Source organism: Polyodon spathula, chromosome 25, assembly GCF_017654505.1.
Source record: "Polyodon spathula isolate WHYD16114869_AA chromosome 25, ASM1765450v1, whole genome shotgun sequence".
Classification (NCBI taxonomy): domain Eukaryota; kingdom Metazoa; phylum Chordata; class Actinopteri; order Acipenseriformes; family Polyodontidae; genus Polyodon; species Polyodon spathula.
The window spans coordinates 2,635,238-2,775,977 of NC_054558.1; the positions used below are offsets into that span (position 1 = coordinate 2,635,238).

The window sequence follows — 140,740 nt, forward strand, 5'->3', positions numbered from 1 at the left end:
GTGTGTGTGTGTGTGTGTGTGTGTGTGTGTGTGTGTGTATATCATAATCCTAAAAAATCCAGGTGCTGCACATGTACGCATCAGAGCTTATACAATCGCGTAAAGTCTTTGCTATATTAGCGATTTTCAGCGAATTTATTTGAAATCAATGAATTTATACCAGCTTCTAGGTACTTATAAATGCGAAGATCGCGAAGATTAATGGTGTTTTTAATGGTTTATTGTTGAGGCAGAATCTATTATTATTATTATTATTATTATTATTATTATTATTATATTATTATTTATTATTATTATTATTATTATTATTATTATTATCCATGGATCTGTTTTTAATGATATACTGCATGAGTTATTGTGAAATGGTGATAAGTTTATGTTAATATATTATTTGGTTAGATTTCTCTATCTTGAAACCTGCTCTGTGCTGAGTCTCGGAGGGGCTGCAATGGAAATACAGGGGCTGGTAAACGGAAAGCTGCAAAGTCTGACTCATTCTACCATATATAGAACAGATCTTAAAAATAAAACAATGCAAAGTGACACCAGGACTGGCTGAAAAAAAACCAAAGAGCCTCTCCTGCTTCAACATCATCTTCTTCACGCTGACGCTGCAGGTAGACTCTGCAAAGGCAGAGCTGTGGGTCATCAAGCAGGATGTGCAGAACAGCGGGCTGAATAATAAAATTAAATTAATAATAATAATAATAATAATAATAATAATAATAATAAATAATAATAATAATAATAATAATAATAATAATAATAATAATGTTGGTCTTCGTTTAAATTCAGATATATCATTAAACTGCATGGCGTTGTTTTCTTTATTTTAGCCTATAACCCCAACTTCTAATGAGAAACACGCTTTATTACCATCACCCCTTTAGAATAAACATCGCCATGGCTTGTATTAAAACTGCGGCACGCACATATAGGCCTACAGTGAGTCTTGTTTGTAGCGTGTATTAAACGTATTTAAATGCATTGTTATTGTAATCCATTCTATACATCGTGATGACGTTTTCTTCTGTTACAGCTCGATAAATATTAAACCGAAAGCGAAACGCAAACGAGTCTACAGGCTCTATATATAGAAAATTAAAAATCCATAATCCATAATCATATATCTGCATGTATCGAGGTTATTACATGCGAAACCAAGATAATAACGATAAGACTGATTTACAGTGGTGTGGATAGGGCAGCGGTCTGTAAATAACCATTTTCACATATTCTCTCCCAATCACTCATATATATATATATATATATATATTTATATATATATATATATATATATATATATATATATATATATGCTTATTTTTTTTGTTTTGTTTTTGTTAACAAAGGTTATCACTTCAGCACGTTGTTTTTCTGTAGCTTCAGTCATCGGCTAATTCTATTGAAAATTGAATGAAATTAGGTCTACCAGAAAAAAATAAATCCACAATTAAAAATACTTTTTCAACAAAAAAATTGTCATCCCATTTCCCATTCAGAAACAAGATAATCTTTGTTGGGCTTTCTGCTCTCTCTCTCTCTCTCTCTCTCTCTCTCTCTCTCTCTCTCTCTCTCTCTCTCTCTCTCTCTCTCTCTCTCTCTCTCTCTCTCTCTCTCGTTTCTGAAGAAGTTCGCTCTCTCTTTTTGGCTCCGGTTGAATTATTCGCCCCGATAGAGAATAAACCTTTATTGTAGCTCGAGACGCTGCAGACAGAGCCCCTTTGAGATGTCACTGCAGAGAAAATTAAAAAATGACCGCACAATGATCTTCAAAGCATAAAGAAACAAATACCAGCACTGGAAGAGAGCGACGACAATCAGTTACAATGACAAGGTTACCGTGCCGAAGCAAAAGGGTGACGGGAGCACAGGCCATCCTCGATGAAGTGATGGATTACGCGAGAAATAAAAGCGGCGAGGATGCAGGATAATTTTTACTGTATTTAGAACACACTAGTGTATAATTTAGTCTTTTAAATCGTACCAGTCTGGATAATAATTAACAGTGTGCAATATATACAAGCTGACTACAAGACTTCTTGAATAGTTACAAGACTACGTGAATAGCTTTCCCTGTGTGTCCTGTCAGATTAGAGCAGCAATGTCTTCCATTATGCAGGATGTTTTCAATCAGCCAGAAAGAGTAGGTGATCTTCTTCTTCTTCTTCTTCTTCTTCTTCTTCTTCTTCTTCTTCTTCTTCTTCTTCTTCTTCTTCTTCTTCTTCTTCTTCTTCTTCTTCTCTCAGTTTCACATGGGTTTGCTTTTCAGTGACAGAGCCAAACAAGAGCATCTGGGACAGGATAGGTGCTCAAACCACAACTGGAATATCAAGCAAGCTCATGCGAAGTTGAAAACCCCGGAAAAAATCGAATATATTGACCCGCGAGTATTAACATAGGCAACAGAGCTCTTTAAAAGCCTTTATTTGAACAGGAAATCGCTTGAGAATAAAACATCTTTATTTTTACAAGCAAGACCTGGTCGTAATAGCAAATACATATTGACATCGGGGTTACAATTATGACATCTCAAAGCCATTATCAAGTAGGTTCACACAAAAGAAAGCATCAAACTTTATGTATAACAGGGTCAGCTTCCCTATACCCTCCTTAATTTCCACTGACAGTTCTATCACTGGTCTATTACCCGATTCCCATAAATAATGCGTGAATGATGAGTTTCAGCACATGCTAATGGCTTAATAATCGGGCCTGTGCGTCATCGTGTCTATGGAATAGTGGTCTGCTTTTGTACTCGGCTCGTGAGAACTAGGCAGGATTGATTCAACATATCCTCCAGTGTCAAGCTGAGTATGAGTTAAAAAGAAACGTAACAAACTGTATGTAACAACGTGGAAAAATCCAGTGTGTTAAGCGCTTTAACCCCTAATTCCTCCTTGCTCTGTAACAGAACGGTGCAGAATTATTTGTTAGCACGCATTTAACATTAGAGAATACACGGGGCGAGCCTTCATGCAAGTGCGCTGGATGCGACATTGCACAGCGTGCAACACTGAGATTCATCTTACTGTGCATAACACTGTCTACTGTTTCTGGGATCCAGAGTGCACGCGCCTACTCCGATCCCTCCAACAGCCATCACACCAGTTAAATGTCTCCTTTGTTGTTTGGCAATGAACTCTTGCATAACTAACGAGGGAGACTAGTGTGGGGTTGAATGATGTTTAGTAGTGCGATGCGCTTTGATGTGTTGCGTTTTTCATTGACTTGTTCGAGCCCGCTGATTTAAAGCCCCGCGCTTGCTACCACTCTCCACATCGTTCTCTCTGGGAAGAAAGGAAGAAGGGTGAATCAGATTAAATTGTGCATGATATGTATTGAGCTGTGCAGAAACTGGTGGAATGGCCGGGCTGCTGGGAAGGCAGGTCAACACATTTCGAATTTTGAATGTTCTTCTTCTCACTGGGAGGGAAATCCTTAAGCGAGAGACATCCAAACTTCAGACACGGCGAGGCAGAGCAGCGATCCAAACTGTTGCCGTTAATGAGGGCTGGCTGGCAACATCTAGAGGCATTCTGGTCTCAGATTGGCAGGTGTTCTTGTGCCTGGCTGTTTAGGAATTGGAATCTGCTGATGTCAGTAAAGTGGCATTCACAATCCGTTTGAACTCTAAAGACTGTTTCCATTAAAAACAAAAAAAGTTTGAGTTTCACCATGAAACGTTTTTCTAATAACTCGTGAGTGAATGCTTCGTGAATAAGGACGCACCCTCGTAAAAATTTAACAAACCGGTTAATTGTATTGTAAGATGTGTTTATGATGGAGTAAATAGCTTTGAGAAACCAGACCAGTGTCATTATTACACAGCTAAAGGGACTAGCCGACTTGACACGAGTTTCTTGCAAGTATATCTTAATAACAGGGAAAGCCTGGTTAAGGCACCAGGCTGTGAAACAGTGGGATGCACTTCGGAAAGATTGCTGGCTAAGTGGTGTAGTCTGAGAATGCACTTCGCTTTGTGTCTGTGCCCTCAAGTCATATTCATTCAGCGGCAGTGGACAGCAGGGAAACCCAGTTCAGCACTAGTTGGCACATATGGTTGGCTTTGCTTAGGGGACTCCCAGGGCTCTAAAGCAGGGGTGGTCCTCAGGGTCTGCAGCATAGGAGTCTGTAGGAGGATGGCATGGGGAGTAAACTAATGCAGCGCCCACCTCGCGTTACCATGCACTTCCATTGGGGCTGCAGGACTGTGACCTTTGGTTTACCCTCCTCAGTCCCCAAACTGTGTTGCACTATAGTTCTTAATTACTGTGTTGCACTATAGTTCGTGATTACTGTGTTGCACTATAGTTCTTAATTACTGTGTTGCACTATAGTTCTTAATTACTGTGTTGCACTATAGTTCTTGATTACTGTGTTGCACTATAGTTCTTAATTACTGTGTTGCACTATAGTTCTTGATTACTGTGTTGCACTATAGTTCTTGATTACTGTGTTGCACTATAGTTCTTAATTACTGTGTTGCACTATAGTTCGTGATTACTGTGTTGCACTATAGTTCTTGATTACTGTGTTGCACTATAGTTCTTAATTACTGTGTTGCACTATAGTTCTTAATTACTGTGTTGCACTATAGTTCTTGATTACTGTGTTGCACTATAGTTCTTAATGACTGTGTTGCACTATAGTTATTGATTAGTGTGTTGCACTATAGTTCTTAATTACTGTGTTGCACTATAGTTCTTAATTACTGTGTTGCACTATAGTTCTTGATTACTGTGTTGCACTATAGTTCTTGATTACTGTGTTGCACTATAGTTCTTGATTACTGTGTTGCACTATAGTTCTTGATTACTGTGTTGCACTATAGTTCTTAATTACTGTGTTGCACTATAGTTCTTAATTACTGTGTTGCACTATAGTTCTTGATTACTGTGTTGCACTATAGTTCTTAATTACTGTGTTGCACTATAGTTCTTGATTACTGTGTTGCACTATAGTTCTTGATTACTGTGTTGCACTATAGTTCTTAATTACTGTGTTGCACTATAGTTCTTGATTACTGTGTTGCACTATAGTTCTTAATTACTGTGTTGCACTATAGTTCTTGATTACTGTGTTGCACTATAGTTCTTAATTACTGTGTTGCACTATAGTTCTTGATTACTGTGTTGCACTATAGTTCTTGATTACTGTGTTGCACTATAGTTCTTAATTACTGTGTTGCACTATAGTTCTTAATGACTGTGTTGCACTATAGTTATTGATTAGTGTGTTGCACTATAGTTCTTAATTACTGTGTTGCACTATAGTTATTGATTACTGTGTTGCACTATAGTTCTTGATTGTGTTGCACTATAGTTCTTAATTACTGTGTTGCACTATAGTTCTTAATGACTGTGTTGCACTATAGTTATTGATTAGTGTGTTGCACTATAGTTCTTAATTACTGTGTTGCACTATAGTTCTTAATGACTGTGTTGCACTATAGTTATTGATTAGTGTGTTGCACTATAGTTCTTAATTACTGTGTTGCACTATAGTTATTGATTAGTGTGTTGCACTATAGTTCTTAATTACTGTGTTGCACTATAGTTATTGATTAGTGTGTTGCACTATACTTATTGATTAGTGTGTTGCACTATAGTTCTTGATTGTGTTGCTAGCCTGGTACCCAGAATGCGTGGAGGAATCATTTGATTTGGTTAGAAAAAATAGGATATAGAAGCAGCGACAAAAGTAGTCTTTTTACAGCATGTAAGTCAAAAGCAATAGTGTATATAAATACCAAAGATTATCCATTAGAGCAGTGGGTTAGCCAGACAAACACACTTTTTTAAACTCCTAGGGCTGAATACACGCTGTTTTAACTTATATGAACAAGAACAAAGGAGTGAAGATTAATCAACGAGATATGACCTTGCATTACTGCAAGAAAGCACTTGTTACATACACTCAAATACAAAATGTAAACATGAATTATAGCGATAGCTTTTGTATAATGTAATGGACTAATGGATTGACTTTCTGTATAAGCATTCGTTTTCAAAAACAATAAAATATTATATTAATATAAAATAATGTGTCTGCATTCTACTATTCTATTGATAACAGCTTTTGATCAGTTCCAAAAAAAACTTGCAAGAATGTATTTCATTTTAAATTCTCAATAAAGAAATCTGAGTTATTTTTATCAAAGTTGTTGTCTGTTCTGGGTTTTTTTGTTTTGTTTTGGGTTTTTTTTAAGATACTGTTCAAAATCTGATTTAGGTTAGTGGTGCCGTAATTTAATTATACAATTAAGTGCGTTTTAGGACAGAGCACCAAAAAAATAAAATAATAAAAAATACCCACTTGAATGACTGAGAAGGTTATCCTTTAAAAACTCTGTTGTAATTCAGAGCGTCTGTGTTGTAACGAGTGGACGATTAAACGGTAAGCCAGAAATAAGAGTTCTTATGCCCTTCTGAACTTTTTTAGTTACTAAAATAATAAACCGAGCAAGGCTTTGCCTCCTGGTGCTTTTGGAAGCTCAGTGAAATCTTCCAGCCCTGTTCCTACCACTGCACGGGCTTTCTCGGGATCACAGGCTGTAATCACTGCCTGCCCCCGCCACCCTCGCCGCGGGGGTAAAGACACAGTCACGGGGAGTTGGACATTCTAAATTGGGGAGAAAATCGGTAGTATAGAAATTGCGCGCTCCAAATGAACTGTATTGCATTGCAAAGCTATAAACTTGAAATGCATGACCCAAGATTGTCTTGGAAACGTTTTTGTCGGAGGGAAGGATGTGTCTACATTATCACGGGTCTGCGTCCAAATAAATAAGGGAGTGAGCATTTCTCATTATCACAAGCCAAATGTCGGGTACAGCACGACACGTCAGGTCCCAGCTCTGTAAACTTAATTTGTACTTATATAGTTCTTTTTTATTGTGTTTAACATGGGAGAACGAAATATCCCGTTAGGACCAGGTGGCACTTCAAAGGTGAGAGAGAGAGAGGGAGAGAGAGAGAGAGAGAGAGAGAGAGAGAGAGAGAGAGAGAGAGAGAGAGAGAGAGAGAGATGGGTAGTAAAGGTATCTCAAAAGCATGTTGAAATACAAAGTTACGGCGCGCATTCACATTCAATTCAGATGGCAAAGCATCCTGCTCATGCGCTGAAGCCTCGTCAGTGGGTTTGACTTGAAGACTTGAATACAGTGAAAGCCGCTTGAATACAAGGTCAGGCAGATTTGAAGCACATTAAGGTCTCATCGCCGCTAATGAGAATCCCATGGCTTTGTGTTACAGTGCCAGATCTCCCCGGAGCCAGAGCCGCACGATCAGGTCTAATTCAATCAGCCTTCCGAGGTCGATTATGCACTTCGGCCTTGGGTCACTATAAACAGATTTCTGATTATTTATTTATAGCGCTGGCGCACGTTCCTAATGTGCGGCTCAGCTGATGGTTTTGGTAAGAAGACCGTTATGCTGAAATAAATTTCATTCTGATTCAAATCTATGCGCAGTGGAGTTCTGAAGCCATTCCATAGCACTCACAGAACCACACTTTCAAATAGAAATATTTTATTTGATTTGAAATGATATTTCCCATGGATACATGTATTATCTTCTATTTAAATATCTGGGCTGTGAAATAGCGTGTCCCATTCAGCTCTTTTTAAAGTTAATTTATTTTTTTTAAACCTGCTATGAAACTAATAAATAAAGTGTTGTATTCAATAAACTTTTATGAATGTTGATAAAGAACCCAATTTGTTCTATATATATATATATATATATATATATATATATATATATATATATATATATATATATATATATATATATATAAAATTTTATTATGCAATACGTAAAGAGTCATAAAACTTTAAAATACCTAAAAAGAACAACAATAACGTAGAACATTTGTGGGTGTCAACCACCATGTGGTCCGCTATGAAAGGCGCTATATAAAATAAAGATTGATTGATTGATTGATTAACGCTTTGTGAACAGGACCTGCAATTTAGAAGGTAATCTGTACCTTTAAGGATTAAAAAAAAAAAACTACAATGAAATTCTCCCTTAGCTCAGGTCTGTATTATTGAACCTGTCTCGTAGCACTTGGTCCTTGGATAGTCTGTATAAGTACATAATACAACGTCTTTGATTCCACAGCATGCCGTTCCCAATCTTAACCATGCTGTAAACACCCTGCACAAGCCTGTTACACGGCACCGTGTCTGCCGCTGAGCTTGGATTCGCCAGTCACTGACCCATACTGCCCCCTAACCGCGATCCCTAGTAAACACATGTTAACACAGCGCCTACCTACACGCGTGACTCCAGAGACTCGCCAGTACTGCGCAAACTCGAAGCTTTGTGTATTTATAGAGGCTGGCATTTTCAACAAAGATAGGGATCTTTACCTGAATGTAGCTAAAACAGAAATGACCATTTTAGGTCTTGTTTGCTTCTAAATGCATTACCCGACGGTACCGTGTTTATTTATTCATTTGCTGAAATGTAGGTCCGCCACTGAAGCAAGACGTGTTTATTTGTTTAGGTCCAAAACTTTCCATCCTCCAGTACCACACGTACGGAGTTTTGGGGCTGCTTGAGACGCGTATCGTTTATAAGCGTTTAGCCTTGTCAATTTGCACAGTCGTTTACTGTGCTCTTCCTTTACGCATGCAATGCGTCACTGCGCTCCGTCGTTGAACTGTCATGTTTGCCAATGCACATGATGTCACTATGCTTCTGCTGCTCTTTACTAAACGGTCCTGTTTGTTTTTATAAGTGCTGGATTACTCCATTTTAAGGCAAATCTCCTTTGGTAGAAACAGACCGTTTTTACCACGTCATATTTACCAAGTCAATCATGTGCAAATGCATTGACCATAGCTGGACTGCACAAGTTAGAGGCAGTTTGTATAAGATTTGCAATAACATATGAACAATTGGAGCATTGTTTTACTGCAAAAAACGCATTCAATCAGAAAGCACATCCAAGTTTTTTTCAAAAAAATAAATCCTGTTCTCAGATGAACCATCAACAACAAAATCCTTTTAAAAATGTCAGGGCTTCTAACCAAAGGAGAAAGCAATGCTCTTGCTGTTTTGTTTTCACTGTCTGCTTCCAAAAGCCCTTCAAATGCAACCCACAGAAAAAGCAGCAGAGATCAAAAAAACTGACAATAACCTTTTAGTTTGGATTCTTCATGACAGCAGCTGCTTGCAAGTTGAAGGTTCTGCACAGCTCCGCTGTCTGGGAGAATGACTGAAGTCTCTTAAAGAAAGCACTGAAGTTCTACACTGCTATAAAAAACAGGGTCTCTCTGTCCAGTTTGTGGATGCCAGCTTGTCAGTGGCTAATGCTGCTCTCCAGATGCTTGCCAAACTATGCTTCTGTGGTCCATGTACATTTATTGCAGTGGCTCTTATTCACTAAGCTCAGCGTGTGCCCCTTTTGTACACCATTGCACTTTGCACACCCCTAATAGTTGCTCAAAATGATCTAGACAGGGTGTTCCAAGAGTCTGGTAATACTGCAGTAAAAGATCTCGCTGGTCCTTAGTCATGGGTGTTTTTCTGTGTCTTGAATCTGCCTTGTGATTGATCTCAATATACAGATAAAGCAATCTCACACAGATTGTGGGAAGTTTGTATGGGTTGTATTGGTAACCTGATAATATAGATTATTGGAAGGTCTGTATTCTAACCTTGTATTTTGGTTTTTATTTTGGCAGATTGCCCAAAATGCATTTCATATTTAGGTATATTTTAACAAATAAAAAACGAGCCTGCATGCAAGCAGCCAGAACTATAATCAGAGACACCCTCCCTGTCTGGAATAGATTGCTATCTTTCAGGTACTTGTGAGAATCGCAGAGGTGAAAAGGCTAGGGACTAGACAAAGCCACCTCAGCCCTTCTCCTCTTTGTAATTTCACTTCTGCTTCAGAGCCGGCATTCATCCCAACCCCCCTCGCCCCAGGGTCAGCAGCTGCCACTCAAGCTCTCTGATACGGTGCGTGTCTCCTCACAGAGGGGTCTGTGAGCAGCCCTTTAGAAGGACGGCCCATCCTGTTGAACTCGGGATCATCTCTGTGCATTCATGGCGGTTAATTCAATTAGCCCTCCTCTTCCATTCACTCTGAGGGACCTGTGTCCCAGCCGCAAAGGCAAGGGTGCAATTCATAGTTCAAAAATGGAAAAAAGTCACGCATATGTTCTAAATCCCAACGAATAACACACACACACACACACACACACACACACACACACACACACACACACACAGACACACACACACACACACACACACACACACACACACACACACACACACACACACACACACACACACACACACACACACACATACACACACACACACACACACACACACACACACACACAGACACACACACACACACACACACACACACACACACACACACACACACACACACACACACACACACACACACACACATACACACAGACACACACACACACACACACACACACACACACACACACACACACAGGCATCACTGCTCATAATAATCTATTTACAATCATTCCTCTCTTGAAAAAACATTCAATTATTTGACGTGCCAAGTGTAATACAGCAATACCAATTAAAAACTTGTGCTTGTGGTCAGAAACAACGTCTGCCCCTTGTATTGAGGTTCCTGTTCTCTATAAACTCTTCACACCCTGGTTTCCACAGCAACTAAAACAGAGCTCAGATCCTGCTTGTGCTGCGATTTATTGTGCCGCATTATATTGGTAATACATTGGACCGATACACTTTCTTACAGTAGCCCTAACCAAGGTTTTATTAGCATCAGCAGCCTTATCTCTGGTGCTTGTTTTTTATACTGTAATTCAAGATTTACACATTTTGTGTAGAAGAACCTACATTGAACAGGACAGGAACTGATGTAGGGTGCTATGAAGTAGCATAAACGGTTACTTCTCTAGCATTATCTTTGAAGTATCTGCATATTTAGGGTTACCAGATGTCCCAGGAAAACTCAATTTTTCAGCCTTCATTTTTTGTCCTGGTCAGAAACTGTCCAGTTGTAAAATTGTCCTGGTTTTGCTAGTAATCCGTGTTTAAATGGCAACAGCGAATCTATTTCTTCTAACGTGGCTTTTTCTATATTTAACATGTTGGCAATAGAAGGAAAGCAATTAATTGTTTGTAGACGTTCCGTGGCTAACAGCCACCAAATACTTATCAACATACAACAAATACACCTGATGCTTGTGTTATTAGATACAGCTCTTTTAAGGGCTTCAGTGCTGCTACAGTGTTAATGAATTACAGAAGAGAAAATGACCCTGCTTTTTGCTCTGAAATTCTGGTAACACTATCCTTGCTCCAAAAAAACGAGAGGCGAGAGAGGAGACGGCTGAGAAATAGAATGACTAGCAGCTCAAGGGCCCCCTTCTTCAAAAAGACCTCATTTTAACCAACAAAAAATAAATAGAAAGAGAGAAAAATAAACACACTGGGACACAGGGGCTCTGGTTATATTTAGAGCCCGGATCAGGATCTTTAAATAAGTCAAAAAAATAATAACAACATCCTCTGCTTGAGACCCCTGTGCCATCCAAACCAGGCCTCAAGTATTCTGTGAAACAAAATTCAAAATTAACTCAAACAGCTACTGCAAAGAGAGTGCCAGAGCCAGCTCTTCAGCAAAGCTGCTATAGAGCTGGCTTAGGCACAAATCCCAATAAATATGTGTTGCATTGTCACCCTCCTAGAGGGATTGAGACTGGGACATAACAGATTGAAATAGGGTATCCATTTCACCCCAGCTGCAATTTCTGTACTTTTATACAGGGCTTAGACCAAAAAATGCAATAATAATAATAATAATAATAATAATAATAATATAATAATACAGTAGAACCTCAGAGTTATGAAATACCAAACTTATGAACTGACCACTCTACCAAACACCCCACCTTTAGCCAGAAGAATGCAATCACTCAGCCATGCGTGCAATGCAACCAGATCGGCGCTTCTATAAGCAGCATGCGGGTCATGAAGGCAAAATGACTGGACCAACAAATACATCCACTGCAAAGTGACTGATTGAGCTGCATGAATGAGTGTTGCTGAAAATGCAATTTTAAAATAAAACAAGCACTGCATTATGTTTTCCTAACTTAAATTCACCCCTTTCTTATTTCTATTAAAGTCCCTTTTTAAAGCCTTTAGAACCAGAACACTGCGAGTATTGCATTACTGTGCTGTATCCTGGTATTATTCTCCAGATTGAGGGTGTAGACAGTACGTGTGCACATTTATTAAAACCAATGAAAACTCTTTTTTCAGAGTTCCAGACATTTCACAAACTCCATTCCCAGGGGGTTTGTAACTCTGAGGTTCTAATGTAATAATAATAATAATAATAATAATATAATAATAATAATAATAATAATAAAAGTCAGGAATGGTCCAGGCACACAGCTGTAAGTTTGAAAGCCAGGACTCTGCAGCAGTGAAAGCTGCAGTCAGTGGAAGGCGCTGGAACAGACTCAGTTAGGAGATATCCCAAGTTCAGGGGTCAAGCTTATCTCTGGTGTCTGTGCCACAAATCAGAGGGTACAGAGAGGCTCGCAGAGATCAGGCAGGCTGCAATGATTTCCTGTAAGGGTCATGCAGGGGACACTCCAGAAGAGCTGCTCACAGGAGGAGCTGAGATCTGTGCAGGGCTTGTACAGAGCTCGGTGCTTCACAACACTCAGCACAACAATGCAACACTAGCAAGAAACAGCCCACTCTGGGGTTCCACTGGAAATAAGGGTCATATCAAAAAACAAGACTGCTGAATATTTAATCACACGTTTGACATCAGAGATCGTTATCCAGGTTGTTTTGTTATTTAGGTACTTTTCAAAAGGCTGATTCTAGACAAGCTAGGTTTGCACTGTCAAAATGATTTCATTCTTCTGTGAGTTAAGAAGGTAGAAACTTGGAAGAGTCTAAGTTGAGTGTATGTGGGAGGGTTGTAGCCTTGATAATAATACCTTAGCGTTGCTCAGTGATTAGTGTGCTACAAGGATTCATGTTTCATCTTGCTGTGCATGGTGCTTCTGAGAGTACCCTGGCTAAGATGAAAGAATAATGGATTTGACTTCTGTTGAAAAAAAAGGGTTCAAGGTGTGATCTTCCACTCAAGGCACACTATAAAACAGCTCCGATCAATCACACACTAATAGGCTGCACTGCAGCAGGCAAGACCACACACACCTACTACATCACTCCAGAATTAGCACAGCACCTAATATTTCACGTAAATGGAGCCTGGCTCTCTTCCTGGGAACTGCAGGCAGTGCAGCTTCACGTGCCCCTAAGGAAACACGAGGCTTGCACACTGGCTCTGGATGGTAGAGGTGCTTATCTATACAAGCACATTGATACAGTAGTTTATATTTACAACGACACCCACCCGGTAAAGCTGCACACAAGCTGCAGGAAAACACTTTAAAATCATGCAATGTTTCAGGCAGCTTGCTTTTTAGGATAGGCAGGAAAGTCCTGGCAATCCGGTGTCTTACGAGAGACATCACTGTGCAAAACGTGTTCATCCAGAAGCACTCAGCTCTGCTGCATAATAAGCGACAGCCTTATGAAAGAGAGATTGAAACAGGCTGGTACCGCCCACATACCGAGCTGCATACATTGCACACACTTCAGTGTGGGACAGCAGCGTTCCTGTTTCCCTTTCAGGTGATCCTTCAAGGAGCCAGCCTTCTTTTACCAGGAAAGGAATTCCAGTAGGAGGCTGCCTGACTCCATAATGGTTAATCTGCCTGTTTTGCAAACAGAAATGTGAATGATACTGAAATAAGTAGCTGTAGTTCTTGTACAGATATCAAACTGGGGGCTTAGATAATCTCAGCTAGTTTTCCCTTAACAAAAACTGGTGGACAGAATCACTTTGGAGCAAAGGCCAGGCTGAATTTAGTTCATAGCGTCAGCTGAGATTCATAAGCCCTCCCTTCACTCTCTGATGGGAGGGCTCCAGCCCTGTGACCTTGTGACACCAGGTAAAGATAATATCCAGTCTCTAACTGAATGACTTTACAAACAGGGGCTGGAAGAAAAGGCATGTGAAGGTGGGGGTAGAACAATCAACATCTGAGAGCCCAGAGGAAGACTCCCCAGCTTCCCAACGCACCGACCCTCTTCATGTTCCTAATTGAAGTCATGTTAGCAACTGATTAAGTTATGTTTCAGGAAACCAGCGGTCCACACAGACCTTGGGTTAAAGAAGCTGTTTTTTAAAGTTATATAAAGAGTCTGCAATTACAGAGCAGCACAGAAAAGCATTTGATACGACACTTGGGGGTGACTTTATAATTGACATTATTATACAATCCTGGTTAGGGAAGTCCATACCTAAATAAAGTTGACAGCTCATAAAGGAGAAGGAAAACTACTGACATATTAATTATGGAACTCCATTTAATTCACAGAACTAAAGAAATAGTTTATCCAGAATGATTTTGTCATTGTGTGCCACAGTCGCAATTTCTAAGGGGTGAAACTCTTATAGACGTTCACCGTAGTAAAAGCATTGCAAAGTGTAATAAAGTGAAAGCATGGTAAAGCATAGGCAAGCATCGCACAGTACAGAGAGGTATGGTGAAGCATAGGTAAGCATCTCACAGCACAGAGAGGTATAGTAAAGCATAGGCAAGCATTGCACAGCACAGAGAGGTATGGTAAAGCATAGGCAAGCATCGCACAGCACAGAGAGGTATGGTAAAGCATAGGCAAGCATCGCACAGCACAGAGAGGTATGGTAAAGCATAGGTAAGCATCGCACAGCACAGAGAGGTATGGTAAAGCATAGGCAAGCATCGCACAGCACAGAGAGGTATGGTAAAGCATAGGCAAGCATTGCACAGCACAGAGAGGTATGGTAAAGCATATTTAAAAACAAGGCAAACCAGGGTAAGCTAAAGGAAAAGCATGAGGAAGTAAAAACATATGCTGGGGTAAACTTTTCCAAGTGTAGTTATGAAAGGCATGAATGGGCTGCTTTTAGTCTCAAATCTAGGAATGCGTAAACGTGTACTGGAATTTTCATATGCACTCGAGCATCGTGTTTTTGGCTGCATAGTGTTTTTTTTTCTGAGGTTTCAAAGGACATCAGATATCATTTTGGATGAGCTGGAACTGTTTCTGCAGTCACAGTGAAACCCACTTTAGACAGGACCCTCACTGCACTTTGACAGTCAGGCTTTTTCTTAAAAGGGAAGACAAACTGTTCGCTTCAAGCAACTGCAAATGGAAAGTATGTTTACCCATCTGTCCATCAGGGCAGCGCCACAGTACCCCCCCCCTCCATCACTGTGTCAGGTAATGGAATCAAAAGCCAGCATGCCAGATGCTCTTTGGTCTCTATCTGCTGTGAAGACATGGAAAGGTTTGTAACGCCAGTGAAAATGTTGTTAAAACACTCAATGAGGGAGATAATTGCCACTAATTGGTACTCCATTGTAAAGGTGAGGGAAGGCCAGCTTTTCGTGTTTCTAAATCAACACATCAGTGAATGCGTGGCACTGTGTCTGTGGCAGCCCTGTTAGTTTTGGCTGTGGCCGTGGTTCAGATGATGCAAACTTTTTAAAGCAAACTTTGCCCAGTGGGAACTTTTTCAAGAAGCAAGCAGAGACCGCAGGCATGCAAGCTCCCTTTTAGGAATCTACAGCTACTGCCTGTGCCCCCAACTACAGCAGTTGTGTTCTATATGATGCTGTCGAGAACCAGAGAGACACCTGTCCTACAAATACACTCCGAGCATTTAAAACAGTCCTTTATTGTAGAAGGTGGAGCGGTTTTTTTTGGTTTAGTAACTTTGTTGTTTTGACCGTTTTATTTACACAATTGTTTTTTTGTTTTGTTTTTTAAAAGACTATTGCGGCCTCTAACTAACTATAGGGCTTATGAATAATGAATACAGGAATGTTTCAAGGTAGTTTATCGATGCTAAACTGCCTGGAGAAAGGTAACCCAGAGAGAGATCAAAGCGCCACATCTAGAACACAAGGAAGCGACATTCTAAAAACAGAGCATTTGATTTGCTGGTGATAGTGATAGAGATCAGGTGAGATGGAGGGTAATTAACATCACACTTCTTCCAGTAGTCGATATAAGCTAGGTGCTGCGGAGAGACGAGGAGAGGACCGGAGACATGGACAGAAATTTACGCACTTAATTTGATTTATCTCGGGAACGCTCGCGGTGATATAACGATTTTTTAAAAACATATTGCAAATGTTAAGCAAAATTCTCAGGAAAGCTGTTTAAATGTTTGTATATATGAAGTTATTCACGTTCCAAGCCCTAAATTAGTGTTATATTGCTATGTACCACGCAGCGTTGTTATAGATTGCATGCCGGTGCAATCAACCGAGTGCAACATGATCGCGCGTAATTGGTGCATCCAACTAATTCCGTTACAAATTATTTTGAACTCTCAGCTCACACACATAACTAATGTTGTGTAGTTTTCACATGTTCACGTGGAAACAGTACCTACTGCCAAAGGGCAGAGGATGACTGCCGTTATCTACACCCTACATATGTAATACAGTACAAACACAGGAGCAAAATACTATCAGCCTGCTGGAAACAGAACGTGTTCACTGCCGTGTGCTCCCAGAATAGTGATATTATCACATCTCGTATTTAAGATCAGCGGAAATCAATATGGGACAATGCCATTATTTTATACAGACACAAACAGCTGCCAGCTTTGGGACAAAAGCGTGTTGTCTTTTTAATCCACTGATGTTATAGCCGGCTGTGTGTGCTTGAGGATGGGTTCTGTAACCCAATGTGCTGTCTGGGACTCTATTGGAAACAAATTATTACAAGGCAAGTGGAATAGAAATATATATCTATATATATATAGATATATATATATAATATATATATATATATAATATATATATATAGAGTTAAAATTTCCCGATCACGCTGTTAATTCTTTAGCACCGAATATTAATTTAGTCATAGTTTACAAAATGAAAAGTTCAAAACGTAATCGCCTTTTCTGTATCTGAATTAACTTTTTTTTTTTTTATTTGTGAACAAACTATAGGCCTGCCTTAAGCTAACTGTACAATGTGATATTTCAAAAGTTATAGGACCTATACAGCAGGCTGTGCATAACTGTCCATCCGTCCTGTAACGATGTATCGGGTTCAGGCCTGTGCGTTTTATCCTGTAAATAAATACACCCTATAAGCGACACTATCACATCTAGTATTTATGGGCTTTACCCTGTAAATGTTTATTTTGGTAAAATTTGTGTTGTTTTCCTGTGCGTCACGAGTAAAACTATTTAAATCAACTAAAATGTGTTTAAAATCTGTGCCATGGCATTTATCTTTCATGCTAAAAATGATGTTTTCATGGCGCAGGAGCAATTTTGTAGTAATGGGTTTGAGTGCTGGGGAATGGGCCCCTTATGAGAAGACGATGCTCAGAGCCTGTACAGAAGATGTGTCTTCTATTACAAGTGAGGCTGAGCGGCACGTTTATTAAATTTAATGTTGTTTTTTTTTCTGTAACTTAAAACAGGGCCGTCTCTATATGGGGAACAGATTGGTGGAACATTTGTTTAGAGAAACCGAGAATGGCGTGTTTTTGAGAGGGTGCGCGCTTTCCTCCAATAACGTTTCGGTACGGATTCTAATACCGATATGAATGGACTGGGTTTGCAGAGTGATTCAAACTCCATGCCCTGCAGCCTAAGAGAAATGCTGACTTTGTCCTTTGAAATGAAGTTTGTGTGTGTGTGTGTGTGTGTGTGTGTGTGTGTGTGTGTGTGTGTGTGTGTATATATGTATATATATATATATATATATATATATATATATATATATATATATATATATATATATATATATATATATATATAATAAAAACTTGTTTTGAATTTGACGTTTTGCTGTAGGGTATTAAGATGTATCAAGAAACACCGTGTTGCACTTTAGAATGGATTATTGTATAGTTGTTTCATTTGCGCTAACTGCCCCTCTATATTAGGCTGCGCTGGCATGCCTCGCTTTCCACAATGTGATGTGCTTTGCAGGATTACACTAAGAATGCTTTTATTACTTTAGTGATTGGAAAATGACCTGATGAAATATGGTGTTATACAGACGAACGACTTAATTCAGTAGAGAGCAAAAATAATGTCTTTAAATAAACGGAATTGAATATGCTTACGGAAACCAAATCGTGGCATATTAAAACCCATACGCATACAGGTTTCAATTAGTCCTATAATCATGTTTAAATCGAGTGGACCAAAATAAAGGGTTAACGGATTTGTATGGAAATGTTGACATTGTGAATTAATGTTTCTAAAAACTAAAGAAAAACTATATAATAATAATAATAATAATAATAAATAATAATAATAATAATAATAATATAATAATTATTATTATTATATTATTAATAATAATAATAATAATAATAATAATAATAAATAATAATAATAATAATATCGTGTACCTATTTGAATCTGTCATGTTGTAGGACTCTACCCTCTATCTTGATGGTCCTCAGCCATGCATTTGATAGTTGTGATCTTGCTGTCTGTTGTAGATGGTTACACCCCATGTGCTAATTCCCTGTGGCCGGGCACTGGCTCCGGCAGCCCGGCATGGAGCTGTGTTTCATCCCATGGCAGCGTGCCGTCCTCCTGCATGAATAAGGATTGTGTGTAAGCTTTAATTATCTTACTCAAAGAAAGGAGAATATAGGTTCATCAGAACTTTAACTTTGCTGTGATTTACAAATAAGACGATCGTGTGTGTTGCGTCTTCCTCATTGTAGCCGAAACGTGTGTCTACTTTAATCTTAAACCCGCTGTGTCTACAAGGACGACAAAATGTTTATTGCGCTGAGGGTTTTTGTTTTGTTTTATCTAAAACGTGTTGAAACAATGAACGTGGCTGTATTATAAAGACGCTCTTGTAAGCGAGATTGCTCGCCTTGTTTTTTCTCCTGGTGAAATGCTCTCAATACAAAAATAATAACCGACCTTTGCGTGTGTACAGCGCGCACACAAGAGTGGATCTGCACGGAATTTCACCAGGATTTACTACTTTTGCATATCTGGAGGTCAAAAGTGCATCACTGAAGTGATCTACACGTGTGTGCATTTAGCAAGAACACGTGGTTTTATATTTTAAAAAATGGTTAAATTAGCGAACATATAATTTGATGTAGAGGTCCGGGCTATGTGAACAACACCAGGACAACGGAGAGGTGTATAGTGAGTGCGCAGCACTGCAATGTGAATGGCATGATGTTACTCTGATAGGAAAAGCAGCCACACTTTTAGAGTGGAAGAGGTCCGTCTCTATGACAGCTATTTAAAATATATATTTATTATAGACATACACGTACAAACATTGGTGCCCAAACGCATGTAATGAAAGATCTGTTCATGATACTGAGAACTAGCGTGTAAAACGTCTGCGTTTGAAATGATGATGCGAAACACGGCGCCCCAAAATGAAGAATCAAACACACGCACACCTTTTTAAAACACATGTATTTATGTCCTTGCTTAATCCTATTCTTTAAAACTGAAAACAAAAATTCAATAAAGCTGCAAGGAATTCGCTTTTTCTTTGTATCTGTTGGGTTGTTAAATACCTCGGGTCTGCGACAGAGATTGCATTACACATTCATATTTGACTTTATAATGTCAAAATCGAATGGTTTACTAGATAGATTATTTGAAAAGCGTTCATAAATATATAAAGATATCAAGTGACTGCAATATCGAGGGCAATGACGCATTTCGCATGGAATACATAGGAGGGTGTAAATACTTTGTGCACCATAGTTAATATTTTTATTATTATGATTCTTATTGGGATGTTAAAGCATCTTTAATTGTACAATAGCTATATAACAGCGCAATACTGAGTTCAATATCCAGACAGGCTTTCTAAAGGCAAAGATACAGAACTATAGGCTACTCTCTTCAGTAGCTGATACAAACCAAGTCAAATCTGATCAAAGAATTACATTAAAAGCAATTCAGCGTCAAAAAAAAGTTAAAGTTAATTACATTGTTTCAAATTAAACACATTTTTTTGTTGTTGTTCAAAAAACTGTTTTTGTCTCTATTTGTCGTCCAATCAATATCCGCGCTATTAGATGAAAGAAGGTTGTTGTACAGCGCGTACACTGTGTAGTTACTGGCTCTCGATCTATCTATACATCTGTAAGGGTTGCCTGCTATCACTGCCCGGCCGCAAGGACAGTCTGTGGCGTTTCAATAAGTAATCAGCGCGTGTAAAAACATAGGCTTGACTCATGTTGAATCAATGTAATGCTACATTAACAATGAAGATGTGTGTATGTTAGTTCTACACATAACAGTGGGAATTATCTTGACGTATGTGCCACCCGCATAAAGTGTGTGTGTGTCTATATATATATATATATATATATATATATATATATATATATATATATATATATATATATATATATATATATATAATGTGTGTGTGTGTGTGTTTAATGACCCAAACAAAAACTGAACTAAAAATTTTCTAAAAAATAATAAAAAAAAAAAGTATACTCATATGAGGACAAGAAGAACAAGTTCAAGTTTTTTTTTTTTTTTTTTTTTTTTTTTTTTAAAAGGTTCCCTTTCCAACCCAAAGTATTGGAGACGCTGTACCCACTTTCCGTGTCCGTGTGTTTTTCACGCGTGGTGTCTAAAGGGTTGTGACGGCAGCTTGCTTCACGACCCTTTATCAAGGGGTGCCATTGTTTGTTTACTGAACCGTTTGGCATCAGTAATAATGGTTTGTCTAAATGGACACATACCATAGCATCCGCTCCTGTTTCTCCCGAAGGAAGCAATCAAACAGAAATAAGGCAGCAATATCAATGAAAGCGAGTGTTTTTTAATGTGGCTAGACATGTTATGAGCGAGTCCTCCGTTCATACCCATTTCAAAACCTTTAAAGATGCGATAAACGGGGGGGGGGGGGGGGGGGGGGGGGGGGGGGATACTTACAGATATGATTTAGGACCGTCCTGTGTGGCAGATATCAAATACAGTAGGTCCTTAAATCACTTTTCAGTATTAAAAGCTGTTTCTTACCTGCCACACCCACATAACAAATTATTAACATATAATAGATAGAATTTGAAATGGGCATTAGCATATGGACAAGCTAATGTTTATTTATTGTGGGAATAGTGTAATATCAAATTCTAATTCATGCCATCACCCATGACCAAACACTCCATTTAGAAATCCCAGGAGAAACGTTTAGTATTCCAGGCCACATGTTTCGACTAGAAGTATTTTTGATTTCTTTGTAGTGAATTTATGCACGACAAAAACAGCGAAGATAAACAGACAGACAGAGAGACAGACAGACAGACAAGCAGAGGAATGGAGAGAACTTCAGACTGATAGAGACAAGAAAATAAATATTAGGTCGACAGCTGAACCGGAAGAACTTAATCAATATCACTGAAGAGTATTATCCTTTTTTAAATATTATTGCTTAATATTTCTTACAGTGTATTCGATATAATAATAATAATAATAATAATAATAATAATAATAATAATAATAATAATAATAACCAAGTGCCTATAGCGAAAGTGTCAGCATGTGGATTAGGAATAGCCCACATAGCGGGTTCAATAGTTGAATTTCTGTTCAACTGTCACAGTGATAGAGAGCTATCGGTTATAACAGTGCCGCTGCGGAATGACGGTTCAATGTGAAGCCATGCTAGAATGTGACAGCTCGAATCTGCTGGCAGTCACAGTTAGGGATGTCCAGGACCTTATTAATGTTCTGGGGCTTGGAGGACAGGTCAATAAGACGCACGTTCCACTGTAAGAGTCTGTTATCTGTTTGCAGGCCACGGGTGCTTTCTTCTTGTTTACTCTGTTAATGCTGGTGTTTATATTTTAAGGACGTGGATTTCAATCACGTGCTCCTGTTTAAGGAGATGCCCGGGGGTCCTTGTTTTCGCTCACAGAATTTTTCTTTTTTCTGTTCTTTTCCTCATTATAATCTGTTTGTTTAAGTAACTGAAACACGCTGGAGTGAAATAGTTAAAGCACACGTGATTGGATTTTTAGTGGATTAAGTCAGAATGCAGACTGGGTCCCCTCCCTAGATCTTTGTTGCTGATCTTCTAAACCCCACCCACAGAAGAAGAGAGAGAGAGAGAGGGAGGAAAAAAATCACAAAAAAACTTTTCACTCCAAATAAGACCCCAGAATTGAATAACTGTGAACCGTACCAGGCCATGGAGGCAGAACGCTGTTTACCCTTCTGTTCTCCCAGCAGGACGACACCCGAAGCTTCCCCGGGTTTGGATCACAACTCTGGGTCTTACCAAGCAAGTGATGAACTTCAGAACCCTCAGCATCCTCACCACCATCACCAGCACCGTCTCAGCCTCCGGGGAGACTTTTACAGCCCCGGCCGGATCGGGAGGTTTCCAGACAGCACCGGTGAATTTGCGCACAGCGCGCCCGCAGCTCCAGATCCACGGGATTCACCAGTGAAAATACAGAGCAAATATTTGGAAAGTATGAGCCAAGGCCAAAAGAGTCTAGCAGTTAGCGGAAAGCCGACCTTTTACGAGAGCAGCCCGGAAGGTGAGCGCGGGTTTATTCTTAAACACAAGGAGAAATGCATTTATACAGGTTTGCTTTTATCATAACGGACATGGGCTATTTTTTGTGCCAGAATCCTTATCTCCTATATAACGATTAGACTGTACACATTGAATTGGCTTTAGTTGAGAGAAAGGGAGAGGGTGACGTTAAACTTATATTTAAAAATAGTTTTCCACAAGCTAAGCCTTAGAGGTTAAATTTCGGATTTGTTTTAGCGCACGCGTTGTGATACGTTATACGTCCCGTTCAATTAATTCTCCCCTAATTTTGCGTTCATTTCTAACGTCATAAAACCGCGCGTTAGCCTGTTATAAATGAGAATGCATGTTCTTATAGACTCCACAGCGTTAGAGGCCCACTACTTTCTAATTTTTTGTAGCTTTCTTGAATATATTGCTCTCCAGGACAACGGAGAGGTGTATGGTGAGCGCGCAGGCACTGCATTGTGAATGGCATGATGTTACTCTGATAGGAAAAGCAGCCTCACTTTTAAAGAGGAAGAGGTCCGTCTCTATGACAGCTATTTATATATATATATATATATATATATATATATATATATATATATATATATATATATATATATATATATATATATATATATATATATATGTGTGTGTGTGTGTGTGTGTTTTCTTTTAAAGCAGAACACCACAGATAAATTGTTGTTCGTAATATATCAATTCGTTATTATGAGCAGATCTGTTAGTATTATCATATCACCATTCTGAAATTAAAATGACCATTGTAAAAACATTAAGTCCCTGAAAATATACATTTTGCAGATTTTGTTTTGGTTTGTTTTGTTTTGCACTGACGTTAAGTTTTTAAAAGTATTTCTAAATGTGCCGCTCTTTAGTATTTGTTATCTGCGATTTCAAAACATAATATCTGAAAACGGCTTCTCCTCCCTTTGTATAAGAACATAGGAAAGTTTACAAACGAGAGGAGGCCATTCGACCCATCCTGCTCGTTTGGTTGTTAGTAGCTTACTGATCCCAGAATCTCATCAAGCAGCTTCTTGAAGGATCCCAGGGTGTCAGCTTCAACAACATTACAGGGGAGTTGGTTCCAGACCCTCACGATTCTCTAATTGAATTCCACTATGGGGTGGTTATTCGTACAGGGAACACGTGACGTTCTTTTACTGGCTTGAGGAATTTGGAGACTGCATGTTCTAGGAGCTTTTAACAGTGCAGAGTCCAACTGTCGGGTTTATATTGTAATTATACAAGGGAAACCCGAATTGTCAGATACCCATTGCGCGTTTTTAATTTCTCCGAGACCCCCTTGGAACCTATAACCACAGCATTGTTTTAATATAATCTGTGTTTTAAATTATATATTGACTTGCACGTATTCAATTATAAATACGCTTTCGTTATTTAGAGCAGGCTTCCCCGCTCCTGACAAGATTAGCAGGGAAAGCATTTCACGAAAGTGTGCATTTAGACACAAGACACGTCTGCATCCTCATTCAACCATTGTCCTGTAACTCATAAACTAAACTTGAATTTTAAGATATAGCCAGTTCTCAATGTACTCGATTCGCTGAACAATTCAACGGAGCGCCTATACCGAATACAGTGATGTTGAAGAGAAGCATTCTTGTCCCTTCCTATGGAAGAGTTAGCTTAATATATAATAGGCAGAAAATGTTGCATTCATTTTTTTTTAAATGTGGAAAAGTAAAAGATAATGTGGTTCATTTTTTTACAGGATTTTAAATCTCTCCGATTGGTCTTCATGTGTTTTACAAATATGATGTATCTGTAATCGTATTTTTAGTTTAAAATACATTGTGCAGGGTTATCCAGAGCACAACATATCTTTGAATACACAACGGGCAGTACATTAATACAAATCACGAATTACATTCTGTGAGTAAGGATTGCGTAACGCGGAATGCTTTACCCTGTGCCTTGCTCCAGAAGTACTTACAATGGATAGATACATCTGTAATTTAACACAAAGCTATTCCTTATTCGAGACTTTTTACAACTTTATTTTACAAAAACATTTTCAGAAGAAGAAACACAGTTTAAATGGAGTGCGATGTGGTATTAAAATTCAATTCTATCACACACCCAGCCCCTGATATATGTAACTGCGTTTTATTTTTAAACTTGGTTCCTTCAGTTTATAGCCCCACGCCTTTCTAAAGTTTGAATGTTAGACGACCATAATGTGCTCCTCGGGTTTAAAACAACACCGTGTTTGTAATGCAATAGAAAATATCAAGAACAGAAAACCGGATTTTAATAAATGAACGCGCTTAGAACAGTCCAATATTAAAACAATCGTGTGACCCTTACAAAGCGCATTCAGTGTTCCTTGCAATGAGTCGTTTTATTATTATTATTATTTATTTATTTATTTATTTATTTATTTAACCGTGTAAAGTCTGGGCGTGGTATAGGGATCTGTTAAAAAAATATGATTTTCAATGTTTGAAGAAGAAGAAGATTATATTTTCAATATTTTAGGTTTGCTACTTATTTTATTTTCATATAAGAACCTTTAAACAGCAAACTGAATTAGGAGTTTAGGCGACTTGACAAACAAAACTCACATTCACAGAATTATTCGCATCATTTTGATCAAAACTCTGGAACAATCAAAATGCTGTATATTGAGGCGCTTATAGGCAGCCAAGCAGTACTTTGCAGGAATAATGAAAACACAATTAGATATAACATTAATTGCACTTTGACTGTCTAAGTGTAATGTATCGGTGTGGGGCTTTCACTAATTATTAAAATGATCTGAATTACGATTATAGTCCCATATATTAGTTTTTTTTTTTTTTGGAGACCTGCCTTTTAAACATATTTTTAAAGGCACTATAAAATAACCTCATAATATGACTGTACATAATAATATGACTATGTACATAATTTAATATCTCAGCAAAGCCGCTGTCTTTAAAAGGGCTGAGGCAGCGACTAAGGTGTATAAAACAGCCAATGAAAAGCGGACCCACGCGGCACAGGGAACGGATCATTGCACGGTTTCTCTTATCTCTGTTATTCCAATAGCAATGCCTCAGGCACACCGGTTTCACGGTGCGCACCGTTTCAAGCGTCCTGCAAACTCTACTGACATTATGTGCTGCAACACAGCGCCGTGGTTTTATTTGCCAATTTAAAATGACGATATATTTTTTTAATTCATTACATATTCAAATCAACTGCTTGTTCTTGTGTTTTACAATTGAAATGGAATAAATACTTGTTGTGTAAGCATTATTATTATTATTAAATTCACAATGTAATATATTAAAGCATGTGTAATATTTATGCATTATCAGTTATTGATTTGATTGATGTATTTTCGATGCAAACACTATAAACAGATTATATGCCACTCCATATTATCGGACTAGAACTGATATGTCAAGGGACTCGAATAAAAGGGGGTTTTGCGTTATGAATGATATTGTATTTCTGCACGGTATTTCTTGCAGTGTTCCCCCATGTTTTCCCGTGGTTACACAATGTATTTACCGTAGCCTGGCTTGCATTGTTTATTAATATGCTTTATGCAATGCTTGCCTATGCTTTAACACGCGCTCACTAGTATAACCCTCAGTTATACCGTTACTACGGGACCCTTTTAAAAGTGCAAGCATGCAGGCGATCGCTATTCAAAAGCTTTAATGGGGAAAGTGTTCAGGAGTTTCTATGGGGTTGTAAATGAAGACAGGCTAATTATCGCGTTACATTTGCAAAATGAAAAACAGACGCTTGAGGGGTACGCATGTTTGACAGTATGGATGTTTCAGCCGGCTTTGAGGGAACTGTTTCCTGCGTCACTGACACAGGATCAAACGGCTCGGTAATGCTGGCTGGAATCCGGGAGCAGCGATATAAATGTCACCCGTGTGTATCCGCGCTCAGACACCGTGGCTACAATTAGTTTTGATGTAAAATGTAAAAGGTCAAAGGTCTGTTTATGAGTCTGACTTCTTACTTCACAATTACTGCGCAGTTACACTCCAGGGCCGAACTTGACATGGTCATTTGTAGTCTAAACACGTTTGACAACCTCCCGTTCGTTTAAAGGTTTTATTATTATATTATTATTATTATTATTATTATTATTTATTAGAATTGTCATGCAATAGCTGTAAGCTGTTTTTCATTATGTCTGTTCTGAAAGCGATGTTTAAAAAGCGATCGTTCTTCCACTTTTGCTCCATTGCAAAATGTCCATTCACATCTTTTTTTTTTTTTTTTGCGTAGTTTTGGGTAACAAAATCCTGCTAACGTTGGTAAAACCTGGTCCTATCGCCGAATCATATTTTCTCTAGAATATGAGGATCGATAAGTCAAATCGAGCTTTTCCGTTCCAATACTGAGACACGCCGATTGACAGACCACAGTGCGTGTTTCGTTTTTGAGGCGTTACGAGGCTACCCCCATCAATGCCGTACTTTGCTCTGATGTGGATTTTAATAACCTAGCCCTGCTAGTTTGTCTAGGATTTAATTCCCAAGTGAAGGCCTCGAAAGACTGTGCTATTTCAGGCCGCTGCAGCGGGAGACGCGGCGTATGGGAAATGTATGGAGTGAAATAACGGTCCAAAAACACTTGGTTCTGTTTGGATTCTTTTTTCATCCCCCCCCCCCCCCCCCCCCCCACCACCACCAAAAAAAATAAATAAAAAAATAAAAAGGAATAATACAGCAACAAGGGGCTTGGTTCTCCAACACTGCCTCTTACTGACGCAGCTCCAGAGAATGTGTTTAAAGTTCTAGAAAAAAATATCTCTAGATTCATGTGTTTAAAGTTCTAGGAAGATATTTCTAGATTCATGGTTTGGTAATGCGTAGCCTGAACTAATATATATATATATATATATATATATATATATATATATATATATATATATATATATATATATATATATATATATATTTTGAACTGTATATTTAATAATATATTCACTATATATATATATATATATATATATATATATATATATATATATATATATATATATATATATATATATATACACACACACACAACATGTGTGGTGTTATTAAATGACGCATTGGCGGGCGCCTAATCTGTCCGAATATTGCTAAAACATTAGTAATATATTGCAATATATATGTTATGACTGTACTACAAGTCTAAATGGCGCCGTGTGGGTCTCTGATTTAAATCCAGCCCACAACACAGAGAACTAAAATAATTACAGCAACATTTAATTGAAGATGACAGTAGACCTAGTTCTACTCCGCACACAGCCTAGTGATTTAGACTTGCCGCTTGTAATTTATAACACGCGCTAGGATTACATTTTAAAAGCATATTTTAAAATAATAACACGAAAAAAAAGACAACCCTGCATATAAAAAATAATAATTCCAAGAAAGCCATTTATCGTGCCTATCTTTTCTGTTATTCGCTCATATTTAAAATCTGTGTTTGGTATAGCGGCGCTTTCGTTATAATTGAAAAGACCCGCATCACTTCACCCGAAGTGGAAAGTGATCGATATAATGCAGGTGAAACAAAGCCGAGGTCATGCGGATAGGAAGGGGGTAGACGGAGTTTCTGTTCACAGAACGGGTGTGCATTGAAGGTTTAATCGCGCGTTATTTCCTATCTGGCTTTCCGATCTGTTTCTGCTTCACTGCCCGACCTCACCAGTGGGATTACACCCGGCTCCCCCTTTTAAACACCGGATTGAAATCCAGATGGATATAACTGGCAAGTTTCTAGAACGCTGGAGTAAAGTAAAAGCTGCGCTTTTTACAGGAGATTCCCAATTCCCACCCGAAAACTAAACCGTAATCAGAAATCCCAACAGTGCGGCTGCGCATTTCAAACACACATTCATGGAGATTTTCTTTATTTACCGAGTATATTAAATACTGTATAATATTTGTATTTTTGAACTGTGAGCTTGATTTAATTAATCAAAATTTGCTTTGTCCTCCGTGGTGTGTGGAGGTGAGTCTCTTTCTCAGTTCAGTGTTTTACCTTTCTAAAGGTCTCCTGTTTTGACACTGGAAGAGAGTTGTTGTTCTTTAATGAGGGCAGAGGCGTGGTTTGCAGGGCGCTTTATGCTTTGAATGGATGGATAGCAGTCACGCTGCACTGCAGCAGATGTTTCTTCAGCTCACGTCGACTTCCAATAATACTAGCAGAGAATACACAGAAAAGCATTGTGCAGATCAGGGCTTTCACATCTTCCACAGCTTGTATGCTTTTCTTATGTGACTGGCAGTAATAACTAGTAGCAATAACCACTTCACTAAAGCCTTCCAAGGTAACTGAAAATACACATGTGCATATGCATTGAGAAACCTTTCTGATTGCAAGCAAGAAGCAAACAAGAAGACTCTTTATGAAAAGCCTGCAAGCACACCCTGGGGAGCTAGCAGCAAGAGACTCTTAAGCCAAGGGGATGATTTGAATAATGACTGCTTAACTGAAGCAGCCTAACGAAAAGCCTTGGGGGATCAATAATGAACTGATCGATTAACTAATTAAAGCTTGCGTCTCTGCAGGACGGCACAGGGACTCTCTCTCTGCTCTGTGAGAAAGCAAGGGGGCGGGGGGGGGGGGGGGGGGCTAATAGGTGCAGAGAAGTAAATAATGCTGAGCAGATGGCACAAATAAAACCCATGATTTGGGGAATCGAACTGAATGACATGCTGTATACCATCTGTTCCCCTAGGCACTCCTGGACCTCAAGGTTCAGTCCCTGGCCAGTGGAAGGGGTAATGCAATGTCTCGTGATTCACAGGCCGCGGTTGTGTAGCTGTGGCACAGGAATCAACAGAATGAGCTCCAGTTGTGTAGTTGCATTGCCAGTGCTGAAGAACAGAGGTGCTTCCAGACAGCAAAAGTATGCAAGCTGTACAGAGGCACAGACATAGAAACTTGCAGTGACGGCTGCTTCATGTTTGCTTAGTCCGCTGTCTCCGGGGTCTGCTTTGGACACCAATGCTCCATTGTTAGCTCCAGGCTGTTTTGTAGTGGTTCCCTACTCGCTGATCTCTCACTCATCTCTTGCTCCCCAGCAGCTGGAGAGAAACCTCTCTCCAAGCCCCTTGGTTTCCCTATGCTGAAGGAGGCCTCCTCGGAGCTGGCGGGGGACTCAGACTCCATCGACCTGTCCAGCAAGAACAAGAAGCGTCGGAACCGCACCACCTTCAGCACCTTCCAGCTGGAGGAGTTGGAGAAGGTTTTCCAGAAGACTCACTACCCAGATGTGTATGCCCGAGAGCAGCTGGCCCTGCGCACTGAGCTCACGGAGGCACGCGTACAGGTACGTAACGACCATGCTGCAGGGGGGAGAGCATTTAACATGCATGCAGACAAGATCCCTCAAAACCTCCACCTGCACAGCCTACCAGCTCCAGTCAAAATGCTGACCATCCGTCCCATAGACCCGAGTCTCTGCGGTGTATGATACCTGGAGCTGTCAGCTATCTGGCCAGAGTTCCACATCAAATTAGCAGAAGAAAAAGATGCATCAGTTCAAAGCAGACTGGAAGAAACAACAAAAACTAAAAAAAAAAATGAATGCTTTCATCATTTTCGATCAAGGCTTTCTGAAGCGATGGAAGAGTCAGAAAGAGGTTTTAAGAGTAGCTACCAGACCAGTCAATCCCACAGGTGCATTTCCAGTAATACCAAACCCCACTGAGAGGCCGCTGCAGGGTTCATTAGTTTACAGTATGAAACTCGGATGTAACCTTTAATACCTGGGCTTTCTTTCAGAGCATGCTTTACCCTGCTGATCCCAGTGATGCCATTCTATAGTACTTTCATGAGCATCCTGGGGTAGAGAGCCCCTTCATTACAAACTGCAGATCTGCTAGGAGGGGTAACACTGCATACTGTAGAGGGGTAACCCAATACTGTGCCCTTTTCTTCCGTGCAGGTCTGGTTCCAGAACCGGAGAGCGAAGTGGAGGAAACGGGAACGCTACGGGAAGATCCAAGAAGTGCGGAACCATTTTGCCGCCACCTACGACATCTCCATCCTTCCGCACTCTGAAGCCTACCCCCAGGTAGGGAGACCATCGCCGCTGTCCTTCCACAGAGAGCAGCGAGATCGCCCCCTGGGAGCTGGCAGGCTGCTTTGAATTTCCATCTGCAAGTTTAGTTCAGTTTGAACAAATGCAATGGGATTACAGATTCGTTATTTTAACGTTTTAGCAGATTTGAATACAGAAGTAAACTATGGCTATGGAGCGCTGAGTAATACTGCAATGAATGCCAACTAGCCATTCCACACTAAAATGCCACAGAATGATTGCTCATACACATTTACTGCAGCATTTTTCGCAGTCGGCTTGAACATGTGCACTGCATTAAAACACTTTACGGCAAGTCAAACTAAAGTTTCAATGCACCACACTGACAAGCGTTTCAGCGAGTTATCTTCTCCACTGTACACTGACTCAAGCCCGCCCATGAATGCTTGAAGCTGTGGCATACCCTCCAACTGTACCGAACTGCCGGGCACAATACCGGATCTAACCCTAACCCTAACCCATGTGTTAATCCTGTGTTATTCTTCTTTCAGATCCAGAATAACCTGTGGCCAGGCACTGGCTCCGGCAGCCCCGCGGGAAGCTGTGTTTTATCCCATGACAGCATGCCGTCCTCCTGCATGACCCCCTACTCGCATTCCCACGGGAACATCCCCCCGGGGTTCATGGGGATCCCAGGCTCGCCCAGCCACCACCCGGGAATCAACAGCCTCTACTCGCTGCACGGCTTTCCTGCCGGCCTGGGCGGCCACACCTTCGACCCCACCCCCGAGTCCGAGTACAAGCCCGCTGGCCTCCTGGCTCTGCGCATGAAGTCCAAAGAACCAGGCAGCCTGCTGTCCTGGACCACATGACCAGCGGGAGCCAGGGACTAACACAATGGACACGGCTGAGGTCCTGCTGCCAGCGCAACGGCTAGGGAGTGTGAGGTCATGCCTCCTTGCAGGGTGTACTACAGAACTCTATCACCCTGCACCACCTGCTGGACGCTTCCCGCATTACGGGTCACACCTGTATCTCTTAAATTGTGTTGAAAAGCCTCCACAGGCTGTCAATGGATTCACATTGCTACCCCACGTTTTTATAGGGGTGACCAGGAGGCTTGGGGCTATTTAAATAGCCCTTATTTTTTAGACAGGACGCTCCGGTACTTTGCACTGCAAGCGGTCTGTAACCTGAGAGTTATTGAAACAGCGAGTGCAGAAAAAGCAGTCATTTCAAGCGGACAATTTTTTTTTTTTACAATTGACTCTGTAGTAGATGTGCAGTTTGCTTTATAAAAATCAGAACAGGTGCAGCTTAAACATATATATATATAATCTAAAACTAATGCAAAATCTGACCAGTGTACCTTCAAAGGTGGTCAAAGGCATGTTTAAAAAAAAATAATAATAATAATTAAATTTAAAACCATTACTCTTCCGGTAAAGAGGATCTCCTTCATCTTGATCGCTTTTCTTTTGCTATTATTCATAACGTTGTCGGACTGACCAGTTTGTGTGCAGCTTCCATCTCTCTTGAAACCTGCCTGTCTTGTCATGGTCTTGCTCCTACCCTACACGGTCCAGGTTCATAAACAAGCTTGACTGGAAATTAAGAAGCAGCACGTGCGCATCTCATATTGCAGGAAACAGTGCTGCTACCTTCTTAGTGCGCTTCAATTTGAAGGCAGATGCTATTTCCAGTCGGATTCTGACTGGCACTGATTCCGCTGCACAAAATCTTAACATAACCAGCCGTTGCACTTTCTCTACACTTAAAGTGAATAAAGTAGAAGCATTTCTCTTTCTTCAGCCCGAAGGTGTTGACCTACCGGCAGCAGTCTTTGAGGGCTCCTCACTGGCAGTAGAATTTGTACTGGTAATAGAAAACCCTGTAAAGACTGCAGCCAGGAGATGTTCGGCTGGCACAGTAGTAACCACTTTGTGAGCTTAAATGGCTGTGATGAATCCAGGCTGTTTAAAAATGTAATTACAGAATTTTGCATCGGCGCGCAGGCAGACTGTAGCCAGTGTCTTTATCTAAAGCATTTTTTTTCCTGTCACTGTTTATGGTGTATGTAAAAAAAAAAAGTACAAGTATTATTTAAAGTATATTGATTGTGAATATATTAGCCACACATTTTGATGTCATGTAACATTGTGTAATTCATGATGATGACCAATAAACATTTTCAATTCTTCATTAGAGGGAAAAGAAAGTGTATTAATCTGGTGATCTGAGGGACATACTCCCCTGTGCATTGAGGTTGACTTGTATTTCAGGATGCAAGACAGTATTTTCATTGCAAGTCTATTTGAGCCATTTCAGGATTATAAAATCTTACCCTTATAAAAGTTACCACTGCAGTTTTACACTGTATTTCTGCAGTTTTACATGATTTTTCTCACGGTTATACCCTGCGTTTATCATAGATTACCCAGGTTTGCCATGTTTATTAATGTGCTTTACCATACCTATCTCTTCTTTACAATGCTTACCTATGCTTTTACTATGGTAAACTTTTATAAGAGTGTTACTGGCCCCCCTTTAATTCTGTTAAATATTTTTTTTGCATCTATTTTATATTTCAAAATATCATTGTATATAAAAACGCTTTACCAACAAAATCAGTAACCAGTTGAAAATATTGTACTACACCATACTATATAAAGGTTAGCTGTTATTTATGTTAATATCAAATTCTGTATAATGAACAGAATCAGTGTCCACACACTGATGCCTCTTCCTCTGGCTTCCCTCGATAAATCCATCTCCTCAGTCTGAACAGCTCATCCAAGCCAAGACCGATTGGAGGGCTCAGCCTGCAGCCACGGGCCAAAGACAGCCCCTCATTGTGTGGTAACAGAAACCAGATTCCAAGTGTGCTTTAATATTCAGCCGCGCTCAGCAGCATGCCTGTGGGAATTCATCAGCGTGAGCTGAGACCTGAGAGAGAGAGAGGAGAGAGAGTGATCAGTGATGAGTCTTAGTGAGATCAGTGTTGATCAGTGAAGATCAGTGAAGATCAGTGATGATCAGTGAAGATCAGTGATGATCAGTGATGATCAGTGCCAAGTGAGATCAGTGTTGATCAGTGTGATCAGTGAAGATCAGTGAAACCAGTGATTCCAGTGATGATCAGTGATGATCAGTGAAGAGCAGTGCCTGTGGGAATTCAGTGATGATCAGTGAAGATCAGTGATGATCAGTGTTGAGATCAGTGATGATCAGTGAGATCAGTGAAGATCAGTGAAGAGCAGTGAAGATCAGTGATGATCAGTGAAGATCAGTGTTGATCAGTGAAGATCAGTGAAGATCGTATCAGTCACTTTTGTTTCACAGCTATGTTCCCTGAAATAGCAAGGCAATAAACCTTACATGCGTACACTAGTTTAAACCCTTTTTATTATTGTCTGTAATAGGAAAATCTTCATAGTTTTATAATCCATGCAAACTAATAACACTGCCACCACCAGCCCTTAGAAAAGTTTGCCATATTAAAAGCATAGCGAAGTGTAATAAAGCACAGTGTAAGCCTGGCAGAGCACAGGGAAAGGGAGCATTGTGAAGCACAGAGAGGTATGCTAAAGCACATTAATAAACTTGGTAAACTATAGTAAATGCCTATTATAAGCATGGTAAATATCTATACCCATGGCTTGTGGAGGACAGACAGACAGACATGCAGCTCTTAGATCTGCCCCCTTCCCCTGGTACTCAGTGACAAGTCAATTGATTTCTTCCGTTATTTTTTTAAAGCATTACTCACAATACCTTCTGGGTGGCGAATGGAAAAACGTTTGTTTTGGCACAAAGCTCGTCTGTGATCTTATCACAGTCCTCTCTCTCTCTCTCTCTCTCTCTCTCTCTCCTCTCTCTCTCTCTCTCTCTCTCTCTGCCCTGCTTTTCAGACACAGCTGCTTTGAGTTTGGCTCCCACTCCAGTGAAATGAGCCTCTTTCTCTGTGACTGGCCCGATAAACAAGATGGAAACAGAGATACCGGGATGTCGTTCATTCATTCATTTCAGGGGGTGGTCATACAGCGTACATTTGCATGGTCGTATTGAAGCTGGCTATGCATTTACCATCATTTACCATGACTAATTATGTCTTCAAACATGCGTTGATGTGCTTCTCTGTGCTTTCCCATGATTTCCCATGGGTTATTTTCCAATGTACTGCACTGTCGCTTTTTTTCTCAGACTGCGAAATTAAAGGACACATTGTAGCTCCCATCTGTATTATATTTGCCCGGGATAAACCAGTTCTGGGTTTCCAAAGAGCTTTTCAGTGACATGTCATTATTTAGTTAGGTTAGAACAAGGAAGCCCCCCTAGACAAATCTCTCAATAGCGTGCTCAAAGCGAATGCCAAACCCAGGGACAGACGATACATCTGAGTGCCAACGACAAGCCTCAAGCAAAACCACAAAGTGAAGAGGAGGAGCTGGAGCCTGCGACTGGCCCCCGCGCAGGACACAGGCAGCGCTCTTCTCTGTGCACGGCTCCCCTGTGCAGAGGCTCTGACGACAGGGCTGGGGGAGTGACTGGCTGCCGTTCCAAAGGCATCGGGCAGCACTCCATGCATCACTGCAGAGCTGTGTTAATGAAAAACTAACTTACAACCGCAAGCCTCAGTGAATATTGATGGCAGCAGCTCCAGCCCCTACATCCAGCGTTGAGTTTTCAGCCCCTGTTTAAGAGTGTGTGTGTATGTGTGTGTGTGTGTGTGTGTGTTGTGTGTGGGGGGGGGGGGGGGGGGTTCTATGTGTTTGCATGAGTCTCTCGGGTAATTTATTACTATTGGACATACAAAATGTGCTCGCTGTTTAATGGAACATATGGGCTCCCGCGTGCTTAGTTTGCAAAGTCTTTGTAGTAGCGGAGATGAACAGAGGGAGGAAATGACTGCTTGTCATGGATGAGGCATTATCCACTCACGGAGCAGTTCATTTGCAACCTGCCTGTCACTGCCTGATCTTTGTGCTGCTTCAGGTTTCCACACGCAGGCGAAGGGACTGAAAAGTTGACGGTGGAACTGTAAGGCATTGTAAAGCGTCAGGGCAAATGAATGTATGATCTTCAACAGCGGCACAGCAATGGCAATGCAATGGTCTGTACTGAGCGGCACTCCAGGGAGTCTACCATAGAAATGGCTTTTGGAATCGAAGACGGGTGCAGAAAACAATATAACGACTCAATATTGGAACCACAGAACCTGGAAGCACTGCCTGAGAACACCATTCAAAATGGACATGTGTAAAACCAACGAGCACGGCAGCAGCCAAACTGCTGATCGAGTTCTTGGCAAGATGTTTTTTTATGATTAGCCAGGGTCACCCAGGCAGGATTTGGTATTTAGACAGGACCCTGGGCGCCTTGCCCAGCCCGCTGCATCCTCCCCCGGTAAATCTGCACTGCCCCTAGTGGCAGCCACTCGTTATACTCTTTCGCGTCACGATAGCTCTCGACAGTGAATCAGTAAAAACAATGAGATCTGTGAAGTGGCTCAGGTTTGCAGTCCCTGGAGACCGCAACGCATAAAGTACTTTCAGCCAGCTGCTGAAAAAACTGCTCTGTGCTGGTGGGAAGGAGAAAGCGCGACATCCCAGATTATTAAGGCACTTGGAAAACTACGGGCTGCTAATGCGGATTTTGTTTCAGTCTGAATTTATTTAAACTGAAGCGCACAAGCAAAGACCATTCCCACTGTTGTGTATTTACACACACACACACACACGCTAACAAAGACTGCCTTTCTAGTGTAAGGGTGGCCCGGGTCTCAGCACATTCATATGCATGTGTATAAAAGCAACATTTAAAAAGTTAAGCCCTTGTCTGTAATGGGTTGCGTGGGAATCTCCCATCTGGAAGTGATGACCTGCCGCGGAGTTTGGGGACGGGTTTTTCCTGCGGGGCTATTGGCTCAATGTGTGTAATGTGACTGAAAGGTGGGACCAGAACAAGAGAGCCCGGCTTTCAGCACCCCACCCTCTGTAAACCTTTAATACCGAGAGTGCGCCCGGGGGTTCGAATGCTCTCTGCGGTTCTGCACAGCCGAGCAAGAGAACAGCGCTGGAACGCATTAGCTGTCAGTCTCCCGGGCTGCACCGTGTTTTTGTTGGAGCCGACATGTGTTTTTAATAGAGGCGAAGCTTGCCCGTCAGAAACACTTTCCACACTCCTCGCCTGGAATGCCAGAAAGTCCCGCGGAGACAGCAGCATTCGCTCCAGCTGAACAGACAGATTAAGTGGATGAGATAAAACCTTCAGAAAAGTTTCGGGAGGGGGGAGAAAGAGAGAGAGAGAGAGAGAGAGAGAGAGAGAGAGGGCACCCCATGATAATGCTGAAAATACACCCCGAGTTTCGATTAATTCCCATCAGAAACAGCTGCAGCATTGAAACAGCGATGGTGTGTCGATAATTGAATCTGAATAAACATTGTGTCACATTAACGTTTCCAGTCAGCTCAAAGGTTAATTAAATTATGTGCAGATTGGAATAATATTGTTAAAATGTACTCATTTGCGTTGCAATATAACTTGGAAGTGAAGCCACTTTTCTCCAGTAGTTTACCACTTCCAGCCAGCCTCCACAGCGGCTTTTCTGAGCTAAAATCAAGTGCGCATCTCCGGGCAAGCGCAGAACGCGTTGTAGCACAAAATAACACCACCGTGTACAGCTTTCACGTCAAGAAAACACCTGTAAACGAATCTGTGGAGCTGCGCTGGGGTCCCAGTGCACCGCTTTCTGGTGTGAGTGTTCACAGCACTGCCGTGTGGGTTTGCAGAGTGGTCTGTGTAGGTGTTTTCCCGGTTTATTTGAATATAAGTGTACATCGTATAATTGGGCAACAGTACATGTTATATATTATGACTAGACTGCTAGTCCTGCTACCATTATGACTGTTACTAACAACAGCAACGATACTGCTACTGCTAATCATCATCATCATCATCATCATCATAATAATAATTTAATTTAGCATTCAATATACTGAGCAGCGATTTTTTTTTTTTTTTTTTTTTATTGTGCATGTCCATACAGAGTTGTTGTTTGCAACGACAAAAAAAGGTTCTTTTTGTTCCCCTCCCCGTAAGGTTTATTATTTGAAAACTATAATGCTCGCCTGTCATGCAAAAAAGGGATACCATATCGGATGATGCGAGAGGCGCACAAACTAACCTCTAATTATTATTACTAGTGTAGGTTACCCGACCTCCCGGGAAGACTGCGATTGTCCCGGTTCTCAGTCTTAGCTTTTTTTGTCCCGGTCAGAAACAGTAAAACTGTTTAATCGTCCCGGTTTTGCTATATGGTATTCAAATAACTACAAAACTATAGCAGTGCGCTCAGAACGTTGACAGCACACTGTAGTATACAAAAAATAAAATAAAGAAACGTATGGATTTCTTAATTAATAATTCTGATTATGTGTTTAATGATTAATATTCTGTTTAACTTCTTGGACCATGCTATATTTATATATATATATATATATATATAATATATATATATATATATATATATATATATATATATATATATATAATATAATGATATATCCAATGTTTATTTTTACATTGTGATTGTGCTATTATATTTGCTAAAGCTTCAGTGATTTGAAAAGAAACGTCTCGGTTTTTCGGTGTGGAATTCTAGGCTAGGCTACGCATTTGTTCTTCTGTGAGGCTGTCGCAGTGTCAATTCTGTTTCTTCTCCTTAGAAGAAATAGATGCCCTCCCGTAGCCCGGTTAAATAGATCATTGCCAATGCTGAGATCCACTTTATTTGAAGCCTGTCCGATAAGAGCCGGTCGGCACTCGAGGGTCTTTGAACCGCTTTTTTGCTTGAACTCTGGGGAGCCGGAGGAGGACGCAACGACCCGCTTCATCGTTCTTATTGATAAGGGAGATTCAACAAGGATGACTCCTTACAAGAATCCCCTTGATTTCGAGGAGCTGGAATGCATCATCGTTAAAAAATAAAGGAGCAGAAAGAATGAAACGCAGCCGACCTGTCTTATCAGATCCCCTGTGACAGTTACTCAGGAAGATAAATACCCACAGCGCTGAGCGTCTCTGTGCTTTGAAGCAGCGCTATGAAGAGCTAATAGGGGATGGCGGTGAAGTTTAAACTGTGGTAGCAGGGCAGGCTACAGTAGCGGGGGTATAACAACAAGCGTCGGCAACAGCACACGCAAGGGGTACGATTTACCATCGGCTTGTTGTAAGGATATAGCCTAATTTTACTACATGTGTAAATGTACTTCTTTGTATTTCAGAATTGGGAGTTTCAAACTGTGGACGCGCTATAGGCTGCAGTAACATTAATACTGCTGTGTATTATTTATCCGGACCTATAGATAAATATCCAGACTTGATAAAGAGCGACAAGGAGCGTGAAGTTCCAACAGTTCGATGCGGTTCAAACAGGCGCGCCCTGAACGCACCGTGGTACCCGGGGCCCCGGGGACTGCGTGCGTCCTATTGCGCTTACTGGCTCGGTGATGAACGGTTCTGCTTTACTAGAACCATACCAAGCTTTAAGGGGCGTCGTGCAATTGTGATTTACTCTGAAGCTCTACAGACTAGAGGGTACAGACTGCAGCTGCTCATATTAGAAAACTCAATAAACGACATATACAGTAGTTATATGTTTTAAGCACAAAATGTCCAGGGGAAAAAAATCTACTTTAGTCTAGTAATTGTTGATCAGATCTTTTTTTTTTTTTTTTTTTTAAGATTACAGCAGAATCATGTGACAATTCCAGAGCCAGACTCTATAATTCTGATACACAATGCATTCACTGATTGAAATACAACGCTACTGTGCAGGGTGAAGAAATCTCGAAAAGGGTCCAATTCGAAAAGAAAATAATAATAATATTAATAATAATATTAATATTATTAATATTAATAAATAAATAAATAAATAATCTTTATTTTATATAGTGCTTTTCATAGTGGACCACCATCCCAAAGCGCTTCACAGAGGCAGGCTGTGAACTGTGCATTACATGCAGAATCACTTACAATAGGACACTGATTTAACATCTCATCCGCAGGAAATTTACAATAAATAAAAAATAAAAAAAAAATGCTCACCTATTGTAAGATGACAGCCTTCAAGTCAAGAACGAATTGATCCGGGACAGCACTGTGAGATCACTAACCGGCTATTTACCTCATAACAGCTTCCCATAGTAAAAGCACCGCAACGCGTAATGAAGCACAGGGCAGCACTGTAAAGAATAGCGAGGTATGGTGAAGCATATTAATGAACACGGCAAACTACATGGTAAATGCAGAACAGCATATCAACATCTATATATATATATATATATATATATATATATATATATATATATATATATATATATATATATATATATATATATATATATATATATATACATTTCATATATTCTTCGTTGTAGTAAAATTTAACTCAAAATGATTAAATACATATAATATATATTATAACTATAATATATATTTTAATAAAAGTAAATTCTTTGGAAAATTTTTACTTAATTTGTAAATGAAAGTAAACAAATTAGCTTACCTTTTTTCGAACGTAAACTTGCTTTTCGACAAAGAGACACTCTGTGATATTATCAGGAAGTTCACCCTCTTACCTTCACCCCTCTCTCTCTCTCTCTCTATATATATATATAATCGGATCTGTTTATAGCCTCTGCTTTGTCAGCGTAGGTCTTGCCATGCATGCAGTCTATAAGAATCACACAGCGGTGTGCTTTCTATGTCTGTCCTGTCTCTATATAACTCCTAAAACAACACTGCCCCCCCCCCCTCTCTAAACGACTTGCCTTTAATTTACTACCTCATAAATCACAGTGCAGCGCTTTGATTCCCGATTTAACGAAGCCGGCTTGTTAACTGGAGCCCGACCTCAATAAACAGCGAAAAGCACAGGACGCTAATAAACTCGAGAGGACAGAAAATCTATCCTGCGCGTCGAGGGCTGATATATCTTGCATTTCACACACGGGACGCTGCGATTATATCTTAATTAGGAGTTCTTTTTCAAGGCCAATTAGGACGGGTCTGTATGAGCTGGTTAAAATGCCACGTCTTTGCTAGATTCGTTATAGGTCCGGTTTTTATAAGCGGCGCTGCGCATTTTAAAGCTATGTGTGATTAAACACAATAACAATGATAATGGAGGAAGCAGACTGTACCCAAAGCGTCTATATTCATATTGCAATTGTATAATGCAAGAAGTACAATCATACATGTTTAGCAATGTGGTATATATCATTTACTGCTTTGGCTTTGAAAAGTCTATTTTTACATTATAATGTTAATTTTGCAATCTACTTACAGTCCATTCACAAAAACGAGTTATGTGGTTCTGTTTCATCGGTTTCACCGCGTTATGATTATTATCATTATCATTATTATGTATTAATAATATTGTTATGTGCATTACGGCTTAGTTACATTAGGCGATCCAATCGGAGCTTGATCTGCAAAAGTCTTCGATATCTTAAATCTAGCAATGCTGTGCCTAAAACATATATTATATCTGATATATTTATTAGATAATAGTTGTTTTTTTAATATGCATCTTTTATAGGCTGTTTTATGGGTTATTAATGCAAAGGTGACTAAGCGGGCTGGCAACAGCAATCCTTGTGATTTATAAGTGGAGTTTAAACCTCTATTGTTTTTATAGTACGAAATAAAACTAATTATTCAAACCAAACCCTGCGCCGAGTTCTCTGTTCAATAGCGTCAATACTAAATCACAAGGCCAGCGAGTACAGCGGACATGCACCACCTAGTGGCAACACGTGGGAACAGCCCTGTGGTATTGCATGACAGATATAGCGAGAATGTCAGTTGCAGTTAGCTGCTGTAATCCTGGAAAAAAAAAAAAAAAAAGAGTCACGGTATCTCAAAGGTTAGATCTTAACCGGGAGACACTCGATGATCTATAACGAGGTTTCTCAGGCAGGGTTCTCTCATACACCCCACCACCCCCAAAAATAATGCGGTGAATAACGCGGATTGGGAACCGCGTTATTGGAAAGAAACCGCCAGTAGAGAGCAGCGCAAGACAAGAACAAACTCGTATTCAAACACACAGCACACAGTCTCGCTAAATGAAGAGAAACGTTTATTTTAATAGTCTGTAGAAAGATCAACAAAGGAGAAGCTATATGATACACGTGTTAAAACCGTTTCGCGTTACTCTCTGCAACAATCAGAATACAATCCGAACTTTATTACAGCACAGGTCTGTCAGCGAGAGGTTCGATCAGCTGGTCCCGAAGATAGCATCATAAAAAATAAAAATAATACAAAACTGAAATGATGTTCAAAACACAACGGTACCAATTTAAAATAAGGGCAGCAAATTCATAATGAGCTCTGACTGAATCCCGCTGGAATCACCCCTGAATATCTTACCCACGTCCTCCGAGCTCTGAAGCCGTTCATTTTCAATTCAGCTCCGTTCATTCTTCTTATTCTCCTTTGTCATGAATGATGCTGTTCACATGGATTCATGTTCCCACCAGGGGATTGTGAGAAGCGTCCTCTCACCCACGAATGCATGCCTTATATCCACATGAATGAACAGGACTGAATGCAGCTTGAACGACCTCAGAACTGAGCGGAGGTGCAGGAGACATTCAGACGCGATTGCCGTGAGATTCAGACGGAATTCATTATGAATTAACGGACATTATTGTGTTATCACTGGCCACTCAAAACCATCTTTCTAAAATAGCAGAGAAAGAAATAACCAGGATTGCATTGGGAACAGTGTTCAAAAATACAACTTTAAAAGGATATTTTTTTTTTTTTTTTTTTATACATTCAGAAATAAGCTACTGTAAGAGACTGCTTTGCGCTGGAAGGAAACTGGTTTCCAGCACAGCTTCTCACTGCACACTGTGCTGAATCAAGCTGGTATTAAAACCTGGAATTGGGTCAAACTGCTGTGCAATAGGAGTCTTATTCCCATGCCTGGCCCGTTCACACATATGCAAAGCCACGTGTTTTAAGAAGTATACAGATAGAGACTACACAAAGATGCGCGCTTAAAAATATTCACTACAACTAGCACAGCAAGCAGTTTCAATTGTGTGTTTGCACTTTGGGTAAGAGGCAGTAGATTGCGATCAGTGCACACTGACACACGCTGGAGGCGTTTCCCTGTCTGTACAGTGCCTGTATATAGAAGACACCTCCTTTTCCATATCAGTGCTCTGACTGGTCTTCCAGTTGATTCAGACAGAGGAGCCTGGATAAAATAAGGTCTGAATATTCTCTCAAGAGTGTTTGAGGTCCTGCCTACTCCCGATCCAGGTTTTTGTTTCAACCCAGGCCTAAACATTCAAACCGTTCCCAAGACGCACAAACCACAAGCCACAAAAGATGCACACCAGTGACGGAAAAATGGAAGCAAGACCCGTATTCCACAGCAGTTTCATCCCTTCCAGGTTTTAACACCAGCTTGATCAGCACCACTGTGCAGAAACAAGCTCAGGTGTGTAATTATTAAACTCACAGTAAAACAAGGAATGGATCAGACCGCTATGCAATGGGAGTCCATCCCTGCACAGACTGTCCACACCGGATCCTGTTCAATACTACAGGTCAGGATCAGCCCCTGAACTCTTCTCAAGATATAGCTGGCAGTCGCACACACACACAACGCACATTTATTAGGACCGGATTGAAACAAAAAACCCCATCAAGCCCCCGCCCCGCCCCGCCCCGCCTCGCCTTAGTGTTTGCTGAGCAGCAGTGTGATCGGGGAGGGAGGGGGGCGGTCACTGCAGGAGCTCCTCCCAGGAAATGGGTTTGGAGAAGACCTCCCGCTCCAGCCAGAGGTCGTAGTTCATCTGGAAGTCCTCCGGCAGCTCGACGCGCTGTCCCAGCACGCTCTGCAGGCAGTTGTCGACCGGCAGGAAGTCGGGGTTGCTCTGCGTCTGGTCATAACGGCGGCTGTTGAAGCGCTCTATGCTGGCTCTCAGGGCGCACTCCTCCGCTTGGAAATCCCAGGGCCGCGCGTCCAGATCTGCTGTCAAAACAGGGCTGCTCAGCAACAGGGCAGCGCTCCCACCTTCCTTTACTCCCTGCTCCTTTAAAACAGACTAGCTCTGCAAGAGCACCCAGACGCAGTCCTGGGACAATCTCAAGCAATCTGGTGGCTGAGACAACCAAACTCAGGTCTGTTTATAGGACGATAAAGGGACACCTAGCATCAGCAGGTGCCCTGTAATGCGTTGCCCTGTTTGCTGCACTATTATTAGAGGCTAGCATACTCCTCCAGTCAACTCAAGGATTCCAGGAGTTGAAAGCTCTCAATCTTTAAAACTCACAGCGCACTAAGTAAACATGCTATGTGCCTTCGTTGAGTCATCATGTGGGTCGGGGTCGGGGTCAGGGCCAGGGTTCCAGAAACACCGTTCCCGTATGCCCAGTCGTCGTTGAGTCATCATGTGGGTCAGGGTCGGGGGCAGGGGCAGGGGCAGGGGCCAGACTCACCGTTCCCGTATGCCCAGTCGTCGTTGAGTCATCATGTGGGTCAGGGTCAGGGTCGGGGTCAGGGTCGGGGTTCCAGACTCACCGTTCCCGTAGGCCCAGTCGTCGTTGAGTCATCATGTGGGTCAGCGTCAGGGTCGGGGTCAGGGTTCGGGGTCGGGGTCAGGGCAGGGTTCCAGACTCACCGTTCCCGTAGGCCCAGTCGTCGTTGAGTCATCATGTGGGTCAGCGTCAGGGTCGGGGTCAGGGTAGGGGTCAGGGTTCCAGACTCACCGTTCCCGTAGGCCCAGTCGTCGTTGAGTCATCATGTGGGTCAGCGTCAGGGTCGGGGTCAGGGTTCCAGACTCACCGTTCCCGTAGGCCCAGTCGTCGTTGAGTCATCATGTGGGTCAGCGTCAGGGTCGGGGTCAGGGTTCCAGGGTAGGCCCAGTCGTCGTTGAGTCACATGTGGGTCACCAGGGGCAGGGTTCCAGACTCACCGTTCCCGTAGGCCCAGTCGTCGTTGAGGCGATGGCGCACTTTCTGGTAGATGGCAGACATGGTTTTCATGTTGCTCTTCCTCCACTGCCGGCCCAGGTACTTGGTCTGCACCTTCAGCAGCTTCAGCACGTACAGCTGCATCATGGCCTGCTTCACCTTGAGCGCCCTCTTCAGGATGGGAGCCGACTTGAACACCACCAGCATCTGCAGAGACACAGAGCACACAATCAGGGCACAGCTCCTTTTACTGTACATGGTTCTCACAGCTCCCCTCCCTACCGCACAGCCCTGCTTGGTTACCATGGTTCTCACAGCTCCCCTCCCTACCGCACAGCCCTGCTTGGTTACCATGGTTCTCACAGCTCCCCTCCCTACTGCACAGCCCTGCTTGGTTACCATGGTTCTCACAGCTCCCCCCCCTACTGCACAGCCCTGCTTGGTTACCACGGTTCTCACAGCTCCCCCCCCTACCGCACAGCCCTGCTTGGTTACCACGGTTCTCACAGCTCCCCCCCCTACCGCACAGCCCTGCTTGGTTACCACGGTTCTCACAGCTCCCCTCCCTACCGCACAGCCCTGCTTGGTTACCACGGTTCTCACAGCTCCCCTCCCTACCGCACAGCCCTGCTTGGTTACCATGGTTCTCACAGCTCCCCTCCCTACCCCACAGCCCTGCTTGGTTACCATGGTTCTCACAGCTCCCCTCCCTACCCCACAGCCCTGCTTGGTTACCATGGTTCTCACAGCTCCCCTCCCTACCCCACAGCCCTGCTTGGTTACCATGGTTCTGGAGTGTTTCCACTTGGTGAGTTTGTTTAGGGTCCTTAGCAGGTTGATACAGGAGAAGAGGTTCCTCCAGCAGAACTGGTTGGTGTCTCCGGCTTCCTGAGGACCAGAGGAAACAATCAGCGGTCAGCGTCCCTTACAACAGAACCTTCATTAAGGGCTCCTCCAGCGCCTGCTCCTGCATTTCAGCTCTGCTTCGGGTGTCAAATACACTCAAAGAGAGTCAGCTGTACCGACACCAGACCCGGTTTGCAACTTCAGAACAACCCAACAACATTGCTGGACAGCATCTGATCCCTCTGCAATTACGAATTCATTTCAAATCAGATACCGATTCACTGTCAAAGCACCTGAACGTATTACTGTTTTGTGAACAGAGCTCAAGGCTGCAATCAGAAAGCACTTCAGTTAATGACAGTCGTTTAACTGTCAATAAAGTACGACAGAGCGACTAATGGGTGTGTGATCTAGAGAGCTCCGTCTCTGGTTCAAAGGCTGCTTCATCTGCACTCATATGAAATCAAAAGCAATTCAAGCGAACGATTGTGTTTCCTCACCAGGCTTTCAGCGGTTAGTTCAGGGAGTTCGTGAGCCACGCAGTGAGGGAAATCCAGCACGGAAATACTGGGAAAAGAGACACATCAACTGTGGACAAGAGCACTCCAGAGCAGGCATTTAATACAACAGAGCACTCCAGAGCAGGCACACAATACAACAGAGCACTCCAGAGCTTCGCAATGCATTTTATTCATGACTAACCCTTTCATGCATGAAATATTGAAGTAAAAGCTAAAAATTGGTTTGGACACATAATAAACATTCTTTTTTTTATTAGAGCGATCGCTTACCTGTTCTTAGCTGTGATGTAGGACATGATATTCTGATTGAAGAACTTCAGTATGAGGGGGATGCAGTTTGCAAACACAAGATGCTGGGCCATGTACTCAAACTGGGAGGGGGGAAAAACAACACAAAACAAACCAAGCAGTCAACCAGGGAAGAGAGTCGAGCTCCTGACATCTCTGATCACTCAGTGCAGTTCTTTATACAGTGGAGCTACACCAAGCAGAGTCTGAATGCAGAGCTGCTCCCTGTAGAGTGATGTCTTCACACTGCCTCCCAGTGGCTGGAGGTCTGGATCTGACCCCGCCCCCGTTCCTTCTTACCTGGTAGATGTGGTTCAGTTTGAAGTGCTTGAGCAGCAGCAGCAGGATAGTGGATATCGCTTTCACAATGATCTCCTTGTGCCGGTTCACATCCACACCCAGCTTCATGCTCTGAAGCACTGTTGTACTGGGGAGCACAATGAAGAGATGAATACATGCACCACTGGCAACATTACAAAACACCACCTCCCTCCACAGTCTACACAGATCTAGAATCCGTAACGCTGCAGCTCTTTATTAAAAGAGTGAGTCTTCGGTTTTCAGGTTGCTTTTCGCCGGCAAGAAGCATTTCTAGTGGTTCACGAGTGTCCTGCTGGATCGTGACTCTCCTTGCACAGAGAGCTGTTTGCTGTTTCTGCATCCTCTCCAGGCTGCTCCCAGCCAGCAGCTCCGCTCTTAGAGCCAGCTTGTTTTTTCATACTCACGGCATTTCCTCTGGCAGCACGTCAGCCAGGATGTTGATGGAATCTGTTTTGGCTTTCGAGGTGGGAGCGGCTGCAAGCAGGATTTTTAACAAGGCGATCTGCAAGAGGAGACGAGAGAGGAGGCGCTTGAGATCCAGCGCCGGCATACACACTGGACAGTATCCTCCACGCAAAGCAGCTGCTGTACTCACCATGTACTGGGGCAGACTGGGCAGCATGCCCTGGTACAGCAGCTCTGTGGGGCTCATCTCCACTTCCTCTTCACCCTGTCAACAGAGAGAGAGAGGAGGCTGAACACCACGGAGCGCCCGGCAAACAACCAGCCAAAGACATGTGACAACCCAGACGAGGCATAAAGGAACGGTTTCTATATAGATATCCAGAGAGCTCTCAGAGAGTCACCTACCCCAGACAAGGGAGTCTTCTGGTACTCCTCCTCTCTCCTGATCTGAATCTCCCCGATGGAGATGTACTTGTGCTGCAACACAAACAGACACACACACGCAGGCAAGTTCATGTCAGGTGGCCCCAGTGCTAATGCAGCAAGACTGCAGGAGTCATTCTGTCTTATAATGAGAATGGTGTTGGCAGGTATTATAGGAATGTGGAAGACACAGACACATAGACACAGACAGACACACAGACACATAGACACAGACATCAGAACAGCAGCTGGGCCACGTGCAAGACTGTTACCAGCTGCAGTCTCGAGTCGCTGTGCTGGGACAGGTTTGTAGATTCCTCAGGTGAGGATACAGGACAGTACCTGCTTGAGAGTTCGGATGCTTTCATGAATCGGTCTGGGTAAGCCTACCACTGTGTCAGTGTCACTGGAACAGAAAAAAAAACAAGCAGTCACTCAAAGCTGATGTTACAACAGCTAAAGGGTTCACTTGTTTGCTCTTCAGAACGGATGCAGGCTAGACTCTGAATGTGTATTCAGAACTGCTCAGGGGGTTCCCTTGTACAGACAGAACCAAACAGGCTGATCCAGAGGCCATGCGAATACGGACAGTACTCACTTTCCCAAGGTGTAGCCAATGAATTTGCTCCGACTAGACTCAAGGAAATTTTCAATGTCTTTCTCCCTGTTAAAATAAAAACAAGTTACAGATATCGGTCACCTTGCTATTCTACTTCATGCCTGTTTCAAACATCACGACTCACAGCTTTGCAAGTGAACCACCTCAGAATAAAAGCAGCCAGCACAGCCAGAGTGAAAGCATGGCAAAGCATTGTAGAAACCAGTCTGCTACAGCAGACTAATGCATATTATAAGCATGGGAAAGCTGTGCACTTTTACACCACAAGCCAATCCACGCAGCGTGGTCCTCGGGTGCAGACAGTCACCTGACTTTGGGTGCCCAGGGCAGCCCCTTGGGGAAGGAGATCCTCTCGGAGGTGGCATGAGGGATGGGCGGGGGCATCACCTCGTCCCGCTCCAGGGGAAAGGTCTCAGTCTCCAGGGCGTTGTCGTTCTCCTCGCTGTCCTCGTCCTCCTCCCGGGAGTCATCTGCCTTGTACGGGTCCTTCTCGTTGAAGGCGTCCAGGTTATCCTGCTTGATTAGGCCCTGGGGAGTGGGGAGGTTACATGGAGGAGTTTATACAGGGTACAGCTGCTGACAGGAAGCATCTCATTCTCATCAGACTGTCATTCAGTATTGGAAGAGCCGGCAGGGTTCCAGAACCCCTGCAGGGTTTACAAGAAACACATATGGACAACAAGGGGCAGGGCAAAGGTAGCAGGCAGGGAGACAGGGTACCTTGTGCTCACGGCGCGCTCGTTTCTGCTGCTGCTCGATGAGGTCAGAGGCGGAGGCGGGGGGCGAGGCCGCCCTCATGTTTCGGATCACTCTAATGCTGTCCTCGGGCAGGGGGGGCAGCCCCAGCCCCTCCCGCCTCCTGATCTTGATGGTCTGCAGCTGCTCAAACCCCCCCAGCGTGAACTGAAAGAGAACAGAGCGGGCCGGGTCAGCGCGCCTGGGCATTGCCTACGCCTGCTCCTCCACCGGGTGGCACCACAGGCCGCGCAAAAACACCAATCACAGAAAAGCTCTCGATCCACTCCAGCTTGTACGAACATGTTAACCTGTACAGTGCGCAGCACATGCTGGCACGGTTCCCAGCGAATCATTCTCACCACAATACTCTTCCAGAGCAGCAGGAGGACCTTCTTCATGGGGAAGTGGGGGGCGTGGCCGCTGCAGAACTTCGTCACCATCCCGAACAGCATGACAGAGATGGGCTCATTGTTGTACAGAGAGGAGCCTGGAAGGAGGTGGAATGCACAGTCAAGCACTCTGCCTGCCGTAATGTTTGTGATTGAGCAACTTGGATCTTAGCCCCCCCCCAGATATGAAAAATGAAAACAGCTACTAAAAAACAGCCAGCAATCTGTTCATGAAAATGAAGCACATCACAGCAGAACGCTAGGGAAAGCAACGTGTTGTGTTTTAAACCCTACAGCCCATTCAGTAACACCGAGCGCAGGACTACAATAGCAGCCTCACCCAGCTCTGTTCTGAAGGTCTCCCTCGATGCCCTCCACTCCGGCCGGTCTGCCTCGTCCTCGCGCTGGATCGTCTCCACCATCAGGTACATGATATTCAGCAGGACCCTGCAGGGGAGGCGGAAGCACACCCAGGCGTTAGCTGTGTGTATGCCAGGCTTTCTACTTTTCCATCGGGGGGAAGAAAAGAGCTAGCGTACCCTGGAGCACCCAGCAAAAGGCACAAACAGGAACCTGTGGGCTTTCCCTGGCAAGTAAAAGGGATTGAAATAAGGCTCCCATTGCATAGCACTTTGATCCATTCCTGGTTTTACTTTAGATGCACCTGAGCTGTACACTGTGGCTGATCAAGCTTGCATTAAAACCTGGAATGGGAACTGCTATGCAACGGGAGTCTCACTTCCATTCCCCAAAGCAGGGGTCCCCAGCCCCCAAGTTAACCCGAGTAACACAACAGTAACCCAGTCCTTACCGGAGGTCAGTGCTGTCCGCCAGGGAGATAGCTGGCTTCCTCACCGCACTGCTGCAGGCCGCACTGTTACTGCAAAAGGAGGTAGACATCGAGAGTCACTGCAGTGCTTGACTCATGCACACTCACTCCACTGTGACAGACTGCTTACTGACACAGACCTCTTACCCTGTTTAACAGGGTGACTCTCGCTGTTCTCCAACCGACTGCATTCTCCACATCTTTAACTGGATAAGCATTAAAACATAAAAACCCCACTGCAAACCACCAACCTCAAATTACAGTTTTATGAGAAACACGTGGCTGCCTTTTAGAGGCAATATCAGGGGACGGGGGTATTAATAAAACAATCTATTTTTAGGGCTAAAAGAATACGGTCTAAAGAGTAGACGGGTCTATAGTCCTTGGGTCACAGAATCTAAGTGACGTCGGCAAACGTTTCTTCTATTATAATGGCAGTGTTGGGAAGCTGCGGGTGCCTGCAGTCCTTACTCGATCTCCATGTTGAGCAGCTCCACCAGCGCAGTGAAGGTCCCCGCCTCCAGCAGCAGGAAGACGTTGTATCTCATCCAGTGCTGGACCTCAGCCTCCGAGTCACACTCCCCGAACGAGCCTGCGTGAGCAGACAGCAGTCACGCAACGAAACCAACCAATCTACAGCTCTGTACTACTGTGTCCTATCAAAAACACCCTGAGTCAGGTAGAGAATGACTCTCTATCAATCAAACACACCCTGAGTCAGGTAGAGAATGACTCTCTATCAATCAAACACACCCTGAGTCAGGTAGAGAATGGCTCTCTATCAATCAAACACACCCTGAGTCAGGTAGAGAATGACTCTCTATCAATCAAACACACCCTGAGTCAGGTAGAGAATGACTCTCTATCAATCAAACACACCCTGAGTCAGGTAGAGAATGACTCTCTATCAATCAAACACACCCTGAGTCAGGTAAAGAATGGCTCGCGCCACCTTGAGCCGCCTCTCCCTAGCGGTCACCTCCAGCCCGTCCAGGAGTCTCATGGCGTGAGCCCGGTGCTGCGCTGCGTCCAGCTCTGTCCACTTCTGCTCTGCCACTGAACAAGAAAAGAGTGAAGAAAACAAAAGGACACACACACACATATATACATACTGTATATAAATGCACTCACGCGCACGCACGCACGCACGACACTCTCACTCTCTCTCCAAGTCTCAGTACCGTGAATCCTGAAATCCTCTTCGAAACATTTCCTATTGAGGTGAAACTCTGGTCCCTCGGTCACAATAGTACAAGAACTGACCAGCAGCTCACTGCTCACAATACAAGAACACACCCCTGACCAGCAGCCCTGTCACTGCTCACAATAATACAAGAACACACCCCTGACCAGCAGCCACCCTATCACTGCTCACAATAATACAAGAACACAGAACAGCACCCTGTCACTGCTCACAATAATACAAGAACACACCCCTGACCAGCAGCCCTGTCACTGCTCACAATAATACAAGAACACACCCCTGACCAGCAGCCCTATCACTGCTCACAATAATACAAGAACACACCCCTGATCAGCAGCCCTGTCACTGCTCACAATAATACAAGAACACACCCCTGATCAGCAGCCCTGTCACTGCTCACAATAATACAAGAACACACCCCTGATCAGCAGCCCTGTCACTGCTCACAATAACACAAGAACACATCCCTGATCAGGAGCCCTGTCACTGCTCACAATAACACAAGAACACACCCCTGATCAGCAGCCCTGTCACTGCTCACAATAATACAAGAACACATCCCTGATCAGCAGCCCTGTCACTGCTCACAATAACACAAGAACACAGATCAGCAGCCCTGTCACTGCTCACAATAATACAAGAACACACCCCTGATCAGGAGCCCTGTCACTGCTCACAGTAATCCAGGATTGTGTTGTGATCCTTACACCTACCTGAGAGCTCTGCCGTCCATTTATCAGTGTCTGCGTATTCAAACTCCAGATCTGGGGACTCTGAGAAACCCTGGGGAGGAACACACACACACACACATAGACAGAGCATACTTATACAGCACTTCTCCTTCGCTGCACTTTAACTGAAACAGACCAACATTAAAAACGAAAGAAAATTAAATCAACTGCAAAAAATCATGTTGTGAAATATCAAGGGGATACTGTATCATTTTTTCAGCTCCTTGTCTATGTAAGGCAGGGTTGGAAATAAGACTCCTATTGCACAGCTGTTTCACCCCTTCCACGTTTTACTACAGCCTTGACTAGCCCCGTCCACCAAAATCACAAGTAAAACCAGGAACGGATCAAACTGCTATGCAAGGGGACTCTTGCTGCCATGCCTGTCAGCATTATTTCAGTGCTAACTGTACATCATTAGTTCAGTTCTGCCAGTAAAGTATTTCACCGGCAGAGGAAAACGTATTTACAGAATGAAACCCAGAGAATGTAACCCTTAAAAAACATCTGAACTAGTCAGTAAAAAAAATGGTGAACGATGATAGCAATATAGAAATACGAGTCTGATTACTGTCTGCACAGAGCTTGATTGTTTGCACAGGGGAAGCTCTTTGTGAAATCTCCACAGTGCAGGTCTAATGTGTTAATACAGCCTGCAAAGGGGTGTCGAGCACCCGGGACCGGAGCGAGCGATCCGAACAGCACATCCTTACCTCGGAATCCTTCCTCTGGTTGCGGATGAAGTCGCCCCTGCCTCTGCCGGGTAACATTGATCTCTGTTTATTGTTGACTAGGAGCCCCCCGCCGCCGCCGCCGCCTCCTCCTCCAGCCTCCATCTTCCACCCGCAACGCACAGCCGCACATCTCGCGAGAATCCGGCGAGGGCGTTCGCAAGCCCGGGCCGCTATAAATAAGCGGGGTTTGGGCTTGTTTCTATTGAGAGTCGCTTTAATCTTGTTTTTTGGTTTTTTTGAAGGGGGGGTGCCGCTTTTCTCGTGAGACTTTGGCAAGGGTTAAACGCAGCCATCTCGTCTGCGGTTAGGCAAGCTGTGACGCATGTAGACCGGCTTAGCAGCGTTGTTAAAAAAATAGTTTTTGTTGGTGTTACAGGATTGCTCAGTCACCCTTGCTTATTCAATATTGCTCAAAGTACTTTATTTATCCCTGCTTGAGCTGAAAACTGCACCTGATATATCAGAGACACCCTGTGGTCAGGAACTCTCTTCCACACATCGCGGTGTGCAATGAACTAGCAATGTTCATTTATAGTCTCTGCATCACCATACATACAAATATGGGTTCATTTACACAGAAGAAAATCACGGACACAACGCAGACGGTGAAATCATAATGCAGGTTTTTATTAAGATGTTCTGCTCATCTTCAAACGTTACGATTACACCAATTACAAAAAAAAAAAGAAATTTATTCAGTAGAAAAGTATTCATTTTAGTTTTTATTATCATAGCATGCGCTTAAAACCACACACATTTATTTATGAACGAAGAAAGCTTAGCTGCGACCATCCCAATGTTGCGTATGCAAGTGTAGCCCTTGAATCTATTCGGGTGGGGGGTATGCAAATAAAATAAAAGCGCTCCGGAGGGATTTGAATCCTCTCACTTATTCGTGTTTCAGCTAATCTACAAAGATCCTGCATTGGGGGCTTTTTCACCCCCTTTTGGTGTCAACAACAGAATATTTACCAACCTTGACAAAGAAACGCCAAAAAAGTGGATTTTTTCTGCAAGAGCGAGTGTGCTATCCATCAATAAACACAAAAACGGAGGCTTGGATTCTGAAGGGGGAACATTGTGTTTTAAAAACACAATCTGTTACACATGCACATTATATATATATATATATATATATATATATATATATATACACACACACACACACACACACACACACACACACACACACACACACACACACACAGAGATAGACAGATAGATGGATAATCATCTACAGTACTTTTCCCAAATCAAATCTTGTATAATAATGAAAAAGATTCTGGCAAGTAAATTGAAATTCTGAGATAGATCAAGCAGTGACACAAGTCAAGCCCATGTCAAATCACAGTGCTGAGTTGTTAAATAAGGCGATATTCTGTCACTGTCATCAAAGAAAAAGAAATAAAAATCAGAGAAGGGAATCTAATCAGAGAAGGGTGTGGCATGGTTTAGGATAGGCGTTTCCAGGAGAAGATGCTGAAATCATGAGACCTGGCAGCTCTTGGACAGGTTGAAATGAAATGATAGCTAGACAAAGACACGCTGGAATGACAGTACAGCTCTGCACTGGACCGGTAACTTCACCCAAAAACTGTGCAGCGCAAGAAATCATCAAAGAGAAAAAAAGATGTTCTTCTCTTTGCCATTTAAACTGATCGTTCCTCCTGCCCAGATGTCCTGCTCTGCACTCGCTTTTAAACTATGAAATACATCCAGTTCAGATTGTAGGAAAGCCTTAGAAGACATGAACTAACCAAACCGTGACACGGCTGATCGAGGAATAAGAATAATTAGAAAGGGTATCAGGCTGTGATGTAAATTAAAAACGGCATTGACAACTCCACTAAAAGCAGGCGCACACAGTGTGTCAGCAAAATCCATACAGTCTCTATACACCACATTTTAAAACACTAGCAGTGAGTGAGTGTGAGAGCAGCCTGGATCTCTATCAACGCAGGGGTCCTGACAGACTGGTGCTGCTCCCTGTGCTGCAGTCTAGTGGAAGTGCTGTCCTTCACTGCCAAGCCCAGGTGCAGAGGGAGACTTTCTCTTCTAAGCGCCCCTCCTGGCTCTGTGATTAGACAGATCTGTGACCCGCCCTGCCTTCTATATACATACCAACACCACAGCATTATTATCTTATAAATGACCATGCAAAAGGCAGAGTGAGACACTCCAGCAGAGACAAGCGCGCTGCAGCAGGGAATTAAACAGCTTTTGTGTAATAACAGTTATTATTGGAGATCACCCCATGAAAAAAAAAAAAAGCTGACAACAACTAAAACATCGGAAATGAAAAGGACATCACAGTGACTGAAAACATTGAGGTACAGAGGACTTATTTAAAATATATATATATATTCACATACTCCATAAAACATCACTGTTTGCAATATACTGCACTATATGAAAAGGACAGCGACACATCACTGATGAAAAATGAGTTTGGGTGACAGGCTGCTTGTTCCAGATTGTAACTCTGACGGCTTTTATCAGGAGCTGCAGTCTATTATCAGGTGGCTTTCAGGAAGCTGTTCCATACAAAGGTGAAAGGAAGAAAGCGACTCAACAGAAGACGACAGACAAACGAGAGATGCATGCTTGTTAATCAATCAGACCTCTGGAGTTTAAGCCACTTCAGAACAGTTACAGTACTTAAACGCAGACACTGTACCCTTGCACAGGAAATCATCAAAACCTCTCGGTTTCAACAGTCCGTTTTTGGGGAACACGTTCACAATTCAAAGTGGACAGAATCGCTGCCGCAAGACTTCTCTCTCTCTATAGGTACCATTTCAAGTTTCAGAACAAAAGCAGCGATTTCGATTGTCAAATAATGCTTTTACAAATGAACGCAAATGATTCAAATGGCAACACTTTTAAAATGAAAGAAACAAATTTTTGTTTGTTTGTTTGGACACACATGTAACTGCTTTGAGATGCGAGGGTTGGCTCTCTAAATATAATCTGCTGTTCAGGTCAGTCTGGACAGTATTGGCTCGCGTTCTGTTTTCTACAGCTCAGGCCAAAGGTTTTGCACCCCCCCCCCCCCAAAACAAACTCATTTTACTGCATAAAGTCAAATGAACCCTGCTGAATAATGTTATCTTAACATACCGAATCACACACCGCTGTGTAGTTTATCATTTAACAAAAATACTGACAAATAAAAAAACACAGCGACAGTTTGAAATCTAACATGAAATACTACTGCACCACAACTAGGGCTTCTGGTAGACTAATTTTTTGCGATGTAGTTTCTTTGATGTTAAAGAAAAGATCTAAATTATGTTCATAAAAGTTGTTAAAAATGATGTCTCAATCCTACAATTCTAGGTGTTGCAAATGTTTTGGCCCCAGCTGTACAGCACTATGAAACTCTGAAGGTGACTACCTCGCTGGGTTTAATTACAGACTGGCAATGGAAATAAATGAAACATGCAGGGAATGTATCGCACACAGAAAATAAAGTGGGCTTTTCCTCTGGCTCGCTAAACATCGAGGTTTGTTGCAGGCATCGTGGTCCTTTCATGGGATTATCCAGCGCTTCAAACATTAATATCTGCAATAAAAGAGATGATTGCATGTTGCATTACAGGAGTTTGAAAACACTGCAGAAAATAAAACTCAAGCAAAACGAAACACTCCACATCTCTTCTTACACTTTCACCTTAACATATATGACAAATACAATGACAAATGTATTTAACAAATAACACATATCAATACATATATATAACGTCCTATTCCCGCGCAACAGCCTGTCTTTCACGTCTCTGCTACCCCCCTACTCGTAGTCCTCGCTGCATTAGGTTTACCTGTAGTAGTTTGGTTTGAAAGGTCCGTTCTTATTGAGTCCCAGGTATTTGGCCTGTTCATCTGACAGCTCTGTGAGATGGGCATCAAAGGTGGGCAGATGCAAGCTGGCGACATACTCGTCTGAAAAGACAAAAAAAAAAGGATATTTTCAACTCAGGGAGGGAAATAAGACTCCTATTGCAGAGCAGTTTCATCCATTCCACTAGCTTGTTTAGCCACAGTGTGTAGACAACAAGCTCAGGTATGTGTTAAACTCATAGTAAAACCAGGAACGGATCACACCGCTATGCAATTGGGATCTTATTGCGATCCCTGCAACTAACACTGGACAACTAATCCAGAAGACATTCTATTACGTAAAGGTGCCCTAATTCTTTTTGACCACAAGAGGGCGCTGCATGCATGCTAATTTGCTCTTACCAGTCAGTAGTTTTTCTTAATGCAAGCTAATGACACGTTGAAGGGTGATAATACACTGTTGTTCTGTCTCTGTGCTGCGGTGCTTCGATTAACCCTCAACTGGTGACAGTGGCTCGTGCAGACCGTGAGCATGGCACATAACGGTTGGGAAGGGCAGTTTCCACAGCCCCTGTGTCGTGTTGTGTCAGTGTGGCAAAAGTGCTCTTTCTCTCTCATGTGTTACAGGACCTTGGAGGCCACACTGCTACATACATTACAAGCAATACAGGCAGATGCTCATTATGACTCTGCAGCCTTGTGCATGAGAGATGCTGTATTATGTACATCTGTTCAGAACGTACCCATCTTTTTAGGCAGCAGGTAGACATCCTGTTTGTAACGCCCCTCTGGGGCATTGTAGAGCTCTATCAGGGCAAGAGCCTGTCCAATAGAGAAGGGGCAGAATTAGTATTCTGAGCATAGAAGCGTGCAGCTGGACTCCTAAACCAAACAGCAGCAGACATTTCTGAGTACAGAGCAACCAGCAATATAAACACACGTCAAATACAGAGCATGATTCACTTGTGGCACACAAGGATACACTTTGCAACAGAGCTAACTAAATGCATGCTTTGCATGTTGCATTACCATAATGCAAAGAACAAAAAAAGAGCAAGTCTCAAGCCGAATATAATCTACCTCCCTCAGTCTCTGTGTGTAGAACTATTACTATGTTCCATATCTGTGTAGCTATTTTATAATGCATGCAGGGCAGGGCTGCTTCACGAACTCCCTCTGATCTTCGTCGGTGCACTTTGTCGTGCAGGAGCGATGCAGCGGTGCAGCTCCACGCCCTCACTCACCTGCGTGGTGGCTGTGATGGACAGAACAAAGGTAGGGACTGTGGAGCAGCTCAGGTTCAGGAGACGTCCCTTAATCAACAGACAGACTTGGATTACTACAGTGGCAGAGAATCACCAGATAACTGCAAAACTACAACCACAGGCAGTGCTGCCAAATCCCCCTTTAAATGTGCTTTACTGAGTAAATGCACCGTCAGACAGATTCACGTCTTAATGAAGAGGCACAGGAAAGCCTCCTTCACTTTCTCTTTGCTTCCACAGCCACTAAGGACTGCTTTATTTTTTTATTTTTTTTTTACTGTGTCCAGTTGCTGAACTGTATCATCAACTCTCTCACTTAAGAAGCCAATCGATCCCTCCTGAAGTCTTCACATAGAAAAGGGAGTTGAGAAGGAGACACAGAAAAACCAGCGAACACTGAACACTCCCACACAACAAAAGAAATGGACCAAACCATCTGTGCACGGGGGTGTTTGAAGTCTTTCTTTCTTGCAATTATTATTATTTATTTATTTTACCTCCGCCAGCAGGACGACTCTCTTGCCATCTGGCCAGATCACATGATCCACTTGTGACCGCACCCTTTCCCAGGTCAGCTCTGGGGTGCGAAGACTGGCCTTCAATTAAAACACCACGATTGGCGCGTTAGTTTTTTGCAAAAACAAAAACACAAAAAGATGAAAAGCACCCCCTGCCGTGCCACCCTTTCCCCGAGGTTCCTTACCACATCGATCTCCGTGTTGGAGTGGCCCATGTTACACACGATGCAGCCGTTCTTCATGCGATCCAGCTGCTCCCTCGTGACCACGTTTTTATTTCCTAAGGGCAGGATCATTCACGGTTACGGCTCTTTCTCGCATTCAAGATCAAATAACCTTTTAACCAAATTCTATGAAAACGTCTGAGATTCATTCTTTAAAAAAAAACACACACACTACACAATGAAAAGCACCTGTACAGGTGATGACAACGTCCACTTGACGGATAACTTCGTTCAGTTTTACAACTCGGAACCCGTCCATGCTGCAAAAAAGAAGAGATTCAATTACTGGACCGGCGAGCGGCACCTGCAGTAACGTTTATTTCTACAGTTCCTCTATGCAGTAAAAAAGGAGAGTTTGTTAAAGATTGGGTTTCAGTGGTGACTCTGCTGTATGAAAGCTCCACAGTGTGCTGGGAATGCCCTTACCAGGCCTGCAGAGCACAGATGGGGTCGATCTCTGTAACGCACACAATGGAGCCCAGAGCTTTCAGAGCAGCACAACAGCCCTTCCCAACCTGAAACAAGGAGAAAAAGCAAGACTCACAGATCACTGTCCAACACCTATTATTAAACAACTACAGACCACCCCCAGAACCAATCTAATCAATCTAAATCAATCTAATGTAAATATTGATTCATCCTTCAGAAGCCTTTTCTTCCTGGTAGATACCGACTTGTTTAAGGTTGTCCCATTACTATTAGCAACCCGATCGCTCATCGGAGCGCTAACCATTCAAACCCGGATTTAGACAGAGCTGTTCAATAATAAAAACGAACAGGAGTCGACGGCTCACCTCTCCGTATCCGCAAATGACCACCTGCTTTCCGCCAAACATAACATCTGTGGTCCTCTTCAAACTGTCAAAACAAGCAAAGCCTTCTCTCATTACTGAGCTGCACAGACAACCCAAGACCAGCCCGTGCCCACAGCATCAGTGCTTATTCCAGCACGTACAAACCGAGGTTCTCTCGCACAGAGCTACCCGCAGGGAACTCCCAAGTACTCTGCCACACGCGCGGTTTAAAATGAGCTCCCTCCGTCACTGGCTTTTGTGCCAGCTGTGCCAGGCAGTGTACAGCAATACGTTCTGCTCACCCGTCCAGAATGGACTCCCTGCAGCAGTAGAGGTTGTCAAACTTCTGTTTGGTGACGGAGTCGTTCACATTCATCGCGGGAACACAAAGCTTTCCAGCTTTGGACAACTGGTAGAGTCTGGAAAACAAAATAAAGAGCATACTATCAGCAGGACTCAACTCAAAACTGAACCCATTAATAGCAATCAATGGCTATCTCACCCCAGGGAGGGAAATAAGACTCCTGTTGCATAGCAGTTTCGCCCATTCCAGGTTACAAGCTTGATTAGCCACAGTGTAGGTTACAAGCTCAGGCGTGTCTCAAACTAAAACCAGGAATGGATCCAGCTGCTATGCAATGGGAGTCTTATTTCCAGCCCTGCACCTGCAAGATCACAAAATCAGTTAAAGAAAGAATCAATGCATTTCCTGCCTGTGGACTCCGGTAACACTCTCCTCCACAATCCCTCTGATCTTCTTAAAGACATTGGGGTACTTCTTATAAACCCAGTGAGTCAGATCTCCTCCATCATCCAGGATCTGCCAACAAGCAAGCAGGGGAAGAACCAGCATCAGGACCTCGAGCTATTCTGCAGAGCCTTACCCTTGAACTGTGTGCACCCTGAACCCTACCACCACCTGCCAGGTCACTGAGTCACAGGCAGCTAATTATCAAGCACAAGCGATTGCATCCCCCTGTAGAACGAACTCACTCTGCTTCATAAAGTCGAGAGAAAACTGCTGAGCAGTGCTACGTTAACATACATTGAATAAAAAGATTATGTTTGCATGTCTTTTTTAAAATTATTTCTCAGTCCTGAAGTTCTCGGTGATGCTGAGCCCTCGGCCCCAGCTGTGGTTTGCCGGGACGCACAGTGTGGGATTGAGGGCAGTTGATTTGTAACAAGAAGCTCAGCGCTCTACCATGTTGGGCTGCCAGCCCTCCATGTTGACACAGCGATCAATACACCACCAGAAATCATCCTCCGACTCCCCCTTCCAGGCAAACACTGCGACTCCTACAGAGAGGGAAAAACAGCAAGAGCTTCAGTCCACCCCCATAACTGTCTTAATAAAACACTTTCTACACATGCTGTTGAGCGAGTGAGGTGCACCGTGATCCCTGGCTGGTATAATGTATACATCTGAAATATAAATACAGCACTCGGATGGACACTATGAAACTCAACATTAACGAAATTGCTTCAAAGCACTTGATTCCTGTTCCACTTCAAGGCCACTGCTCGCGCTGGAAATGACAGCTGCTTACATTTCAGCAATGATAAAGAACACTCAGGAGCCGGCTTTCAGACAGAGCGCTCAAAAAAAAAAAAAAAATAATAATAATAATTTGCAGGCAGGGTTATATACCTTTTTATTTATTTTTTTTTTTTTAACTCCAGGTTGCTATGCGACGACAATGTTAACAAGAAGGATGAAAAAAACAAAAACACCTTGAAAAACCCTATTGTGTATTGTGTCTTTAAATTGGGCACAGATTGAACACAGGGTGAGAATGACACTGCTGGCGCTTACCAGCCTCGGACAGCGCGGCTGCCACTTCGTTCTGTGTGGAGTAGATGTTGCACGCAGTCCAGCGGCACTGAGCGCCCAGCGCCACCAAGGTTTCAATCAGAACCTGGGAAGAGATTGGAGCGACACACAGACAATGAATTCACTGTATTTATTGATTTATTCCTCTCACATTTCGGTCAATTCAAGACCACCCACACTTTTCCACTCTTGCCCTTCTGTGTAAAATAACTGACTCCTGTATTTTTGCATGAAATTGGCATATTCTTTTTTGCAAGCCACATGGATCGGTGCTCAGCGTGCTGGCGCAGGGCTGTGGTTTCATTTGACTTGGGTGATCTGTGCACCTGCACTATACTCCCTGTTGGATGCTACAGTCCAGCAAACTGCTACTTGACCTTGGCTAATGCTACCGTTAATTCAGCGTCTGTAGCAGGAACTACAGCAGGAGCTGTCAGCTGCAGATGGTGATTTCACACTTTAACCTGGCAATGTTCTTCACCCTGTCAAACAGAGGCTGTGCATCAGCCAACGGAGGAAAACACCAGGGGACTCAGAGAAATCCTGCCATTTCCACAGAGCGTTACGCATGCATGGAAAAGCTTACCAGGTGAAGTAGCAGGATCGAGAACAGTGGGAAATTAAAAAAAAAAAAGATTCTGTGCCTTTAAATCATTCCCCTGCAGTTGGGACGAGCCTTGATGGACAGAACGGCCTTTTCTTGTTCCCAAACCTCTCTTATGTTCGTAATTGCAAAGCACTGTGTATCGTGTCAGCTTTCACTGTGGTTTATTAATATCCAGTGTTGCTGTACTATACATCATAATAAAAGCACAGAACTCGCAATAAACCCTGGACAGCTCAAGCTGTCCTGTATTTAAACCCGATAACGATCAGGAAGGTGTACATACTGTCTCTCTACATACACAACACTGCGTGCAAAACAGCTCATTGAAAGCTATGCTATACCTGGATTGCCAACTCCATCCCTAAAGCTTTGCTGTTGGCAATTACATGTTCCGATTTCTGTGTGGGCTTGAAATGAAAGCAGTGTAGAGCAGAGACTTATAAAACCCACAGCAGATACCGTAGAGAAAAGAGCTTACACAGTGATGTACTCATTATAACACAGTGATGAACACAAGGGCAACGCTCAGTCATCTCGCTGATCAAACTGAGCTAAATTTTAAAAAGACACGTTTTTAATAGGACTCGCCTGAGCTTCTTAGCTGTACACTGCGGCTAATCAAACTCATAGTAAAGCCTGGAATGGCTGAATCTGCTATACAACAGGAGTCTTATGTCCATCCCTGCACAGGTGTTAGATCCCATCATGTTCAATCAAAAATGTTAAATTTTATGACCTGCGTTTATTGTGTATTGCAGCCTTTCCTCCTGTGTCTGGAGAGATAATCAAACAGCAGCACAGAACAGGTCTCACAGGTCTCGAGCCAGCTCTCCGCTCTTGCACTGAGCTGTCCAGTCAGCGAGCGTGCGGAAGACTTACCGCAGTCTGGGCAGTGATGTGAGTGCAGCCCACAATCTTGGCTCCAGCCAGCGGCTTCTCTCCCTGCGCTCTCTTTCTGAGGGAAATGAGGGATGACATATCTGCAGGCGACAGGACATTCCCAAATCAATGGACTTCCAGCGGTGCCCGGCGTGGAATTAAAAACATGAAGCATCTTTATAGCTTGCAAACGAACCCCACTGCAGATAATAACCCCTCTTCTTTACAGCTTGCAATCGAACAAACGAACCCCACTGCAGATAATAACCCCTCTTCTTTACAGCTTGCAATCGAACAGACGAACCCCACTGCAGATAACAACCCCTCTTCTTTACAGCTTGCAATCGAACCCCACTGCAGATAATAACCCCTCTTCTTTACAGACTTGCAATCGAACAAACGAACCCCACTGCAGATAACAACCCCTCTTCTTTACAGCTTGCAATCGAACAGACGAACCCCACTGCAGATAATAACCCCTCTTCTTTACAGCTTACAGCTTTTTAACTGGTGCACAGAAACAGGCTCCTCTTGCACCGAGTTCCTGTTAGATATAATAACTAGATAGAGGAACTTCTCTCTCTAAACTAGCTAGGGAGGAAGAACAACATTAGGTTATCAGAAATGTTTAAAACGCAGCTTTTTCTACTGTGATGTTCAAATAGCTTGTACATGCATGTACACATACCCACCCCTAGTGGATCTCACTTGTGCCTAAAGCTGTCTTGAGATTGTTAGCTATTGCCCTGAGTCTACTTTTTAACCCTCTCCTATTAAATCTTTATCAGAGCTGTACCTGCTCCGAACGTCCTTCAAATCCTAATTGATCTATCGCTGCTCCTCCGGGAGAAAGCAGGGGCGCTTCATTAGACGAATGAAACCCAAGTTTACTCTGACCTTGCTCTGCAATTTCAATCTCTCTCCGGCCGAACTCTGCCTGCTTGATGCTCTTCACACAGAAGTCGCTGTTGCCTTTGGAGTTGACCTGAGTCTTGTCTCTGGGCGAAGTCTCGTCATCGGAGCTGTCTGTGTAGGACGCAGCTGAGCAGAGATCAGGAAAGGGGACAATCAGGAGCAGAAAAGCACCGGTGAAACGGTGCAGTGAATATGTACAGATTAAAATCCAACGACACACTTCTCAACCTTTTTTCAATGAGCAGAAAAAAAAACAGCCTTTTGTTTAGAATCTTGTGGCTCTGATTTAATTTGAAGGAAGACCCTGTGGGGAGTTTAGTTGCAGGAAATGCAATACCAAGATTGCGGTACACAAGCAGCCCAGCTGTTCGCACTGCAAATACAATTACCTGCAACGGAACCAGGTCACTTCACATGCCACACATGGCACTAAGACTACAGCACTGCCACCTGGAAATGTCACGGGAGGGAGAATGACCCATGATGACCTCAGGGGGGGTGCAGAACGGCTCTTGACAGGATTAAAGGGGACCCCCTTTCCATACCTGAGCCCTGGCTGTCCGTGGAGGACTGCGAGATGGAGCGTGAAAGAGAGCGCCGGCCGGTCTTGGTGGGGAAGCGGCTGAACTCCTGTTTGTCATCCGCAAACTGGATCTGCTGCAGAACGAAATGAATTTCAAAATCAGCAGGCACGTCGAACGCCAGGTTTCTTGTATAAATGCGTGGATGGTAACGAGACTCCTGTTGCATAGCAGTAATACTACGGGCTTTATTAGCCATAGCGTACAGGGGACAAACTCAGGTGTGCTTCATGGTAAAACCAGGAAGGGATCAAACTGCTATGCATCGGGAGTTTTATTCCCATCCCTGTACTCAGAAATGCATGTACACTGGATCATAAACCATGCAGTGGAATCTACTATTGCAGGTGGACAATACCGCCTGCAGACAACAGGGCTGGTTTTCCACTGTGTAACACACTTACTCTGGAGTGGGCAATGTGGCTGCAATTGGCCTGGAGGAATATAGCCTAGTGCAACATCTGATAAACTCATACTGCAGTTCCCTGGTGTCCCTTCATGCAGTCATTTCAAAACAGTGTCTCTCCCACAGAAACAGTTTAGTTTCCTTTTCCCATTTTCTGCACGTCCACGCCATGGCCTAATCGGATCTTTTGTTCCAAAACAAGTCAACCGCATCATTAAAATGGGCGAGGAAAGCGAAAACACTTTGACACCTTACTGAATAAATAAACACAGATGCAGTCTTATCAGAAAGCTATTCAAAGCAGTTCACTGCTGGGATGTAAGTGGAAAAAGACTTGTTCATGGCTGGCTTTTAAAAGGGACAGGTTGCAATACATTCATAGGAATACATTACCAAAGGGCTCCTGATCAGCATTCGAGCACAGATCCACGCTTTCTCATTCATTCCAGGGTAACTTTAAAGTCACTTTGCAAGAGCAGAGAAAGCCAATACCGTGTCTGGAAATGCAACATTTTACTGTGAAAACAGATCCACTCTTTAAAGGAGAATTGCTGCCAGACTAAGAAAAACACACAGTGGTGGGAAATGTGCAGGTAACTTTATAATTCATCATATGCAGGGCTGTTATGGGCAAACGCCTCTCAACACCCAGAACTGCAGGACTGAGACATCACACACACACACGCACACACACACACACACACACACACATCTAAGCTTTATTTAACATCATGTAATCAAAGGAACTACAAATTCTCAAAGTCTACCGGAAGCCATGCTAGTTGTACAGCAGTATTTCATGTTAGATTTTGAAATGTCACCTATGGACACTACACAGCGGTGTGTAATTCAACACGTTAACAAGGTGCCATTATTCATCAGGTTTCACCAACACACTCAAAACAAAACACCACAAATGCAGACAGGCTTTTTGTGGGCGATTTCTATTGGGCGTCTTATATTCGTGTTTATTTTGCTGACAGCATTATCTTCCCTGGAGCCCTGCTGTCCTGATGGAAAGTTCATAGCAAGAAAGTTATTTTTGAAAATCGTGCAATAAATGTACTGGGCTCCATCCAAGTTACAAAATGTATAGTGTATTGCTCCTGGGAGATGCATTTATAACTGCACTGAGTGAGCCAAAAGTTTACAGATGGTGCTTTTTTCCCCACTGTAGCAATTTACTGCAACAGGAAACGCCTCCTCTTATCTGACATGTGGTCAAAGGTTAAGGTGATATGAAATCATATCAATCTTGTGCAATCTGTTCTTTAAGGGAAATGTTCTAATTCCAAAGGAGATAACATACAGTGAATGAGCAGGCTTGCGCTTAGCTCAATGACATGTGTTTGATAAAGATGCTTGAGCACATAGTTCCTTCTGAAGAGAACAGAGTCATTTCTGCTGGCCTGAGTTCAGCTATAATCCCTGGAATAAAACACTGGGGCGATTACAACCCAGTCACTGTTATTAATACCACAGCTTAGAGGAATCGGCACGATGTCAATATGAGCAAACCCTGACAAGCAGAGAGATCGTTAACCCTTAAACACAAGGTCGTTACAAAGTGGCCTTCAAGGCGTAAGAGCAGGGGCATGACTAAAGGGTTAACATGAAGAAAGCCTCTAAAAGGCTTCTGTGTTTGAGATTAGCTATAAACAACCAGGCATGAACTGTGGAGGTAAAGAATCATCACGACCTGTGTTGTCCTTTGATCTTCAGTTCTATACAGAACTTCTAAAGCTAGTAAAATAAAACCCTCGCTTGATCCAAACTAAATAATTTCTTGGCAATATCTATTTATTTTTCTTAGCAAGTTTCTGTTTTTAAAGATGATGGTCTAAATACCCCTCAAAATAACCATATTGATCACACAACAGATCCTAAATCACTTTCCTGTTGGGAATGCCTCATGTGTTCTTGCCTGTAGTTTCTGCAATCCTGCATCACTGCTGGGAGTTGGATGGTAGACTTGTCATTTTGAACCCCTCCAAACTAATTCATTATATAGATATCTTACCGTAACTGCTATGCGTTTCACCCGTGAGAACTGTATTGAATCATTCCAATACGTTCCCCCTAGATCCGGTCCAGGAGTCGTCACTACTGCAGTAGCCACGCCCTGCAGAATGACATCACTGCTTTCACACGACCTCACACTTTGTGTTTGGAATTCCTGTTTGAAGCACACTGTGGAGTCCTGCCAGTCTTCATCTCCATGCTATTTATTATTGTTATCGTTACTTCAGCAGAGTAGCAGTGCAGTATTGGAACATTTAACTTTACAAAACATACTAATGATCAAATCCCTTTACCCATAACACCGCAAACTCTCAGCGCTCTGCGGACTCGCTGCTCAGGGTGCAGAACAAACTCGCTGCCTACCGCTGCTGTCTCCTGCGCTCCACACTGCACTGTGCGTTCCTGGAACACCATCTTCAGAGCTTGTAGAGACAAGAGACATCCCTTTATAAAAACAAACAACTAGTGCTTGCTAGTTAATACAGCAGGATCTCTCTGGATGATCGCATGCAGTGCTGGGCTGTTAATGGGCTTGGGAGTGCAGCGGTAGGCATTCCACACACAGTATTCACAGGAAAGCTTTTCAGCTGACTCTCACTGAATCCTGCTTCCACATCCATAGGCATGCATTTAAAAGCAGTTCCTATGAACTTGTATTCCTATGTGCTGTACAGCTGACAGCAAGGGGGCTGAACGTGTTCCAAGTCATTGCTTCAGCTCTGTGCGTGTCAACTTGTGCTGTCATTTCAAAATGTATTACCAGAGAAAAAATGATTGCCGCTGAAAATACCCACGGATTGTGAAATCCCCAGCCAAACACTGGAACAAAGGCAGTTCCTAGGTTATAATTAACTGTTTGTTTGAGGACAGACAGCTGAACAATGACATTATTCACGAGTCTCAAGTAAAAGACTGCAAACTCAATGAAAAGCCTTCTCCATGAGCCAGCGTGAGGCGCATCACTGACGTCACGTCTCAGCGTTTTTATAAACTGGGGGGCACGCTGTGGACCGTACACCAGCTCCCTGGTCAGCTGTTCAAAGCTGGCTGTGACAGTGTGAAGGACGGAGAGTGGAGGCACTGTTTTCCATTGAAAGAGCCCCACACAGCGCCCGCTCTATCTGTGAACTCCATCTGGGAGTTGAAAGCCTTTCCTCCCCGCCGTCATGAATAATAATGAGCAGTCCTGTAGCAATCCCTTTACTCAGTTGCTATAAGGTTTAACTGCACTGACTCGGATTCGCTCTTATAAGATACTGTGCGCCTTATTTTGCTCTGACTTGAATTTTCTTGTTTGATCTGCCCTTATCTGTATAATATTCTGTAATGTGATATTTTATAATGCGAAACTTTGTACTGAATAAATAAAGCAACTAAGTCCAGTTATCCCTTATAAGAGTTAATCACAGCATTGTCTGCAGTGTTACCATGCATTTACTACAGCACATTATCCCTTATAAGAGCGGCAAAATTCAAAAAGTGCACGAGCAGCTATTAAAAGGAATGTGACTACTTAATCTGCAGGAAACAGGGGAGCACATTTCCCCGTTACTTTATCCTTAATGTAATCTTTTAAATGACACCGGTATTGAATCACAGTCCTCACAACACGGCGAACATTAATATCGAAAAAACAAAAGAACCTGCCCAATCACTGACAAAAGCCTGGACTGTGCTTCAACACAGTTTAAAAGTAATGAACTCTAAACACAAGAGAATACAGGTCCTTCACAAACCTACCGTGATGTGTCTCCGAGCCATCTTTCGCAAGAGCAGACCCCAGCCAGTACTGTCGGGTACTCTAGAACTAAGGGAAGGCTAACTCGAGCGCACAGAACTAGTGCCTTTACCAGCGCTGCCCCCAGATCACTCCAGCTAGACTTCACAGCCTCCACATCCCTCACTGCAATCAGCCAACCCGAGAGGAAACGGGGCTGCAGAACAGGAACAAAGCGCTCGCCTGACTGCCCTTCCTCAGGCTGGCTCACAGATTTATTCATTAGGAACTACATTCAACACTCCGCTGCACTGCACTCAGCTTAGGGCCAACGTTCCCCCGAGTGTTATGGGCTGTCCTGAACTAAAGGTCACAGTCGGTACCAGAATCAAACACAAGCTTAAAAGCACGATGTGTGGTGCAGAGCCCTGGCACTGTGTTCTACTGATCTGCATCATTAAAGCAGAGCTGGTATTAGAGGTGAGCAATGTGTGTAGACCTTCTCTCTAATGTGTGCTTCAGAGTGAGAAGACACTGACCTCTGAGAGTCAGGAACCACACCTGTAAAACACCCACACTGTGACATGTGTCTCTGGCTCAGAGTGACAGAGCGGCAAACAGGCTTCCCAGGGTGGGCAGAGGGGAGTACTGCTTTGGAGAACGTAAACAAACCTGACAGTCAACACAATCTGCGTCCTGCGAGTGTGGTTAAAGGCTAATCAGGTGTGCAGGTATAAAACTGAACTGCATGGTGGGAAGCTGTGTTTTTTTTAATTGTGCTAAGGCTCGGACCCCAGATATAAAACAAGCGCAGTCATTGCGCTGCTACTGGGGAAACAAAGAAAAAAAAAAAGGTGCAGAAAGAAATGTCCTTCCAGCGAGAGAATTTCTTGTAAAAGGTTACTCCTGTTTTGGGGAGCTAATGTAATGTAATGTAAAGCAGGTCAGTAGTGTTTTAAAAGATATTCTAGCACAAAAGTGAATCTGTGTTTGCTGAAGTAAGTCTATAATGACAGTTCTGGGAAACAGCAGGACTGGGGTTCCAAAAAAATCAATCCCAAGTAAGATCAAAGCATTCCATGATTATTAAAAGAAAAAAAATGTCCCTGATGGGGGGCTTCAGATTGCTAGGTGTATTTACTACCTGCAATACAGTATTTGCACACAGCAGTTATAGAAGCAAGGCCGACATACTGATTAACATCAGACTTGAGACACTCCCACTGACAATGAACACTTTCCACAAGATCACTTCAAGGGCAACAAACGCAAGACACAGCATTCTCTGAAGTGCTATCTACAGCAGAGGATTATACACTGCATTTAATATTCAACTAAAACATTACTTACAGCTCAGAATACCTTCCAGTGCACGCAACTGGCAATCACTGCTCATAAAAATAATAATAATAATAATAATAATAATAATAATAATAATGAAGGCACTTGAATTCAATTAGATTCTTGTATGCTAAGCACGCTAGAATTGCCAGCCCAGGTTTCAAAGACATCACCAATATTAATAATACTCCCTTTATGCAAGGTTACAATCCCACCTGAATGATAGCCGTGCCAGTGTACCAGCTAATGCATGGGCTTCAGCACTGCCAGGTCTGGGTTATCTTTCAACAACCACCAAATACAAAAAGCTCTTTGTTTAACAGGATCGCTTTAGAAAGGGTCAGATTGCCTCGCACACTCACTGTAGCTTGTATACTCTTGTAATGTAATATGCACATTGCTCAAACTGCTAATCAATGCTAATAATGTCTACCACTCTGAATGAAGATTACGCAGCCCTAAACACTGCAGCTCATCAGGAGCGTTTTGCTGCGTTTTTTCTTCTTCTGTGTACTGTACTTGGTGTGCTGTGTCTTCCCTTGGTATGTCAAGGCAACTCCACCCTGAGCACAAGGCTCATGAAGGCTGCAATGTGTTGCTATATTGCACACTGTATCAGTATTACAGTGTGTCAGAAAGGCTTTATTACATTTGTAATTCCCTGTGAACAGCCTCACTTAGAACTTGATAACTGGTGCACAAAGCATATGCCATCTTACTGTGATTAGCATTCAGTTAACTTCACCCTCACTGTTAAGAGAGAACAGCGAGGGCAATATTCAAATCTGAATCATTTATCCCACTGCAGACGTGGCAATGAGATTCTAACTTACTACAGCTTAAAAACGAGACAGAACTCTTCCTGTTACAAATGACTACAAAGCAACCTGCTTTTATAGGAATGCCTGCTGAATAAAATTGAAGATTCCCGTTGATTTCACAGTGAGAGGACGTCAAGTTCAAAGACAAAGCCTTGCACGGCAGCACCTGCCCAAACAGACACCTGTGAACCAGTGTGTGTGTCAGCACTGACGAGCCCAGGATTAGACCAGGGGGCTTCAGTAAGACCACTAGTATACAGGAGATATATAGCATAGATAGATAGATATATTATATATATATATATATATATATATATATATATATATATATATCTATATCCGATATATATATATATATGCTATATATATGCTCTATATATATATATATATTATAATAGAGCAGGAAATGGGTTCAAATATGCAGTGTCAGTGCTGTCAAGATCAAAACCAGACCCACACTCTGAAGTCTTCTTACTACAGAATTCAGAGCCACTTCGAAAATTCATTTTTCTATAATTTCTACCAGTCTGCAGTAAATCTATTTACCATTATAAAAACTGCAAACTATGATGAACTGTAGCCCTAAACATAGCTCTTCATTCTCGTTATTATTATTATTATTATTATTATTATTATTATAAGCACACTCTTGCCCTTGTATAAAACATGCCTTCACTGTATCTGCTCAGATCGGTGTTGTTTGAGTTTTCTTGTTTGGTATGGCACGCTATTATTAAACAGTATTTCACAATGACAGGGAACATGTGTGAATTGAAATGACCCAACAGGAAGGGCAACTCGTAACCCACTTCTATAGAGAACGGCTAAAAAAACACTGCCTACAATATACTCCCATTATAAATGTCCTTGAGAGAATGAGGTCATGTGGGTGTGTGGGGGGGTGGGGTGGGTGCGTGAGGGTGTGCGTGTGTGGGGGGTGCTGTAATGAGGGTTCGCTCATTATCTGATGTCCTATGAATTTATTTTAGTTATCAACAAGTTTTAGACCCGCAGCAGGGCAGCTGACTCTATCCCTCTGCTTAACTAAACAAGGCTGAAAACAATGATCTCGTTCATTTCTATTAGGTCTGCCAGCCCATTCTTTGGCACTACTTTGCCCTGAAGGCAGGAATCTGCGCTGTCACGACTATGATTCATGCTTTTATTAGCATGCTGATAATATTCATTTCAAGCAGTACAGGAATTGCCACTTGTGACTGACTGTGCGCTGACACTACCTCAATCCCAGCTGAAGTGCTCCTCAGCTGCACTGTGATTACAGAGTCCCTGTACTGTTCAGAATGAAAACGTGGAAGCTCTGGTTCTCGTCCTGGCTGTGCGGAGTCACCGGTCTCCGCCGGGGACTCTGAAGGGAGCGGCGCTTTGGCTCTGGTGCTCCTGTGGGTTAGGCAGGTCAAACTGGTCGGGACAGAATCTCCTCACCGCTCTACAGCGCACCCTGCTGGCCGGGCGCTCAGTGAGCTCAGGGGCGGAAACCTGCCGGGCTGGCCTCTGTCCTCCAGGGGTTGGAGGTTCGCTGACATGGCTCTGGTGGGATCGGAGGACACCCATTGTATCTTCGGGTCATGTGGGGCGTTGCCGCGGCGAGGAGAAATGCAATTGGGCATTCCAAATTGGAAGAAAATCAGGGGGAAAATTATAATTGGACACACTAAGATTAAAAAAATAAACATTACAGATGTTGAAGCTTAGAAACTGTGACCCAAGTCAAACATAACAGACAATTCTGTACCACTGTCACAGGTAGGTATGTTGAAGGATTGGAAATAAGGCTCCTACTGCAAAGCAGTTTCATCTGTTCCAGGTTTTAATACACGCTCGTTCGTGTCTTATTAGACTCGTAGTAAAACCAGGAATGGATCAAACCGCTATGGAAGTCTTATTTTGACAGTGTTTATAATAATCCGATACAAACATTGACGCTAATCTCTACATTAATATTAATCAGCATGGCTTCGCACGACCACGTCCTCTGCACACCCCCGGCATACACAAAGTGTTCATGGCGTGTGTGTCAAAATGTCTAGAGCCGAAGTTTAACCAGATCAAACTTTTTAAGCTGCGGAAGACATTAACACAAGGTGAATGAAACGAGAAGCGCCTCGTTCCCTGGCCACCGACCCCTATGCAAAGACAAAACCAAGCCGAGCAGCAAGGTCCGTGCTAAAGACTGCAGTAATAACACATCAGCATTACCGTCGCTGTGCTGTGTTTGCCCTGCACCGAGATCACCGCACACGGCACGGAGGTAGAGGACAGGGTACGATCATGCAATCCCCGCACGATGGCCCGGGACTGACCTCGGCAGCACCTGCTACAGAAAACGCAGTAACGCGTCGCACTCACCTTCTTGACAGGTTTGTGACCGGCGACTGGGGTGAAAGCGGCCGGGACGCCGGCAATGTCCCCGATGCCCATTTCGCTGTTTTTGGTCACGGTCATTGCTGAGAATTTCTCGGCCACATTCTCGCTCTCTTTCACATGTTTGCTGGCCTGTTTCAGATCCAACTTCCCGTCTCCCGGACTAGCCGACATGGCGTATCGCGATCGCTGCTATTGATGCTATATGTATATATTTTAATGCGAGTTGCTGCAGTGTTGAATATGTAGCGTGTAAACTGCACTGTGTGTTATCTGTACTGCGCTCGGCTGCCTCTCTCGCTTTGATAATACTAGCGGTAGTGTCAGGACTCCCAGTGCAGCTCCGCGCCTCCCTCCACTCGAGATTAGCAGCCCTTGCCGGGGTTTGTTTTGACGATGAGCTGAGCGTGTCCTCGGAGAGGGCGGGGGGCAGGGAGGAGCTTGCCCCTTGCAGGGTTGCAGCGAGGGGAGGTGAAACCGCCTCCATGTTGGCTCCCCGCAGCAGAGCCGCAATGGCACCCCTTGCGTGAACGTGTGACGAGGGAGGTGACGTCACACGCAGAGTGACGGCAGCGAGTGATTGCCTCTGGAATGGAAGCTTCGGTTCTGCTGGGTTAGATCGCACGTGCCAGGGCGCTGGCAATGCAACTCCCTGGCAGAGTCATTACTTCCAGACTGGGGCAGGCATTCATTTATAACGCAGTGCAATCACAGGCTAGCTTATTACATTATTATCGAGACCATTGCATTTACAAATACAAACAATCTGCAGTAATAAATACACACACCGAAACCAGGTGATCAACTCTGGGGAACTGGACGCGGCCAAGCTGTCATTCAGAGACACTCTAAATTCGGGCAGCTGATCAATTTAACCCGATTACAGGAGGTCACCCCTTCCGGAACAATTGAGAAATATAATGTAATATATTGATTATTACATTTAACTCTACTGAAGATTACAACATTTATTATAGAATATATGACAATATATTTTCATTATGTTGTACATTAATCATACTCGAATTATTTTGAATACTGTTGAAGTTGTTGTTGCACAAAAGCAAAAAATAACAACAAATTCAAGAATATTAAAAACCTTAATATATATTTTCCTTCCAGAAGGACTAGAATGTTAATTATCGATTGTGTTTGGTACAGAGGGTATAGCATCTAGACAGCGTTATTTATTTCCAATCACGAGTCTAGTATTCATTACGCAGGGATAACCCAACTAACGTTTATGTTGATATGTAGACACCCCTGTCCCAACATCGCTGTATGGACACAACGGTTCTCTTAATTACAGTAAACAAGGTATTTCCTGCACACCTAGTAAACCAATAGCATTGAAAACAGCGCCCCGAAAGACTTCTGATATTCAACCCATGTAAGAAGATATTCCCTTAGCTAGCTATAGAATATTCTAACTGTATACAAAAAAATAAAAATACACCTGTCACTCATTAATCATGGTGTTAAAAGCCAGACATCCTAAATATTATATAAAAAATAATCCGTAAGGTTTACATCAGAGCACCCTCACCTCAGGATGGTCCTCCACTTAGAGAATAACGTGCTTTTGGAATGGGATTACTTGCCATGTGTTCAGCATTATCAGCACCCCGGGTTCTACTCTGGGTTACTCAGCCCGCCCTCCCCTTCAGTAGCATTACAGCTTGAATGACATTTGCTGTTGCAAATAACCAGCTCAGAAAACAACACCAGTCAAGACAGCCAGCCATCTAAACAGGACAAAAATAGAAGGACTTGCAAAAAGTGAATGAAAAACCAAGACCCTTTCAAATGTTTTAAAACTACATATGCTAATCTCATCAGTTGATACGGGGAGGGGGGGGGATTCATTCTGATCCCAGGGTTTCAAGAGTCTTCCCGGGTCTTGAACCAATGATCTTTGCGATGTTGATCAACGCGCTGGTTACTGATTCACAGACGTCAGCAGAGCCTCTTCCCCAGCTCCTCGGTTCAATGGGTTTGCTTAGTAATGCTGTTTACCTGCAAGGTCAAAAGCCCCCTTGCTCAATTACAGAAACCCAACATTACAAGCTCATTACAGGACAGTGAAAGGATGACCTAGGTCAAAATCAGAGGATTTAAGTTACTGAAAGAACATGATGAAATCTTGTTTTAAAATGCAACACCCTTATTTTACCATGAAGCAAACACATCACTGTTTCTTGCACAATAATGGCGCACACTGCACAAGGGAGTCCAGAGTTTTAATCAATAGGGGTGGCAGGCTCTTTCTGCATTCAAGCTGTTATGTGCTGGATCATTAGAGCCCATCACACGACCTGCCTTGAACTGACATTTGGAAATTGCAATCTGGTGCTTATCTCATTCCCCCCGGTGATCTAAAAGCATGCAAGATATAACCACTTGCCAATGCCAAGGAGACATTACCTGCCTGGGAAGTCTGTAGGGTCTGTCCTTCAATCTCCCGTCAACTCCATGAATGAATCACTCTCCAGAGACGATGGGCGAGATTCCTGTGGAATTGTTCGTGCAAAAGGAAAACGACACCGTGCTCGCCGCTCCGACAGAAGAATAAAAACACAGCTTTGTAAAATAAAAAGTACAACGTTTTATTAGCTGAATGGTGTACACAGTACTGTTCCTATACAGCTTCCTTATCAGAGACAGATCATGCTTGAAAATACAAAACAAAACAGGAGGAAACTAAAACTAAATATAAACGTTTGGTTGTATATACAAAGAGTTTCTGTTTTTCTCACACACACAAAAAAACGCTAAAAAAAACGCAATATACAGCACCTTCTATTCCAAAACAAAAAAAGAATAAAATCTGACTACATGCAAGAGCCCTTGAAGTATTTCAAATTCAGAATCCAGCCCGCTAAGTTAAACAAACACTGTTCACATAATTATTATTTGTAATATATGAATAGAAATGTATGCATTGCCTACACAGGGGGGGACCATTAAAAAATATTCAGAAATGCTCATTACTGGAAAACCAAACTGGTACACAAACGCAGTGTGCGCGAAGGAGCGGGCAGCACTTCTGTTTTCAGAACGTGTCTTCAGTGGCGTTGGTGCTGTACAGATGCAACAAGGATCACGGTAGAGAGACACTCTGGAATGATTTCTTAAAATCTCCCTTTATACAGCTTCATGAAACCAGCTGTCGTTTAGCCAGGGTCATGTCTGAACCAAAAGCTCCATTTCCACCACCATGCTTCTCCCTTCTGCACAGCACCAATGCAGCGGTACTCTTAACAGGACTCATCTGTGTTGGTATTACATCACAGGCTTTTTAATACAGCACTGCCCCCCCCACAGTAATATATTACGACTAAAACGAAAGACTAAACCAATAAGCATTCCATTTGGAAAAATAAAACCATCAAGAAGTCCGCATCACTGAAACAGTGCAGGTATACACTTTACAATCTTACAGACCCCCAGTCAACATAGCAAGCCACAACTTGCACTGTATTTACTTCATTTACTTTCCAGATGTTGAATATTAGCTTCTACACTGCTATTTGAAGACAAAGTGTATACTGGCCACAGAAAACTACCCTTACTGTACATCACTGCTATTACGAACATCAAAAGGATGCAGTATTTATTTGTTATCCCCGCTTTTCCCCCGTCCCTTATAAAACAGCAGCCGATAAGTGTGATCTTGATCTCTCGTTTTTGAGCTAATTTGTTAACTGCTTTGGGAAGTAAAGATGCACCATCCTTCCCCGACCCAATCTGACTTCTCAGAGGAGGATTACAAAATAGCACCAGTCAAGATGAAATGATTGGCTGACGAGGCCACAGTGAAGAATACTCTAAACATTTCCGTGCATGCTGGAGGGTAGGGGCTGGAGAATGCCACAGGAGGGAATTAACTGCCATTGACGTTCTGTAAAAGACTGCAGCATTCACAGAGCAGTTAACACGAGGTCTGGATAATAGTGCTGTACAACGTTTTGTTTGTTTGCTTGGAAGGGCTGTGTGGAACCCTGCTGGCACAGCCTTGTTAAGAGATGCACATGTGGGTGCAGGGCTTAAGACACCCTGATCATCTGAGCCACCACCTCGTCACCCGGCTGGGACTGCTCCTGCACAGGAAAGAAGAGGACAAGCCACAATTCAATAAGCCCATCAACACACCGCACAGCAACAATGAAAAAGCCAGCGCTGTACAAAGGTAGGAACGCTGGACGGGTTTCTCAATGCTGGGTTTACACAGAAAGTCTGAATCAGTTGTGAGGTAACGAGAATTACGCATTAGCACTTGCTTATTAAAGACTAGGATTGCCATGTTAGAGTGAATCCTGCATCAAGCATCACTATTCCATCGAAATGTTCAAACAACACTGCTCTGCAGTGGAAGACTTGCTTCCACCCTTGGTACGAGCCCCAAGACAACACAAAGCATTTTGGTACAAAGAGTAACAAAAACTCGAAGCAAATGGAATGGACACTGATATTGAAGCTAGGAGTGTTGGACACAGACAAGGCAACAGAAAGAAAGCATGGCTAATCAGCACCCCCCCACCCCACTGCCCCCTCCAGTGGCTTCATCTCAGCTAGCCCACCAAACGTTCTTTCAAAAGCGAAAAAATCAAATACTGTACCTTTAAAAATCTCTCCTATCCTACCCAGAATTCTAATGCATCTGTTAAATGAACACAGCGTTAGGACAGAAGATTGGTTTGAGATTCAACAGCAAAAAAAAAAACAAAAAGGCAAGACAAGAAAGAAACACGAAGGCAAACACACTGCAGATGTGAACACAACACAACAGAACTGCAACAAAAACACACACAACATGCAGGGAGCACACAGCAGAACCATTGCACAATGCATCAATTCAGTGCTATGTAAAGAACCACACCCCCCTCCCCACCACAAGCATGACGAATTACAAAGGACTGTCCGAACTGCATATTAAAAAAAAAAACTCCCCTGTGCTATCTGGTAAAATATATACATAAAACGGCATTTCAATTAGCTCTTATTTGTAATGTAACCTTAAAACAGATTCCACTGGGCTTTCACCAGGTTTAACAGATCAGTGGTCTGGAACCATCCTTCCAAGGGTTTGTTTCCTTTGGGAACAGTGAGTGATGCACCAAACTGTTGCCCTCCCCCAGTGTAAGTCCGAATTTATTTGCGTGAGTTTCGTATAGCAGCCGTGGTTAAATTAAATTTAGCAGCGAATCTGTTATTAACACCAGACAGGAGAAGCCCCCCCCCCCAAGAGGCTGCATTATTGATTCCTCCTTCTCAAGGGTTAACACACTGAAAGGAAGGTTCCAGTGTTCCGCTGCTCTGTGGTTCTGGATTGTGACCCTGCACTGAGTTGCACTGGCTGTTCTCTAAAGCGCATCTCTGCTCTCACATGCATCGCTGCTGCTGCGGCCGCCGCAGCCGCTGCCATCTCCTCCTTCTCCTTGGGGGAGAAGAAGCGCCCCCCGTCGCCTCGCTTCCTCTGCATGGCGTGGCGATGACGGGACTCGTGCAGGTATTTCTGAAAAAACAAAACAAAACGTTTTGACGTCAAACTAAGATCCAATATAAAAAAAAAGAGTGCTCTGTGCCGCCCCCCTGTGTGTCAGGTACAGTGCAAGTTAAAAAATATGCTAGTTTAGCTTGAACTGGGAAAATAATATGTATGTGTGCGAAAGCTTGATATCGGTTTTAAAAAAAAAAAGAGAACACACAAAACAAGCACCCTTTACAAAACGAAACGGATCCCACCCAGACTGAGGGCGGCTCTTAATTCAAACAGTTCAAGTCACGTAGACAGGCGTTTCAGCTAGTGCCTCCTTCTGGACTCAGAAAGCAAGTCAAGCGCACTTGCGCTTCGGCTGGGGCCACCCCCAGTACACAATGAAGGCGGTGGCCCTCGCCGAAGCGTTTGTCTGCGTCGCTCGGTTTCCTGTCGTTCAGGGTGGCGGGAGGGGGGGGCTCACCCTCCTCTCCTTGGGGATCTTGCCCTCTGCCTCCAGCTTGGCGCGGGCCTGTCTCCTCTTCAAGATGCGGTGGTACTGCTTGGCGTTGACATAGAGAGGCTCCTCCTCCAGCAGCTCGGCCCCTGGCAGCGGGATTCTCTGCATGGTGGGCACAGTGCCCCCCCCGGGCATCATCTGAAAACGGAGACAGACAGGAAAGGCTTGTTACACAATCTGGCTCACGAGATCAAGAGGCTTCAGTAAACACCGGGATTGCTGGTTTAGGTCGTTAGTTGTAACTCCCAGAATCTTGCCAGCGGTCGAACCGCACAATCAGTCACGTCAATGCAACTTCTCATTCTTCGCTCGTTTCTGTAGAATGCAGAGTTGAACCCCCCCCCCCCAAGCAAAACATTCCCAAGCTTCCTTACTCCGCAGTCAGCCTGTATTCCAGAACTCCTGGTGTCGTTTGTGCAGCTCTAATATCCTTAAGACGTGGCCCCCTTGTTCTAACCACAGAGCTCAACCCCTACAGCTCTTTAGCACAGTGCTCAGCTCTGAAACACAACACTCTCAGGAACGCTTTAAGAATATTTGGTTCAAACTGTCCACCTCCTCCAATACAGAGGGAGCGACATGGGCCCGAATTCTAGTGAAATGGCCGACAGACAAATCTTTAGTAGCGAACACACAACCCCTATCCGGAGCACTGAGAAAGAAGCTGCTGTTAGTCACACACACACAAAATACAGGTAGAAAGCAAGCAATCCAGCAGTTATATATACATATATAAAAACAAATCATATAGTTAGTCTGGTTGGTGCACACACACACACACACAGCTTCAACAGGAGGCAGTCAGCACCAAATGCAGTGCCTAGAAATCAAGCTGAGGGACTGGAGGTGTGGGGTGAGTAAATGCAGTGCCTGTGAAATCAAGCTGAGGGATTGGAGGTGTGGGGTGAGTGCTGCAGTGCCTGTGAAATCAAGCTGAGGGATTGGAGGTGTGGGGTGAGTAAATGCAGTGCCTGTGAAATCAAGCTGAGGGATTGGAGGTGTGGGGTGAGTAAATGCAGTGCCTGTGAAATCAAGCTGAGGGATTGGAGGTGTGGGGTGAGTAAATGCAGTGCCTGTGAAATCAAGCTGAGGGATTGGAGGTGTGGGGTGAGTAAATGCAGTGCCTGTGAAATCAAGCTGAGGGATTGGAGGTGTGGGGTGAGTAAATGCAGTGCCTGTGAAATCAAGCTGAGGGATTGGAGGTGTGGGGTGAGTAAATGCAGTGCCTGTGAAATCAAGCTGAGGGATTGGAGGTGTGGGGTGAGTAAATGCAGTGCCTGTGAAATCAAGCTGAGGGATTGGAGGTGTGGGGTGAGTAAATGCAGTGCCTGTGAAATCAAGCTGAGGGATTGGAGGTGTGGGGTGAGTAAATGCAGTGCCTGTGAAATCAAGCTGAGGGATTGGAGGTGTGGGGTGAGTAAATGCAGTGCCTGTGAAATCAAGCTGAGGGATTGGAGGTGTGGGGTGAGTAAATGCAGTGCCTGTGAAATCAAGCTGAGGGATTGGAGGTGTGGGGTGAGTAAATGCAGTGCCTGTGAAATCAAGCTGAGGGATTGGAGGTGTGGGGTGAGTGAATGCAGTGCCTGTGAAATCAAGCTGAGGGACTGGAGGTGTGGGGTGAGTAAATGCAGTGCCTGTGAAATCAAGCTGAGGGATTGGAGGTGTGGGGTGAGTAAATGCAGTGCCTGTGAAATCAAGCTGAGGGATTGGAGGTGTGGGGTGAGTAAATGCAGTGCCTGTGAAATCAAGCTGAGGGATTGGAGGTGTGGGGTGAGTGAATGCAGTGCACTGCCTCCACCAGGGGGAGCCGAGCGCTCACCATGACCATGCCGCCGGCGTTGACCATGTTGCCGGACACTGGCAGCGTGACGGTGACTGTGCCTTGCCCGCTGTTTGTGGTGTTGGTGTTGCCGCCGGTCTGGACAATCTGGGCACCAGCAAGGCTGGCAGCTGGGATGGTGATCATACCTGAAACAGGAAGAGCAGCGTCAGCAACCAACTCACACTCTCACTGTCACTGTCACTCACAAGAGAGGCTATGAAGTCTATGCGACTGATCTAAAAGGGACACCATGCAAATACATTGAACAGGGGGACACACTAGCGTTCAGACACACTCTCACCACAGAGACTCTCACACAGTTAGATGTTTCATTTTCATAACCTTGGTGTAAAAACTTCACTGAACTTGGTGGCGGTATTTAGACGCAATTGTTCAGACACCAATACTGGTGCAAAAAGATGAACAGAAAGCCGCATTCAGAAACACGGGGGTGTTTGAGTATTTAAAACGTGAAAAGCCATTTACTCGGCACACTTGAGGTGAGCCACAACCCCCAAGTATTTTGTAAATGCGGTCATAAGGGTTTTAATCTCCTTCTCATCAATGCCACTTTGGTCACAGTTGGTAAGGGGGCCATGACAAGAACACAGGTTAATAATAATAATAATAATAAAATCCTATCACTTATTTGCAAGCTACTTTAGGGCACACAGGGACGCCCTGTTCTGTGCTCATGTACAGAGTGATGATCAGTTGCTGCACCTCCTCCAAAGCCTCCTTGCTGCAGTATTGTGCTGTCAGCATTGACAGGCTGGTAGACGATGGTCTGCCCCTCGGCAGTCTGCGCCACCTGCTGGCCCTGCACTGTTATCTGCTGCCCCTAGAAGAGAGACCAGGAGAAACCCCACGTTAACACAGGCGCTAATCTGTCATGAACATTGGAGTAGCTCAGGAAACTCAGATAGATGTGACCTTCCCACGAACCCAACACATTTACAGTAACGGTACCACAAACATACATTGCAATAGTGGCCTTCGAGTGCAAGCTTGTGAGCTGAACGTAAAAATGAAGAAGGATTTTGGTCTGGAATTCAAAACTGCTTCTGCACTCCTGAGAGCCTCAAGTACAGAATGCCACACAAGATTGTGATCTGCCAGCTCTCTACCAAGACTTGAGACACAGTTTCCGACCAAGTTTGGATCATCGCCGTTTCCACCTTCGGGAGTCGTTCTTCCTTGGCTTGTTGTGCACACACTGCGGGTGTGAAGGGCTATGGTTGGAAGCGAGTGTTCTGTGCTCGGTGTACAGCGAGCCAGTTTAAACAGCTGTGAAGATACCCTGCGGGTTCCACAGCCGCTGGGGCGGGGCCTCACCTGGGTCTGCCCAGCCGTGACGGCGGTCTGCGGCTGCTGAATGATGATTTGCTGGGTCTGACCCTGCTGCCCCTGGACTTGGAGCGTCTGCCCCCCCTGGATTTGGATCTGCCCAGGCTGCACCAGCTGAATCTGCAGAGGTGAAGAAAAACAACATCATGACGCTACTTTACAAGGGCCCCACACCCACAAGCATCAGAGCACCACAGAGCAGAGCAATGCACTGTACCTGCTGAAGACCCTGCGCTCCGGACACAGGCACCTGCATGATGGTCTGCCCCTGACCTCCTTGGACTGCCTGCACCATGATCGGCTGGCCTGAGGACGTGATCAGCTGACCTCCACTGACTTGGACCATCAGGGGCTGACCCTGAACCTGCACCCAGGAAGAATAAGCAGACAGCTCGAATTATCACCGGGGCTACTGCACTGCAGTTCCCTTAAACAGATACCGCTGATGATGGGACGCACGAGTCTTGTGAAAATGCAATACAGTATAATATCCTGATAACTGCATGGATCTGCAGGTAAAACATGCTGCATGCAAATAACAGGACTGCCTTGCACTTGATGAAGCCATGACTTACAACAAGCTGAGCCCACCAGCAGTGAGGAATGAACACCAAAGACTGTCCAACATAAAGATGATCTTGCAGTTTTAACTGATGACAAAAGCAGGCATTTGGCTCCCAGATCAACGTATGGCTTTCCTGCACCACTATAAGAATTTGCTATATATATCTGTGTGTAAACTAGCACAACGTTGTTCTATTTAAACACTGTAAAGAATACTGAAGGGAGGCTTCTCAAATTCAGTAAGTGCAGGGCTTGAGCTCAGCATGGGTAGCCTTGATTGAAAAACGCCAGCATGTTATTAGAAAAAGACATTACAATACATAAGTGATGATGAGCACCTGACAGAAAGGTGGGGGGCCTCAATGGCACAACACAGCGACTACATCAGCCAAATGCTCAAGAAACACAATCAACTTAATCTGCTTGCAACCGCTTCAAAAAAAAAAAAAAAGCTTCCCATGAGTTACTGGTTTTTAGTTTTTTTTAAGCGGTAGGATGAGTTTTGTCATGCAGCGAATCGTATGCATAATGAGAGAGGTCAGGGGTCACACCGCTACCTGAAGTGTCTGCACCTGCTGGCCCGAGGCCGACGCCCCCTGAGCCTCACTCTGGAGCTGGACGGCCGTCACCCCTCCCTGCTGCCAACGACAATGCAGGACGTTACCACGGAGCGGAGCGCAGCCGGACGCAGTCCCCAAAACAAGCACTCCGCGGGAGAGACCGTTAGCGGCATGTAGCGATGCCACACGCCTGCACTGGCTACAGCAATGCCCACCGTGCTCTGTGGAGTAGCTTCCTGTGCAGCGGCATCAGGACCGCACCTGAGCGCTAGACTCGCTTTGCCAACACAACGGAAATTATCAGGGGCTTGCAAGAACGTTGGCCAGTAGCACTTGCGCTAGTGAATAAATATTAATTAAATAAATCAATAGCTTGGTTAATAAGAGCGATCAGTCTGTAAACACAGGAAATGAACTGCGGTTTCTGAATCAGAATTTGCAGTTTCATGAACTAGTCCATTGAAAGTTGCTTTAGTTATTGCAAGTTGCCAGTTTGTATTAACAATAAATCCACCAACAAATATGCAAAGAACACGCATGTGTAAAATTAGAAAGGCATCTCCAAACACATGACAGCTCACCTGATACAAGCCTGTCATTGTATTTCTGCAGTGTCCCTGTGCTTTCCCTGTGGGTACACTACGCATTTCCCCTGGCTTGCCATGTTTGAGAACATGCTTTATTACACGTTGCTATGCTGTCACTGGATATTGGGGCGACTCTTCCCTGGGACGCTGCTCGTTATCGTAGCATACCTGCTGCTGAAGCTGTCCAGCGGAAGTCTGCACAATGATCTGCTCTCCAGTGCTGCTGGTGGTGGTTGTATATTGCTCCATGGTTGCCTCAATGCACCAGCGATTGAAGAATTTCTAACTCAGGTTTTCTATAAAAGTAAAAACACAAAGATTAAAATCTGAAAGAAAATTTAACAAATAAAATTCCACAGATTGGGTCATTTTACCCATGGCTCACTAGAATCTAGCACTGGTGAAGCTGAGGAGAACACAGCACAGGGCCGAGTCTGAAATCAGTACTGGAGTTACACTTCAGACAGGAGCACAGACGTGTGATGATGACACACACTGGGTTTAACAAGGCAGTCCAGGCACGAACACTCCACAAGAATTCAGCACACTCTCTTGTGAATGAGACACAGGAGTCCTGTGTGATGTCATACAGGTTCTACAACTCTGCTTCTCCTTGAAGGTCTGTGCTATATATATATATATATATATATATATATCTATATGTATATATATATATATAATAATATATATATATATATATTAATAGCACGTTTAGTCAGTAAAGTATCATCTTATTACCCGCGTGGCAATCAAGTTAAAGTATAGCTTGGGACAACTGGGCAAGCAGTCAACATGGTTGGTGACATGACCGCATATTACTGTAAATCAGAGTACTAAGTAAGCATTTATTCATATTTTTAGCTGAAGTGTCTGAATTCAGTTGCACGGTATATAACAAGGCAGCATGTGATGTGCATGTTGAAACCCAGTTTGCATTGCTTGCGTGTGTGTGGGGAGGGGGGTGTGTCTGTTTAAATTATACAGTACTGTAAACAGGCAGGAACTGCTCTGCAGTGCACGAAGCAGCCAGTGGGGGGCGCTGTGGATGGGCGCCACGGGAAATTCCTTTGTGTCAATATTAATCAAGGCCACATTCAGTCGAGTATTTCACAAGCTTCTCAGAAACCTAATTTTGACGTTATTATATTATATTATATATATATTTTTTTAAATGTCACACCGTGTCAGATTAGTCACGTACAGAAACGCCAACATTTAACCAAGACAACCGCGCAGCCAAACAAAGCGCAGAAACAAAACACTGCGTCTCCAAACACCTCGCCACGCTGTCGCAAGAGTAAACGAGCTGCCAACGCTGGAAGCAACACAACAACGCAAAGTCGTTTTGTTTGTTTGTTTGTTTGTTTGTTTAAATCCCCCCCCCCCCCCCGAATATCTCAATTTCAAAAACAAAAACCCGATCCTCTCTCTCAATGCAAACGCACCCGGGCGCCATTTTGTCCCGACAAAGAAAGAGGTGGACAGCACACCGCGCGAAAAAGAAGGAAAAATAAAAAGCTTTCGTATTTCAGCTGCGATTGCACGCTGAATTGCACAAAACACCCGCTCGCATTTAAGAGAAATGAACACTGTTCACCCTGCGGCTGTTCATATCTTTTTATCGTACTGCGTGTGCGCATTTTCTAGCCGTGCTGGCCATGGCTCTTCAGTTACATGGTTGTCAACACCACAGGATCTCGGTAACCGCTGATATGAATCACAAGGGCGCTCTGCTTGAATCCTGTCACCGTTTATATAATTTCAGGGGTACCGTGGATCCCGGGGGTATGTCTTGCTGAACCTGCGCCCTGTTTTTTGTACTGTGCTGGTCCAGTCACACAGTGGACAGAAAAGCTGTCTCCACAAGCACGAGTTTTATTTGCTCAGATTAACAAGCCCGGTTCGCATTAGTTCTTCTGCGGGTTCATTGGGTTCCAGGTTCTGAGAATGTCTTTCTTTTTTGACATTCCTGTTATTCGCATCATCATCGACATCTGCAAATCATTACACAGACCCGGCATAAAAAAAAAAAACATTTTGCTCCTAACAATTTGCCTCAAAATGCGTAGCACTGTTAGATTCACTTTTGCAATGAGGCATTTGTAATAAAAGTGTGTTCTATAAGACGGTGTGTAGAGTGTGGACGGGGAGGTTCCGACGGTAAAAGTTACCATATATACGTCAATACTTTTTTTTTGGGTTTTTTTATTTTTTTTTTTTTTTTTTTTCATCCCATGAAAAAAAGAAAAAGATTTATTTCGAGCAACAAAAAACAATCCTCCAGACTTTTTTTGGGTCCGTGGGGGACTCGGCAACAGGAGGAGGGCAGGGGGCCCACGGACCGCCACACTCCAGCCCCCGACCACTTTGTGTCTTTCAGAAAGAGCCAACCGGACGACGGCCCCGGGCACGGCGGGACCCACTGTCAGCCTGCTCCCTCCCTCCCCCTCCCTCCCCTCTCCCCTCGCAGTCGCCGGGTGCATCTGCACGCCGCTGTGTTATTTCTTTTATTAATTTTTTATTATATAATATTAAATTTATACATAAGTTATTTATTTTACAAAATTTTTTTTAAGATATTTATAATCTTTTAAAGTTTAACACAATAAAATTAACAAATATTTAAGTCTGTTTATTTTTTAAAATTTTTTTAATTAATTAAGGTGTTTTTTATTATTTTATAAGGAGGGGTTATTAATTTTTAATTTATTAATTTTAAAAAGAGGGTATATATTTTTTAAATTTTAAGGTTTTAACATTAAAGGTAAGTTTGTTTTTTTATTTAATTCTTTAATTAAAGATATTTATTATATTTTTTATTTATAAGAATTTAAGGGATTATATAAGGACGTACCACGCCACAATCATTAAACCAACCAGGTCACCGCCGGGTGCATCTGCACGCCGCTGTGTTATTTTAATTCCTGCATTTTGCGGTGTTAGTAATTTGGTTGGTCAGTGACACACCAATCCCCAGCTGCGGGCTCCCTTCCCCTTCGAGCCGTGCTTCTCTCTCACCGTGTCTCTGCCGCCCCGGTTCCCCTCTGATTGGCTCCAGTACCGATCCCCAAAACCCAATCACCGAGCTCACGGCGTGCGGACAAAATGGAGCAACGCGAGTGCTGGCAACAAATAGGACGAGGGTGTCTCCCCGCCCCCCCTGTCTGCCGGGACAGTGCGCATGCGTGGAGCACGGCCGACTCCGCCCCCCCCTCCCCCCACCCGGACCGACAGGGGGTCGGGAAAAGCAGCCCGAGTCAGCACGGGTCAGCACGGGTCAGGACGGGTCAGGACGCGGAGTAGTTTGTCAGCTCAGGACTGTGTCAGTCGATGCCATGCAGCCACACGGCTCTGATAGCTGCTTCGTGTTGTGAAGCGCTGTAGTCAAACCGCACCCTGATCTGTACGAATTTGCCACATCTCGTGTTCATTTCGGTAAGTGACGTTTATAATGTTTTTGCAACCTTCTGGTGTCAGCCAGGCTGTGTGCAAAACTAAACCGATAGTGAAATTCAGCGTTTGTCTTGTTTTCATGTGGCTGGAAATAAAGGCGTTTATTCATATAGAGTACGTTATTGCAGCGACTGAAATTAGACTCCCGTTGCATAGCATTGTAATCCATTCCTGGTTTATACTGTGACTTTCATGAGACACACCTGAGCTTGTTGCCTGTACACTGTGGCAAATCAAGCTGGTATTAAAACCTGGAATGGGTGATGCTGCTGTGAGATAGGAGTCTTATTTCCATCCCCGTATTGCGTGTCAGAATAACTCGCTTCAGTCTCCTTGCTGTAATTGTAATTGTGTTGTTGTTGAAATGTTTTTTTGTCTTCCTCTCTGCAGGAGAGAGTGAGTCAGCTCTTCCCTGCCTGCTGAATTCCTCTATTAGTGACAGCATTATGTTTCATCGAGTTTGCCCTTTGCTGTTATCATTCCCAATCCGATCAGAACCAGGTCCACTGAAGCAGCTGGCCCTGGCTCTGCCCCGTTTGGTTGTGAACGTGGTTCTGTTTCGCTGCCTCTCCACACGGAACGAGTGGAAATCCAGAGGCGGTGCGGCCCGGGAGAGACCGGGAGCGGACCGGAGGAATGGATCACTCCAGCTGGAAGCGGAGGATTTGGAGGAAGCAGAAGAGAGACTGGGGGAAGTGATCAGGTGATGCAGGACCTGTTCCAGAGGGATGCAGGGATTGAGATGCAGGGGGCTGGGCACGGCTCACCGGCTCGGAAGCGGCTGGCTGGGTTTAGCAGATTGGTTAATATGTGGTTGGCCCTTCTTTATACAACAGAAAAACAACAGCATTATGGGGAAAGAAACGTTTTTAATAGGCCCTCCCCAGTGCAAAATAAACCAGTGCCCCAGAGGCTGGTCTCACAGACCCCAGTTAACACTAATCTTGGTGTCAGTCTGGGTCTGTGAAACTCAGGAGCGTATCGAACAGTCTCAGCATGGCAGATTCACAAGGCCTTCATTCTGAACCAGGGAAAGCTATCAAAGCTGATCTCCTTTCTGTCCCCCCCCCCCCCCTCCTTCTTTTTAAGTGCTGCTGTTCAAGAAAACAATACAGCACGATACAGGAGTGTTCGAGTCTCAAGTATTTGTTTCAGCCATGTTTATTTAATAGGACCAATCGAAGCAAGTTTATAATTGCTTCGTGCTGATATGGGAAGTGGCCTGTGATGATCCAGCATTGCTGCTCTGCTTCACTCTGTCCCGTCCCCAGGTACCTGAGACAGGAGTCCCCCGAGGAGTGGACAGTACCTCGGCTGGCTGAAGGGTTTGACGTGAGTCCTGACGTCATCAGAAGGGTCCTTCAGAGTAAATTCGCACCCCCCTTAGAGAGAAAGGCGAAGCAGGATGCCAGAGTCCTGTCCAAATTAGGGCTGAAGCCTTTGCCAAGCGGAGTGCAGAGACTCGAAGGTACCAGAGCTGTCCAGCGGGCAAAATGCCATGCTGCCGGCGCCAAGAGTAATGAAAAACACAAGCAGCCAGGCGAGCGGTGGTAGTCTTGCCGTTCGACAGGATTCAGCAGAGAGAGGAGGGGGCCTGTTTCCCTCGGCTGCTAACTTCACGGTGCCCAGCAGTGCTGCCCTTCAGAAGGCTGAAGGTTCCGGGGACTCCCCAACCCTGCATTCCAGGGAAATCCCCAAGCCCGAGCATTCCGGGGAGAAGCAGGGCTGTTCCACTGAGGAGGAGGAGGAGGGGTGGAGTGGAGAGGTGCTGACTGACCAGGAGCTGGAAAGACTGGCTGAAAGCACACCACAAAGCAGCGTGGGGGTGGTTCGGAAGGGGAATGAGTTTTATGACAGCGAAGGGAACTTTCTGTACAGGATCTGAATTAGCACCAGTTCACATAAAACATTTTTAAAAAAATTGTAATTTGAGATTCATATTGGAGGCACACGTGTGCCACACGTTAAATTTGAGCTGTCACTTGAGAAGGCCTGTGATGAACGTTGGTACAGACGTGCCTCGGCTGAAGTTCTTGATGTTTGGTCACTTCAGCAGTTGTGTCCACAGTCCCTGTTCTTGCTGCACATTACCTTGCTGTTTGACCTTGTGACCCAGTGAAAGCGGCACCTGCAATATATTATTTAGGCAGACTGTAAGGTGTCGTGACAACCCTTAAGGCCAATGAAATACTCCGGGATGGGAAGAAGACCCCTATTGCATAGCAGTTTCACCCACAGCTCCACGTTTGCAAAAATTATGTTCGAACTACTGTATGGTGTAACATACCATTGTCTTTCAAGAAGTGACTGAAACCAGGAGTGGATCAAACTGCTATGCAATGGGAGTCTTTGATTGCCATTCCTGCATACTCCTTGCCCCCCAACTCTGAAGGAAGAGCTTTCTACCTACAGTCTTCTAGTCTCCAGACATCTTGTTCCCAAGGGATCAGATCCAGTATCGTGTGGAGAGCGATGCACTGTCAGTTAATCTGCAGCCCACGCTGCTCTCAGGCCTAGCGCTCTTTTCAGATTTGTGTTTTAGCTTGTAAACTGTTTCACTGGCTGTCTAATAAACTCGAACAGATTTTCTTTAGTACTGTTTGATGTGTATTGGATTCCGCACCCCCATCTTTATTTTGAAACTCTCAGCAAACTTTTTAAAATGACATTGTCTTTATTAATGGAGTAGCAGGGGAACAACTCTTGCATTGCAATGAAAAGAAAAAAAAGTACTGTTAAGTTTATTATTTTTAATCACAGTTCTTATTATTATTATTAATACAGTGTAAAACAAACATTTTCAAAATATACAGAAAAAATTTAAGTTAGAGCAATCCTTTGACAGCCAGGCACTGAAGTCTACATGCAGCACTGGAACAGAGAGAGCTGTCCTCGTTCAGACGCTGTGTTACATCCTTCAGAGCAAGCCCGCGGTACCAGCGCCATCCACCGCCGGTACGACTTCAAAACGAAATTCACATTGCAAGGCTTGCTTTTAATTTAACGAGAGCATCGCTCACGGCTGGATCTCAGACACCAGCTGCAAGCTCTTCCTCTGTGTTTACTGACAGAGGCAACCAAGCATGGCTAGTTCCACAAAGCGTGTCAAGAGTGACCCTCCAGTGGTGCAAGCAGCCCCTGACCATCTCAAATTTACAGATTTGAGGGTACTTGGCTGGTGTTCCTCTAACCCTCTACGATTCCCCCAGTGTTCGGATTTCAATGCATGCTTGGATTTCCGATTATAAAGATTTTCTTTTGGCGCTCTGAATTTAGAATGTGCGATGTTCGATCATTCTAAAGCTGTTCCGAAGGAAAGCACCTCTGGGTTAAGCTCAGAGCTGCAGCCTGTTTGTCCCGGTTGGTCCTTTCTGTATTTTATGGCTAACGACAGGATTTTCGGCTCATTCGGAGGTAGGGGTTGTAATCTCTACCACAGTATTGTAGTGTTGTTTCAACACTACTGAAAAAGACTATTCGTGCATTAAAAAAACCCACACTCAAGTACAAGGCTGCTCACTTCAGGTGTAACACAGTGGACTCTGGATAAAACATTAGGTGCTTTACAACAAAAAAATAGCAGATTCCAAAACCTCTAAGTAGTTAAGTTTATTTATCTTTTTCAATCCTACAAAATCAGGATATAAAACAACATTAATCCACCACAAAACTAGTATTCCATTCTCCTACCCCTAGTAAATTCACAATGCATTCAGCACTGCTGGAACATTTTGTAAGAGCCAAACGTCACATGCAAATCCAAGACTAGTCCTCCTAGGGGGTCCTAAACTCGCCAAGTATTCACTGGGGGCTGTTCAGCTTTGCGCAGGTTTAAGACTCTCAGCAGCTTGTAAAACCTCATCTAGAACTTATCGAGACAGAGCCTTTTAAAAAGCCGCTCCTCTGCCTGCAGCGATGCCTCCTCCATGTTAAGGTTGTACTCGGAGGAACAGCAGACTCTGATGCTGCATTTGTTCTGCAGGTTTGTTGTTGCCGGACACTCTCTGCTTTATTGCTAAGTTCAAAGGTGCTCAATTCTGATCCTCCTCACCAAGGGTCAAAAATAAGAACCGGGCTGCAGAATAGTTTTGAAAACCTGACTTGGGCCAGGAAGCTTTTCCCAAACACACACACAGAGATAGAGACACACAACATTTTACAATCTATTAAAAAAAAAAAACACAAATTAGTGTACCTCCAGAATCGAGTGCTTTACTGGCTGGTTCAAAGTGTCAAAAAGACTCCTTCAAATGTTTGCTCAATCAAAAATTGCGTTAGTAATCATTTCAAACGTTATGATGTTTTAATGGCTTTGAAATTCGTAAAAAGCTTTTTGGTCTAATACCCCTGACTTTCTCTATCAATGAAATGCTTAACTAGAAAAGAAAAATAATACCAAAATCTTTGAGGTTGGTCTTTAGGTTAAAAACGATCTAACAGAAGTAGCCAGCTCTTACTCTTCTGTAGCAAAGCTTACTGGTACCTTGCTATCCGGTCTGTGAAAACTAAGCATTGTGAATATTTACAATTCAGTATTCCTGGTGCAGAGGACAAAACTTAGCTTTACAATTTCAAAACTTTACCTGAAAATTAAAATGACACCTACACTATGCCGAGGAGCCATGGGGCATTCTTTGTCAAAATAAATCCTACCCCAGCTTACTAACCCTTGGACATATAAACCTCTACCAAACAGAGCTAGATCTGTGTTAAAAACAAGCAATCACAGGACTGAGCTGACAGCAGTCTGCGATGACTTTGCACAATGAGCAGCATCATTACAATGCAAGTCCAATATAAGAGTACTGATGCAGTTGACGTTTCTGCAAAACCATCGCCATCAGCCGCGCATTTCAAATTATTAGAACGACAGGATCCACTGAAGATCTGGGTTTGCAACAGTAATGAAATTCTCACCCCCAGTCTGCCCCCGGAGGGAATGTAACCCCCTCTCGTCTTGTTGCACTTGAAACGCACACAAGAACAACAAAAACAAGCAAGTTAGAAAACAAACAAAGACGACACGCAAAAGTACAGTCATCCTAAACAAAGCCAACATTTGCACATCTTCAGCTTGACGGCCTGCGAGCTCTGTGCAAACAGCCAGTAAACAGAGTACTTTCATTCCCAATGCCTCCAGATTGGCAGCACTGCATACAGTCCATAGGGGGCGCTAGCCTGTATTAACACCATTTCCAGTCAGTGTTGCAATATTCTCTCTCACTCCACAGCGCTCAACAGGAATCCATTTATTAAAAAAGAAAGTTTAAAAGGAAAAAGCAGTATATAGTACTCTTTGCTGATTTCAATTCTCTCTCTGCTAACATAAAACATAGTGTTTGCCTATTGGTCTGCAGATTGCAATGTATTTAAATGGTTAGTTTAATTGTTTCTTTAGTGCACAGTAAAGTTTGCAGTAGAGAGGTTTAGTTTTGCTTTGTATTTCCAGCAAACAGGGGGGAGGGGGGCATTCTGCACGACGTGCCGACCTGACCCGACCCGACCCCCCGTCCGTGGGTTGGGGGGGGGGGGGGGGGGGGGGGTGGTGGTCTTCATCTGGAGAGACACTCTCGAGGAGATCCTGTGCAACGTATCAACAAGGTTACAGTTAGTGCAGGAGAACAAATCACTGAGCCAACGATGCATTATAATCTACGCAAGCAAAAATACTGGGTACAGTATATACTGTGATCTAAGGGAAAACTACAGGAAACCAAGTCTGTAGACAAAGCTGCTGGCTAGTAAGGACTCACTGGTTCTTTTAGTTTTGTTAGAATTGCGATTGCGTGCTACTCAATGGAGTGATACACAGAGTGGAGTTCGATGCACACAGTGTAAGCAGCCAGGTACCTCGTCTGAGTCATCATGATAGTCCCGTCTGCTGGAGTGGGTGGAGTTAGTCTCCAGCTCATCCACCCCATCGATCCCATTGGCCTCTGCGTGCTGCTGCAGGACAGAGTACCGGTGTACCAGGAACCTGGGGAGAGACGAGGGACACAAGCTTTGAGTGTGGATTCAATTCTACTGCACCAGGCTGCCGATCTTGGCAGGAGACCCCCAGGGAACGCTCCATTGGCCTTTCCACTCCTGCTGGGGTAACAATCTGAGCTTCTCTTTACAGACACAGACTACACCCCGATCCTGACCTCAGCACCCCCTGAAGTTCAGTCCCAGGGGCCTCTTAAGTGGAGACTGAACTGTGTGCTTAAAAAACACGAGACTGGCCAGCCTTCCAGCAAAGTTTCGATTTCAGTGAACTCGCCTCCCTCCGCAGACGTATTTCTTCACAAGGAGGACCCCAGCTACGAGCGCTATCGCCAGCACCCCGATTACTGCAGCCACAATCGGGGCAGGACTGGTGGAGGGTGTGGTAGCCTGAGAGAGAGAGAGAGAGAGAGAGAGAACATTTAAATTACAAAAAAGGACGCAGTTATAGCTGAACAGCTCTGTTTTTTCCGCCCTGGTTTGCGGTTCACCCCTCGCTGACTGACTGAACACAAGCTGCAGCTCAGGGATGGGCCACCCTGTCACTTTGCTTTAATCCAAGCCCCACTCTCTGCTGTTTAACTGAACCTCCCCCCAGGTGAACAGGTACCTCATGAAGCCTGTTCACCCTGGTGGAGAGAGCTGCAGCCCGGAGCTCAATTCTAATTACCAGCTGCGCCGGCTCCAGCAGGTTGCTCACGCACTTCTTACGCAGATCGATCACCTTCCTCTCCGGGAGGGTCCCGCCTTCACACTTGTCCCCCGGAATCTTACGGTAGCTGCCAATCAAAGCACACACAGAGGATTCAGGGGGTCGCTGGCTGGTCAGCGAGCGTTAACAATGCTCCTTTATGAAGCGGGGGTTCGAGGGTCTTCAGATGCAATTATAAAATCTGCAGAAAGCTGAACCGAGCCCAACAGACAACATCATAAGAAGGCAACTTGTCTAACAGACGTAGTTTTAAAAGGTTCTGAAATCCGTTTTTTCCACCTCTTATTAGCACTAGACATGTTATCACTGCACCCCACCTCTTAAATATAATATCAGGTCTTTTAAATGGAAAGCTGTTTAAGAAAGTGCCTGGACCACTGCTTCCTGGCACCTAATCGTCTCCTGTGCTGTGGTTCAAAGTGTACGGGAATGGTGCGGCGGCAATCCGACCTGGCAGGATGCAGCACTCTGAAATACAGATTTTTAATTCCCCCCCCATCCCCCCCCTCTCATTACCCAGTGGTCTGGAGTAGCTCCTCCTTCCCGTGTAGGCAGAATTCCAGGTCGTGACCTTTAAGATCCGGCTGCTCCATGCATTCTGAGCGGTTTTCCGGACGGAAGTATCCAAAGTCACTGGAAAACACAGCGGAGAAGGGGGAGGAGGGAGGGGTAGAGAGAGAGAGAGAGAGAGAGAGAGAGAGAATGTGGATCCAGCAGCACACTCACAGCCCTGTGAAATTATTTTTTATTTTTCATTTTATTTTTCACATTTCGTTTTATTACAGATAAAACGTTAATAGAACAACAAAAACACTGACAAACAGACCTCTCACAGAAAATCATTTAGTTACTATAATTTCTCATTAGCGGCAGTAATGGTAACTCCCCCTCTCTAAGGAAACACTCCAAACTCACCCTCCAGCTCCTGGACAGGGACAGCTGTATTATTAGAAGGCCATTTCAGCAAGGAGATACACACCGTAACAAGCAAAGGGCCGCCTTGAAAAGCGAGAGGACCACCCTCCGAAGGGCGGCTCAGGGGGGTGCTTACCAGAGGAAGTCGTCCAGGGTGCAGGGGCAGGTGCTGGGCTGCTTGTTGACGAGGTAGTCCCTGCCGTTCCAGCAGACGGAGGCCTTGCGGAGGCGCAGGAACGTCTCCTTGTACCCCAGCATGCAGCCGTCATTGGGGTCGCTCAGGTCATCGGAGTGAGCCAGCCACTGGATGTAGTCCTTCTCATCACCTGCAGGGAGAGACGGAGAGACAGAGAGACACGCGACCGCGTATGAATCCTCACACTACACTACACAAATATGCCAAGAGGCATCGTCGTATTGCCTTAGTGTGACCTTTCCAATCGTTCAGAGCGCTTCTTATTGTTAATTACTCAAACCCTGACCCTTTCCAATCGTTCAGAGCGCTTCTTATTGTTAATTACTCAAACCCTGACCCTTTCCAATCGTTCAGAGCGCTTCTTATTGCTCATTACTCAAACCCTGACCCTTTCCAATCGTTCAGAGCGCTTCTTATTGTTAATTACTCAAACCCTGACCCTTTCCAATCGTTCAGAGCGCTTCTTATTGCTCATTACTCAAACCCTGACCCTTTCCAATCGTTCAGAGCGCTTCTTATTGTTAATTACTCAAACCCTGACCCTTTCCAATCGTTCAGAGCGCTTCTTATTGTTAATTACTCAAACCCTGACCCTTTCCAATCGTTCAGAGCGCTTCTTATTGTTAATTACTCAAACCCTGACCCTTTCCAATCGTTCAGAGCGCTTCTTATTGTTAATTACTCAAACCCTGACCCTTTCCAATCGTTCAGAGCGCTTCTTATTGTTAATTACTCAAACCCTGACCCTTTCCAATCGTTCAGAGCGCTTCTTATTGTTAATTACTCAAACCCTGACCCTTTCCAATCGTTCAGAGCGCTTCTTATTGTTAATTACTCAAACCCTGACCCTTTCCAATCGTTCAGAGCGCTTCTTATTGTTAATTACTCAAACGCTTGTTTTTTTAGTTGACATGTTCTTTGTTAAAATGCTCCGAGCCCCTGTGAATGATGCAGCTTCATGTCTACACGCTGGTGGACTCACAGTCGCGGGTCAGCAGCTCATTGAAGTCGATGGTGATGGAGACCCAGTACTGTGTGATCAGAGTCTCCCGGTACCCCCACACACTGACATTCATGGACCGGGCCCCAGGCTCCGAAGCCAGGCCCGTGAAGTACAGCGGGTCAGCGGTGAAGTTGTACCGGTACCAGCACTGCCCCTCGTCTGTGGAGAACCTGCGGCGACGAAAAACAAGTACAAACGGGTTATTACTTCACCTATTATAGAAGAGTCTCTTAACTCTTCTATAACAGCTGTTATAGAAGAGTAAAAGCACAGCAAAGGGCATGGTAAATAACAGCAAGGTATGGCAAAGCATATTAATAAACATGGCAAGCCAAAGAAAACTATGGTAGTATAACCATGTGCAAAAAACAATCCAGTGTAAAAACACTGTGATAATCTTTTATAAGGGTAGTGAAGGGAACAAGGATGAAGATCAGGGCTCCATCTGATTAGTACAAGCTAGCAACAAGACCAACAGCCAACGCTCAGCCCGTTTCAATCTGCGTTCTGTGCACAATAACCCCTGCGATTCAAGGACGCCCACTGAAACACAAGCACCCAGGTGACCCCGGCTCACTTGATGTGTTTGATGGGCTGGGAGGTGCTGTGCTCCACAGCCACAATGAGCCCCCCGGAGTCCAAAATGGCGTAGTGATGGGGTCCCGCCAGAGCCTTGATCCAGGAGTACCCCCCATCATCGGACACGTACACATCGGGGGTCATCACAGAGATTGCGTCCCCCACGCTGCCTGTGGGAAGCAGAGAGGGGCAATGAAACACACATTCGGGGGGGGGGAGAAATCAGCCCCCACCACTTACTGATAAATCACAAACAGGACTACACTGTATACATGAAAAGCTACAATGTGTTTGGATTCCTCCAGATCGTAGCCCAGATTAAATAATAATACTGCTACAGTCACAAGCAGCCCTATCCACAAAGCTCTAATTCATCTAAAGAATGTCTGTTTTAATGGATTGCCTCCCCCCCCCGTCACATTATCATTCTCTGTACCATGAGCGATGATCAGGCCCACAGCGTTGGGCTCGGACAGGGGCAGCATGGGAACGTTGAGTTTCTGAGAGATGCTGTAGGAGGCGTGGATATGGAGGCTGCACTGCAGAGAGGAAACAGGAAACAATGCACGGTTACCACTGCAACACACCAGCCAGCAGGAGACAGAGAACACCTTCCACTGAACAAGACCGGCCGTGCCAGCCACTTCACCCGAACACACAGCCAACGCTCAATAAATCACTCGGGCTGCTCTGGACACTGCAGGCGAAAGCAGGGATGCTCCGAGATGAATTCATTTAAAAGTCGCTACACACTCAGTCAAATTGCTTTATTGTTGGTTCACTGCGATTTCCTTTCCAAGGACAAATGCAGGTGAATCAGCAGCAGCAGGTGGCGCAGCGAGATCAGTTTCAGTGATCCGAGGCAGCGGGCAGCGCTGTCTGAGTTGTCTTTGTCCACGGCTGCAATCGCCTCTTTGCTGGCTGGCTGACAGAGACGTTCCACAGGTTATGCCTCCGTCTAGCAAAAGGGTTAATTAGAGAGACACCCAGATCCATTGCAAGGGCGACTCAGAGTGCAAACAGCATTGCGTGCCAGTGTGAAGAGAGTGTTCTAACCACATGCAAATACAAGCACACACACACACACTGCAGAGGCAGGCTTTCAAGAGCCTTGCAAATGCACAGGTGTTTGATGTTTTACTGACTAATCGCGTTGCGTTTTGCTTTGCTTTGCTTTGCTTTGTGTGTGTGTGTGTGTATGCGAATTCGAAATGCGAAATAGTTCATTTTAGGTTACAAGTCTGGCTCCTACGAGACGCTCGAGTGAGAGGGGACCAGTCTGCTTGGATCGCCTCTTGACTAGAGGAACTAGAAATGACCCTGAGCGACGGCGGCGTGATTGAAGCCAGAGCCAGCCTCACAGGAGGGCTTGCTCTCCCCACGGACTCACCATCTCCTTGTTCTTGGCTGTGGAGTCGCACTGGCTGTTCTCCGGCTTTCGAATGGGCTTCCACTCTCCTCCTTGGTCAAACGTGATCACCGTCTGCACGGAGCTGTCTGGAACAGAAATGCCAGACACATGGTTACCACGAGGTCCCACTGCGTCTTGAGATGGAGAAGTGGGAGGAGGGACTAGCAACGCAGGATGCGGAACTTTTGGCCAGAAATGTAGGTCTTAAATGTGCAGTTTTGAAAGACCTATCGTGAAGACCTGTTTTTAATTTTAAAAATGCTCTGGTCCTGAAGTTACCGCCGAGGTGGTAGCAAGGTGTGGAAAAGGAGAACTTCCTTTAACCCAGACATCATGACTTTAGATGCTGCACATTGGAGAGCTGTGTAGGGCATGGCAGCGGACGGCAGGTCTGATTCACAGCAGCCTGGCGATACCATCTTAGGACAGAGAGCCACTGGAGAGACTCGCCTTCAGCCAGGACGCTGGTCATGTAGACCCCCCGCAGAGAGGTCACGTTGGTGAAATCCGTGTCCCCACTCGTCATCGTGTAAAGGTGCCTCTCCAGGGACTTGGAGTAAACGATTCCTCGATCGTCTGAGACGAAGATCGTACCAAAACCGGTGTCTGGAATGCAAAAAAAAAAAATGAAACACAGGACAACCCAACCGAGCTTGAATTTACTACTCGCTTCCCTTTAGGAAATTAAAAAGATATAACAGACGTCAATTTGAGAAGCGCTGTGAAACTAAGAGACAGCGTCTCTCAGCAGCAGCAAGCCTCTGAACCCATTGCTAACGCTGCAGCCCACCCTCTGGAACACTGCCACGGCGCCACACGTACCCCCTGGCTCGTCCACATGCATGAACACCATGTCGTCACTGGCTGCCAGGATGGAGTAGAACTGCTCATGACCCACCGGGGGGAGCTGGGCCATGTTCCACGACTCCCCCTGGTCTACCGACACGTGGATCACCCGTGTCGTGCCCTGTGGGATAGAGAGAAAGAGAGAGAGCGAGAGTCAGGGTGAGAGGTGCAGACTTGTGCAACTACACACACAGGCATGGGTGGGATGTCCATCACAACATGCAGGTCCGAGCTGAAGCTCTTTTTAGTACAAGCTGCCTGTGCCGGGGGTAAGCAGTCCCCCAACACAACAGAACCCAGCCCAGGACAGTATCAGAATCGTTAGGATTTTGTTAGGGATCTAAATAACTGAGATCTAAAAGCATGCACACTTGAGTGTTTACACAGCTGTCCAGTAAGTCTCTGTCACTCCTGTATATATTTCATGAGGAACTGGACACCATGGTACAGCGTTGCCTTGAGATTAAATAATGAATTAGCAGGAGGAGACTCTGGCTCTCACCGATCCAGTCATGACGGACGCAAAGATAAATTTGCCGCCCAGACCGAAGGAGTAGATCTTGGTCCCGATCGTCTGGAAGGACTTCCCAAAATCGGACGTCTTCCTGAGCTCCAGCATCCCCCGATCAACTGGGACAACAAATTAAACAAACAGCTGATCAAACACGTCATTTTCAAACAGCAGGGGCATGTCGTAAAAATGCACCCACACTCCACTGTGGTCTCAATGGCGCGGTCACAGTGCAGGTCGCTAAGAGGTCTGTTTGATCTTGATCTCTTTATTTTCAAACCAGATGATTTGTGTTCTATGTAGTAACATTAATACGTGGGTCAGATTACCAGCTGGATAAATACAGAGTGAAACAGCGCCGGCGTTCAGATCATTAAAAACAGACCCAAACGAAGGTCTGGTACGTCCTATAACACGACCCCCTGACCCTCAAAACGTTCCAGTTTCCAAAACTGAAACAACGGCAATGCTGTATAAATCAGATATGAGACTGTCCGAGATCGGAGAACACAGTTTAAATGACACGAAGGCCTTACCGGCCACTAAGCGTGCCTCGCCAGGTCAGGGATCAGCAGCCAGCTGTGTCATGCAAGGACTTGGGCCGTGCCGCAATCACACGGGCACACCTTGAGCTTTCATTATAATCTGCAACTGCTTTTTCATTTGTGCACTATTCCATTCAATTGTAGTTCTACATGTTCACGTGGTCTCCCCCTCCCCCCTTAAACAGATAAAGAAATGAACACAACAGGCTGACACTGTGGGGGGGGGGGCACTGTATTAATACTTAACCCCCCCCCCTACTCACTGCATGATCCGTTGGGGTAGGTGGTGAAGAAGATTGTGTTCTCAGGACCCCTAGAATAACACAGATGAGAGAGAGTCGTCACCTCAGCCATTCTCTTAATAAATACAGCACTGGGTGCAAATGGTAAAAATGAGTTGCACTTGTATAAGCAGCCCTTAAAATATCATTCTGCCGCTGCAGCTCAGCTAAAACACACACGAGGCACGGGACAGACAGGTGAACACACTGTTCGTATTCATTCGACAGGTGGATTTGACATGGCAGATTTAACTCATTTGAGGACGTTGTTTTAAAACAATATCCTGTTGTTTTGACACCTCACCATTTCACAAGGCAGACGGTCTCGTGCATCTTTATCCACGTCTCCCCAAAGTCGAGGGAGAGCCACAGGTCATACTGAAAGAAACACAAAGACGTTCACCTTAAACATGGAGAGACTTGCACGTCTGAAAAAGGATTGAGAGAGAGAAACGCTGTTCTGGATATCAGAGTCTCAACAACAGTTCAGTGTGGGAGCGACTGCCTCCCCAAGCTGATCAACACAGCAGGACAAGTGGAGAGAATTGCAGGAACACGTAGAGCGCAGAGGGACTAGCAAGAGTGAGCCGTGCTCCAAATATCATTCAGCAGGGCGCACAGCAACATTTATATGTGAAATTACACCCACACAAAGGAAGAAAAAGCAACATGCACATGAAATCAAACATTAACAAAAGAAAGACAAATAGACAAGAGGAGAGTGTACGGGAAGAGGAGACGTGAGATATTTGCAACATAAGGACTGCATGGGAAGGGCCACTGAAGCGCTACAGGGAGACATGCAGAGCTGAGACACAGGGACACAGCGTATTGATTCGTCTCACGTTGATGCCGAGGACCAGCAGCTGACTGGCGTTCCTGGGGTTGTAGGTTATCTGCGTCAGGGGGTGGAAGGGCAGATCCATACGGGAAAACCTGTTCCCAAAATCCAGAGACCGAAAAATCCTGCCTCCTGCACTCCCTCCCGACACATCTCCCGTGAGGATCACCTGCAGGGGGGGGGGGGGGGGGACAACAGGGAGTTTAAACAAGGAACCAGGGAGAACAACAAGGAACACGCGTCGGTTGATAATCCAGGGCAATAAAACCAGGGTAACGGCTGGAGTTTTGTCCGTTTTGCTTTCGACAAGCCCCCTGTTAACTCTTGCATCTAAACTGTTACACAGCAGAGATTCAAATCCTCATCACGCCTCTGCAGCTCCCATCCTGATTCCTATTCTAACTCCCCCACTACGGGCTCGCCACAGCGGCGTGGATCTGCCCGAGCAGAGGCAGGTGGCAATCCCGCTATCGTTTCAAATCACAGAGAGAGACAGACCTTGCCGGAGTTCTCCGGGCCGATGGCGATCCCGAACTCTGTGCGGATGAAGGTGTTGTTAATGAGGCCGCTGACATCCGAGAATGATTTCCCATAATTCTCACTGAAACGAGACGACATCTCACAGCACTGCTCCAGACAAGGGACCGCTTTTAAACCAGGTCCGATTCACAAAGCACACACTGTACTGTAAACAACACACACACACAGCACTGAGACTCGAGCCTGCGGAGCTTCGCTTGTGTGCAAGCAACTACACTTTTACATTGCTGGTTTCTCTCAACGCTGTACATGTATTTAAAAAAACAGATTAAATAAATAAATAGAGATCGGTACCTTCTGTAGAGTTTGGACTGGCCAAATTTCACCAGCAGTAACGGCACCTGGAACGTAGTCAATGCCAGGACTACCTGCAAGCAAGTAAAACATCAAGCAAAGGCATATTGCCAACATGCTTATTCCAGACACAAGTGATGAGAAGCAGCAGACAGGACCCTGAATAGGCAAACCCCTTGCCCTCCACCTGCAGCAAACGCAGCGTTTGGCGACAGACAACCGTGCTGCTCATGTTTAAAATCAAATCGGATTCCCACGAGAACCAAGACCGGTAATATAAGGGAGATGAGCTTGGGTTTAACCGTCACGATCAACACAATGACTCATTACAAACTGACCCTGCGGTTTGCAAATACTGATCGTGCAGCAGCTCCCTGCATCCACCCGGCAGTTTCACAAAAAATATTCTGCGGGCGGAGAACGGAAGAAAAAAAAAAAAAAAAAAAACACAACACTTCAAAATTAGATTTCTTACACTGCCACTAACTAAATGAAACTGTAATATTTCAAATTAATATTAGCTAGAGGCAAGCTCATTAACTCTACAGTACGATTCATCTTACTGTCAGGTGCAAGACAGGGTAATGAGGCTTGAAAGCTCAGAACTGCAGCAACCTTTCTAGGCTTCACTGCAGTCTGTTCTGAGTTAAGCCCAGAGCGAAGCATGCGATGGGATTCTACGTGATTTCATCTTTTTCTTTTTACAGTTAAAAGCCTATAACATTACCAGTGTGCATGAAGTAAAGACATTCTACTCCCCCCCCGCAACACAGTCAGTAGCTTCTGCAGTTTTGCATAAAAAAAAAAAAAAAAAAAATCTACATAGATAATATACATCCATCACCAAAGGAAAAAAAAGTGAAATCAAGCCTTCTTACGAGATAAAACACCACTGTGATGCTTTAAAACAAACAGTCTGTATATCATTGTACCAATAGGAATAAGAGTGATGTCATGCAAATGTTCTAATACCCCCCACCTGGCACCCCTGCCTACAGGCTGCAAGCTGGCTCGGGGGAGCACAGGGTAATGGCCGATCCACCGAGCTGGCATTGGAACCCAGGATGCCATCACAGAGCTGAGCTCCACCCCCAGCCCTGCCCTCACAAGCCCTGCTGGTGCTGTCAGCGTGGATCCAGCTGGACTGCACTTCACGTGAATGAATGCGAGCAGAAATACTTACTCCGGTCCCATCGCCCACCCAGGCCAGCGACACCGAGCCACTCAGATCGAAGAAGGGAAACTGCAAGGAAGAGAGAAAACAGGGGATTTAAATTCAGAGCAGTAGCAAACCGACTACACGTTGCACTGAGCGAATCATTCTGGGTTAATGAGGCCCCAGTGAGCCAGTAACAGCCCCATCAAAGCAAGCTAACAGGATAATGACAAGTTCACTGCTGCTGCTTCAGTAAACATGTACAACACCCTGTTTTAGCGACTGAAGAGAGATGCACTGAACAGCAGCTGGCAAGCAGTGAAAGTGACCACTTGCAGACTGGCGCTCCAGCTAGCTTGAGCACCGCTAACCCTGCTGGGAGGGGGTCAACAACACACAACTGCAGCTCTATTCACAGTGTTTGACTTGCTAGCACGCGATCATTTGTTCAACAGTTCAGTACTTACTCTCATTACATTAGTGCTGATTTTATCTGTCGCAGTGGATCACATTTCGTGTTTTTTTTTTTTTTTTTTTTAAAAACACACAGTGCCTGAACATGTTTTCATGTTTTTTTTCCCCCCTTAGCTTCTGCCCAATATCCCCTTGAAAGAAGGAAAGATTATTTCAGATTTTAATTAGAGCCCCAGGACCCCCCCAACACACACACACACAGTCTGAAGCTGTAGCCCAGTGAGATGCCGTATTCTAATTACAGTGCTGTATTTACTGGGGAGACAGCTGTGCTCTGAACAGCACTCTGACAAGACAGCTTCACAGCGGGAGCAGCAGCCTGCCTCTCCCTGCCTGACAGCAGAGACACCCGCCCAGCCAAACAGCACGACGTGACCCGCATTCCAGTGGCGGATCCCAGCAGAGAGAGACACACAAACACACAGCCTGTGAAGAAGCTTCTCAATCTCAACACAGCAGCCGAGCTTGAACTGCTCTCTAAACCAGGCTCCTAACACGGTTTCCCTACTAGGATCTCACCAACTCAAAACGCAAGCCCAGACCATTCCAGATCCCAGTAAAATGTCTGTTGCCCTCCCCGATAGATTCTTCCAGTGTCACTCTGACGGCGGCACGGGCTGAGAAAAGTTTGTTTGACTTTATGGCTGTCCATCATATCAGAAAGTAATTAAGAAACGTCCGTTAATGACTCAAGCACATTGTGCTCTCTCAGCCTGGGCCAGGTGTGCCACTCTGTCTGGTAACCTAGGCAGGGCATGAGATTTCATTAAACAGGCCATCCCTGGACCAAAGGGAAAGCTTTCGAAACGCAACAGAGTAAAAATCACTGCTATTCACCACCTGGTGCGTAAGGTATACGATGCGGAACCATCGCTCTCAGCAGTTACTGGAATAGCTGCCAGGGCAGCTGTGTGCAGAGGAAAGCTTCCCGATTGAGGCAGAGGGTCTTCGAATCGACCAGAAAGCCCCGACTGGAACCGAGGCGCCCCTGGAGAACAAGAAGAGACTGTGCTGTCAACTTGCTGAGCGCGCTGCTACAGTCGTGTAGTGATACAAACACAAATACAGCAATTTCCAACCGGGTCAAAAAACCCGGGACAATCCCAGTTGTTTTCCACGGATGTCTGGGGTTTCATAAGCACATGATGAGTTTGGGATCGTCTCACTCATGCACGACAATACCAGCAGAGCAACTTGCAGGACGGGGGAAATCAAACCTTACACTCCAGTTAGAGAGCACAATGGTATGGGTACGACAGAGTCCTGTGGAAGCTCTTCGCTTTGTGTCACCTCTAAACCCCAGGGAGTTTACAGCACCCCTGCAGCCTCACAGGAGCTGCTCTGTGAAGCACCTCTGACCTCCAAGCACGTCTGAACCGAGGGGGAAGGGAACGCATGGAGAAGGACGGACTGGTGAAAAGGCGTCGTGGAAACATGTCATGCTGATTAGGATCAAGCCCTGACAGCAGAACTCTGCGGGTTATTTTATCAGATTTTGTTTTTTGTAAACAGAATAGAAGTCGTTGGAACGCCTGAAGCAGCAGATCCCGGGAAAGATCTTCACCGCGGGCTGCACAGCTCGGGAGCGAAAGTCAACAACGGAAAGATACAAACAAATTTAAAAAAAAGAATCACCTTCAAGTTCTTGCAGCAGCAGGACTTGGATATTTCAGGACAGCAAAAACAAACAAAAAAAAAAAAGCTGGCTCTTATTATGAGGCACGATCCAACACATGTGCACAAAGCCTGCTTTATGCAAGACAGCCAACAAAAAGAACGAGGCACAGTATGTGAAAGGTGAAAACGCTTGAGAACAAAACAGCACATGCGTTGTAGGACGGACGCAAGACTCCGATTGCAAAGCAGTCTGTGCCTTGCCAGGATTTAGGAAATCCACAACGTGTTGCTAATACTGCAGCAGAACACATATCTCCTCCAGAACTCAAAGTGTGTTACAGAGGGGAGGCAACTCCATCTGAGCATTCCCAGCTGGGGTTAAAAACAATAAAAAGGGAGGAATTCAACATGCTTTGGCTCAAGATAAAAAGTTCCATGAGACGCATTGCACCAACACACAGGCTGGCAAGTCTGAACGCCAAGTAAAAGAAAGGTCAGGCCGTGAAAGGAACGAAAGCTTGGTCGGGCTCTTTCACACCCCTCTCGTCCTGCAGGCACCTGGCGTGCGGCACTGCCCGCTTCACCTGCGAGAGAGAAGGATTTGCAATTGAAATGAAGCAGGTTTGCCGTGGCTGAGCTGCCCTTGTTAATTAGGATTGCTGTGCTGGGTAATGCCGAGGTATAAAACCTTGTCAGCTTGTAGGTGCAGGACGCTTTGCAGATTAATCGGGTCTCAGGCTGACAACCTTGTCAGAAATACTTTTTTTTTTTTTTTCTCTTAAATTCAAATCCAATGACAGAATCACAGAGAGAACTCCACCATTCCAAATTGCGCAACAGTGCGAAGCAGCGCTTGATCTCAGGAAAGTCATCTCTCTGAATTAAGCTTGTGCAATATACCTTTTCCATTTTCTTTTCCATACATTTTTACTGCTTACACAGAAACAGCAGAACTGAAAACAATACTGTAATTACAACAGCAGACAGCCCCAATACAAAGAGGGGCATGTCCTTTTGGTTTCATTGAATAACGTGGAATTGCAGGATAGAACAGTAGGTTAAAAACATTAGCTCTTTCTGCATGCAGTGCTACATAATTTCAACACCCTCTGCATTGCTGGACCAAACGAACTGACCTGAACTGCAAACTCAGAAGAACACAGAATTAAGCACAACCAATTAAATCAACAGTAAAAACGAAACTGCAAAAACCATGCAGTGAAAGCCCACAGCGCCACCCAAGCGAAACAGACTGGAAATCGACAAGCGCCGCCCCCCTCTTTCAAGTACTAGAAGCAGTAGGTGTGTCAGCTAACCCCTACAAGCATTGCAATGCCACATCAATCATCGACCGACACCCACGTGATAGGGCAGAGGACAAAGCCAACTTTCTGGAGAAGACAAACACAGCATGATAACCAACACACACTCCAACAGACCGCCGTCACCCTCCTGGCACCGGCATTGCACACCCGCAGCCGTTCTGATCAAAGCGTCACGTTCCAGCCAAGCTGCAAACATCACGCGCCTCTCCCTCGAAAAGGAGGGTGCCTCGGATTGAAACGCACAAGACAACGAGCATGTAGCGACGCATTTCTAAACAGAGCACCAAAACACTTTCTCCACCTGCTCCGAGCTACTGCTAAAACACGAGATGAACAACAATAGCTTGCAGGCTACAAGCTCTGGTTGAGTTTGATAGTTAGTTAGCAAGGGGATTAACTGGGGTAATAGTGGGGTAAATGACCCACCCTCAGTCATCTGCATTCATCTGTCTCAAAACAGGTTGAACGATCAGGGACCTAAAGGCCAGTCTGAAAGTACAGCACAGACTCCTATTGCATAGCAGTTTCACCCACTCCAGGTTTTAAAACAAACTTGATTCGCCACAGTGTCTAGGCAACAAGCTTGGGTGCATCTTGCAGTAAAACCAGCGAACGGCTCACACTGCTATGCAATGGGGGTCTTATTGCCATCCCTGCAAATCCAAGTGGCAAAATGAACAACAAACTGTGCCTACTTTACAGAGCGCCTTTGACCTCTGAAATGATGTTCCTCAGAGGCTGGGTCCCAGGTCTGCACCATGCGTTACAGACAGGAGGACAGATGAGCGCTGGAAGTGTTTGCAGAGCAGCCCTCCTCATGCATCCGCTCCGAGACAATGCCTAAGAAATGTGTTCAGTTATCTCCTGCTATGCGCTGACTGACACAATCAATGCTGCAGTGCTCGCTTGAGAGAGCGCCTCACTAAGCCGTCCCCCTGGCTCAAAGCACGATTCCTCCCTTTCGCTTTAAAAATAACAGACATTTCAGCTACATTTATTTAACAGACTTTGACTGGCAATGCAGGCCACTGTGCAACTTTTCAGACACACAGGCAATTTCCAGGAGACCTCACTGCATGTCATGGGTCATGGTTTTTTTTGTTCCTCAGTGGTGGACAGCACATGAACTGTTACCATGGCTAGAAATGGTCCGGTCTGCTGGGGGAATAACATCCAGCTGCAAAATGCAAGGCTGGAGCTCCTAAGATCCGATCTTCAACAGCTCAGCCAATCCAGCATCAGTACACTGAAGAGAGGGCCACGCACACAGTAAACATCCAGGGGAGAAGCACTGCGCTGTATCTGTACTCTATCTTTACAGCTCAGACAGGACCATGAGTGGGTTTGAAGCCGTGATCACCGACTGTGAGCGAGCAGGACTGCTACTGAAAGACCACCCCGCTGCTTCAAAGCACTTTCCTCATGAACGAGATGATGACATCACCCCAGAGGCATCCCGAGCGAATGCATTGCAATGCAGCGGTAACTCAAGGTTTCAAAAGCGCTGCTTGTGCAGGCTGAGAACCGGTCGCACCAGATCTCAATCGGGGAGAGCTGAGAAAGGCAGAGTCGTGGCTAATGAGAAGTCTCGGGGTACGGGGGGAGACCCAGAGATCACTGCACACTCTGATCACTCAGTGAGAAGAAAAAAAAAGAAACTGTTAGCTCCTGTCTACTGTTTTTAACTTCTCTTAAGAGCAGTAAGGCCGTGTGTGTCTTTTGACAAGCGATGGTTCACACTTCCAGGGAAACTAAAAGAACGTGCAGTGAATGAAAAGGCTGCAGGTTCCCCTAATGCCTGTAGACTGGCTGGGTGAGAGCAAGGGGCTGCACTCTACAGGGTTTCAGAAGGCAGGTAACTTCAAACCAGCACAGAACGGAACTGTAAACGACTGGAGGGTCATGAAAACAAATACGACCTACAGCTGTATAATAAAGCATGAATGAAGACACACGTATACAGTTATTGCAAAGTGTGTGTGCGTGTGTGTGTGTGTGTGTGGTGCTGCTATTTCAGGGAGTTTTGTTTACTGAGGGCGCTACGCCCCAGTAACCCTGATGACAGTGTTTGAAGAGCAGGCTCTTGACTTCAACCTCTCTACAACAGCAGCCTGAGCTCCTGGATCCACACCACTGACTCAAGCCAGTGTGAATACAAAAACCAGTGTAGTAAGTCAGTAACCCCGTGGTGCACCAGAAACACCAGCGCTGCCAAGACTAAGAGAAAGTGGCTTTGAAAATAAACCCCAGTACAAAACAGCCTGTCCACGCTGTCCAAACGTGTGTGCGTACTCTGTAAACAAAACCCATTGCGAGAGGCGTGCGTTCTGGTTTCGTACAGAAAGACAACAACAAAAAGTTATTTTCAGAAAGGAATCTTGGCTCTCCCACCTCCTCCACCTCATTGTAAATTCTTTAGTTCAAAAGGGATCCTGGATGTGAAAGAGCTTCTGTGCTGCCGAGGTCAGATCTACCAACTAATAAAACAGACACTGAGACACAAACAGCAAAGCTGCTGTCGATTATATATTTTTTAAATGCCAAGTGCTGGAAAGGTCGGCCCATTTTGAAATCCCCACACCACAGAATCATTCACCGGAGACCAAAGAAAACAGGGAAACACAGCAAAGAAAATACACCTTCGATAGAGACCTTCGGAGTGGAGGAATCGACAGAAACGCTGAGCAGCGGGGCTGAAGGGAATGACTTCAGGGCATAACTGCATCGCAGGGGTTCTGGAGTCATAGACCACTCCCACCTAGCTCTCTTAGTTTAGGGTCACCAGATCCCATTGATGCAATTATAACCTTGTAATTCAGGGCAGCCCATCTATCCTTCTATATATTAATACTATTAATAATAATAGTGAACTTGGAGGGTAGTCCTTTGCTAGCTTGCCTATGAGAAATGGAATGGTTTTGCATGTCTTAATTCCACGCCTCCAGCACATGCTTCCCTCGTTATCGGTTTTCATTTCAAAGACAGAGCATTCCGAGTGTGGGATACCTCTATTAACCAGAGCGTCCCTGTGCATCAGAGTGCAGGCGTGGAAGCGAGACTCCCGTTTCATCGCAGTCTCTCCATTGCTTTGGTGAAGGTGGGACTGAGGTGGCAATGCAACTCTGTTGGAAACCACTACCAGAGTGTCCTGTGCTGTCAATCAATCACAGTCAAACGAGCCTCCTCCAAGGCAGAGGGCAGGAAGCAGGTGCTGCATTATACTTCGGGGTTACACTGCTGTATTGGCTTGTACAACTCGAGCAATACGAGGCATGTACGAGTCAAACACTGCACTGTGAACCAGTGAAACAATACGGTCCAGCGGCACGTCGGGTCCCACTGCAAAACAAAATCTGATCAGCTAATTTCCGTGCTGGATATAACGGAGATCTCTCTCTGCACTGCACGCAGCTTCGACCCCAGGCCGATTCAAACGCGTATTTTATTTACTTTATGCACAGGGCATGTGAATGTTTACAGACGACAGTGATGAGCACACATCAGTAAAATGCGGTAGCAGAAAACCACCCTCGTCATGTCTGTCGTGCACAAAGCGTCCATTTCCCTTAGATAAGGATTGTTAGTTTGGCTGGATAATCCGCAAAACACTACCACCGTCGCTGTGGTCTCGTTGTCAGCATGTTAAACGCACGCGTCACTTGTTTTTTTTGTCTGATGAATAAACAATGCAATTAAAACAACAAATGTCTGAGCGAATCCAGTTGGGCTGGATTCATAAAACGAGTTCTGCAGCTGGAAGACTAAATATAATTTCGTCTTGCAAAATAAGAAATGAAGCTAGCGCACGCCCTAATGCACTGCTCACCTGACGCCTGCCAAGCTTGCAAATCAAGCGCGTTTCCATTGCAAACCCGAGTCCCGTATATCTCTTCAGAGACATGTCGCCGGGTATCAATGAACTGCAGCCGATATACACCTCAAGCAGCGGTCTGCGGTCAAACACATCCCTTGCAGGTTAGTCGACGACACAGACGGGGGGTGGTTGTGCTACCAAGTAAAGATCACCGTGTCCGCGAATGCGTGCTTACCGGGTGCGTGTTGTTAGCGAGCCTGGCTGCAAACCCTCTCCAGTCGTTACAGGCATCTCCGAGCTCCGTGCTGCGTTTGTCAGCTTCACTGTCGCGGTGCAGGGCGAAAGCGGGGGGGTCCGGCGCCGAGCCCTCGTTAACAGCACTGCCAAAAACACCCCGGACTGTCCGAGTCTTCACAAACCAGGAGCCGGCGGGGTTCGCTCCGCCGCCGACCCCCAGCCCGCACGAAAGAGTCACAACGCTAGCTAGCAGCGCCGCGCAGCTTAACACCAGGGTCATGCTGTTGCTAGGCGACTTGAGATATGTTATGTTTAAATGTGCATTACTGAGAACTCGTCTAGCAGCTGCACACGACCATGCAACTCTCGACACCACACGAAATAAGCAAGCGCACTGGAGCACTGGCGAAGCAAGCTGGGGCTGGCGATACCGCCTACTCCACTCACACGGCAAGCTGACTGGCTGCCTCTCAGCGCCTTCCCTTTCTGATAAGCTCTTCTCGACGTCAGTCAAGAACGCAACCAAACAAAACCAAGCTATCTGTACTGTTGTTTTGTTTTGTTTTGTTTTGTTTTTTCATTGGCTGAATCCTCCCAAGCTTACCTCGTTACGGAATTCTGATTGGCTAGAAAAGCCTGGAACGCTCTTTTTTCATTGGGCAGGAATGGACAGCCGCACCGCACTGCCTTTTTCGTGTTGACCGAAGGAGAACTGCTTGTGTTATATATTCACATTCAGCATTATTAGAAAATGCGTGTTTAAGTTTAAAACACATTTTAACAGCACAGACCATGTTTGTCACATCTTAAGCACTCTCAAAGTGTTTTGTTTATAATTCTATCACCGATTGTCTTCTTTCAAGCAAACTTAAGGTAAAGAAAGGAAGAAATGCTTGGAGAAAACACGCCTTAGTTTCTTATACTTTTAACTCAGTATAGAAAACAAGCCAGGTTTTTGTATTAGTTTTAACAAAAGAAAAGCATCTCCAGCGATTACACCGCCAGTCTTCACAAGCGCATTTTAAAAAGCTTAGTTCGCTCTCCTTTCGGGATCTGTTGTTACCCTGCGATCCTGCAGGGGTCACACGACTGGCACCGGCAGGAACAGGAGCCTTGCACCACACGTTAAACAGACGGGTTCTCTGGCTGGGGGCGCACCCTTCTGTCTGGAGCGGACTGCTCTTGAAACGCTTGCCACGGCAAGCTTACACGGTGCTGTGTGCGCCCCTGCTGTCCAGATTCGAGCAAGAATGACCAGGGGAGTCCGTGTAATGGACGGGTTTTGCACAGCGCCCGTCGTAGTTTAGATCAATCGTACAGTCCCCATAGAGCGGCAGCGTGGAAGGGAGAATGACAGGGACAGGGTGTGCTGAATACCATTAATCCCAGACTGCCAGGGCATCACTGCCCGAGTTATAAAGCAACACCCGAGGTGTACTGTAAATACAATGTTTCATTAGAATGACCATTACTTACAAGTGTAAAGGGTGAACACAATCATTATACCAAGAATCATCTGTCCAAAAACAAAGACCAATGCACTGTTTAGATTATATCTATTTAGAAATGATATACATTTCTCTATGCTCATTGATATACACAGTGTATCTCCCAGTACTGTGAGCTGTTATTACTTAGGTAGTACAAAAGTGAGTTGAGGACAAACACAAGCACACAGTTAAATTGAATAGAACAGTTTATTGATGCATCAAGTCATAACAAAAATGATCCCCCCCCCTCCTTTTCTTAATCCCCCAACACTGTTAAAGTCCCGTGCACAGATTTGTAAAAATCTCAACGAAAACTCGTTACAAACTGGGGAGTTGGTGTTCACTTGGGTCACGAAACCCCACAAGTACAAGCTGCTGAGAGAGCTACAAGGAATCAGGACTCCAGGGAGGTTCGGTTCTGGTGAGCTGCGCGGGGGGACAAGAGCTGTCAGAGACGCCCGCAGCGCGAGTCGCATTAGATATCTTTGATGACTTCTTCCAGCTCTTCCTTTGTGAACATGTGAAATGTCTTGCCAGGTTCTATTGTTGCCAGCTGAATGAAAGAAAGAAAATGAATCAAGACGGATGACTCGCCTGCCGAAAGGCAGAAGAGGCCCCTAAACTAGCAGGGGTTACATAACCCGAGTTGTAACGTTCATCAAGTGACACCAATCCTCAGGACGGTTTCAGGCACCCACGTCCCCAACCTGAAGCGCCACAGATTTCAAAAGATTTAAACATGGGATGGGCACGACTCATATAGTATAGCAGGGTAATCCATTCCAGGTTTTAATACACGCTTGATTAACCACAGTGCATGGGTAACAAGCTCAGGCGAGTCTTACACTCCTAGTAAAACCAGGAATGGAGCGAATTGCTATGCAATGGGAGTCTCATTTCCATCCCTGAGGGCCACGTTTCCAAAGCGTTTGCTCCAGTCTTTAATTAGAACTCCTATTTCTTGAAGGTGAAAACGCCTGTTCATTTTTACAAGACCAGAAGCAAAGCAACTCAAGCATTGCATACTGCAAGTCCTCTTCAGCACTGTCAAGGTGTTCCTTTTCTCATTTTGTGACATTAACTCGATTTGTTAATATTACAAAAATAAAACCAGGAGTTGATTAAACAGAGGAAACGCTTTGTAGATCTAGTTCCTTGTCAGAAAGGAGATGTTAAGAACATTCTGCAGCACTAGAGCGCCTTCCCCCTGCCCCAGCACACAGGGACTGGACTAACGCCACCCTGGCAAAGCTTCCTCACCTCAATGTTAATCGCATTCAGTTTTTCCTCCATGACCTGCTTGAGGATGGTGAGTGAAGACTTGATGGCATCCTTCAACGTCATGGACTAAACAAGAAAGAACAACATGAAACCGTGCGAGACAGCAGTAAACCTGCAGCCCACAGTCTGATAATCTAACAAAAAGCGATCTGCAGTTACACACAACGCAACCAATGAACAGCAAGTCACACGCCAGCTGGAACGGGCAACGTGTGACGTTCACATCCTGCTTAGCCTGAATGACTCAATGACAGCTGAACACTGAACTGTGTCACTTCTCTCAGCATGCTGGAGTTCGGTTTCTTTCCCCTCTCCAGATAGATTACACCTCTGATTTCAGCAGGCTCTTCACTGACCTAGAACCCTACTCAATAAAATCCCAGGACTGTGTTCATGTGTTCTTTTATTTACGACGCAGTCTTTTTGAAAAACATTCTCCCGTGTTAAACGCTGCTTTGCAAACAGAGAATCGTCTAACAGTTTCCTTGACTGCAGACTCGATCGAATTGCTCCGCTGAATTGGAGCACGCCAGAGAGACACACGCACCTTGTGATACACCTCTTGCAAGGAGCTCTGCGCCCCCTCGGATGCAGAGCCGATGGCCCTGGCATCACACTGAATGAAGGTCCCTGATGGGTCCATGTGATAGCTGCAGAGACAGGGCAATGCACAATATGAAGCAGGGAATGAGCACGCTGAAAAGTCACCGCAATACAGCACTGCTGCTGTTCAAAAGGTCACTGGGACTTGAATCTATTGAAAGCAAGGGCATCCCAAAGCAATCCCAATGGAACTTCACCATTCTTGAACACCCCTGGAAGCAGGAGCAGGGATAGGCTGCCAGCAAGAACCTTTTTAAAAGCATGTATAATATCAAATACACTGAGCCAACACGTTTGACAAGCAGGCTGCGTTTCAGATTGCGAGAGCGACATACTGAACGTCACTTTCCCCCGCAGCTACAGAATTACATGATTAACTCTGCTGACTTTTAACAGCTGAGTTTTAACAGTTTCTAGCAGTTCCTATTGAAGAGGCAGGCAAAGTGCACTCACAGCTGGGGCCCACTCTCATCAACACCTCCAAACAGCAGCGCCACACCAAAGGGACGACTCTGCAACAGAAACGGTTTCCACGCGTTAAATAAGGCAATGCAGAACACATGCGCAGACTCAGCACGGCGTTCACTAGACAGGCTTCAAATGACATTTTATTAGCAGTTATACACACACAGAGACCGAAGGGGAGAACTAGCACGAAGAATCAAAACCCCGAAATACCAAGAAAGCGTCATTTGAATCTACTTTACAGTTCTGTGTTACACACAGAATAAACCACTCAATTGCCCTTTTCATGAGATGAAACCCTATTTTAGAGCTACAGCCTATGAGGGATCAGGAACGCTCGAGCGTGGGATGCTGTTCTGCTCTGCCCGTCTGATTATAACATATTCACCATTGCACCAGGATCAGCATCTTCCTCCCCAAACTGCAGCGCCAGGTTAGAGACAGCTTGTGTCACGCTCTCCACGGTCATGGTTTCGTTGTAGGTGAACCAGTGGTTCTGTCGGGGAAAAGATAAACATGCATCTGAAAGAAGTGCAACAAGAACAAAGTGCAGAGCAAAAAACTTTACTAAATCATCAGACCAGAACCGAGAACCTGAAAGAGAACTGAACAAGCAAGCCAACATAACTGAAACGCCGCGGGGGCCCGACTCACACAGAGTGTTTCGTTCAGCCCATTCTGAGAACCACATTCACGAAAACCTCTCTCGACTGTTTTTAAGAGCGGGCGCGAAGCGGATTCTCAACCCACGCGATACATCACGTTTCTGAAGTAAAATAAAAGAAGGGCGCAAGGCTTGCGCCCGGACCCGGCGTTTGTAAAGACAGCCTTGTCGGATTCACATGCTCTTAAACCAAATACAAACCAAAACACATCCGTCCTTTACCTGCGTTTCAACTCGCGCTTTGTCGATCAGCGTTTTGGCATCAGCGATCAAGCCACTCATAGCGCAGCCTGGAGCAAGAGAGAGAGAGAGAAACATTAAGAGAAGAACTCGAACACAAAGTGATTCCCTGATGCAAGCCATTCTGTGTTCAAGCCTCCAGGGTGTGAACACTATACCATCCCTCGTGCTCCGCCTTCACCCACACTCAATGCTGCTGATATCAGAAGCTGCGCTGGGTAAGGTGGGGTGAGCGCGGGCAGTGCGCTTAGTTTTGTGGCAGAGTGAATCAACAAACAAAAAACAGCCAACGGACAAGACCTCAGAGACTCCAAGCCTACCTATGTGCGAGTCAATCTCGACGATTTTCTCAATGCTGTTTGGTTCCATGAGAGGAGAAGTGATTCGTTTCTCAACAGCTAAACAGACTCCTTCTGAAGTCTGGATCCCGATCGCTGTAGAGCCCAACTACAAAAGAAGCGAGAACGACACATGACTTCATATGCTTTAGGATTTTAAACTGTGGTTTAAAGTTAACTGCACTCCACATATTCTCTTAACCAGAGACAGGCAGTAAAAGGCGAGTCCAGTCAGTTTATAATACTGTAGGTCTGATGAGCTGAGGGGTCTCAAGGGTTGAGAAGGCGTTTCTTACTCTGATTACTATATCAATACATCAGCAAAGCTATAGAAACTGCTGAAACAAACACGATATATAAAAACAGTTCAGAGGGAAGGTTAGTTAGGATTCTTTAAAGACACGGGTGCGTTTTGGGGTTACCTTTATGGCCTCGATGGCATATTCCACCTGGAAGAGTCTGCCCTCTGGAGAGAATGTGTTCACACCTCTGAAACAGACCAGAAGACAGTCAGGTCCTGTTAGGGTTACCACATTTCAATCCATACCCTGAAGCTGTGAAAGCAACCACGCAATCGTCATTCACAAATGAATCCGGTGTATTTACTGCGGATCACAGCAACTCCTCGTTCTCTTTCTACTAATCAAAAAGACAAGGATTCGCAAAATCAGACCGGCTATTGCCATTGAAAAAACACGCGAGGTACGCATGACCAGCTTCAGGGAATAAAGAAACAATCCACTAGACTTTATTTCATTTCTGAATGGCGCGAACATATCTTAATAAAATTACGTTTCTGTTAGCCGATCACAATGATTTGTACTTAAAATAAATTCATAATACGATTTAACAATGGTACTGTTTTGAACAGGGGCAAAAAAATAAAAGGTTGAAAATTGGGAGATCTATTACCCCTCGAGTCTCGGTCCACATCTGACCAGGTCGTGCTACTTTCGGTACTGTTGGGTTTATCTGAATCAAAGAGGCAGACAGTGTGTTTGACTAACTGAAAACACACGCCAGCAAAGGGAAAGCGCGCAACACTACCAAATACGAGACTGCAATCCAAAAACAAACATAAATCACAAAGCTGAAAGCGAAACCAAACCCAACCGGCACCGCGCACTGCGAGGCGCTCCTTCAATCATTATTACCTTTTTTTTTTGCGATAGCTTAACACCAATTAATTTACAAAATCGACTGGTTTTTGTTTTGTTTGTTTGTTTGTCTTAAATAAACAATGCGTATACAACATCAGCGGCAGATTTACTATGCTGTGCTCAATGTATCACAGAAGGCCCGATCGTGTGCTCTTGGACATGACAAAGCAAAAACAGCAAGGAGAATAGAAACGCACTCACCTGTCATATTCCGACCTGGTGAGGAACATTTTACCAACGTTTCACCTGTTTACAAAACAAACAGCTGCGGATTCAGAAAGGCGAGGATTATCACAATGTAAAGGACTCGCCTGTAATACACAGAGCTAGTAACAGCAAACTCAGACCTGCCCCGGAGAACCAGCCCGGCATGCACAGCACATTGGAGACACCGGGGCGAGGCTTAGCTCCTACACTCGCACCACACTGGCTGCCTTGCAGCTCAGTCAAACCCGGCCAAGCTCGACTGACCTGCACCATCCACACACTATGCAAATAAACCCCCTGCTATACAAACTGACATTAATGCACAACAGAGGCGAGATAATGCGCGAATCCGAGCGCCATGCATCCCGGCTCGGTGTCCCTTCACACGCACCTCCGATACGAGTGAGCGGGCACACGGTTTAATCACACACACACACACAGTATTGAATATTATTTAAAATGTGTCAACGCGTCGTAAAATTAACTCAGCTTGATAGTCTGATGCTTTTATTAACGCGTCGTGTCGTTATTCTGTATGCACACTGATTAAGTCGTAGCTACCCAGTTGCAAAGTTATGTACCTGTTTGGCAATTCTGTACATTCTGCACCTGTTATATGACCCTATATAGCTTTCATCATTATTATAAAGCTCACTTCAGATTTAAACCTGTTACACGAAGAAGGCTTGAAGCTGAATGTAACCGACTGTACAATTTGCTTAATACACCAGGTCTCAGTAATGATACCCTATTGGGTCTATGAACAGTGAAGAGAATAGATGGCAGCTTCCACCAGCGTTTGAGGAATAAACCCTTTTTAAAAAACGACATTATTAACTATGTCGTGTTTGGCTAGCTCTGTTCTCCTGTCTGCGCGTCTCTGCAGAGCAGTCCAACCCAAGACAGAGAGAGAGTCCTCCGGGAGGCTAGGCGTGGGCGCCCCCCTCCTTCCACCGCTACCTTTGGCTTGGGAAAAATACTTTGACGCAACAAATAAACTTGAGAAGCATTCAGAAAGCGAGCTGAAAGATCAGTACGGGTCGGGACAGCGACGGTCGCGTACATGCTGCAATGTGTTATATGATATTGTTGGCAAGGAGAGATGTTTGCGTGCAGTTACTTGACTTTTGTTTGCAATCATTCCTTCCTTCCCCCTTCAGTCTAAACCCAAGCCAGTTGTAAATGCAATGGACGCGCTGTCAAGCTATTTGCATTGCTACTGACAGGCACGCCCCGCGTCGACGCGTCTAAGGGCGAGTCGTGTGCTCCCTCCGCCGTGCCAGGTCAGAAAAAGTTTGGAGAGAAGGAGGATGAGGCTCGCTGAGAGTCCGGTTGAGTAAGACTGTGCTTGCAGACAGCTCAGCAACCCATTTCGCAGCAGGAGGAAGTTTTGTAAATCTGTGAATTGCAGAATCAAAACCTCGACGCAATATGCAAGTGGCCGCTCAAGTAAAGTCTTTGTAAAACATTCCGTTTGTAAAGTATATATTTTACGATAAGAAATCTACACGTATTATTATTATTTATTATTATTATTATTTTTTTAATTGTTTGTTTTTGGATTGCATTATTACACAGAAAGTTATGACGACTGGGTTCCGGCTGGATTTTGCGCCTCTGAAAGAGCCGCTGGCCTTCATCAGGTGCTTGCAATGGGTGAGTTTTTATAGTTTATTACAGCTCTACACTTTCATTTTCCGTGTGGCGAGGGCTCGTTATTTGCACAGCCAGCACCCAGCCTACACAGACCGCAACACCTATGAGTTACACTCTGAATTACATTAACGCCCGCACGTTGAATTCAAAATGCAATCTGCAGCTAAGCTATAACTACACAGTTGTCGAAAAGTTCCTAGTACAGCCTGTAATCATTATTTTTTGAGTGACAAACACCTGTCGATTTTTAAAACTGAACCAAACCACTGCTGTTAAATTTATCTTAAGCACCGAAGCGAGTTTCTTTCTTGTTAACATTTGCAGGGGTGATGTGTTTTTCTTGTATTAAGAGTATACTTGACGGTCGGAACCATCTTGCATTGCTTTCAGAATGGTATTGCGCAAGGCAACACCCAAGAACAACATGGGACGTGCAAAGCACCTTGATAGAAGTTAAAAAAAAGCGCATTTCCGCGTTAATTAAACTACCTTGTTGCTGTGTCCCGTTTACTGTAACACGTAAACATTGGTGTTTTAACTTTCACAGTTTTAAAGCGGTGGTTTGCAGCTCTAGACGGTGTTTTTTTTTTTTTTTTTGGGGGGGGCGAGTTTTGCTCATGCTCCCTGCTATATACAATCTCAACTACAGAAATGCACAACAGGATAAACATAATACAAGAAACTACTACTTTATAAGGCAACACGTCCAAACTGTACGCAAGGGACACGTTTAAACTGGGTGTTTTGCTGACTGCAGCGTGGAGAAAGGATGCGTTTTGGATATACCTGCTGTGCTTTTATAGCTGGAGCGTTTAACTTCCTGGCAGGAAGACGTGCTTATTAACAGCAGGAAACGGTTAACACACAAACCAGGTTTAATGTGAAAGTCAGACGAGAATAGAAAGTGTTTAGGTATGTCAATAATTGGAATGCATTCACCAGCAGGGATAGACAGGAAGAGAGCACCCGGCTCTATCCAATGAGAATCAGGGTCCAACAGGATATTTCCAGTGACTGAGGAGTACTTCATGAAGCAGAGCCATTGATAAACTCAAAACTCACTGTTGCAATAAGTAGCTGCAGCTTTCCATCTCCCGCCTCCTTCAGATACAGCGTGGTTAAAAATAGCCAAGCAGATGGAATAAGTGGGTATGAGAGGTACAGGCGGTATCAAATGTGATGAGAAACCTGCTGGCACTTTAAAATCATGCTTTGAAGAACCGAGGGGGTGGGGGGACCAAAAGAAAACTTGTGCAAAATCAGTCAGTCAGTGCAGCCTGGTGTGGAGGGGCAGTTAAGACAGTAATGCATGTGTTTTTTTTTTTTTTTGTACCTTCCTCACTCCAGATCTTTGCTATATTTGCGTTTGCCACCACCGGAGGGTACACGGGACAGACCTCACTCCAGATCTTTGCTATATTTGCGTTTGCCACCACTGTGTGCGGAGGGATACACGGGACAGACCGCGGCTTCTGTGAAGTGCACCGGGAAGACCGTGGCCGACAACGTAACAGTGCACTTCGCTTACCCGTTCAGGTGAGTGCGCGTGCGATGTCCACTGTGTGCGCTCAGAGAGGATCGCGGAGTGCGTGCGATATCCACTGTGTGCGTTCAGAGAGGATCGCGGAGTGCGTGCGATATCCACTGTGTGCGTTCAGAGAGGATCGCGGATATCCACTGTGCGTGCGCGGAGTGCGTGCGATATCCACTGTGTGCGCTCAGAGAGGATCGCGGAGTGCGTGCGATCGCGGAGTGCGTGCGATATCCACTGTGTGCGTTCAGAGAGGATCGCGGAGTGCGTGCGATATCCACTGTGTGCGTTCAGAGAGGATCGCGGAGTGCGTGCGATCGCGGAGTGCGTGCGATATCCACTGTGTGCGTTCAGAGAGGATCGCGGAGTGCGTGCGATATCCACTGTGTGCGTTCAGAGAGGATCGCGGAGTGCGTGCGATATCCACTGTGTGCGTTCAGAGAGGAGCACTGTGAGAAGGGCAGGTGGGCAGAAACAGTGAAAGCTGGAATAACGAACCGCAGCTGAGATCTGTTTCCACTTCAAAATGAAAGTAATGCATGTGTGAAATCTCTTATAGGTCACCAGCAGTTTCCCCCAAAAAACATTTGTTTTAAAAAAAAAAGTTCCTGCTGCGTTTCAGGTTGAACCTCGTCAAGTACGAGGCCCCGCTCTGCAACAACGTGTCCGGCTCTGAAACCCTGTACCTGTCTGGAGATTTCTCCTCCTCCGCGGAGTTCTTCACCACCATCGGAGTCTTCGCCTTCCTTTACTGCACTGGGGTGCTCGTCATCTACCTGGGATTCCAGCAGCGCTATCGAGAGAGCAGCAGGGGGCCCATGATTGTGAGTATAGGGCAGGGACTAGCAGGGTCTCGCCTCAGCAGTGGAGAGGTTAGCCTGCAATCATGCTTGCTTTTAGACAGCAATACAGTTTACTAGGAGTTAATGCACATAATTGTGTAACAGTATAGCTAAGGATGACTGTATAGCTACAGAGGGATAAGTTTCAGTGTGTCTCACTGTGCAAGCTGTTCTCCCTACAGCTTAATCTACCTCGGACGAATGTAAAGAAACTGGTCCGGCTTCCTTCTGACAGGCGGTGTATACTAAACGGAGGCATGCTGTTAAGTCTTAAGCTTCAGCGTACGTGTGTGTCTGGCTCCCCTCGCTGGGAAAGTGAGCAGCCCAAAGGGTTATCTTGGGGTGGACTTCTTTTTAAAAATTTGAGGCGGCTTCAGGCGAGGTCGGATTTCTTTTTAAACCCCCGCTCGCTTTTTTTTTTTTCTCGCTGACCACATATTGCACTGCAATGCTTTGCATAGTAACTGGTTGCTAAGCTGCTCAAACTGTGTGAAATCATTATTGAGACAAACCCTACACACAGAGTATTAGAAATCACAAGGACAGTGTTATGAGTCGCTGGAATACCTTGTTCCAGCATTTTTGCTCCCATTTGTAGCACCTAGAGAGAAATGTCCCAGCTCCGTGTCTATCTGGCAGGGGGCTGGGCGCCTCTCTGTGAAAAGTCCTTTGTTGCTGTACAGGACAGCTGACCTAATGATCTGGAATTAGAGGCTTGGCCAGGCATTTGACAAGCCACCAGCAAGAGAAATTCTTCAACTGTGTGTGTCTAGCTCATCGTAAAGTATAATTCTAGAAAAAAATTCAAATTCACCCAGAGTGGCTCATGCAATTTCTTTTGCTAGCGAGTGCATTATGAAATGGTTATGGTTTAACAGAAGCGACACTGAAATAAACGTTGTGGAGTCTCTGAAGTGGAGAGAAGGACTCCTGTTGGGACAGGCGGCGCTGGCAGGATTGACTGTTCTGCATGAATCCAGTGTGCCCGGCTGGGTGTGTAGCTGCTACTGAAGCCCTCTGCTCTTTCCCCTTGCCTGCAGGATTTGGTCGTGACGGGGGTCTTTGCCTTCATGTGGCTGGTGTCATCCTCGGCTTGGGCTAAAGGACTGACGAACGTCAAGATGTCAGTGAGCCCCAACAGCATCGTCCAGGCCATAGCCGTGTGCAAGGGCTCTGTGGTGTGTACCGCAGGGGCCGTGCCTGCCATGGGCCGGCTCAATGTCTCTGTGGTGAGTCTGTCCCTCCCATAGCCCTCCCTGCAGGTTAAAACAGCAGCTATCAAACAATCCCATCCTCGTTCTGTGGTTTAGAGTCAGTGAGCAATTTTAAAACCCTCCTCCTCCTCGCGCTCTAAGCTCTGGTGGGGACGGCCAGGCTCAATTTCGAGGTCCTCGCTGGCTTTCCGAGCCGTGGCCAGCGGAAGCAGTGCTGAACCCGTTCTGAGCCTTTCTCTTGATTTCTCTCTGCAGATCTTTGGTTTCCTGAATCTGATACTGTGGGGAGGGAGCGCCTGGTTTGTGTACAAGGAGACCCCCTGGCACAAACCAGCCAATCCACAAGGATCTGTGGAGGAAGGAGCCAATCAGAACTAACTGCACATTGTGACGTCACTCCTGCCCGTCTGTCTGCCAATCACAGCGTAACCTGTTTTTTGTTTTTTTTCTTTTTAATCCTTTTACATACAAGAGAAATAGTAGAATATCAAACACACATCTCCTCAGCACCCTTTGAGTTTAACATTCAACTCAAGCCTGGATTGCACCAATGTTAGCGTTACTGTAGACACAGCAGAATTAAACAGGGTGTCTAAGTGGTGCCAGTGTCATTTTTATAAATCTATGATCCGGTTACATTTGATTCTTGCCAGTAAACTTGCAGGACGATAGGGTGGGGACAGCAGCTGACATTGATAAGCTATGAACAGTCTCTAGCACTTGCTGCATTCAGACAGTACTGGCACCCGGGTGTGGCTATGTTCCAAAGCACAATGCCATAGACGTCTGTGTGAGGTTGTGAGGCACAGCTCTTAATGAAGCAGGCAGGTACAAGTGCTTTAGGTCTGTGCTTATTGTGCCGTGACAGACGAGAACCGGGTTAAGATGTCGGGCTGATCCTGCTGGAGAAACGCATCTACTGCAGTCCAGAGACAAACTGGAAGTCTTGTAGTTAAGATCGTAATCCGCGTAGTGCACTGTACCCACTGTTATCATGACAGTACATTACACTCCATCGCTAGCCAATCAGAAGCGAGGGATACAGCAATGGAGAGGCGGTGACATCGTGTTTAACCACAAACTAAAGAAACTCCATTCAACGTGGGATCTACTTTTACTCCAGACTTCACTGAAGGGGTTGCGTTAGGGATTCTAGATTTAGCACTGCTGGGGTTTAATAGCTGAGGGGTGAAACTGCCAGTGGGAGATGAGAGTGACCACTGTATTGTTTTGTAAGGTGAGAGTGTTTTTTGCTTCTATGGTTTGGGGTTATTTTACGAGTTTTGTTTTTAAACCTTGCTTGCTAGGGCAGGGTCAAAATAAATCTAACAAATATTTGTTTTAAAATTGTTAAGTCACAATAACATTTAATGTTTCGTTTTGGTAGCCATACACACAGCAAGCCGTTTTCAAGTATGTTTTCGAAGACCTGTCGGTTCTAGTTGTTCACGTGGGGATGAGTGCTTGCTGGGTTTCCAGTGTCTGTATGCAACACTGCCCAAATTAGTATGGAATATAATTATTGTACATTATTGTTAAGCCCATGGTACTGAACTGTGCCTGTGCATGGGCAGCGCTGTATTAAACAGGATTGGGGAAGTCAGAGGTGTGTTTCTCTTTCTTTGTATATTTTAATTCAGGGTTCTGTAAAAGCAGAAATTGATCTGAAAACAACACAGCGCTGTGTGGCCCTTGTGTTTGAATAGGCATGTAAACATGCTCGTATCCACTAGATGGCAGTATCCGCGCTGTTCTCATTCATTTTAGCCGCTGCTGGCATCATCGTGCGCACACAGCTGCGCTGAAACGCTTCGCAGCGCTTTGAAACTGAAATTCATCAGCCGACGCAACAGCGGGATTCAATCTGCTCTAAAGGACCATTGCATTCACCATGTAGCCTCAAATCCTTCACACACACACCCCTCTATTAAAATGAGCAGGAAACGATCGTGCTATGAAACAAAGGCATTATGTGTTTCCGATTATCTTAAAGCAATCATTTTCACCCTAAAGGTCTGCAGGACAAACAGGATTAACACGCAGGGCTAAAGAGTATCCAGATGTGAAAATAACTACCCAAATTATAGGTGAGCAACGCGTCGCTCTGAATCCAGCTAACTTGGGAATAAAGTGATACTCCTCCTCTCCTGTGATGAGCAAATCCTGGCAATGCAAGGGTTAAAGCAGAGGCATGTTCCAGTCTATTATATAAAGTGATACAATGAGCAAACCCTGGCAATGCAAGGGTTAAAGCAGAGGCATGTTCCAGTCTATTATATAAAGTGACTCTGGTGCATTTAATGATGGGCAGAATCTCATCTACCCCACAACTCAGCCTGACCACCTGACTGACGTGCATGTAATCCTAGGGCATTGTTATAACGTGTTTCTTTCCAAACTGCCCATTTGATGCCTATATTACAGGTAGGACCGGTGGCATTGTTTCAGTAGCAGTTTTCCCTTTCAGAAGGACTCGGAAACTGCTGGCACAGTCTGCACTGACAGGCCGAAGGGGTGGTGCGGCTGGGTGCTGTTGGCAGAGCCACGTTGTGTTCGTGTCATCTCCAATGCCATAATGAATCCTGACAGCCATGTGACAAACAGGACTCTCTTTCACTGTGACACAGACACACACACACAGACAGGAGAGTCCTGCTGCTGACTGCAGCTACTGAAAGGCACTGTCTGCCACAGTGATCAGGAAAGCATTCAGTGCCGTGAACACCAGCCTGTGTGCAAGGCTGTTTCCCCAGAGCAAGCAGGCGGTGCATATAGAGTTCATTATAGGGGAAGGGCAAACGAATCATCATGAAAATCAAAATATCACACGGCGCTGATTTCTGCACCTGTTCATGAGTGACACCAGCCATCAAGCTCAGGGTACCGAGATATTTGCTCCGCCTCCTGCAGGTCTGCCTTGCAACAAGAACCGGAAACCGTCATTGCAGCTGAAGAAAGGCAACATGGGAACTGTAGTTCTGTAATAGTCTAAGACTACATAATGGGACCTCTCAGCTCGAAGCGTTTGCTGCCGATGCCAGTGTAATGCTTAATGCAGGGACTTTCATTCCGAAATGCCGAGTGTCACGTTCACATAGCATCATGCTGTTTCTGAACACGTCAGCGTGCCACGATAATGTAGCCTTAGCAAAGAATAAGCGGGGAGGAGCCTAACTATGTTATAGATTTTATTAGGCGACAGTAAATATAACAGTGAAATATTTTCAAAAAATGTTTATTACTTTTAATCCAGTACATTGTTCTCATATGAAATATAGCAGGCGAGAGATCTCCACACACTGCTGTACAGCCCAGTGTGTGTGATTCGGGTATTGCTGTAACGGCTCTAGTGTTTTTTAGTAGCGCATCAGGACTGGGTGAGGCTCTCTGTTCGTGCCGATAGACAGATGGCTGAGAGTCTCGGTATGTTTCCAGCGCTTCGTGATTGGGCTCTTACAATATTACTGCATTCGTATCTGTGCAGCTATCCACTCACAAAGGGGGGAGAGATGCAAAGCGTTGTGATGACACCAAGTGCAATTAATTACTGGTAGCTCCCTCCGGTTTCTCTCAGCCCAGCAGCGCCAGGCACTCCTGAGATATCTCACCGATCTCCGTGGAGACCGCGGCACGGCGGGGCAGCCCGGAGCGGCGTGTGCTGAGGAGCGGTGAGCCGAGCGCGTCACCGCCCGATCAAACCCCCCCGTGCCCGTGCCCGCGCCCGTGCCCGCGCACTGCGGGAGCGCGGAGGGTGACGTAAGGGGCGTGCCCGCGCAGTGATGATGGCGGTGCGTGAACGCGCGGCGGCAGTAATGGCTGCTCTGAGTCGGCGGGTTCCGAGTCTCGATGATTTCGCGGGCCAGAGCTGGAGCTCCTGGGTCGAGAGGGCGGACATCTCCGTGTCGGATGGTGAGTGAGTTATTCAGCAACAGCGTAGTTCGGTCTCGGCTCAGCCAGGCCCCGTGTTGCGGTTTATTTTCGCTGAAACGGAGAGAGTCCCAAGCCTGTAACCCAAACAAAGGATCCGCCGGGTCCTAGTGCTGGCTGGGTATCGAAGCGCCTGGACAGCGGGGTCCCCGGGTCCTAGCGCCGCCTCCTCCGGAGAGGACACCCCAAAACATGACGCGCAGCCCCTGCACAACGCACCAGGGCATTGTAGACAGGCAGTGCCTCTGATTGCTATGGCAACGTGTTAAACACACTGCACTGTGCGGCATAACGCGTGTCTGCACAGGAAGCGCTCGCACAGAAGCACTATTCGCGGGCAGCACATTATAACTATTGTTAGCAGACGCAAATAATTGCATCTCTAGTTTGTTTTTTCCCCCTTTAACACAATAAAAAAGTTAACCCCAGCATTTGAAGTTTGACGCATGTGTGTGTCACTCGCGTCACATTCCCGTGGGAGTGGGCTGTCGGGGTGGGCTGACAGCGCGCCAGCTCCTGTGATGAAGTTGAGGGAGGGGGGGTGGTGCGTGGGGGTGCGCTACCATCACCAGACGTTAACCTGCAGAACTCAGAAAGATGAGCTGGAATCAGCCTGTAGGAGGAAGCCAGGGAGTTATTTTGCTAGAAAAAGTTTTTGGTTCTACAGCAGTCTCTGTTGAAGGAAACCACAAGTCTGCATGTTCCATCTTAGCAACGATTTCATTTTAGTCTCAGGTTAGCAACAATAAATGCATCACAAATTATTATTATTATTATTATTATTATTATTATTATTATTATTATTATTTGTTTAGAGTATTGACTACATTCTTCAGTTGAAATCATGGAAGAATACTTTTATTCAAAGCGTTTGTCATGATTTAACTTTATATGTTAACCACAGCAGACTTTAGAATGGACCCCACTGTGTTTGTCTGCCCTACCAAGAGTGCGTTTGATGCAGCTTCATTCCAAACCCTGCTGAGTCAGTGAAGGCTTCATGGCTTCTGTTGGTTGTTTGTCACACAGGGGTTGATGCTGAGGAGTGGAGCAAAAATGGGAAGAAGAAGGCGGAATCGATGACTCTTGTCAAGGAGGGTAAGTGACCAGAACAGGCTTTTAAATTCTAAACTTAGTGCAGCTTACAAAACAAACAAACCAAGGGTCTGTCAGCGTGAGCCGTACTGGTTTGTCATTTTAGATGCTGTGAGTAAAGTTTGTGAAACACGCAGTGCACAGCTTTCGTTTTTCATCTCAAACCAACTTTATCGACAGTGTAGGAGTGACTAAAAGAGCATCGCGTTTGGCTTGAAACGCAATTACCAAAGAGTCGAAAAAAATTTCAGCTGGAATAAAAAGGTACAAGTTTGTATGTGAAGTGATGTGCTCTGAAGATGACGTCCTGTACAAAGACACATGTTGAAACCTAGAGCACTTTGGGGACCTAGTGGAAGCAAAAGAACAACACACCTGGCCCTTGAGGTTTCCAGTCAGAGATGCCTAACACAGAAACATGGCATCCTCTAATTACATACCCTTCCCTAAGGCTGAGAGAACCCTCACCAGGGCTTACCTGCTGGGAAACCCAGGATCTGATTTTCATAAAAACACAAACTCCGTGTGTCAGTTCCATCATTGGCGCGCGAAGGGTAAGACCGAAGTGCTTTCCACGTCGGCAAGTTTCATGTTTGTTTTGCTGGAGTGAACTGTGGGGGGAGTTGTTTCAATGACGGGGCAGTGGCGGGGCGGGGCAGTGGTGGACCTGCATTCTATACATGCAGGGATCACCCACGCTTGGAATGGGACGAGGTCTTTTGTTTATTTAAGATTTCGTTTTATTTGACGCCAGCATTGTGCAGTAAAAATCTGCGGCTTCTTTGGAAACAGAAACTAGAGCAATTGAGAAACGAACGACAGTCGCAAGAGTGAACTGCGAATGTGGGCTTCCTTTAGCACAGGCTTTAAACGTTAATCCGAACCTGAGCGAGAAGCGCTGGGTGGGTAACCAGGCGACACACAGCCTTTGCAGAGCTAATCGTGGGAGAGATTGCACACGGCGTTACTGTGAGCGGGTAGGAGCTAAATTATAAAAGCTAACCGAGGACAGGACTAACGAGTCTCGAAAGTAGCAAGGATGCAAAGCTGCAAAGAAAGCTGAAGCTTCGCCTGCTTTTAAAGCACTAAGCTGTCGGCTCTGAACCTGTCTTTTTTTCAACTAGATAGTAGTCCTGATAATCGACAATCTGGCAAATAGACTTGTGGATCCTGCGCTGTCTAGCTGCTCGGAGTCTGATTTATCATTAAGCAGATCACAATCTTGACTGTCATGATGATGTTTCTAATGCAGTGGATTTTCTATCTCTGATTGCACAGTACCTGTAAAATAAAAAATAAATAACGCAGTGCGCTATTGATATGGTGGCAGAGGGACTGTGTGTGTGCGTGCGTGCGTGCGTGTCTCAGTCTGGACAGTGCAGCAGGCTGTGTTGTGGAGCTGCTGAAGCGTGCCTGACCGATTGCTCCATTAGCATTCACTAATAAAGAAGCGTGGAGCACATCCTCCTGCCACCAGCTGCAGTGTGAGATTCCCAGGGCCTGCTGTCGCTCCCCGCCTCTCATTGCCCTTGCATCAACTCCCCAGAGAGAGTACAGTGCAGTACAGGCATCCTCCTTCACCACTCCCTACCCAGTCTGCACAGTGCAGTACAGGCATCCTCCCTCACCACTCCCTACCCAGTCTGCACGCTGCAGTACAGGCATCCTCCTTCACCACTCCCTACCCAGTCTGCACGCTGCAGTACAGGCATCCTCACCACTCCCTACCCAGTCTGCACGCTGCAGTACAGGCATCCTCCTTCACCACTCCCTACCCAGTCTGCACGCTGCAGTACAGGCATCCTCACCACTCCCTACCCAGTCTGCACAGTGCAGTGATTTTATTGCAGGCTTTGTTTTTAACATGTCATCCTCCTCCTCCACAGGCTGATGCGATAGACAGCTATGATCTGGATGAAATCTCAGTACAGCTGGGTCCAGACAGCTATGCTTCCCCCTCCCCGTCTGGGCCAGGAATCCTGCCCGCTCGCACCCAGAGTCTGCCAGGCTGAAGAAGTCCAGTCTGTGCAGTCTAGTCTGAGGATGTGAACAGCGTGGATTGTAATTGGTTGTAAAGCTGCTGGCTGTGCGGCAGACCTCCTGTTCAGTGTGCTCGGTGGAGCTCATGAGTGGCTTCATAAATCAGCCGGTCTGGGAGACCAGCTGGATTAGAGTAGCGTTAAAGAGTGGCTCAGTTCAGATCCATCTCTGATCAGATCATTCAGACAGGAGACCCTCTCTGTGTGTTTTTACTCTCCAAGGCAGGAAGCCTTCTAAAACAGAGAGGATAGCTGTGGTTAACTTGAAAATAAATCAGATTCGGTTACTCACCATCTTCACGAGATCGCAAGGTCAGAAAAGGCTTTTTGACTTGTGCTTTATGAAAAAAAATAAAACAGCCGTGCTGTGAAAAATGTCAAGCCTCGGGTGTTCGAATCACTTGCCTGTATTGAGGGGCGAAGGATTTACTGGCCATTTGCGCCAAGGACCGTTTCTCTCCTAACTGAGCTGCCGTTAACAGGCCAAGCCAGTCATTCACAGAGCCCCTGTCCGTTCTCTCCTCTCCATCCTTTTCACAGACAAATCGGCAGGTCACGGTGCTTGAAGATCCTGTCGGGGTCCCATCTAGCAACCCCCCTCCCTCGGGACAGCCTCGTTGTGAATAAAAGGTTTACACAGCAGCTGTACCGCGGTCGCTGTCCTGCCCCGTCTCACCCAGGATTTCATTCTACAATGAATAAAGAGCTTGTAAAAGGAACATCTGCTGCTTCAGTACCATCAGACCGTGGAGAGCAGAAGAGACACTTTGGAAGAATATTAGTGTCACTATTAATAGATAGGTGTAGATAATACAGGGTGCTGTCTACCAGTGTGTTTTATATATGTATATCTATAAAGGGAAATAATAAAAAACATTATATCGGATCTTAATGTGACCTCCTTTCCATCTGATCCCAGCCATTTGATTTATACTATGGTAGCATCGCTTCATATAAAAATGACATTGTTAAGACCTGCTCTGTTTGTCTCTTTCCCTGCGCTGCTCAGACATGGCTATCTTCGGGCAATGCCCAGCACACGATGACTTCTTCCTGGTGGTGTGTAACCACTGCGGCCAGGTGGTCAAGCCTCAGGCCTTTGAGAAGCACTGTGGTGAGTAGCGGTGCCCTTACAATGCAAGGGGTGGGGGGGAAGCCTTAGCGTTTCAGAATGAAAGGCTTGTGATCAGTGTGTGACGTTACCTAGACAGGAGTGTGGTTTGAGAAATAGATATCTCTAATAGTCTGTAACACAAAGGGGTCTGTTTGAATGATCTCCCAAGAGTCCAATCTTAAGACCTGCCCTCTTTGTATTAGTCCCTGTGGAGTTTTCCCCTCAAAGATGATTTAGTAAGCCACTTATTAACTGGTTCAGTGTCAGTACACTCTCAGTGTGAGGGAGCGTTTGGAAATGTTAAGCGCTGCCGCTGTTTTAGATCATTAAAACAGAGACCTGTGTTGATTTCCAATCCAGGTCCATGCTAATGCCTTTCTGTTTGTTTGCTTTGTCCAGAAAGGAGACACGGGCCTCTGAACAAGCTGTACTCCCGCCTGCACCCCACCTCGTCCCCCTCCGCACCCCCCCAGAAACCCCGGTCAGGGAACCCTCAGTCCCAGCACGTGACCCCCAAAGCAGTACGGGAGAGGCTGCAGCAGGGGGGCGGCACCCCCAAACCCCAAACCCAGCCAGCGCAACTAGAACCGGGGCAGAAACCAGCCAGTGTGCAGAAGGAGCTTTGGTAAGCAAGCCCTCTTGCTCTCAGAGTCCAGCCTGGGGCTTCAGAGCTCGGGAGTTTAGAAGCTGCAGAAGCCGACTTCAGGCAGAGCTGCAGGACTCATCCCGGCACTTTATGAAAGGAGATTCGACAGCTTCTGACTTCTTAGCCAAAGCATGCAGTTGTTTTTTTTCCAGCACTGATTTAGATCTGTTGAATAGACACCTGTATTTCCTTAAAGCTTCAAAATGGAAACAGATGTATTTCTGGAGATCTGGGGAGAAAAGGCAAGACTCCATAGAAGCTTGAGTCCATCGCCTGTGTTTTGCACAATATATCTGGAGAGCATTCCTGTTTTCACAGACTTGCGGGTAGAAGGTGTACCTTAATTTCCAAAAGCTTGTCTGCAAGAAAGGGGGGGGGTCTACTTTCATTGTTTTAAAGAGTTTTTAGATTCCTGTGAATTCAGTAAATATAGGAACACAGAAGGATACCTGCATCTTAGACACTGAACTGACAATTTTCTTTCTCCCCAGTTACTTTGTCCCCGTGGTGAATTTAGAGAAGATCCCCTCCCTCACCCAGCCTGAAGGTGCCTGTGTCAAGCTGGGCTCGCGCCCCAACACTCAGCCCGCTCCGCCGCCCCCCCCCTCCCCCAGAGAGACGCTCCGACTGCACGGGCCTGCGGGGAGGGGCCTCTCGGAGTTCCCCCTCGCAGAGAGGGCCCCGAGCCGGAGAGGAGACACGACCCCTGGCCCTGAACCCAGCAACGCGGCGCGCAGCGGCCACAAGACTTACAAGAAGATCTCCAGTAGGATTACTTCTCAGCTGCAGCTTTTACAATACTTTACTGTATTGTAGTTAGACAGACTTCTTCAGCCTAGCTTGTCTGTTTGTTTGGTTGTGGATTTACAATATCTATCTGTCCATTTACATAGAGATCTCAAACGGTACTTCTAGCTTTTCTCATTATTATAAATTGAGTGACCAGCACTGGTTCAGGGGATAGTCGAGTTCAAATGTCAGTGCTTCAGCAATGCTTTGATTTTGTTTTCCAGAGAAAGAATGTGACCTGGACAGACATTGCGGCGTTCTGGACCCTGAGAAAAAGAGACTGTGTACTCGAGTGCTGACCTGCAAGGTGACTGCATAGCCAGGCTGTGACTGTCACTGCATCTGTGCTGCTCTGCACAGGGAGTCTGGAGGGTAGACCCGGGGAGGGAATGGGGGGGTCCTGCAAGGTGACTGCATAGCCAGGCTGTGACAGTCACTGCATCTGTGCTGCTCTGCACAGGGAGTCTGGAGGGTATTCATTTCTTAGCAATTGTAACTGTTTGAGTAACCTCTCACAGCAGAGTGTTTCCTTTGCTGTTCTTGACTCTCTGTCTCTGTCATCAGATTCACTCCATACACCAGCGGAGGGAGGTGGCGGGCCGTACGAAGGGCTTTGACCAGCTGGTGGCGGAGCTGAAGGCGGGTTCGAGGGGGCGCGAGGCAGCGGGCAGGGAGAGGGGGGTCCCGTCCAGAGAGGGGGGTACTGTCCGCTCCCCCAGCTGGGACCAGGGCCCCGAGACCCCCGCGGGACTGACCCCAAACTGCAGGAGGAGGCTCACCAGCTGCACAGCACTCAGGTACTGCCGCTCCCACTTGGCATACCCTCTGCACTACAGGGGCGCTGCCCAGATTACCCACCTGCATAACCAAGCTGTGCTGTAGTGTGATAGCTGACATTGCTGCTACAGAGGTGTTCAGGGAGAACGTAACGTTTGTCTGTGTGTTGAATTTAAAGCTCTGTGTTTCATAGATAGAAAGAAGACTCCGATTGCAGAGCAGTTTCGCCCATTCCAGGTTTTGATATGTGCTTGATTTAGTGGATAGGTAACACGCTCAAAACCAGGAATGGATCGGACTGCTGTGCAGCGGTAGTCTTGTTTCCATCCCCATGTGTTGGACCAAACTGGCAGGAATCCCGTGTTCTCCTTGATGTTCCGGGTTTTGTGTGACTCGTGTGATGTTTTGTTTGGGGTTTCAGACAGGGAAAGGGCGGCTCTCGTTTGCTTGAGCTGCTTGCTGAGCCTTGCGCTGTGTTTGCAGGTCCAGGGCGTCATCGGGGAGCGACCCCGAGGAGAGCAGCGCCCCCTGGGGGGAGGCAGACGCCCGGCCCCTGCACCCCTTCCCCACGCTGTGGCCCCACAGCCACCTGTCCAGCGAGGAGAGTGAGGGGCAGGAGGAGGAGGAGGCAGAGAAACCAGACTGGCACTACTCCGCTCTGCATCCCAAACCGCTGGGGGTAGGTCCCGCGCACACGCGTTCGCTCGAGTTCCTTAGAGAAGCAGCTACTTAAAAACTCACACAGCTTTTAAGAAAACATTTGGAGTTTGAGCAAGTGGAGCCAACAGAGTTAAAAGATTGTAGCAGTCAGTTTCTTTTGTAAGACGATACAGAAGCACCGCATTGTCCTGTAAATTTGGCCACTTTATCAGGTGCTGTTGAAGAGGCTGCATCAAAGTGTCAGTGAACTGCACCCAGTAAATGGGTAGAAGCAAAGCTGTACCGTTTTCAGAGGGGCAGGGCGCCCAATTGTTGCAGCTGTATGACAGACTGCAGCTTGACAGGTGCGTTAGGAAGAAAGTGATGAGGGAAGAAGACGGCTGCAGAGGCTGATGAAAGGAAAAGCAAACAGAGCGAGGTGCAGCGTGAACAGGCAATAACCCCTCCACCTGTCCTTCTCTCCCACACAGCTGTGCACATTCGGGGGCCGCTCCCTGGGGCGGGGCTGCTTCGTCTTCAACAGGAGGCTGGACCGGCTCCGCTCGGCGCTCAGCTCCATGGTGGAGCGGCACGTCAACTCGCACATGTGGAAGTAGGTGCTTCGCAAGCGTCCTGCACACTCTGGACAAAATCAGAGGTGCATCTTTCAAAACTGCGGTGTACAGTGAGTGGAAGTGCGTAACGGGTAAGATAGATAATGTGAGGGGTTAGGTAGCTCACACGCTGTGTGTGCGTGGGGATGAAATACAAGGGGAGAGAACAGGAAGAGTGAGGGAGTGTGCAATGCTGTATCCTGCAAATACAATCACTCTTTAACCAAGCAAAGAGTGCCAGGTAGCTGCTAATGTGTTTGTTCCTCTTGTGGCAGGAAAATACCTCAAGCAGCTGACCTCCAGTCACAGCGTACCTCGGCACCCATCCCAGCACCCTCCTCTTCTTCGTCCTCTTCCCAGCATTCCTCTGCTGCTGGTTCCTGTCTTCCAGCCATCTCTCCCTTGAGGACTTCCTGTTTTAGCTCCTCTGGAGTTTCTAAGCAGTGCACAGCAGCCTCCCCAAACCCTGGCACTGCCTGCGGGCTTTCAGATTCCACGGGGGGCAGAAGCCAGTCCATAGTGTCCCCGATAGCTGCCAACACCCCCTCCCCGTCTGCTCTGAGCAGGACCCCCACCCCTGCCACTAAAGCCAGCAGGTCATCCAGGATAAAGGGGGCACCAAACCTGGAGCACAACGCCGCTTCCCGGAAGAGGAAAAAGCCGCCCCCTGCGAGCGAGGACCCGGCGCCTAACAAGAAGAACTGTCTGCTTCAGGACGGAGGCAGGACGCCTATATCCGGGTCCTCGGAACACCCGTCAAGGACCGCCCCCTCCCCTCACAGACCGCTCAATGGAGCAATCTCCCCCGGCAACAAGCCTCGCCCCCAGCCGGCCCCGACGGAAGCGCCCCCTGGCCCCATTTTTTTCAAACGGACCCCCCACCCCCATTCGGGGCCACACACCCCCAGGCCGCCCCCTCCCAAGGACCCCGCCTCCAGGGCCAAGGCAGTTACCGCCAACAGCAAGGGTTTGAACTGTGACCCCAAGGGGCTGGGGAAGAAACGGAAGAGCAGGCCCCCTGCTCCCCCCGAGCCCATACCTGCCAAACCCAGCCGCTCAGCCACCTCCTCCGACAGCAACTTCTTCCAGAAGAGAAAGGACAGCAAGGGAGGGATCTCAGCCGGGCTGGAGAGGAAGCTCAGCCTGCACAAGGTGGGTGGAGGGGCAGTTCAGGTGGCTGCTTGGCTCAGGTTCAAGCGAGCAGATAGAGCTTCAGCAAGCCTGCCAGTGCTGAGCCCGCACTAACCAGCCTGGTTTCTCCATTTCTTTCTTTGCAGTCGAAGCTGCATCACTGACAGAGTGCCTGCCTTTCAAACCAGCCGGGGATGCAATCTTCAGAGATCCATTGCCACAGACGGACCGGATCGGACACTGGATTCGTGCGTGCGTGCGTGTGTGCGTGCGTGTGTGTGTGTGTGTGTGTGTGTGTGTGTGTGAGTGCGTGACTCTGAATGGGGAGTGTTTGTGTGTATGAAGTGTGCGTGCGCCTGATTGAACTGTGTCCAAATATAGAAATACCTCAAGACTTTTACCTGTTATGCTGCTACACAGAACGTGCGTTGAATTAAAAAAGGAAACCGAAGGGTTGAAAGATCCGAATGCCACTGAGAACTGTTGCTTTTTCTATTCATAAAAACATTTTATTTGTACTTTTTTTAAAGCAGCGTGTTGACTGATTATTTATTTATATTTATTTTCACATACAGTACAGTGTCCAGTTTAAAGAGGTCTCCCTGTTTATGTTTCATTGTAAAATAACCCTTGGAACTCCTTACAAAGTAGCAGGGGAGCTGAAAATGATTGAAATGTCTTTTATGGTTGAAGAAACAACAGTATACCTGATGCCCATGACCTGAAACACTTGTGACAGTATCCTCTAGATCAGAAGATCTAGAATCCTGCAACACATGCAAACTCAAAGGCTTGAGTTATATTGAGTTACAAAAACCACATGAACACAAACCAAGGGAAGATTCTCAGCACGGTGACAGGGGCGACCACTGGTAATGTCCATAAAGCAGAAAGGACTTTTAAAAAGTCACTCTGTTAATCTGTGTGAAACAGTAAGGTAAATGCACAAGGCTTTGCCCAGTGAAGACATGGTAACTGGTTCTCTACATGTTAATGTTCACATCCTAAAAGCAAATGCATGAGTGACTGGCTAATGAAGCTGGGGGGTCCCCTGCTTGTTATCTAGGAACCAGGAGAACGCTGTCGCACCGTTTAACAGCTGCTTTGGGACCTGCAGCATAATCAGGTGAAAACCCCACCGGAGTTCACACACACACACAGCAATGAAGCTGTCTGACCACTGGGTGTCAGTGTTGCTCCACTTCCAAATTAGGTCAACCGTACAGACCAAGTTATGTTTGACGTCTGTCGTGAATGATAGCTAGCTAGTTTTTTTTTGTTTGTTTTTTATTTATTTTTTTTATTTATTTAAAATTCCGCTTAGCAAAAAGAAAAACTGCTGGGACCCATGCATACAACCGCAGTAGAAATCCATTGCAAAGTTACCTCTTCCAAAATCTCAACTCTCTCAGGTAAGGGGCTGTGGTGGCTGGTATCCAGGACTTTTTATAAACGAATAGTCAGCCTAAGTCTATTATCTCTCGGGTTAGACGAGCAGTTCTCTATTTCTCTGACCCTCGGTGTGACTGTATTGCCCGCTCTAACTGCGGCAGTCGCGCAAGTAGACCAGCAGAGGGCGTTGTTTCTCCATCAGCTGGTCTCGGTTGAATGACGACAGGGAGCCTTTTCTGTGTTTCTGCACTGTATCCAGGAAGTGATTTTAAACAGCCACCCGATCGCACAGATTGTATTTCAGGTGCAGGACAGCCGGTGTCAAAACATGATCAGGAAAGAGACACTAACGTCGTGTAAAACTCGGCAAACCGGGTCGACAAATTCACCACAAGACCGACAGCAAACAGAACAACTGCTAACACGACGAGCGCTCCGCCGGTATTGCGCATCGAGGCTTAGCTGCACACAGTAAGCTACTCTGTAGCACGCAGCAGCGGCAGAGAAGTTTAGAGTTGCATTGCTATAATTAAAAGCATCGACCTAGCACTGTTGCTATACAGTGGCCACCTCGCTTTAAAATAACAATTTGATTAAATGTGCGTAATGTTTTATTTTGGACACGCTCCGAAGCAAGCATGTAAATATGCTCTCGTTGTGGATGAAGTGTGCCAGGGTGCGCGGTAGGCACTAGTGCAGAAGGGTGATATGCCCCCAGTGTTTGACCCGTACAGCAGTAGCGCTGAAGAGGGACTCGGGATGAACGGTTGGCTACGGAGAGTGGGCATTGTCGCTGCTCATATTATTTCTTTGGCATTGACCATATTCATAACGCTACTGTCCCGACCTGGAACAAGTAAGTATTATTATTATTATTATTATTATTATTATTATATTATTATTATTATTATTATTATTTATTATTATTATTATTTAATGTCATAATTGTCATAGATGAAATTACAGACACTTATAGAATGAATTACTTCCTTAAAATGTAAGATCCCATTTATAAATGAACTACAGTGACTGAAATAAAAAAAAACACAACGCATTTGTAATCGCCTTATTCCCATGATATAATAATTCTCGCTGAAGATATAGGGTTTGGATTTAGATTTATACCTGTGTGAACGTTTAGTGATAGATTTGAGAACATGTTTGTGTTATACCATTGCAAGCATGTGAGTAATGCAATAGCAATATTTATTTAAACAGTGAAATTATGAATACTCCCTGTTTGAATCATAGAGAGTGACGGTATGTGTCTTCTCTGGTGTCTAGCTGTTAAGTCAGGTGCTCAGGTCAGGCTATGAAGTGTTCCTAATTTGATTTCCGTTGCCTCTACAGGTCTCTTCTCTTGGCATCCTGTGTGCATGTCTGTTGGAGTAAGTGAAGTGTTTAAACCATATTGTTATTCAAAGCTGTTGTCCTCTTATAGTGAGTTTTAGTGTTGAGAGACAAGTTCATGATCTTAAACACGGATGGAAATAACATTCCATAGCAGCTTCCCTCGTTTCAGCTATAAATAGCAGCTTGATTAGCTGCAGCGTACAGGTTGCCAGCTCGGGTGTGTCTGAACTCTCATTGAAGCCAGGCATGGATCACACTGGTATGCAATAGGAGCCTCATTATTTATTGAGTAGTAAACAGTTTTTAGATGTAAGTTCCTGGTTCTATACTACTGGGCACAGCTGTCTGTGAAACATTCATACAAGCACAGTTGTCCTAGGTGTTGCTGCATGAGCGAAAGACCTGTGTGCAGAGCCGTGCTCCCGTTGTAAGCAGCCAGCCTCTCCCTGCTTCTCTCTCTCTCTCAGTTCAGCCTCTGCATGACGGAAGGTGTGCTGCTCTTCTCCAGCGAGGGCTCCCCGTTCTGCTTCCAGTCTAGGAAGGGCAGGGTCCGGCTGCACTGGGTTCTGCAGGCCCTGGTGGTGATCGCTGGAGGGACCGGGCTGGCTTTCATCGTGGCCAGCAAGAACGTTTCCGAGCGGCCTCACCTGACCTCCTGGCACGGCCTCCTGGGCATGGCCACGCTGGTGGCCACGGGCTGCCAGGCGCTGTGTGGCGTCTGCCTGCTCTTCCCCAAGTGGGTGAATTCCGTGGCCCGGCTCCGGCTGTACCACGCCACCTGCGGGCTGGTCACCTACCTGCTGGCCTCGGCCACGCTCGCCCTGGCCATGTGCTCAGACTGGTTCCAGGGCACTATCAAAGGGGTGCTCTGGTACGTGTGTGTGCTGCTGCCGCTGCTCCCAGCGCTGGTGGTTATGAACCAGGTCACCAACTCCTACTTGCCTACCTATCATAGAAGGATGTCCCGGTCTGAGTCTGGCAATGTGTAGAGTGCGCTTTTCTACTGTTCCTAAGCGTGTGGCACTGGTGGCTATGCGTGTGTTTATGTGTGTTTATTATTTATTGAACCGGAACTGCTGAAACCTGCTGCAGACGGACCCCTCCTCTGAAACGAATTGAATTCAGCGACTCTCTTCGGACCAGGTTCCTCCTTCCCCGGGCTGTAATGTGTCCGATTCAGGGAAGCAGAGTGTGGCACAGCCGCTGTGCCAGCGTCTCGGGTGCGGCCGGTGGATGGAATTCAAGATCATTCAGTGGAGTGTGATCAGGCTGTTGGACTCGGCTTGCTGTTTCTCCCTGGCACGCTAACACAAGGTGTGGCTGTAGATGTCAGTAAAGCAATGCTCCTTCGCTATTGTGAATCCTCCCTGAAATGGAGATCACAGACAATGTGTGACAAAACCAAATGAAAAGCAGGTGGTGATTGTTGCTTTAAGCAGTGTCATGCTGTACCTGGTTAAGGAAACTGCTAAAACTGGTTTTACTAGAAACCAAGCTGTTTGAAAACCAGAGCTTTGTTAAAAGCAAAGTGGTGTTTTACAATAAGAAAGAACCAGAATAAGAAGTGATTGTCTTGCCACTGTAAACAGGGTGTGTTTTGTGTTTGTTTGTATCTTGTCGTGTGTGTTTTGTGTTTGTTTTTAGCTTGTGTGTTTTATTTGTGTTGAAAGCCACCGCTGGGATTCCAGCAGCAGTCACATCACACAGTCGGTCTCTAGTCTTGTAAAGGGAATGCAGTGCAGGTTGAACATCCAGCACTCATGGAAAACCCAGTCCACCTCAGTTGCCGTCATTGATGTGTTTGAGGAAATGTCTCTCAATGGCTGTGCAGCTGGGGACCAGGCAACTTTTAAAATGTTTTTCTACTGAGTCTAATACCCTGTGTGTGCGTGAATCGTATGGAAACAGCGTGGAAGGCTGCTAAGACGGTGTGTGTGCTCTGCCTGTAGATGAAGCAGGAAAGCCTTCATTGTGCAATCTGCTGTAGCGTGTATCATCTGAAACAAGGCGTTGTTGTTCTCTTGCTGCGGAGCAGATAGATTCACGCGGCTTTCTTCACGTCTCGTGGGTTCTGTCTGTTGAGTTTGGGGCTTGCTTTGTACTATAGTTTGAACATGTGTCTATCTTGTCATCAGACCCAGTGCAAGTGAAACTACATTGGATGTGCTGTATTGAATAAAAGGCTGTCTGTCTGTGAAACAGACTCTGGTTTTCTTTGCTTTGTTTGAATGGAAAGGAAGTGTAGGTTCCACACACAGTCGTGTGCTGTTTTATTAGAACACCCCACTGCCGCTGTGGTTTTGCATTTGAACTCAAACCACTAAAATAAACCAATTAGCGATGGTCTAATTTAATTGATGACTAATAGAAAGACAAAAGGAACACAGAGCCACACATCGTAAAATTAGCGATAGCCTATTGTTTCTATATCACAGATTACTGACCGTAAAACTTGAAATTCTCACACCTAGAGGTTTTCATGAAGGTGGGTATGTAAAGCATACAAATGAGAAAGCTTGAGGTGTGCAAATACATCTGCACCCTACTGCTGCATACAGGAACCTGTTCTCAAATATACATGAAGAAAATGTACAAGAAAATATAAACGGTTGAGTTAATCTGTCCTTCAGGATTGCAGGCGTGTGCGTGCTGTGTGAGTGATTCTGTTAACCCTCAGATTCAACAAGGGGGCGCTGTTTACCAATCGGCCAGTCTGACCAGAATGAATATTCTTCAGGAACATTTCAGAGTGACTCAATGTGCTGAGCAAACAGCTAAACACCCCCCCCCCCTTTATACTGGATATTGAGTGTATAGCAGTTATAATTACTGTATCGTCAAACCCTCTGATCCCAAGGGGGAGCTGTTGAGTCAAGAAATGAATTTGCTTCACCCTTCAAGAACAGATAATGCAGTCTGATCTGTCATCTCTGTGCCCCGCACTGACTCCCATCCCTTCACAGGCCGTGACCTGAGCGGGCTTGGCTGTGCGCATCGCCGCGCTTTCTAACGAGGTGTGTGTGTGTTTTTAAGGGGTCTTG

At 45.1% G+C, this 140,740-nt stretch overlaps 9 protein-coding genes and 1 pseudogene across 17 annotated transcripts; 5 read left to right on the forward strand and 5 right to left on the reverse strand.

The window, feature by feature from the left end:
* The first annotated feature begins 22,228 nt into the window (after positions 1-22,228).
* LOC121299599 (homeobox protein aristaless-like 3) lies at positions 22,229-33,528 on the forward strand. The gene is made up of 4 exons (XM_041227419.1): positions 22,229-22,661; positions 29,725-29,972; positions 30,591-30,719; positions 31,238-33,528. The coding sequence occupies exons 1-4, from the start codon at positions 22,307-22,309 to the stop codon at positions 31,556-31,558; spliced, it is 1,053 nt and encodes a 350-aa protein (XP_041083353.1). The 5' UTR covers positions 22,229-22,306; the 3' UTR covers positions 31,559-33,528.
* Positions 33,529-42,547: 9,019 nt separating this feature from the next.
* LOC121299894 (striatin-interacting protein 1 homolog) lies at positions 42,548-52,855 on the reverse strand. 2 transcript variants are annotated; one of them, XM_041228105.1, is made up of 21 exons: positions 52,715-52,855; positions 51,980-52,053; positions 51,248-51,324; positions 50,988-51,122; positions 50,538-50,658; positions 50,049-50,117; positions 49,578-49,684; positions 49,208-49,335; positions 48,831-49,013; positions 48,418-48,638; positions 48,090-48,155; positions 47,834-47,897; positions 47,474-47,545; positions 47,259-47,333; positions 47,068-47,165; positions 46,643-46,769; positions 46,325-46,425; positions 46,034-46,100; positions 45,471-45,575; positions 44,690-44,894; positions 42,548-43,743 (listed from the first exon to the last, which is right to left on the reverse strand). In XM_041228105.1, exons 1-21 carry the CDS (start codon positions 52,835-52,837, stop codon positions 43,496-43,498), a joined length of 2,466 nt encoding a protein of 821 aa, XP_041084039.1. In that variant the 5' UTR covers positions 52,838-52,855; the 3' UTR covers positions 42,548-43,495. The 2 variants fall into 2 exon arrangements, with proteins under 2 accessions (XP_041084039.1, XP_041084038.1); XM_041228104.1 differs by lacking the exons at positions 50,988-51,122; positions 51,248-51,324; positions 51,980-52,053; positions 52,715-52,855 and adding an exon at positions 50,820-50,851.
* A 1,180-nt stretch (positions 52,856-54,035) lies between these two features.
* Positions 54,036-73,271, reverse strand: LOC121299776 (S-adenosylhomocysteine hydrolase-like protein 1). 5 transcript variants are annotated; one of them, XM_041227818.1, is made up of 17 exons: positions 72,867-73,269; positions 64,157-64,265; positions 63,594-63,737; positions 62,697-62,797; positions 61,193-61,295; positions 60,581-60,675; positions 60,090-60,196; positions 59,679-59,795; positions 59,377-59,440; positions 59,009-59,097; positions 58,772-58,842; positions 58,544-58,638; positions 58,338-58,436; positions 57,820-57,888; positions 57,319-57,397; positions 56,557-56,677; positions 54,036-56,300 (listed from the first exon to the last, which is right to left on the reverse strand). In XM_041227818.1, exons 1-17 carry the CDS (start codon positions 73,053-73,055, stop codon positions 56,294-56,296), a joined length of 1,659 nt encoding a protein of 552 aa, XP_041083752.1. In that variant the 5' UTR covers positions 73,056-73,269; the 3' UTR covers positions 54,036-56,293. The 5 variants fall into 5 exon arrangements, with proteins under 5 accessions (XP_041083752.1, XP_041083751.1, XP_041083756.1 ...); XM_041227817.1 differs by having other exon boundaries at positions 64,157-64,268; positions 72,867-73,267; XM_041227822.1 differs by lacking the exon at positions 72,867-73,269 and adding an exon at positions 68,361-68,463 and having other exon boundaries at positions 64,157-64,268.
* Positions 73,272-75,466: 2,195 nt separating this feature from the next.
* On the reverse strand, positions 75,467-86,878 carry LOC121299709 (nuclear transcription factor Y subunit alpha-like). 4 transcript variants are annotated; one of them, XM_041227649.1, is made up of 11 exons: positions 86,776-86,878; positions 83,926-84,053; positions 83,168-83,248; positions 82,264-82,410; positions 82,035-82,166; positions 81,423-81,540; positions 80,697-80,845; positions 78,842-79,015; positions 78,268-78,396; positions 77,501-77,541; positions 75,467-76,981 (listed from the first exon to the last, which is right to left on the reverse strand). In XM_041227649.1, the coding sequence occupies exons 2-10, from the start codon at positions 84,004-84,006 to the stop codon at positions 77,533-77,535; spliced, it is 1,020 nt and encodes a 339-aa protein (XP_041083583.1). In that variant the 5' UTR covers positions 84,007-84,053; positions 86,776-86,878; the 3' UTR covers positions 75,467-76,981; positions 77,501-77,532. The 4 variants fall into 4 exon arrangements, with proteins under 4 accessions (XP_041083583.1, XP_041083582.1, XP_041083581.1 ...); XM_041227648.1 differs by lacking the exon at positions 77,501-77,541 and having other exon boundaries at positions 83,168-83,245; XM_041227647.1 differs by lacking the exon at positions 77,501-77,541.
* Positions 86,879-86,973: 95 nt separating this feature from the next.
* On the forward strand, positions 86,974-89,117 carry LOC121299710 (annotated as a pseudogene).
* Positions 89,118-91,908: 2,791 nt separating this feature from the next.
* LOC121300196 (sortilin-like) lies at positions 91,909-110,889 on the reverse strand. Its single transcript, XM_041228693.1, has 21 exons — positions 110,491-110,889; positions 103,053-103,112; positions 101,870-101,943; positions 101,534-101,636; positions 101,040-101,204; positions 100,499-100,572; positions 100,177-100,226; positions 99,360-99,487; positions 98,834-98,978; positions 98,462-98,617; positions 97,991-98,097; positions 97,037-97,139; positions 96,599-96,770; positions 96,001-96,191; positions 94,959-95,148; positions 94,424-94,540; positions 93,866-93,974; positions 93,473-93,585; positions 93,061-93,187; positions 92,705-92,791; positions 91,909-91,914 (listed from the first exon to the last, which is right to left on the reverse strand). The coding sequence occupies exons 1-21, from the start codon at positions 110,770-110,772 to the stop codon at positions 91,909-91,911; spliced, it is 2,559 nt and encodes an 852-aa protein (XP_041084627.1). The 5' UTR covers positions 110,773-110,889.
* A 1,286-nt stretch (positions 110,890-112,175) lies between these two features.
* On the reverse strand, positions 112,176-117,124 carry LOC121300320 (proteasome subunit alpha type-5). Its single transcript, XM_041228845.1, has 9 exons — positions 116,935-117,124; positions 115,996-116,062; positions 115,556-115,682; positions 115,218-115,285; positions 114,720-114,827; positions 114,320-114,378; positions 113,811-113,913; positions 113,243-113,329; positions 112,176-112,535 (listed from the first exon to the last, which is right to left on the reverse strand). The coding sequence occupies exons 1-9, from the start codon at positions 116,961-116,963 to the stop codon at positions 112,458-112,460; spliced, it is 726 nt and encodes a 241-aa protein (XP_041084779.1). The 5' UTR covers positions 116,964-117,124; the 3' UTR covers positions 112,176-112,457.
* A 971-nt stretch (positions 117,125-118,095) lies between these two features.
* Positions 118,096-123,786, forward strand: LOC121300197 (synaptophysin-like protein 2). The gene is made up of 7 exons (XM_041228694.1): positions 118,096-118,389; positions 118,519-118,596; positions 119,944-120,009; positions 120,044-120,132; positions 120,750-120,951; positions 122,010-122,198; positions 122,439-123,786. The coding sequence occupies exons 1-7, from the start codon at positions 118,372-118,374 to the stop codon at positions 122,559-122,561; spliced, it is 765 nt and encodes a 254-aa protein (XP_041084628.1). The 5' UTR covers positions 118,096-118,371; the 3' UTR covers positions 122,562-123,786.
* Positions 123,787-125,936: 2,150 nt separating this feature from the next.
* On the forward strand, positions 125,937-135,463 carry LOC121299426 (ataxin-7-like protein 2). Its single transcript, XM_041227109.1, has 11 exons — positions 125,937-126,092; positions 127,140-127,208; positions 130,254-130,358; positions 130,758-130,983; positions 131,496-131,770; positions 132,018-132,100; positions 132,358-132,590; positions 133,054-133,249; positions 133,701-133,822; positions 134,099-134,975; positions 135,101-135,463. Exons 1-11 carry the CDS (start codon positions 125,963-125,965, stop codon positions 135,116-135,118), a joined length of 2,334 nt encoding a protein of 777 aa, XP_041083043.1. The 5' UTR covers positions 125,937-125,962; the 3' UTR covers positions 135,119-135,463.
* Positions 135,464-136,526: 1,063 nt separating this feature from the next.
* On the forward strand, positions 136,527-139,898 carry LOC121299492 (cytochrome b561 domain-containing protein 1-like). The gene is made up of 3 exons (XM_041227236.1): positions 136,527-137,202; positions 137,697-137,734; positions 138,167-139,898. Exons 1-3 carry the CDS (start codon positions 137,055-137,057, stop codon positions 138,686-138,688), a joined length of 708 nt encoding a protein of 235 aa, XP_041083170.1. The 5' UTR covers positions 136,527-137,054; the 3' UTR covers positions 138,689-139,898.
* The last annotated feature ends 842 nt before the right edge of the window (positions 139,899-140,740 follow it).

Bases quoted from the DNA above. Each gene is read 5' to 3' on its own strand.
- LOC121300320 (XM_041228845.1), bottom strand. From the start codon at position 116,963: ATGTTCCTCACCAGGTCGGAATATGACAG. The intron at 114,828-115,217 runs GTAAAGGACGGA...TTTCCCCGACAG, and splicing joins AAGCGCGAGTTGAAACGCAG to AACCACTGGTTCACCTACAA. The intron at 112,536-113,242 runs GTGAGGAAGCTT...TCTTTCATTCAG, and splicing joins TGAATGCGATTAACATTGAG to CTGGCAACAATAGAACCTGG.
- LOC121300197 (XM_041228694.1), top strand. The intron at 120,133-120,749 runs GTGAGTGCGCGT...GCTGCGTTTCAG, and splicing joins CACTTCGCTTACCCGTTCAG to GTTGAACCTCGTCAAGTACG. The intron at 120,952-122,009 runs GTGAGTATAGGG...CCTTGCCTGCAG, and splicing joins GCAGCAGGGGGCCCATGATT to GATTTGGTCGTGACGGGGGT.
- LOC121299894 (XM_041228105.1), bottom strand. From the start codon at position 52,837: ATGGAGGCTGGAGGAGGAGGCGGCGGCGGCGGCGGGGGGCTCCTAGTC. The intron at 47,334-47,473 runs GTAGGTGACTCT...CTCTGTTGACAG, and splicing joins AGAAGACTCCCTTGTCTGGG to GGTGAAGAGGAAGTGGAGAT. The intron at 45,576-46,033 runs GTGAGGAAACAC...TCTGGTCCTCAG, and splicing joins AACTAACCGCTGAAAGCCTG to GAAGCCGGAGACACCAACCA.
- LOC121299776 (XM_041227817.1), bottom strand. From the start codon at position 73,055: ATGTCGGCTAGTCCGGGAGACGGGAAGTTGGATCTGAAACAGGCCAGC. The intron at 60,676-61,192 runs GTAAGCGCCAGC...CCCTCTCTGTAG, and splicing joins AGCCGCGCTGTCCGAGGCTG to GAGTCGCAGTGTTTGCCTGG. The intron at 59,441-59,678 runs GTGAGCAGAACG...TTGTTTTGACAG, and splicing joins AGGGAGTCCATTCTGGACGG to TTTGAAGAGGACCACAGATG.
- LOC121300196 (XM_041228693.1), bottom strand. From the start codon at position 110,772: ATGACCCTGGTGTTAAGCTGCGCGGCGCTGCTAGCTAGCGTTGTGACT. The intron at 100,573-101,039 runs GTGAGACGAATC...TGTTTCTTTCAG, and splicing joins TGCTGGTCCTCGGCATCAAC to TATGACCTGTGGCTCTCCCT. The intron at 98,098-98,461 runs GCGAGTCTCTCC...TTTCTGTTCCAG, and splicing joins GACCAGCGTCCTGGCTGAAG to ACAGCTCCGTGCAGACGGTG.
- LOC121299492 (XM_041227236.1), top strand. From the start codon at position 137,055: ATGCCCCCAGTGTTTGACCCGTACAGCAGTAGCGCTGAAGAGGGACTC. The intron at 137,203-137,696 runs GTAAGTATTATT...TTGCCTCTACAG, and splicing joins ACTGTCCCGACCTGGAACAA to GTCTCTTCTCTTGGCATCCT. The intron at 137,735-138,166 runs GTAAGTGAAGTG...TCTCTCTCTCAG, and splicing joins CTGTGTGCATGTCTGTTGGA to TTCAGCCTCTGCATGACGGA.
- LOC121299599 (XM_041227419.1), top strand. From the start codon at position 22,307: ATGGAGGCAGAACGCTGTTTACCCTTCTGTTCTCCCAGCAGGACGACA. The intron at 22,662-29,724 runs GTGAGCGCGGGT...CTTGCTCCCCAG, and splicing joins TTACGAGAGCAGCCCGGAAG to CAGCTGGAGAGAAACCTCTC. The intron at 29,973-30,590 runs GTACGTAACGAC...TCTTCCGTGCAG, and splicing joins TCACGGAGGCACGCGTACAG to GTCTGGTTCCAGAACCGGAG.
- LOC121299426 (XM_041227109.1), top strand. From the start codon at position 125,963: ATGATGGCGGTGCGTGAACGCGCGGCGGCAGTAATGGCTGCTCTGAGT. The intron at 126,093-127,139 runs GTGAGTGAGTTA...TTTGTCACACAG, and splicing joins GGACATCTCCGTGTCGGATG to GGGTTGATGCTGAGGAGTGG. The intron at 127,209-130,253 runs GTAAGTGACCAG...TGCGCTGCTCAG, and splicing joins GATGACTCTTGTCAAGGAGG to ACATGGCTATCTTCGGGCAA.
- LOC121299709 (XM_041227647.1), bottom strand. From the start codon at position 84,006: ATGGAGCAATATACAACCACCACCAGCAGCACTGGAGAGCAGATCATT. The intron at 83,249-83,925 runs GTATGCTACGAT...TGTCGTTGGCAG, and splicing joins CTGGACAGCTTCAGCAGCAG to CAGGGAGGGGTGACGGCCGT. The intron at 76,982-78,267 runs GTGAGAGCAGAG...TTTCCTGTGCAG, and splicing joins CCGCAGCAGCAGCGATGCAT to GAGCAGTCCCAGCCGGGTGA.